Raw genomic sequence first — 144,179 nt, 5'->3', positions numbered from 1 at the left:
AAGAAAAATAAATAAATCAAAAAATGTTGTAGCCATCAGATATGAGTTCATTAATCTAGGTGGCGCATCACATGGCTCAAATTCCGAGGTATATGGTGGAATTCTTTTAAAAACACGCAACATATCATTTTTGAATGAGCCAACCAAATTAAAACAAATGTCAACACGTTATTGGTGGAAACATAAAACAAACTCAAGCCACCACATTTGCAGTTCCGGTCATCTTCTCTAGTGGATTGTCACCGTAGTTTGGATGTTTGGTAACGTTAGAGAACGAGACGAACACCATTGTAACTGTCTCATCACCGCGAACACAACCATTAGTTCCACTTTCATTTGTTCAAAGTGTGCTAAGAGAATTTTACAGAAATCATGGTAAAACCAAAAATGAAAAATCAAAACTAAATTTTGTATACAATGAATCAAAGCAACAAGAGGTAGGGTAAATAATTATGGAGTGATAAGCAAGACAATGGTATCTTATTTCAGTTAAAAAGATGCTCTAAACTACCTTGTCCAAGTATGATCAAAAGTGATGAACGAGGTGACTTGGCTAGGGTGTTTCAGAAGGTCTTAGAGCTTTGTTCTTGTTGCTATAGCTTTAGAGGATGTTGAAGGTGCTAATGGAATCAAGAAATGGAGTTGAATTAGCTTAGAATTTGAGAACAATTTCAAAAAAAAAATGAGAGAAATTCTGAGTACGAGGAGAGCTTTCAGGGGCTTTCTAAGCTTGGTTTTTGAGTGCAGAAGCTCATACGTGTGAAAATTAGTTAGAATTCGTGTGAATTGAGTGTGAACAAAGCCTTATCAAAACTTTAGTGGGAAGCATTCAAAACGCAACGCATTCTTCTTGATTTTGGGTCGTTTTGCATCTTGGTACATCATTTAACATCACCAGGCATTAAACACGTGCAAATTTGGGCTTGAAATGGAGAATTTGAGTGAAATGCAAAACTGATTTTGAGCAAAATTCAATTGCAAATGGCCATGTTCAAACCTATGTGAAATCTTGTACACATCACAATTGCCTTTCATGGGAAACATAAAAGCAATTGAAATGAAAACTTACACAATTTAAAACACAAATTCAATTAAAAATAAATAACCAACCATAACCAATAATCCATTTTCAAAGTTCAGTTTTTTCCGCTACAACAAATTCTACATCCTTTTTATGTATCCTTCTTAGCTATTTCATTGCATAACCATATAAAAATCTCATAATAATTCACTTCCAATTTCATCTTTAAGTGTTAAGATTGATTACTTAGTAGCTAAGAGAATTAGTTAGTTAGGCCAATAATAAACTTTCCCATGATTTTATCATTTGAACTCTTGAATATAATTTCAAGTTTCCCTTCTTTTGTAACTCAATTCAGAATAATGAGAATCATTTTTTCTCTCTCTTCATTCATTCAATCTTCATTTCTTCTCCTTTAATGCTTCAGCGTAGTTACTTCAATATGGTACCATCCGCCATATCGATCCATCCTCCTCTATTTCAATTTTGAGTTCATCCCCTTTCTCCATCATGGCACCGCCGCGGGTTCAACCTCTCGGTCCTTTTCCCGATCCAACTTTGCCATATTTTTTTCATCCTAGTGTTGGCCTCGGATCTGTAACAGTGTCTCTGAAGCTCGGTGGTTCCAACTACCACTCTTGGGCGTGTTCCATGAAGAGAGCTCTTGGTTCAAATTTGAAGATTGAATTCACCGAATGCAGTATTCCTGCTCCAATTAATCTGTTTGATCCATCGATCCAAGCTTAGAATCGTTGTAACATATTAGTGCATTCTTGGATCATGAATTTTGTTTCTGAATCCAATGTGCAATCCATCATTTTCACGAAAAATATTGTTGATGTGTGGAATGACCTTAAAGAGTGATTCTCACAAGGTGATCTCATCTGCATCTCTGAACTTTAATAAGAAATCTACAATCTCAAGCATGATACTTAATCGATAACTGAATTCTTATCTGATTTAAAGATTCTTTAGGAAGAGCTTGATTTATACTTTCTTTTACCTATATGTACTTGTCGAATTAAATGCTCTTGTGAAGCTATGCGAAATGCTAGATCCAATCATCAATCGTTGCATATCATTAGGTTTCTAACTAGATTGAATAATCAATTTGCTGTTGTAAAGTCTCAAATTCTGTTAATGGATCCTTTTCCTCCATTTAACAATATATTTTCCATGGTGATGCAACATTAGAGGAAAAATTAACTACAAAACCCTAATGATGATTCTCAAACATTGATTAATGTTGTTGATTCAAAAAGGTTTGGTTCCAAGTCCAATTCATCCAAATCTAGTGTTCGTGTGTGCATATTCTGCGGTAAAACTAATCATATTGTGGAAAATTATTTCAAGAAACATGGTGTTCCGCCTCATATGTAGAAATAGTTTCCTAATGAAGCACACATTGCTACTTCAGAATAAGGTGACCTTGGATCTGCTTCCAACGTTCTTGACATGAAAAATGGTCTTCACCTATGACTCAAGAACAATTCAGTCTTCTAATGGAATCAATTCATAAGTATATCCTTGACCAAGTTACAAGGACTATTTCCTCTAATCAAGTTACCGTTGGTCATTCATCAACAGGTAATGCTCAGTCTCCTTCACCTCAATATAATCCTGATTCTTGGATCATCGATTCAGGAGATAATAATCACATATGTGGCTCTATCCATCGGTTTCATTCCTATAGTGAAATTTTACCTGTCAATGTTAGATCACCTAATGGCCAATACTTAGTAGCTAAACACTCTGGTACTGTCAATTTTTCTCCTAGTTTAATTGTGTTAAATGTACTGTTTATACCTTAATTATCCTTAAATCTTTTATGTGTCTCAAAATTATATGAGTTTTCAAACTGTAATGTAAATATTTGTGGTTCACATTGTTTTATTTATGGCAAAATATCATTGAAGATGAATGGTTCTTGAGAATCATTTTTTCTCTCCCTCTCTGCATTCATTCAATCTTCATTTCTTTTCCTTTAATGCTTCACTGTAGCTACTTCAATATTTAGGGTTCTATTCAATTCTTCCTTAATTAAGAAAATTGTTAAATTCTTAACTGAAACTCAAATTTAACTACCTCATTCTATATTCAGTTACTAACATTTGGATTCAGATCTTCTTATTCATCTTTATCATAATCATTACCAATGCCTAAATCTTTTGAAGAAAAATATGGAGCTCAATACATCAATTTATTTACTCATTTAGCATCAACAAAATCTAAAAACAATTATCTAAAAAATTGGTTTTAAATTGGATTTGTGTGTTAAAATTTTAAATTTAATTGTTAGATGGAGTATGAGTTAAATTTTTCTAGGATTATTTTTAAATTGTATGGGTTTTAATACGAATATGTTCAAGGTTACGATAAAGATGAAGAAGGATAAGAGTGAAGAAGATGAATAAATATCAAAAACATTATGTGTTGGTGGTGTATTTTTAGATTCAACGGACTTTTAATTTCCAACTGTTTAATTTTTTTAGCCAAATATAATGGTTAAATTTTAAATAAAAAATAACAGAAGTCCATGGTCGACACTCAATAGTATTTCTTCACCTTAGACATTTATAGTTAAAAGTTAACAAAATTACAAAATAGACTAACTTGATTAAAGAAATTATACCTAAAGGACTTTAAAGTAATATTTATTAACTAAGAGACTAAAGTATAAATTATATTAAATGACAAAAAGTCTAATAAAGCTTTTAAAATGGTATAAGTGTAATCAAATAATTGTGCTTAAAATGTGTAAGTCACATTAGAAGCATGTGTTCTAATTAAAATATGTGACTTTCTGCATTAAAAGATGCGTATTATACTCTCTCTGTCTTATAATAAGTGTCACATTTGCACTTTTTCTATGTCTCAAAATAAATGTCTCTTTAGAATATCAATACAACATTTATTATTTTTTTCCACTACTATACTCCTATTTATTAACTTTCTCACTTTTTAACAACTTCTCTACCTATCATAAATAAGAGTATTGAATCAAACATGAAAATTATATTTATTTAAAATTTTAATAAATTTTAATTCTTCTAATATAAAAATTTTATGCAACGGAAAAAAATAAAGTTATCGTTAAAAAGTTAAATAATAACGCGAACAAATTTAATATTGATTCAATTATTTTGTAAATAATGCCAAACAAATATTTATAGATGAAAAATAAGATTTATATATAAAATATTCTTAATTATTTTATTATCACAAGAATAGAAATAATATATAGTTGTTGAGTCAAACATGAAAATTATATTTATTTTAAATTTTAAATTTTTTAATCAAGAATATATATTAATTTAAATATTTAAATATGAAAATTAATCAACTACTTATTGTTACTTAATATTTTAAATTTAAAAGTAAATATTTACAAATTAAATGAAAATTTAATATTTATATAAATTAACATCGTTAATATTACATTATTCAAAATATTGAATATTAATGGAAACATGAAGTTACTGATTAAAATATTTTGAAATTAACGGGAACTTGAAGTTACTGATTAAAATATTGAATACACGAACATGAAATTATTGATCAAAATATTGAATATTAACGGGAACATGAGATTAACGGGAACCTGAAGTTACTGATTAAAATATTGAATATTAATGGAAACATGAAGTTACTGATCACAATATTGAATATTAACGAGAACCTAGAATTACTGATTAAAATATTGAATATTAACAACGGAAACATGAAGTTACTGATCAAAATAGTGAATATTAACGGGAACATAAAGTTACTGATCATAATATTGAATATTAACGGAAACCTGAAATTAATGATCACAATATTGAATATTAACGGGAACCGGAAGTTACTGATTAAAATATTGAATATTAACAATGAGAACATGAAGTTACTGATCAAAATAGTGAATATTAATGGGAACATGAAGTTACTGATCACAATATTGATATTAACGGGAACTTGAAGTTACTGATAAAATATTTTGAAATTAACGGAAACCTAAAGTTACTGATTAAAATATCGAATATTAACAGGAATATGAAATTACTTATCAAAATATTAAATATTAACGGGAACATGAGATTCACAATATTGAATATTAATGGGAACATGAAGTTACTGATTAAAATATTGAATATTAACAGAAACTTGAAGTTATTGATCACAATATTAAATATTAACGAGGACATGAAGTCACTGATTAAAATATTGAATATTAACAACGGGAACATGAAGTTACTGATCAAAATAGTGAATATTAACGGGAACATGAAATTACTGATCGCAATATTGAATATTAACGGAAACTTGAAGTTACTGATCACAATATTGAATATTAACGGGAACCTGAAGTTACTGATTAAAATATTGAATATTAACGGAAACATGAAGTTACTGATCACAATATTGAATACTAACAAGAACATGAAGTTACTGATCAAAATATTTTAAAATTAATGAGAATGAAGTTACTGAGCAAAATATTAAATATTAACGAGAACATGAAGTTAGTGATCAACATATTGATTATTAACAGGAACTTCATGTTACGAAAGATTGTTTAGACACAATTTAGTTTTGATGCTTTCAATTTTCTTCATGATTTTTTTAGATACAATTTAATATTAATTATTCTTATTTTTTCCATAAAATGTTAATAATTTTTTATCGTACCTGATCAGACGGGTCGTCAAGGCCTGCTCAGAACTGGATCTTTGAGAAGTGAAGGGGAGTGTACCTGCAAGGTACTCCGATGCTAAAGTAAGAAAACGAGCAAGGGAGTGCAAGTACGAGCTAAAGGTTAGAAGAGAATGAATACATGGCCTTCTAGTGAAAGAGGGTATTTATAGCCCCCAGCGTTGGGCCATGATCTCGCTACCGGGCTGGATTTTTCAGGCCTAACTAGGAGACTGCAAGGTTTCCTAAGCGGAAATATCGGAGATGCGTGAGTGCTCTCCGTCCTGGACTCCACATTATTCGGGGAGTTGGGTGTGAAGGAACCCTACGAGGAGAAGGGTTCTCGGTAGAGAAGGTGCTCGCGGAGAGCGCGCTTGACATGCTCAGGTTCAGGTGAGGAGGCAGGTCCTCGTCAGGCGGCATGCTCGCGGGGAGCACTCATGCAGAGCACCAAGTAGCTTATTCTAGTGTCGTTGGGTCCTTTAGTAGCCGTACATTGTTTGCTCCTTATGGGCTCAGGGATGGTTTGGACCTCAAAGGTTAAGTGAGCCGAAAGTAGATTGGGCCGAATCTTGGCCCAATCCAGAACAATTTTAATATAATTTTTTTTTCTATTAAAAAATATACATCTAAAAACAAATGTGCGTCTCGTATCAGACCCGTGCGGACGCACGTGTTTGCTACTAGTTTTTTCATTAAAACCAACACATCTAATCATTTTCTTAAAAACCGCACATAGCTCAAATATGACACTTATTATGAGACGGAGGAAGTACATTTTAGTGGATACGTGAAGAAAGTTATTTTGAGAATATGTCCAAAGTGAGGAATCTTGGAAATTTAAAAGTTGCATTGAAAAATGAAAAAATACTCCTCTGTAATAAATTATAAGTATTTTTCTTTTAAATTTATTAAATAATTGATGTACCTGGTCTATATATAGACTACATACGTTAATTATTCAATGAATATAAAAATTAAAATTTCATGTGTTATGAAACATGCATGTTCTATTGAAAACGTCAATAAATTTAAACTTTTGGCTTTTTTTTTTTTTTAATATGGATTGCATTAAAGTACATGAAAACAATACACTTTAAATCATAAAAAGTATCCCTTCCATTTTAGGCTAAAGGAAAAAATATCGTCTATAATATTCTTTAAATCAATTAAACAATACTCCTTTCATTTTTCATAAATCAATTTGGAGAAAAAAATTACACCAAAATATTAGTTGTTTTGTAATACCAATGAACCAGCCGTAAATATTTATTATCATCTTTTTTTAATTATTTAAATTTATCTTTCACGTATAATTAATTAAGGATAATACTTTAAAATATTTCATAATTTTTCTCTCTCATACAATAATAATAATTACTTTTTTTAATACATGTGAAAAGTACAAGATAATTTATACAAAAACAGAGGGAGTAATGTTTAAGATGTAATGAAAAATGAGTTTAATGGACATGCATTGAGGTGTAAAATAACTTTACATTGTTGTTCAATCATAAACCAACGATCTACAATGTCATCTAAATTATTTAAAAATTTAAAGGTGATTTGACAAAATATATAATATTAATTGGTTGACAGTATAAAATTATTTTACAATGTCATGCATCTCATATTTTCTCATAAAAAAATTGTTCAAAAATGACTTATTTATTTTAATTTTTAATGCAATATTAATTATTATTTTATAAATTATACTTTTTATTTAATATTATTTGAATTACTCAGTATTCTGTATTATCATGTGAATACACTAATAGATTATAGCAAGACTTGAATAAAATTATTAGTCTTTTTTTATTTACACAATTATATATAAAGAAAATACTAAAAGATACATTGAAGACAGTGAAAATTAAAAAAAAAAAGTTTTCATTTAAATAGAATAAAAGGAATTACGAAAATGCAATGTACTTAAACATGATAATATATTGATTGCATTATGAGACATAGTTGAAAATTTATCCAATTTTTTAAAAATAAAATTAGTCAAGATAAAAAAATTAAAAGAAGGAAAGAAAAGTTAGAGACTTAACATGTTTAAAATTATTAAGATTTCTTATTAAGTTATCATTTTAAAAAAAATTGTAGTTGAGAAGTTTCATTGCAAAACTTTTATTAATTAAGATAAATGAAAATGCCAACTTATATTAATTAAAGTTGTCAAAATAAACTTAAAATAACAAAAATAGTTTAAGATTAAATCATATATGCTACCTAAAAATAAAATTGACGTATATACGCAATGACCACTCGACGGAGAATTATTTATTAAATAATCTAAATTTATTTTTATTTTATTATTTATTTATAAAATTTATATATTAAGGATATGATAGTAAATTACAAAATTTAAACTAAGTCATATTTAAATATTCTATTAAATATAATCATTAATTAAGAGAACCATATTAATATTTCATAGAATAAAAAAATAAAAGTGCTATAAATTGAGGGAGGGACAAATCTTCAAGTCTAAGTAACATCAATTTATAGGGAGCATTTTTCATAGTCATTTCATTTTTATTTTTCATAGTCATTTCAGTTTTATTTGAATTACATTTCATCCATGGCCTTCAAAAACACATCTTCTCCACTTTCTGAAATTAACATAAAAACATATGCATATAACCCTTCATTATCATCAACTACTACCAATAACTATGGAAGCCATGTTGTTGGAATCAAAAAAGCAATGAAGATTCTAGAATCTCAATTTGGGAATCCACATACATCACCATCATCTAACAATAATGTTGTTGATGTCATCAATGACAACAATATGATGATGGCGATGAATGATACTTCTTATCATCCTGATCTCACTATAGTCTCATCTAAATCACATAATATGTCATCTCGGACAATCGGTGCTAGTGTTAATGGTGATGGTTATAATGTTCATGTTGACGCTAATCATAACAATATTAACAAGAAGTACAAGAAAAATATTGATGATGGCAGAACGCACAGTTTATCATATAAGAAATATGGACCGTACATCTGCCCAAAGTGCAACCAAGTGTTTGTTACCTCACAAAAATTTGCTTCTCATGCATCAAGTCATTACAAATTCGAAAGTGAAGGAGAGAGGAAAAAGAGATACATGTCCAGAATTCGAAAGAGGCCTAATCTTCATATTCAAATGCTCAACGATGGAACAACTACTTTTGTTCCTGTTTCTTCTTCAATTACTCATCCACATGTTGCTTCAGTCAATCATAATACTCATAATTAGATAGCTATAGTTCGTCCAATTGGGGTACAAATCAAATTGAAATGTGCAAATAATTGATATGCTTACCCAATATTACTGATTGCTTTCTTCATAATCTAGTTAATTCTTACATGTTATTTGTTTTGCAATACTTTAAGCACAATTTTAATTGTCCTTTAATGTAGTTTTTGATATTCTGTTGAGTTAATCTTGTTTGAGTGTCTTGTAATTTCAAAGTTAATCACTTTGAGTATTTATATGAACAACTTTCAACCTTTATTAGAATCCATTGTCACCTTTTACAAAGATCTCAATTTTCAAATTTCCTTCATATGTGTTTCTCTAAAACGTGTTAACAACCCCAATTAAAAAAAATGACTAATACACGAATTGTGAGTTACTTAAAAGTTACTTAAAGTTACTTATACTTATAAAATTACTCATTGAATATATTAAAAAGCTTGTAGACTTAGTCAAACACCAACAAGCATAAGCAATTATTCCGTCCGTCCCAAATTATAAGACGTTTTGGACATGTCACACGAATTAGAAAACGTAATTAATGTTGTATGAGAAATAGAAATTATATATGACTTTACAATATTGTCCTTCGTTAATTATAAATGAAAAATAAATTTAAAGAATTGAAAGTAGAAATAGTAATAAATGATAGAGAGTATATTGAGAAAAATATCATTTATGTTGCATTAGAATTGTACAGTGACTTATAATTTAGGACAAATTTTTTATAAAGTGAATTATAATTTGGAATAGAGGAAATAGAATATAATTAAATGTACACGATCCACTTAATAAGGATCGCCCCAAAAAGTCTGCAAGTATCAAAGGTAGCCTTAAGCCTCAAATTTATTAGGTCTCCCAGTTATTTTTTTAATTTATTTAATACTAGTACTAATTATTACTCATTCTATCCCAAAATAAATGTCATATTTTTTATAATTATTTGTTCCAAAATACTTGTCATTTTTAGTTTCACTATATTTTCTAAAATCAAGGGAAATTCCCCATATTTGATAAATACGTAATAAAAATAGACACCGCATTTTTTTGGACTTTCCTAAGATATTAGTAATTTTCTTTCTCATTTTCACATTAACCATGATCTTCACCAACAATATTCTCAAAAATATATCAAAGAGTGGTGTTTACGATATTATATGTCCAATTAAACAATTGTGTTTGCAATGTGTAGGCTGAATTGAAAACATGTGATACAATTAAAAGTGGTGACTTACTCAACCATGAATGCAATAAAAGATGCACATATTACACATGATATCGGGTATGTGAAGACACATGATATCGGGTATGTGAAGAAAATGATCCTAAGAATATATCCAAAGTGATGAGTTTTCAAAATTCAAAAGTTGCATTGAAAATGAACAAGATAATACAACTTTCATGTGTCGTAAAACGTGCATGTTGTATTGGAAATATGTGATAGAGTACTTAAACTTTAAGTTTTGTTGAATAGTGTTTGCATCAAAGAATGTGACAACATAAGTTGGTAAAAAAATATTTGAAAAATCATAAAAAGTATCCTTAAATTTAGGCTAAGAGAAAAAATCTTCGTCGATCTTTTGAAATCAATTATTCGCTTTGTGTCATCTTTAAGATTTTCACAATAATTAAGATAATAATTAATTGTGTTAATGATTAATTGTGTTGATTTCAACGATAAAAAAATATCATTTAATAGAATAGTTATATGAATTAAAATACACTAAATAAAGATAAGTTAGTGATAAAAAAATAATAAATATTACATTGATATTCTAAAAGGACAAATAATTTAAGACAAATAAAATTAAAAAAAAGAACACCTATTTTGAGACGGAGAGAGTAAATAGTGTTTAAGATGTTATGTGTATATTGAAATAATTGTGTTTAAAATATGTACTCCCTCTGTCCCAAATTATAAGAGAAACTCTTTTTTTTATTCATTTAATAATTAATGTATCTGGTCTATATACAGACTAGATACATTAATTATTCAATGAATCTGAAAAGTGAATTTCTCTTATAATTTAAGTGAATTTCTATTATAATTTGGGACAGATAGAGTATATCTATTGGAAACATGTGTTACAATTAAAATTGATGACTTTTTTTTAGTAATCAAGATATAAAAGATGACTTAATCAATTATGATTTCACTAAAAGATGTTCTTATTACACATTTTATGGAATATGTGAAGAAAGTTATATTGAAAAAATATCTAAAGTGTTGAGTCTTGGAAACTCAAAAGTTTCATTAAAAAAATATTATAATTATTATGAAAGAGTTAATATTTTTTTGAAGAAATATTGAGATCAATTAAATAAAGAATAATAAATTATAAATTTCACTATAAATACTCAAACGCGTTTTTCTGTAGTGGAAAATACTATATTAAATCTCGCATATAAAAAATCTCAAATTTAAATATGGATAACCACTTTAAATATCAAGTCTAATTGTTACCTTTTTAGAGATCATAATGCAACTTTTATTGGCGAGATCATTGTCAATTTAGGTTAAAAAATTGCTTTGCATGTTGAGCTCATTTGGGTAATATCTATGCGTTTAAATTTGGTCCCAATAGAAATTTGTTAAATTTAAGAATCTAGGTTGACTCTAGACTAGTTACCCTTGATTACATCTCTCTTCACATGGTTCCTTGACACATAAAAACTAGGTTTTATAACTAGGTTGATTTTTTTTTTTTTTTTTTGGCTTTATACCACCGGTTTAGTCCGGTTCGGGGGCGAGTTCTGGCATCAAGTGGTTCCATCCCCCTCCCGATCGCAGTTGCGGGGGATCGTGGTTCTCCTTACCAAGTCCAGCGCCAATCACCACTGGACCAACTAACGATTGGTTAACTAGGTTGATTTTTGCTCAAAGCATGAATGTCATTATATATCATATTTATAGGAAAGGAAATAACTTAACATACAAGTTAGATTCTTTAAATTTAGCTTCTTAGATTTCGTTTTGGTTGAAATTTTAGTTTAAAAATGGATCATCACTGTGTAATAATAACTTTGTTGATGTCATCAACAACATTAACATGATGATGTTGATTATGTTGATGATGATGAATGATGTTCCTTATCATCTCAGACAATTAGTGTTGTTGTCAATAATAATGGTAATGATATTCGTGTTGAGAGTATACAAGAAGAGGAAGAAAAAAAGTTGATGATGATCAAAATCTTTGATCAGAATCTACATATCCAAGATTCAGAAGAGATCAAATTTTTGAATTCAAAAGCTTAACACTTATCTCAATGACGATGATCAGAATTAGATTTCTTCTCATCAGTGTTTTAAAAACCGGACCTGTCATCGAACCGGTGAGGGTACTGGGTCACTGGTTTATCGGTCGAACCACTGGGTCACTGGTCGAACCGCACGACCAAACCGGATTAAACCGGATTAAACCGGACAACTCGGTAGAATATACCTGTCATTATATATCTATAAAACCGGTCGAACCGGATGATTCAGTCTCTAAAAAAATATAACTAGCTTTTAAATTTTTTAAAAATATCATATCATAAATTCACAATTTCATAACTTAAATTCAAATTTTAAATAAAGGTATCACACATAACAAAATAGTAAAAAATTACAAAGTCTAATTGCAAACAAAGTCTAATTACAACATAATCTAAACAACGTCTAATTACAACATAATCTAATTGAATATTTTATAACCAAATAACTCCGATATGTACCAAATTTAATTCAAAATAAGATCCTCCTAAAAAGAAAATCAAATAAAATTCAATATGTTTATGCTATTTAAGAAAATTTATTAGCAAAGATAACAAATAGACAATAAAGTTTTTAATTTGTCACTAACGAAAAAAACTATGTGAGAATGCTATTTAAGTAATACACTACTAAATATATTAAAAAAAAAAGTTTAAAAGAAATGTTAAAAAAAAAGTTTAAAAAAAAGTTTTAAAAAAAAAGCAATTAAACCGCCGGTTTTCCGGTTTTCCCGGTTTTTCCGGTTTTCACCGATTTTCACCGGTTTGATGACATACCCGATCCAACTATTGAACCAGACCGGTTACCTGGCCGGTTCCCGGTTCGACCGGTCCGGTCCGATTTTTAAAACACTGCTTCTCATCCTCCAACCGGATCAAAAATTTAATTGGAATTCGTTTATAAATAAAATATATGCATAATTTTTGTGAATTACTCTCTCCATAATCTAATTAATTATTGCATATTGTTTGTTTTTGGCAATTTTAGAAAAAAAAATTATTGTATCTTTTTACGTGAATTTTGATTTCATGTTTAAGTAGATTTGTTTGGGTGCATGTAATTTTAATTTCTTGTATAAATATACATGATTAATCTGTTCTTTTTTATCTTCTTATTCTAAATTGATTTTGAATTCTGATTCTCTCAACAAAATTGAAAATGAGAGGTTCGAGTTCTCTCATCAAATTTGTGTTTGATTCACATGCATAAATAACTAATTTAAAGTAAATATAACGACTAAATAACATATCTTAAATAATATGAGATACACCACAACTTTAATAAATAATTGATAGTTATGTATTTGTTTTTTTTTAATAAAATTAGAATATTATATTAATTTAATTTTAATTTTACTTTAAAAAATCATAAAATAATTGTCTTTGATAATAACAAATGGCAATATTGATTCGGTCTTAAGTTCATCTCAAATTATATGAATATGATAGAAATAGTTTGAAATTGGATGATTGATATAATTTGTTTAGAGCATTGTTCAAACAGTAAATTTCATCTAAAACCCATAAAAGTTAGCTTTCCGTTTAAAGATCTTCGTTGGTGTGGCATTGTGGATTATAACTGTATTATAGGATCTCATGAATATATAGGGGTTCACTCCCATGCTATAACTCCTATGGAGGATTTCTATCAATGGTCCAACACTCACAACCTGACTCATCTTCCCACAAAAGGTGGCTACTTCAGTTGGACTAATGGCAGACCAGGGAGTCATTTAACTGAAAAAATATTAGACAGAGCTATTTGTATTCAGAGTTGGCTCTCATCATGCTCTTCTTTATCTTGTTCAACATTAACCAAACATAAATCTGACCATCATCCCCTTCTTCTAGACTTCCAATCCTAATCCTAATACCTTGATGGTTTTAGAGGATTTTTCTTTCAAGAGTATTGATCCATAATTAGTACTGATGTGTGTAAAGCTTTCATTGACTTTTTCACTCATAACTGGCTCCCTTCAAACATGAATTCAAACAATGTGGTCCTTCTCCCAGAAACCAGTAAAGCTGATACTATATGTCCATATAGACCAATATCCATGGCCAACTTCTAATTCAAAATCATCTCAAAACTCCTTGCTGATAGGCTAGCTCAAATCCTACCAATTCTTATATCCAAGAACAAAGAGGTTGTGTGCATATTAAAAACATCAAAGACTGCATTTGTCTCACATTAGAAGAAATAAACTTGTTAGATCACAAGTCTCTTCATGGAAACTTAGATCTCAAGATTTATTTTTTGAAAGCTTTTGAAACTTTGGATTGGAATTTCTTGATCAAAGTCCTCAAACAATTTGGATTTTGCTTTACCTTTTGCGAATGGATCCACATAATTCTTCAGTCTATTGAACTTTCAATCTCTTTCAATGGTAAGATGGAAGGTTTCTTCACATGTTCTAGGGGAGTTAGACAGGGTGAATCTCTCTCACCCTTGCTTTTTTGTATTGGTGAAGAATTGCTTATTAGCAAGGGTATATCCCTTATAGTAGATAACAATCAGCTTGACTTAATCAAGGGCACTAGAAACAATCATATTCCTTCCCACTCCTTGTATGTAGATGATGTGATTCTTTTTTGTACTGCTTTTTCCAGCAACATTCAAGTCCTTGCAAATTTCTTTGCCAAGTATGTAGAAGCATCATGGTAGGTCATAAGTCCTCATAAGTCTACCATTTATGGACGAGCCTTATCTCATGCCAATCTTACTCATATTGCAGCTTCTATTGGTTTCAATATTGGATCCCATTCTTTTGTCGCGGCGGAAAAATTGGAGATTAAGCTATTGATTAACTTAACTCATAAATAAATCAAGAGTCTCCATCGATCTTTATTGTTTCCAAAGGAATGTGAAAAGAACAAATAAAACCCAAAGAATTTTTTAAAACAAAACTAATAAAACAAAGAGAAACGGGTACGGGGGTTGGTTATGCAATAGGAAGGTATTAGCACCTCGTACATTTGTGGTACTCCACAAGAACCTTTTTGAAAATCTTTGTTAAAATAAAGAGTTGTGTGAAAAAGATGGATGAGATAAGAAAATAATATTTTTATGATTTTTTATTTATGCTCGGCAAGACGTTGCATCTTGTGCCTATATACCTCCTCAATGCAATGGAGAAGTCAGAGCATTTGTAGTTCTACTCACAAAGAAAACATGATGGTTTGTTTTAAATGAAGATACACTTTTACATCTCAGAGGAGAAAACTCGGCTAATCGACCATGAAGAGACACTTTGTCATCTCTAAGTTTGAAGTGTTTAGTGATCACAAAATTTTGAAGTACTTGTTTGATCAGAAAGAGTTGAACATGAGGCAGAGGAGATGGTTGGATTTGTTGAAAGACTGTGATTTTGATTTGAGTTACCATCCGGGTAAAGTAAATGTGGTGGCTGATGCATTGAGTAGGAAGTCTTTGCATATGTCAATGATGATGGTGCGTGAATTAGAGTTAGCTGAACAATTCTGAGACATGAGTTTGGTGTGTGAAACAAATCCAGATAGTGTGAAATTGGGAATGTTGAAGTTGACAAGTGAAATTCTTGAAGAGATTCAAGAAGGACAGAAATTTGACTTGAGAATGGTTGAGCAATTAACATTGATTAACCAAGGAAAAAGAGGTGAATTCCGACTTGATGAGAATGGTGTGATGAGATTTAGGAATAAAGTATGTATTCTAGATGTTTATGAACTTAAGAAGAGTATTCTTGAAGAAGGACATAGAAGTGGTTTAAATATTCATCTAGGTGCTATGAAGATGTATCAAGACTTAAAGAGATTATTTTGGTGGCCGGGTATGAAGAAAGATGTTACTGAGTTTGTTTATGCTTGCTTAATTTGTCAGAAGTCGAAGTTTGAACATCAGAGACCTTCTGGGTTAATGCAACCGCTGAACATTCTAGAATGGAAGTGGGATAGCATTTCCATGGATTTTGTGATGCGTTTACCGAAGACCGCTAAGGGCAATGGTTCTATTTGGGTGATTGTGGATATGTTGACTAAGTCGGCTCATTTCTTACCAACGAAGATTAATCATCCTATTTCTAAGTTAGCTGAGATGTATGTTGAAGATATTGTGAGATTTCACGGAATACCTTCGAGTATTGTGTTTGATAGAGATACAAGGTTTACATCGAGGTTTTGGAAGAATTTGCAAGATACTTTGGGTACTACTTTGAGATTGAGTTCGGCGTATCATCCGCAGATGGATGGTCAAACCGAAAGGACTATTCAATCATTAGAGGATTTGTTGAGGGTTTGTGTGTTAGACCAAGGAGGGGCCTGGGATAGCCATTTTCCATTGATTGAGTTTACTTACTGCAATAGTTTTCATGCGAGTATCGGTATGGCGCCGTATGAAGCATTGTATGGTAGGAAGTGTAGAACTCTATTGTGTTGGTATGAGTCCGGCAAGAGTGACGTGCTCGGACCTGAGATTGTGCAAGATATGACTGAAATGATAAGGATGATCCGTGAGAGGATGAAAGCTTCTCAGAGTCGTCAGAAGATTTATCATGATAAGAGGAGAAAAGCACTTGAGTTCCAAATGGATGACCATGTATTTATGAGAATTAGTCTGGTAACCGGTGTCGGTAGGGCTTTGAAATCGAGAAAGCTTACGCCACGTTTTATCGGTCCGTATCAAATTTCAGAAAGGATAGGTGAGGTAACTTATCGAATTGGTTTTCCACCGTCGCTTGTGAATCTTCATGATGTGTTTCATGTATCTCAGTTGAGGAGATATGTTTCGGATCCTTCGCATGTGATTTAAATGGATGATATTTAGGTGAGAGATAACCTGACAATTGAAGCGTCACCAATGCAAATAGAAGGACGGGAAGTGAAGAAATTGTGAGGCAAAGAGATTGCCTTAGTGAAGATGTTGTGGGGTGAACCAGCAAGTGAAAGTCTGACGTGGGAGCAGAAGGACCGAATGAGAGAGTCTTATCCGCTGTTGTTTTCGTCAGGTAATTTTTTAGGGCGGAAATTCTTTAAATGGGGGAGAGTTGTAACACCCCGATAATTAGATTTAATTATTTAATTATTATTTGATGTTTTTGATGTGATTATGTGATGCGTGATGTTTATGTAAATGTGTGTGGGGTAGTAGAATTGAGCCGTTAATTAGAATAATAATATAAAATAGTCTAATTAGCATTGTTAATATTTGAATAAAATAATAGATAATGAGGAAGAGTTAATAAGGGCATATTAGGTATATCACTAATAGGTGTCCTAAGGCTAACTAGGTAAAAAGAGAAAAAAGAGAGAGAATTTCATTAGTCGTATAATTTTGGAGAAAACGAGAAAAGAAGAGAGAGCTAGGGCAAGAGAGGAGAAGAAGAACGGCCGTAGAATTCGGAAAGAGAATCAATCAAGATAATAATCTAAGTTAAGAGGGTTATCCTAATTATTATGTTTGCCTTAAGGGATTGATAATTATATGTTAGTTTGGGTTCGGAGATTTTATGATGAATTTGATTGGATTGCATGATTAATATGATGTATGATATTGTTGATTGTTGTATTGGTGATTAATGACATGATTTAGACTCGAATCCACCATTGTTGAGGAATTGAAGGTCTAGGATTTGATGAAGAACGATGGAGGTATGATGAACATGTGTGTTTTTATAGTTATAATGATTAATCCATGTTAGAACTAGGTTAATAGACCTTAAATCGCAAGAAAACAAGGATTAAAAATTAGTTTTTGGATAAAAGTTTGGGTCTAGTATGATGCAGGTCACGCCATAATTTTTTGCAGAATCGCAGAGCGCGCTCATAAAAATAAAAAGAACTAATTTACAGTAAAGAGCCCGCATAGCGCGGTATAGGAGTGCTTAGCGCGGTCCATTAAATTGAAAATTAATATTTTTGAAAAATGATTTCAGAATATGGTAACTTATATTTTATTATAATTTCTAAGAATTTTCTAGAATTTACTGTGTACGTTTGGGTAGGCTTAGAAGGTATTTTGTATGAAACTTGGTTTTGGGAATTCTAGTGTTTCTATACTTGACTTTGGTGAATGTTATTGTGTTGATTGATAACATGATTAATTGAGGTTTGTGTGTTGTGCTAAACAAGATGCTTGTGATGTTGCATGCTTGAATGATGACATGACTTTGATGAATACATGAATGATGATGCCATTTTGACTAGTTGTGGTCGTTAATTTTGTGACGTTGAGCATCATGCATTCATAGCATATTTGTAGGATGATAAGTCCAGTGATTTTGTAGGACCATTGGTCTAGTGACCGCCCTTAATCCCATTGTGCGGATTGAGTGCAACTTGTTGAGGTGCTTCATTTCCAAACGAGAATTGATCCCATGGTGGGTATTTTAGGAGAACAATGAGTGAGTCATCAGTGATGAATTGGTACCACATGCATGAGTCCATTGTTGTTGCATCGCATTGTTGTGATATTATGTGAACAAATGATGCTTGATTACTTGTGACGTGAATGATGATTTAAAGTGATGATGTGGTGAATATGTAATGATGTGCATGTGTGACTAAGTATGAATACATGATGGATATGTTGTATCAGTATATATGTGATTGATTATTTGTATGCCACTACTATATCCATTCCTTATGTCGTACATAATGATTATGAAATACTCACCCTTTCTGTTTGAATACTGTTTCCACATGGGTAACGCGTAGGTTATCAGGAATAGTCCGTTGAAGTTTGAGGATAGCTTCACGGTGTCCTTTTACTGTTGTTTAAATTGAAGGGAGTCTTGCTCTGATACGTAACATTGGGGATGGAGTCGTTATGTTTAGAACTATTATGTTCACTTTGATTATTTGAGTTTGAATTACATTTTGATGTTGATGCTTTGAGTTATAGCTCATGAACCATGAGGTTTATTTGATGTTTTATGAAGATTATTCTAAAGATATTAAGTTGTGAATTCAGCTGCGAGATAATCTGTTTTGTGTTGATATGTTAAATAAAATTTAGTTTTTAAATAAATATTGAGAACTCGTGTTGTGGAGCAAGACTATTGATTAGTCACCGGCTGTTGGCCCGTGCAATTGTAATAGTGGATTAAGACCTTTGTTAAAGTGAAATCACCTCGGAAGGGTAGACTAGATTAGCTTGAGAGTTTCTCAAGTGAACCAGGATATATCGTATGTTCTTTACTCTCTTTCTTTACTCTTATAGCTTCCGCATTGTCTTTATAAAGCATTAATTAGCATTTTAATGTTAAGAAGCGAGAAACATTCAAAGAGTGAAAACCCTATTCAACCCCCCTCCCCTTTCTAGTTTTTTTTTCACCTTCAACAATTGTGTGGCTCCAGTTGCAATTTCTTGTTGTTTCTAATGTGTGTGCTAGCTTGTGCAAGGGACTTTGAAGGAAATTTCCGATGAACGCATTTTGCTCTGTGTTCCACTTTATTTGCGGAACACGACTATATTTTCTGATTGCGATTCGTTCGTCTCACTCTTTGAGACACAATATATACATACTATTTTTTACTTGTCTAGATTGCGACTTTTCTTACAGGTGTATGGTTCAGATGTGTCGACACACATTTTGATTCTGACACTTTATTTACTTTCATGCCATCGATGCGCTCTGATGCTTATGTCGTCTACCAGGTTTCAGACACTGTTTGTTGCTTGATGCTAGCTTGCACACGATCTCTAGGCTTTTTACTACTTATTTGTTGTTATTTACAGATTACTATCTGTTTGGTACCACTTCTCGCACCCTTTTATTCTCTTTCTCGCATCATCTATTGCCATGAGAAGTAGGGTAGACATTCATTTTACTACTTTCAAATAACATGAGAGGAAGGATCGGAGTCCCGACCGTTTCTTTTTGGCAGACATTTGTTGGAAGTCCTCAAAAGAGGCTCTATTTTTGTGTGTTTATATTTGTGCTCACAGGAAGTCAATGGTGAGGTAAGTCCTCGAAGAGGCTCCATCGTTAGTCCTCTTTGGTATACAAGTGGAGAGGGTTCGTAATCGACCCCCACCATGTTTCATCGAGTTTGTTCAGTTAGCGCGCGTTACACGCTGTTACTTTTGAACCTGTCCCTAAATCGTTGTTATCGAGTCAGTCAAGTGGAAAGGATCTTACAATCGGATCCCCATGCTTTGTCAAGCTCACGTCGACCGACGTTGATGGTCTGTGTACGCACGCACAGGTTATTGATTTCCCCTTTTGTCCCATGCTAGCTCGTTTGCCTTGTTGTTACGACCTGTTGGCTGAGCTCCCTCTGTTTCCCTTCCTTGTTTGCCTCGGTCGATCTAATCCTGTTGGCTAAAGCACCCTAGTTCCCCGGTCACTACCTTTGTACCTAGACCATGGTTAGTTGTTTTTTCATCGACCGGTGCTCTATTGTTTGCTATTGCTTTAGTGTTTTCCCGTAGGATTTCTAGACTTAGCATAGTTCCCTTTTGCATGCTAACATAGGTAGAAATTTCCACTTCGCTTTAGGTTGTCTTTTCATGCATGTTTAAAACACAAAGCAAACTCTTTTTTCTTTTGCCTCACGGCGCTTAAGAGTATGTTATTTCCTTCTTACCTTCCTGGCGTGAGTCTCCAAAGGTCGAGCTGTCGTAGGATGCGAATGTAACTGTTCACCTAAAAATACAAAACAAACAAAACTAGTTAGCCGAACTACGGTAAATCTGATTCCTCAAAAAGGATACGTAGGCACTGGGGTAGGGCCCACACGAGCACAACTTTTTATTTTCCCTATATTATGCATGCATTCTAGTTCATAGCTTTAGACGTAGACTTTTACACCCATAGACTAGATAAGAAGCATGGATCCCATCGAGTACGATGGACGTGAGGGGTGCTAACACCTTACCCTCGCGTAGCCGACTCCCTTAACCGTTTCTATGGTTCGCGATGACCTTGCTTTACATTTCCCCAAGGTTACTATGTGTTTCCTTCCCCTCTCTTGAGATAAATATACACGGATGGCGACTATATTTCTTGCACCACTTTCGCATTTGTACTTGGATGAAAATCCCGGGAGCGACACCTAGGAATATGAATATCATGATTAGAAGGCACAGAGAACTCTTTAAAATCACTAGAGGTCAGATGATCATCGAAAAACGCCGAAAAACTATTAGAGAAAATGAGCTTTTTAGGGGTGTGAACAGGGATTGGCTGGGGGTGAAGACCAGCAGAAAAAAGAACTCCCTTTTTTATCAAGTCCACTACAAGAACCCTAAATTATAAAAGATCCATGTGATGCAAGCCATGAGAAAGAAGACAAGGAATTAAGTGTTATTCCATAATTCTCAATCATTTTAGAGCCTGAGGGATGATTTGAAAGGTTACAATCATTTTGTGGGCAAAGGTATGAATCAGAAGATATATATATATATATATATATATATATATATATATATATATATATATATATATATATAGAGAGAGAGAGAGAGAGAGAGAGAGTATTAGTGTTTTAATTTACTAAAAAAACTCCAAAGTCACTATTATGTAACAAATTGGGTTTTGAATTAGGAAAATTCTTAGGTGGACACATACCTAAGAAATTGTTTTACACACAACCAATCACAGAATTTTAATTAATTAAAAAAATAAATATTGATTTTTCTCTCTCCTTCATAATCTCAACCACCCCATGAATCCAATTAAAAACAAAATTAAAATTAAAATTAATTAAAAAAAGACTCTTTCTTATTGGTTGTGCCTAAGAATGTGGATTTAGAGTCGTGTCCATGCAAGAATTGCTCTTTGAATTATAGGTAAAATTGGTGCAAGGCGGCTGACGTGGCTTAACCGTACATAGTGGGTGAATTGAGACAACATGTCTCTTATACACATCATATCATTCCTCATCTAATCCAAATGGATCTCCACCTACCAGCCATGAGCTGCCTAAAGAAACATTGCCATATAAGGGAGAGACGAATGCGCTCAGAGGAGAACCAATTTCATCTTCTTCCTCACACCTGTTGGTCAAAAACCCACCATTGAAACCATAAAATGTTTCTTCATTTTCAAGGATTCCCATAACCAAACTTGCACCATCCAAAGCATCCAAGCTTAACGAAATAGAAGAGCAGGGACTGCACTTACACGGTATGAAGATCTCTTCAACTACCCAAATCAGGTACACATCTACACCAACCTTCACCCTAACTTCCATGTCGATGATAGACCCAAGATCCATGGCTTCAAGCACTCTCCCAACATCAAAATAACGACCCTTAACATAAGCTTCATCAACCTTAATCACATTACTGAATAGCCCACCAATCTTATAGAAAGTATCTTCACCCCAAATATGTAGAGGAATTCCTCTGCACAGTGTCCACACTTCCTTCCTAGTATCTTTGAGAGAAGGTGACCATGGAACAAGAGACACAAAAAAGTAGTTCCAAATCTCCAACTTATTAACGCAAAAATCTTCTAGTAACCCTTCTAGTAAATCTTCTAGAGTTTAACCAAACATATGCTCCACCCAAGGAGGTAAGTTTGATCGAAGGGAACCCTAGAGTGTGAAGTTGATAACATATAAATGCAAGTTGAAGATGAGGATTCATCACTCCTACTAAAAACTTGGGTAGAGCATAAACCTTTTTCTCACTTGAAACAACCTCGAGCCACTGATCATTAGCCTTCCCCTTAACAAACTATTCCACTCGTGTCTTCAATAGTCACTTGTCTATTTTAGTGAAAGGTAGCCCTACTCAAGATTTCAAAGTTGGGAGAGGTTTAAGACAGGGAGATCCTCTCTCTCCCTTTCCTTTTTTGATTATTGTCTAAGGGTTGACTGGCATGGTTATTAAGGCTTCTAAAATAGGAGATTTTGTGTGATACAATGTGAAAGAGGGAGTCTCAGTTGACATCATTCAATTTGCGGATGATACTCTTTTAATTGGAGGAGGAGGTTGGAATAACTTATGTGGCATTAAAGCGATTTTAAGAGGTTTTGAAATTGTCTTTGGTTTGGGGGTAATTTTTCATAAGAGTTGGCTCATATGTATTAATTTGAGTAATCATTTCCTTTTAGCTGCTTCCAATTTTCTGGCGTGCAAGTTATAGTATTTAAATTTTACTTTCCTCGAGATAACTATAGGAGCTAACTCGAGAAGGATTAAGTTGTGGGCTCCAACTTTAGAAAAATTCAAATCTACGTTGGCTCAGTGGAGAGGGAGATGTCTATCTTTTGGAGGTAGAATTGCCCTTATTAATTCGGTTTTGAGAAGCTTGCCTATTTTTCTATTTTCTTTCTATAGGGTCCCTGTGAAAGTTTGGAGAGACATTGATAAAATTTGTCAGAGATTTCTTTGGGGTGGAATGGTTGAAAATCGAAGATTCATTGGGTTTGCTGAGATGCGGTGGGTAAACCTAAGGATTCAAGAGGTCTTGGTATTAAGAGTATTGAAGAGTTTAATTTTGTTTTGCTTACAAAATGGAGATGGAGAATTTTGGTGAAAAAGGAGGTAGTTTGGTATAATGTTCTCAAGGCTATATATGGGGATTGTGAACACCAAATTCTTTCGGATCTTTGCAACATTAGCAACTCGTCTACTTCGACTAGGTGGAAGGATTTGGCAAAGATTAGAATTTTTACTTCTAATTTGGGTTCTTATTTTGTAGGTTATGTCAATTATAAGAATGAGAGGGAATTCACATCCCTTTTTAGTATGAGGAGAGAACTTTGGCTAACGGTTTCTTCTACTTATATTCTCTTAGCAAATCTAAAGCAGAATTTGTTGCTAATATGGGTTGTTGGAAAAATGGAACTTGGATTTAATTTTGTTTTGCTTACAAAATGGAGATGGAGAATTTTGGTTAAAAAGGAGGTAGTTTGGTATAATGTTCTCAAGGCTATATATGGGGATTGTGAACACCAAATTCTTTCGAATCTTTGCAACATTAGCAACTCGTCTACTTCGACTAGGTGGAAGGATTTGGCAAAGATTGGAATTTTTACTTCTAATTTGGGTTCTTATTTTGTAGGTTATGTCAATTATAAGAATGAGAGAGAATTCACATCCCTTTTTAGTATGAGGAGAGAACTTTGGCTGACGGTTTCTTCTATTTATATTCTCTTAGCAAATCTAAAGCAGAATTTGTTGCTAATATGGGTTGTTGGAAAAATGGAACTTGGATTTGGGGCGATTGTGGTATCTCCTATTAACATCAACATTCCGCTCAACATAGGTAATTTCTTCTCCTGATGGATATATATCCTCTCGTTCCCTGGTTCTTGGGACAGTTGATAAAGTTTTGTGGAACAATGTAGATTATTTGGAATACTCACCTAAAGAAGGTTATATATGTATCATTAAGACCAAGGTTCAACCCTTATTGGAGGATGATCAATGTCGAGCTCTCTTCTTTCTTTGGAAGATGTTGGTTCCGGCTATGATTAAAGCTTTTGGGTGGAGGGCTTTCTTCAACAAGTTAGCAACGAAAGATCAATTGAAAAAAAAGAGGTATTTGTCTCTCGATTCATGAAGGTATTTATGTTTTGTTTTTCAATTCGGATGAAGATTGAAACCATCTTTTCTTTGATTGTGTTGTGTCTAAGAAAATTTGGGAGAATGTAGGAAGTTGTCTTGGTTTCGCTGAGCATATTGTAGCCCTCTTTAGAAGCATTTTCTGCATTGGTACCAATTTTTTAACAGGAAATTTAAGAAAGGCAAAAGTGAAATTATTTGGTTGGCGGTTTTGTGGTGTTTGTGGAAAACTAGAAACTATATTCTTTTCAACGGTGGTATTTGCAACTTGAACGAAATGATATGTCGTGGTCTATCAAACTTTTGGCTTGGAGATAGTGTCTAATAGGAGAAAATTCTTATTCCAACATTAATTTTAGATTTTAGTATGGCTCCTACTATGAGTTGCTTATTTTGATTTCGTTGGTTTGAAATTTTTCTTTGTTCATTGATGGATTGATATGGGTTTTGAGTACCCTTTATACATTGATAATAACTTGCTTTAAGGGAAGAAAAACAAACTAATATTAATTGCTTGTATACTTATTTATTTTTAATAATTTAAGTGGCGTCATTCATTTTCCATTCGATATCCACTTATATTAGAATAAAAAAATAATAAACTTTTTTATATAACAAAATGATGTAGAAACAGCAGTTAGTTTTTCTCATTTTTCAAAAATGACCCATAACAATTAACCCCATGATGCATACAATTAATGTATGGACTTTAAATTTACATGTCTATTAACATATAATACAAATAATTTAAAAGTATAGAACAATTATTTCCATAAAAAAATATAAAAAATAAAATATCTTAAAACTTGAATTCTCTTTTTAATTAAGATTTAAAATTTGAAGCTTCTAGGAAATAATCAAAATGCTAATGAAGACAAAAAGCACATGACTTGTTATATATTAAGGTTTGGAGACAGTTGTATAATAAGAATAATAATTAATATATGCTTGTTGAATAACATTTGCTTTAATAAATATCCAAAAAAACACATGACTTGTCATTGAGGCCTTGCTATAAATAAATGGAATAGTTTTATAATATGGGATTTTCTCAAATATGGGAATTCTTTCTCACCAAGTATTCTATAAATTGTGGTTATGTGTTAATTTTATATTTCAATTTCTCTCTTTCATTTCACGCGTAATCAATGGCTTTTGTTTTCATCTACTTTTTTTTACTCTCAATAGTAAAAATAATTTTTCTGGATTTTACTTAATTCAGAAACCTATACTCTTATTTTTTTTCAATGAACTTTTATTGATTCTTTTTAATTTGTTGAATTTGAATTCTATAAATTCTGTTGTATTTGTGTTCATTTTATCAAATCGTTTTTCCCTAAACTAGCCATCCTAGAAAAATGAAGCAACTTGTTTGTCTTTGCATGATCACCATCACGTGGGCAAGTGTGTTTGGAATGGATAATAGTTCTACATATCCAATGGAAACATCATCATCATCTTCGGTCGGTGAAGCATACATCCAATGGAGGATGAAATATGGAATAACATATCCAAACAGTTCTGAGGCGTTTAAGCGTTTGCTGATATTCAAAGAGAATTATGACTTCATTGAAAAGTTTAAGGAAACCACACTTACAGGCTTGGCTATAATAAATATGCTGATTTAACAGAGGAAGAAATTTATGCTTCACGTGGTGCATAAATTCTCATCATTCTCATGACTTTGACAAAGTGAAGCATAAATTTCTTCCTCTGTTAAATCAGCATATTTATTATAGCCAAGCTAGTAAGTGTGGTTTCCTTCACTGTTAAACTTTTCAATGAAGTCATAATTCTCTTTGAATATCAGCCAGTATCAGTTGCTATGTCTATTGGCAGAATCAATTTAATTATTACACGGGCGGGATTTATGAAGGGTCATGTGCTCTCCCTATCACCCATGTGGTTACTGTAGTGGGTTACGGTGAAGAAAAGGGAGTGAAATATTGGTTGATCAAGAATTTTTATGGGTACAAAATGGGGATAGAATGGGTACATGAAGATATCAAGACAAGCTAGTGATGCTGCTGGTCACTGTAATATTGTTGTAAAACCTGTTTACCCAACTATTGTAAAAGCATTTTAATAAAGTCCAAATTAAAATCAGTTGGTAGTTGTAAGGACATCCAATTGAATTGTAATTAGACTATTATAAAAGCATTTTAATATATTCTGTGGTTTGTGAAATCACATATATTACTATTGGTTTGTTTGTTTGTTTAGTGATGATGATGATATATATATAAAATTATTTTCTTTACCATTTCACTCTTTAATTCTCTTACTTATTTCATCATCAGTTGATTAGGTTTTGATTATGTTTCTGTTACAAGTTCTTTTGTGAATTGAGTAAGAGTTGAATTCTGTTTGGGATTTTAGTTATGGTTAGTCCACTCTTGACCACTCTGTCCAAGTGTGTTAGATGATTGTAATTTTACCTCTGCTTTGGGTATAAGAGGGTAAGGCCTCAAGTCTGCTATTGTGCTTACCTGATTCTTGAATTTGAACCTGACGTATGCAATCAATAAGTATGAGTGAATAGTTGTTTTTGCAAGGCTGAGCAACATTTCATTTCGAGGTTAGTTTCTGCAAAGTTCAAGAAAATGGTTGGCTTTGATGAGACACTTAGTACCAAGTTAACCATACATCATCGTCAAACATGCTTATTATTGACTTCATGGCATGGTTGTTAATCTATCTTTGTAGATGTTTAATGCATCATCACTATGATACTTCCTTCTAAACATCCATTTGCATCTGATGAATTTTTATTCTTTAGGTAAATCGACAAGTTCTCAAGTGTGGTTTGACATTATTGAATTCATTTCAAGAAACAAACATATCTATCTCTTTTAAAATCATGTTAGATGACATGAAGAAAAACTTAGAGAAAAAGTAACAAAATATGAGAAGAATGGTTGAAGAATGGAATATCATTTATAAAAAAAACATAAACACACTCAAAAGTCATATGTGATGGCACCTTCTCACAAAAAAATACATGTACATGTCTTCTCATATGGCATCTGCGTATTGTAGTAGTCATCTCATATACATAACCACTAATATTAGTCATTGCTGAAATTTTAAAATTGAATTAATAGTTTTTTATTAATAAATTTAAACTAAATAAAACCGCAATATTATGGGACTGTCTCTGCAACCACATCAAAATAATTTCGTGATTTGAAATCGTACATCCTTCCATACTAAGAACCGCTTCAAACATCACCCAAATTGTTTCAACATTTCTTTATAACTCAAAATTCATACCACAAAATTCAATTTACTTTTAAAAAATTCTAACATTATATGTTATTAAGTGTTTTTAGCAATATGTTACAATTTTCTCAATCAAAATTTACACCACAATGGCCGCATATGCATCGCCAAAGCCACAAATACTACAATTGCAATATCCGTGAGTACAATTTAAAAGGTATACAAATTTGCATGAAGCTCCATCTCACAAGCATTAATATCTACTCGAAATAACCTAGATTTTTCTCAGGAAAATAATCATCTAAAAGGAATTCAAGTGAAAAATCAATAACAAATAATTTCAACAAAACCACGACAACAATTAGCATTCAATAAACTCAAAAGTTTTTAATAATATGTGCGCAACATTTGTAAAAGAAAAAATGAAGAAAAAAAATGCTATCTCAACATCTATTAGAGATTTGTCAGAGTGAGTGATGGAAAGTAACTGGCTTCGCATAGTGCAAAGGGAAGGGAAATTCAAAACTGAAATTGCAAATATTACACCCAATTAGTACACAAACCATTTAGCATAAACTGGAAGAATGATTATACATCACTATTCACAACAATTAAGAGACTTACAAAACAATCTACCTACAAGATTTACCTACCCTCCACTAAATGAAAAGGATATCTATCATTCATCATATTTTGACTTGGAATAAATACAACTATATCCCGGTATTGGGATTGTTCCCTGCAAGGATTAGAGAAATTTCTAACCCTCGGCTAAATGCCTGGTTAAACATGAGGCGAGTTTGGAATGTTGATACAAATGGAAACCATGAAAAGAATGCGATTGGCACAAAGATGAGCATGCCCATGGCAGCATCATATAGACGAGCAATCGATCGAACAAACTTCCACAGCCCTAGCTTCTTCATGACAGGCTTCCAAGCAGCAGCAATCTACACAAAGGACAATCAACATATAAATATCAGAGTGGTACAATTAAGATATTATAAGTATTGATGCAAAATCAGCTCCATTTCAGCATAATGAATATCTGAACAAGTGTTTGGGAATTTCTAGATTTCAAATAATGAAATACTCTAAATACCTTTAGGATCTATTTGATGGTTAAGATAAGATAGAGAAAGTGAAAAGGGACATGGAAGGGATTTTTTTTTTATCAATTTTGCCAGTTAATCAGAGATCAATGTACTTGTTGATCACAATTCAATTGGATTAATTAACCACAGTGGAATAAGTAGCTAACAAATAAAATGTATAAAAAAAATAATACAATTAAACTAACTATGGTTCAATATGATTCTAATGCACTATGAACCGTGGTTGAATCTAGAGTAGTCAATCCCGGATATTGGCACAGAGCAGCCGACCTTAAAAATAGGATAGCGGGATGGCCACTATTTAATCATTTTTTTTAGATAAATTACAAGAATAATAATTATAAACATGAAGTGAGAGGTGAGGGAGGTTAGCTTAGAGTCTCAACTCAAACTTGATTGAAGAACCCAAAACTACCCTTAAAACATTCTAAATTTAAGAGGTAATTTTGGTTTTTCAAAGGGGAAAAGAATAGGGGAAAGATTAAAAAAACTAATAAACATATTGCATCAGAGAAAAAGAGAACACACCGATAAAATTCCCCATCCAGTAGGAACGAATGCTAAAATAGAAGCAAATATGTCTGTTACTGATAGGTCCGTCAAAACAACTGCTACAATCAAACCAGCCAGTGCTAACAAGAGAGATAGACCTTGTACAAATCGCAGCACAAGCTGGAAGTTGACTGATACCTTCTGGCTAAAGGTGAATACCTATTGAGCAAGAATACAAAATAGCCTCGAGTCAAAATTAGCAACAAACAAAAGTAATCTAAGACAACATAATTAAATATTGCACCTTAAAAAGAACTATTAACACTGCCAGCACAACCCATGAGAATCCATAAATCTGTGCAAGATAGAAAACATAAGCAATCAGTTCACTTCTTTACACAGAATCTGCAATAACGGTTGGATATAAAACAAATAAAGAAACTATTTTGTTGTATTGCGCAATGAACTTTTAATTAGTTTCAATTAGTTCCTGTTTTTCTATTTTACAGATTTAGTTTTCCTTGATTTTTGTTACTGTGATAGATTTCAGATTGTATGGCTGGCGGGCATTCATTAGAATGTATGTGCATTAGTCTATACAGTGCATATTATTGTTGTAATATGAATCATCAGAAATATTTAGTTTCCACTTTTTTTCAAGTAGGCATCAAAGTTCCTGATTTGGGAAACTAGATTTCCTTATCAAAACCCTAACCGCCTTCATTTCAGCCATCTTAGGCTACCATTATTTCAGCCACGTAGACCATTGGTCACCTACACTTTCAGCACATCCATTGTGCTTAGAATTGCTACAGAAGAAAATACTGTCTGCAATACCGTAGCCACCATCTGCAACCACCCCCAAATCTAACAGAAAACTGTACACCACAAATCTAATAGGCTCTGTACTTAGCAAATTCAACATCTCCACACCCAGATAAATCAAAACCACTCAAAAATTTGTAATGGTTTCCACATAACACCATGACCCAAATTCTTGGTAGTGTCAATCAACTATCTATTTTAAGCTTCACCCATTTCAAGATTTTGTTAAAATTCCAAAGGATTGACTAGGGGGTTTTCTTGGATCTGAAAGCCCATACAGTTTTCATGATTTTGGGTTGTCTCATCTAGACAAAAGTGCGGATTGTCCCATTATCACATTAAATTAGGTCACACCCATGTGTTGTTAAATGCAAAGTCATCTCTTGTAATATTCCATACATTAATAAAACAGCCAGCCGCTTTTGTTCAGCTTGTTGTCTAGTTAACACTAAGGTTAGGGCTAATCGGCTACCTTTTGTGCTTCCTGGGCAAGCACTACTAGTAAGGGAACCAAAACGTTTGTTGCTCCTTTTACCATAGCACAGCATGTGTGTTAAACAACATTTTGGGGTGACATTCAACAGTACGTTATGGTGCTTTACGGAGAAGGAAGTGATACCAACGCTTTTAGCATAACTAAGTGATCCTAACTTTCTCAATTTAACAGTTGGAAACAAGAAAAGAAAATATTTTAAAATTAGTAAGAATTCAAAAGGGCAAACAGATGAAATATAAACATACCGTCAATGAAGTATCCATTCCTTTCACATCAAGCTTGTAAACAATACCATATTGAAAAATGAAAAATCTCAGACTCAGGATGGTCTCTGCTATCCTAGAACCGAAGCTCCTGATATGAGCCTGCAGATAGAATAATTTTAAAATAGTTTATCTTTGTCATAATTAGTCTCTTTTTTCTGATTGGGATTTCTAAATTACTTAGTCAAATATGATGAGATGGTTCACACTTCACACAAAAGCAGTTTGGTTCCTATCAATTGTTTTCAAAAAAAATCCACCGGTCTTTACATTAACTACATATTGCATAATAATAGTCATTGTCCATGCACATCTTGAAGAAAGAGGAACGCCTACATCAAAGATTAGTGTGGTCTTACTTACTGAATCAAAATAAATATAGTATATTTTTAATTTAATCCCTTAGCATTTATACTAAAGGCATCCATTAATTGAAAGATTATGGATCCAATAGGTTCTTATTCAACTCCAGTTAGCTAAAGAGCACAACTTATCACACTTTCCTAGATTCCAAAACAATTTATTTTGAACAATAAAATTGAAATGACTTAAATAACTTTTTAATCCTTGCAATATATAAGGATGTTGTGTTCGATGTATGGTAAGACTAGACGGAATAACATTAGAAATGACAATATTAAAGACGATGTTGGGGTAGCACCTATTAGTAGAAAAGATGGTGGAAAATAGGCTTGGGTGGTTTCGGTATGTAAAGAGAAGAATAGTAGATTATGTTGTAAGGAGAGTAGATCAAACGGAGGTGTCAAAAAACTAGAGGTAGAGAAAGACCTAAAAATCTATAAAAAAAGATATTATGAAAGATCTCAAGATTAAAGATTTGGATAGAAACATGTCCTTGGGCAGAACATTATGGCGGAATTTGATCCATGTAACAAACCCCACAAGACTTGGTTGTTGTTGTAGTCTTTGTAATTTATAAGATCAACCAACAATTTAAACATAAAGTTGCCGCTTTAGAACTAGAACTACATATATAACACACACGTTCAGTTAGCACATCAATCATCATTCCAAAAGAAAGTAGAATTCCAACAAAGTACGTAAAATTCGCCAATTTTTGAGAACTTGAACTGCATATTAAGTAGAACAAATGATGTAATGTATGAAAAGTTATCAATATTTTGTGGGAGTTTAACTACCAAGTGCTCGAATTATTAATGACCATGATAAAATATACAAAAGCAAGAAATGCACTTCAAATAATGAATGAAAAATATTGAATACCAGTTCTTCTTCCCACCAAGCTTCCCAGCTTTCTTCTCCCTTAACACCAATTCCACCTCTATAGAGAAGCCAATTTGTCCAATCTCGGAAGTCTGAGACTACCCTAAAATACACAATAAGAGAAATTCAGATAAGAGGTATACCTGAAAGGATATGAAAATTGAGAAAGTGAGAGAGATTGAGTCCTTAAAATGAAAAATAAAATAAAATGATATTCTTGTTTCCTAGCTTCAGAAAGCTTTGGGGTCATATTTATAGAGTAGAATTAAGCAAGCAAAACAAGGCCTAACAGCTCCACAAATGTATAAATCTCTAACTGACTAAACAAAAGGAATCTAACAACACGAGAGCATCGCGAAGAGAAAATATAACATAAACAACTATTACAACTGAGGCATAACAGGCAGCTTAGATAATACTTACTTTTGCCACTCAAATCCAGATGGGTTGAATAAATATGGAGCAAACAACCAGGATAGAGCCATAAACCAACTGCTTATACTCAAAAGAATGTATGATAGTGCACCGTCACTGTAGCCATAAGCAAGATATACTACCAACAGAAGCACAACTTCCAACCTGAAGACAAGAGGATATAGGTAATGATTATTCCCTTCAAGGTAAAGGTCAATAAGGAACAGCAATCTTTGAAGCGTATGCAGTCTACACACGAATAATTTCATAAATACGGAATAGAATAAGATTTGAGATATAAATCAAGCAAGAATGGGAGACAAGGGATTCAGAAGATTCCAAGCATTTAACTTTAGCAATTCTTGAAAAACAAGGATGGAGAATAATAAGTAACCAAGACTCCTCTGTCTGAGAACTTGGTTTTTCCCAGGAGAGGTTTCCTAGATCCGCACAGATACTCAACTGTTAGAGATACTGTCAGTTAAGGCATGACAGCCGCGCTTGCACCAGCTGACAGGCTGTTAGTTTCTGTTATAACAACATTCTGTTAGTGCGTATTATAACAACATGCTGTTAGTTTGTGTTATAACAGCTCCTTGAATTCAGGAACTGTTCCCTTGATTTAAGGGAGTTAGTTTAGCCTAACAACAACTCTACAAATAGAATTGAATCTATTGTAGTTTGTAACAATGAGATCATAATAATATATTCTAAAATTTCAGTATGGTATCAGTTTAGTTCTCTCTCGATTCTAGCCTGTATCCAAGGCTTTTTCCAATCCATTTGGGAACCAATCAAACGATTTTCCCTCCTCTAAAGTTAAACTATCTCATCTCATCTGACCTCTGAAGTTTGAAGACAAGAATTTCAAACAATGGAAACAGAAAATTGATGGTGTAATCAGAGGCCACAAGTTGCAGAAAGTCATCCCTGACCCGTCACCTTCAGATCAGTACATCACAGATCAAGATCATGTTGCCGAGAATTTCAATCCTTGCTATCTTGAATGGAAACAACAAAATGCACTCATGTGCACTTGGTTGTTATCAATAATGTCCGATTCAATTCTCACAAAAGCTGTTGATCGTCACTTTTCTTGGGAAGTTTGGGCAACGATTCACAAATATTTTCACACTTAGCTTACCACCAAGGTGAATCAGCGGCCATCGGAATGGTGAAGTCTCGCCAAAGGTTCTTTCACCATTGAGGAATTTGTTCGGCTTACCATGTATGCATTCAAGTCTTTTGAGTAAGATAACAAACCTAACAGCTAAGATTATAATGTCCTGCTCCTGCTTTTACATGGGACAAATCTGTGGAAGATTAAAGCTATTCCATTACTCACTAATTTGGTGTGAATTAGTCGGAACAAAATTTAGTTTGCAGTACGACAACAACAACATGCCCCAATGCCTACGAAGATGCTCCCGTCTAAGCGGGTTAAGGGGGGGTCGGATAGTATGCAGCCTTACCCCTGTGTAACAAGGAGGCTGTTTTACAGTAAATAAAATAAAATACAATTGTCAGCTCAAGATGTTGAGTACCATGTGATTCTTGGTTCAAATCTCAACTCACACTCACACAAGGACTCGAAGTAGTGGAGAAATGTAGGAGGAATAACATGATAGACAGAGTTGAATAATATAGGATATGCTCTAATACCAAGATGAATAATTTACAATGAATGACTTGCATTACAAAATAAGATTGCATAAATATAAATACAAGAGGATATCTCGAAAAAGGGAAAACAAGAAACAATACTAACGATAACAAACAGAGATAATTATGACTTTAATACTCCCTCTCAAGCTAAAGCATATATATATCATATGCATTGAGCTTGTTAAAATAAAAAAGATAATAATCAATTTGAGGTCCCCAGAGAGAACTTGCAGAAGATACCAACCCACTGAGCTCATTGAAGAAGTTTTAATGATGCCCAAAAGGATATTCTCTCTCATAAATGATGAATAACTTTGTGTTTGGTCCTCTCGTGAAAGACAAAGATAGATGCATATTAGTATCAGATCCTAACGATAGGGGGCTTAAAAATAGGCGCCTGTGTTTTGCTAGGCCCAATCTTAGATGGATTTGAAAGTAAACAGTGGTTGCTTGATCCAAGACAGAGGTTGAATATCATGACGGTGCTACCACTGCTGTGGAACTAAACACATCGAGTGCAAGTACTTTATCAGACAATGGCAATGCTATCCTATTTCTACAATATACACATGGAGTTCAACCTTTTTGTAATGTGAGCCAAAGATATCAGAAAAATATCTCCATGGGTTGCACATTCCTTCTGAAGACCATTGTTTCCTGAAAGTTTCCTTAAATAAAATGATAAACTGGAGATGTCAAACTTCTACACTAGTTCAACCGCCATGAGCTTGGGGAAGAGGAGGAGGGGAGGGGTGATATGTTAGTGTACTCAGAATGTAAAGTGAATACTGTTAGTCTGTTCAGCAATGACGCTCATTTAGTTGTACAATTAGCACTAGTTCTGTTTAGTTGGTTTGAGTTCCGAACTTGCGACAGTAAATGTAGTTACGGTTGGATACTCATTTTTGCGAGAAATTGTAACTCATCACTCTATACAAACATTAATTACATTAAATCATACACAGAAATCAACAGAACTTCACAGCCAGCTTTTCTCTCAATTTCTATCTCTATAGTCTTCTCAGATTAAATGATTAGAAATTCAAGAAACTTAATTGCAGACCAATAAGGACAAAAAATATTGCACATATGTAGAGCCGACTTAGAGAAACGATAAGCCTCACCCTTTAACAAAATGGCTACGAGAGTAGAGTCTGTAGTTTTCGGAAAATTTGATATGGCGGACGACAAACCCTCGGCCAGTCGCTTGATACTGTTGACAAATAAATATATTAACAATTATAAGAGAAATGGAGTAAAAGGGAGCATAAAGTTGGTCCACAAACCCTTGCACCACCATGAAGTATTGTCCTTCCAAAATAATGGGTTCTTGTACCCAAAGAAAAAGTGAAAAAAACAGTGCAGAGCTGAAACTGCATCGTGATAAAATTGACAACAGCCTGCAGAACAATAAAAAAATAATAAGAAAAAGTAGGATTTTTCTCAAAGGATCGATTTTCATATAACATCATTCAGTATAAAAGTTCAAAGTAGAATAAAAGAACCGAAGAAAACCAGAGCACTTGTTCAGACTAACAGTATACACACGTGTACCGGATACAGGTACGTAACCACTTTAAAAGTACACACGCTTCAGAGATTAAGATAAAAACATAGAAACATACACACTTACCCTCAAGAAGCCTTGTTCAAGAATAAAGCCCAAGACCATTGGCACAGCAGTGAAGATACCAATTTGGAAGAGAAATTGTGTATTTAAAGCAGCACTCAGAGCCGTGTTCTTGGTTATCTTGGCCCTTCCTTCAATTTCTTCTCCAACACCAGAGAGTGCCTAAAACAAAAATGTTCCTTTACACACCAGTATAGAAATATGTGTAGGTCTTTGTTAATTGTTAGTATTCAGTGTGTAGGTATACGAGCTTTGTAACCATTAACTTGCATGACATGTGTAGGCAACCCCTTTGACTGACTGATGAGAATAGCCCCCTAACTTAAATCTCTATGAAAAAATAAAACTAGGAGAATGATAAAAATTAGATGACCAATAACAATTATTCATTCTAGCCAATTCGACTCTTTCTTCCTTTATTTTTTGCTTTAGATTTAGACTTCTGTATAATCAAAATACAGCTCACATTAAATTCGCTTTCTGTTAGAACGGGTAACAGATTTACAATTGACTCCTTGCCGTGATCTACTCACAACACTTTCAAGCAAGTCAACATCATTTTCTCTCTTTTCAGATCTATAATTTCTTTCGGAAAATTATGCCCTCAAATTTTCTTCAACCTAGAAATAGTATCAAGGCCTAAAAATCCAACTATGAATCACGCAAATGACAGTACAAGTAATGATAGTTATGTAAGAAAAATGTGATAAGAATCTTAGAATTGAGACTATCGAAAGGCCAAAATCTGGTTTGACCACAAAATTTCCACAATAAAACACTAGTACTATGAATAAATTTTGAATGCATGAAAAAGACAATTTAACACTATGATAATAATTAAGTAACAGAAAGCAAAAAAAATGAAACATCAAATCATGAAGAAACTCAACTTACCAAGTACGTTTTTCCATATAGAAAGGCATAAACGGTCAGCACTGTTAACTGCAAAATGACAAAGGGGAACATAATCAAATTACACTGGTATAATACTTGAGTATTGTTACACCATAGCTATGACCTTAATGATTTGGTAAGGTCCACAGAACTTAGGACTGAGATTTTCATTAAAATTTTAGCCAATGATTTCAATCTGTAAGTTTTTAGTTTCCAGTAGAACCAGTCCCCAACACCACAGGTTCGTCCCTGCTATGTTTGTTAATCTGAACTCACATAAAATTTTGAGCCTTAACAAGTTAGATCTGAGACCATGCAAGAAAGAGTCTCACATTGGATGAGAAATGGCCTGAAAATATGTTTGTAAGTGGGGGACCGGGGGTAATCTTCACCTCACAAACCGGTTTGGTACGGATGAGTTAGGCCCAATATAAAATCTAAGACTGTTGAAGGAAATGTAGTTCTGTTAGTTGAGTGTTGGAATTTCCGCATTCATTGCACTCCACCCTTAGCCGCCTAAATTGTGGCATTTGGCTTGCCTTCATTGCAGCACCCAATACCTTCATTGTGTTGTGTTGTGTTTATAAGTGGGGGCAATCTTCACCTTACAAGCTGATTTTATAGGGATGAGTTAGGTCCAACCCACACATTCTAAGGATAATCATGACCATTAAGAGCAATGAAAGGGTTAAATTCGGCAAAACTGTTGTAGTCGGAGTTAGGCAAACTTCTGCCCAAATTAACCACTTTTTACATAACTTAGATTTGACCGCACTCAAGCACCTCAATTAACTCTCAAGATACCTATAATCAGGTTGACTCTTATACTTGATTGGTATTATAGGTGAGTCTAAACTATTTTTACAAAATGTCTTGTTTCTTTATTTTTTATCCAAAATTATTTCAATTTGATACATGTGCGTTAATCGATAAAAAAATTAAAAAGGTGACGCATGAATGACATACCATGGTACAAAAGTAGTACCCAACTGTTGTGAAGTAAAAAGACATCATCCGGAAGAAATCAAAAAGTTGCCCAAGTCTGTATATATCCCGACTGAGAACTTGTTCACCATTACCACTTGAAACCTTCCCCTCAAATAGTGCAATTTGATTGAGGCCGACATCTCTTCCCTTACCAACCTGTACAATTTATCATTAGAGCTGGATTTGTAGAAGATACATCTTTAAATAACAAGCCTCACCTGAATATATTCATGATGAGTAATGTTTCCTTGTCGCAAGGTTGAATTGAATCCTGTGAATAAACAAGAATCAAAAGAAGAAAATATGGGGAAATGGTAACAGTGGCAATAAAAAAAAGCAGGGACATTAAGTTTAGCTTATTTGAAATTCATTGAATCATACAGGAATGCGGTAAGAATTGTAATTATAATATATATTGTCAATATCAGCCATAGAAGATGCTACTATCAGCCACTATCACCCGTAGCACGATGTAGTGACCCTTAGGCACTAAGTAAGATGCTGTAGCATTGTAGTATTGAAACCGACAGTAATGACTTCTCCAGTGAAGTTACAAGTTGGTTATGCTCTCACTTTAAAGCCATTCCCTACTTTTTGACTTTTTGGGTCACTTTATCCTTGCCCTCTCCTGAATGACTATAAAATAGGACTCGAGTTTCTCATATCGTATTTGTTTTTAATAAAATTTGGATTAGGTCTAACGCAACTTTCAAAACCAATTTGTAACGTGAGGGATACCTCCCACTAATATACCCTTTTTTAGGTCATATTACATCCAATATGATATTACCACGATTTTAGGTCATATTACATCCAATATGATACCAATTTGTAACGTGAGGGATACCTCCCACTAATACAAGAAACAAAAACCTCTGATATTACCACGAGTTGAAATACAACATTCCATAGATATTTGTTGGACTTTCCGCCTTAACTGCGGTCCACCCGTTGTCTTAATTGTGGCACTTCGGTTTGCCTTAATTGCAGCCCCCAACATCTTAATTGTGTTGGGTTTAAAGGGGTGGATTTAGTCCTATATTGCTTAGAGATATGGTCAGTGTTGTGTTTATAAGTGGGGGCACAACACAATGAAAGTGTTGGAGACTGCAATGAAGGCAATCAAAAAACCGCAATTAAGGCAACTAGGGGCAGACCGCAATGAAGGCGGAAATTCCAACAATATCATATATATTTTCAACAATGGTAATATGCCTTTAGTCACGAAATATGGTTATTTGTTAAAATAGGCCCACCTTGAATTACATTTATTATTCAATGAATTGTTCCACAATAATTTTGTAGCCATTAGATTTCCAAAAAAGTCCAAAATGTTTTGAAGTATAGAGTGTGGCCTAGAGTAGGAACATTTGCAGCATCACCAGGGCAAATAAAATTCTATGAAGCAAAATCAACTGTTATACCTGAGTAAATATCTTCACTAATATTGATAACACGAGAAGCCTTGCTGATACCACCACGGGTTATATGAAACACTCTATCAAAAACATCAGGATGACCATAATGCATCCGAACCCTGAACAAATCATAATTAACACATTACAGATTTTGATATGAACAGATGAAATGAATATTTAACATCAATTGGGCTTACTTCAAAGGATTTGCTAAAACCCGCTGACCCAAAGTCACAAAACTAGTTTCTTGATTGGACATGAATGAAGCCAAAGATGACACACTGTACAGTAACATGAAAATTTGCTCAACAATATACAAACAAAATTTAGTCAAAAAAAGAAACAGAGTCATAGAACTTAAGCTACACATACCTTCCAGTAAAGACGTGCTCTCTAACACCAAGTATAGTGGGAGGACGAAGACCATGGTCAGAATGAAATTCCTCAAGAAGATTTCTCATCTTCAAAGCCTCCTCAAAATAGTTATCCTACAAAGCATAAAATAGAGAGACTTGTATAAAATTGTAATTGTCTACGGAAAGAATTCAAAATAGAGAGAATTGTAAAGATGAGAGAGAGAGAGAGAGAGAGAGAGAGAGAGAGAGAGAGAGAGTTTCGATCTGTATTTGTTATTTCTAATGTTCTGAGTCACAATACAATAGAAATGTAGATTTAGTTCAGACTTACTTAACTCTTAACAAAATAATCATGCCCACCACTAACAGACTAAGACCCACTGCTAAACGAACTAAGTAGAGTGTTCAAGAGCCCTGTTACTTACGATACACAATAATATAAGCCGAGTACATGACATGTCCTTCTGTCGTCTCCCCTCAAACTCAGGGTGGTTGCCTCTAAGTAAAGCAGAAATGTAGATTAAACTAAAGCACAGTACGGATACCCGTTGTGATGCTGACCATGATGGCAGGGCAAAAAAAGGTTACTTTTCCCACCCCATATTCAAGAAAATCCAAATTTGCCCTTCCATATTCAAGAAAAACATCTCCGGACGCACCTAAAATACACACAGCTCAGCAATTCGTGAGTTATCCATCCTATTTTTCTCGAATTTAGTCCGGAGATGCACGTCCGTAATGGTGAGACATGAACAGGTAATAATAATGCTAGGTCGCCTCTTTTGCAGTTACAAATGACGGAAAACATATGCATCATTGATTTTTATTTTTTACTCAACATAAGCAAAGAATCATTTCTAATGCCTGTGTTTGTTACCTCAATTCTGAAGGTCTTGCTTGCTCTCACAGTATTGTACCTCCTCTCAGCAGGCTACGGAAGTGCATCTTTGGAATTTGGGTGGCTCATGCGTTGGGTGACTGTAATTTGGGTACGTCCGGAGATGCATCTTCGGACTCAACCAAAATTTTGGCAAAATAAAGGTGGCTTACCAATTTCACTTAGGTGTGTGTGTGTGTAAAAAAGATGTGTCCGGAGATGCATCTCCAGATTCTAGAGGCAGTTGTGACTTTTCACTGTGGTGGAGGAGCAACCCTAAGGGTGGGAAAAGTAATTACCAAAAAATATTGGCTTCCAATCTCTTGGTGGTCCTACAAGCAAACCATGTTGCTAGATCTAGCATGAAGGGTGAGTACCCAACTCTAGAACAAGTTACTCCAGAATCACAATGGATTCAGACTATGCAATCTGAGTTACTCGCACAAAGTACGTGGAAATGGACTTGTTATTTATTAGAAAAAAAATCTTTAGCAAGCAAATTGTAGTTCTTAGTATTACAAGCCAAGATCAAACCTAACAACTCTAGGACAGAACAAACGCCACAAACAGACAAATGCTCAATGATTAGCTAACTTGGTGGAGAGTATATGAGAGTGTTGTTGAACTTTGCAACTTATGATAAAAATAAATATTAGCCAAGCACATGATGTGTACTCCTACCTATCATTTATAAAAGTTTAATTGCACACTAAATGAAATAGAAAATTGATAGTAAAATGTAATACAAATTAGAAAAATCTTCAAACTGAAAGTGTATAAATCAATACAACTAGGAGCGACATACATATTAAGGAATACAATAGAATACTTATTGATGTAAACTGTTAAATTAACTACCTGATTCATGTCAATTGTTTGAACGGCATTCCCACGGGTAAATACAATTGCATGATTTTGATTCTCGGGCTTCCCTTCACCAAGTTTAGGATTTCCAGGTAATTTCACCGAGTATATTTCCTATGACATCAGAAGGGTTTAATTGAAGGAGTGAAAATTCAATAGAATACAAATGTAAGAGAAACCTAAGAAAATATGGCAAACAAGGGATTCCAACACACACAAACAACAACGATGATGATTTGGGGACTAGATTTGATGACCAACCCTAAACTTTTAGCATTGCATTCTTTTCAAATTAACCAGTGACATGAACATGAACATGAGAGGTACATCATACAAGCATTAGGTGCTTACAACAAGTCCTTCACAGTTCCTTTTATGGCACATTTTTTTTTCACAAAACTAATAACTGTAAGGACTTGCACTCAGAACCTATCCAAAATCCATTGAACCTTGTTAAGAGTCCCACATCGGACAATATATAAACATGTGTTTATAAGTGGGGGCAATCCTCACCCTACTAGCCGGTTTTGTAGGGTTGTGTTAGACCCAACCACATTTCTTAACATGGTATCAAAGTCTAGTTTAAGATCCGCTGGCCACCTATTATGGTTTCCGCTATCGGACCACCCACCATTTATTTCCACGCTCCAGTTGTCTAGTCCTGAGCGTGAGGGGGTGTGTTAAGAGTCTCACATCGGACAATATATGGCCTAAACATGTGCTTATAAGTGGGGGCAATTTTCACCCTACTAGCCGGTTTTGTAGGGTTGTGTTAGACCCAACCACATTTCTTAACAAACCTATCCAAGAGACACACGCCGATTTTCTAAGGTTTTCTTTCCTTAAAACTAATCAATGCAAAGACTTGCACTCAGAACCTATCCAAAGTTCGTTTAAGCACTTGCTATTAGGTTTTCTTATGGCCTGAAAATATGTTTATAACTTAAAAGTGAGGGCAATCCTCAACTTACAAGTTGGTTTTGTAAGGTTGAGTTAGTCCAAACCACAATTCTAAAACCTACAAAATAATTTATCTTAGTCGGTATTGATATCATGGTTTGTTTGAATTTTATTTCATGTCAGTTCATGATATTCAATCACATTAAAAAGTCTAAAATATAGGAAGAACATACAATTATTAACCTTCATCCCTAAATATAGGAATTTGTTGACAAAACTACGGGAAATAAGAAAGTTGGTAGTTTTACTAAACTTGGTGACACTTGGTATTGTTTTATTAGTTTACCCTTCAAAAGCATTAATTAGTTTATGACTCCATCAAACTATTATTTATCACAGGTTGTATAAAAAGAGGTAACATAATTCAGGGTATGTTGCTAAAGAAATAAATAATTTCGGTGAAATTTGAAAAAGGGTCCCATAGAAAGGGACGAGAAAAAGTCTCAAGAGGAACCAATATTTAAGGATGGAGGTAGTACTCTCTAATACAGCAATACACACACACATATTAAAGGAAAAAATAATCCCATCACTGTAGGTGTTATTTGAATGGCAAGAAACACACCCAACATAACAAAAGTTCCTGTTCTTTAGCATATACGCCATGGAAGCTATTACATTTACATGTATGTAGTGCAGGAAAAACACTGAAAAATTTTTGTAATTTGAAACTTCCTGCTCACATATTCACAAACTCTAGTCTCAACTATTAACCACTTATCAATTACACTCAAGTTTCACTGTGATCTTTCAAACCAAATGGATTGTAATACCAAATTAATTATGAATGAAAAAGTTGGACAGTTATGCTGAGAAAAGCTATAAGAATTTAAAACAAATTGATTGACCATCAACGCCATTCTCACAAGATAAGAAACTAGACTAAGAGGTAGATATTAAAATGTGGCTCGAAAGTGAAAGACGAAAACCCTGGCCATAGAACAGAATGTGGAACGGAAGTGTGTAAAGAGCACAGAAGAATGGCACACCTTGTCTTTTCCATTAATATCAGCTTTGACAAGCTTTGAGTAGTATTCCGTGTTCACTTGTCCATCTCTTAAAGTTTCAACAACATCAATGAAAGCCACGCGAAGAGCTTCATTTCTAAAAGCACAAATAATTGAAAAATTGGATAAAGCTATAGACTTTAGCATTTGAATAATGAAGAAAATCAAATAGAATATAACTAAGGAAAAAAAGCTTCACAAAAATATTGCTGAGCTGACCTTTGCATAAGTAAAGCGATATCAACAGCTTCAGGCTTTTGCTCCTCTTTCTGCTTACCATAAATTTGACATGTCACAACATAAGTGAACTTCAGATCCGCCTGAGCACGTGCTTCCGGGGATAAATCAAAGCCACGTGTATCAGATACTTCATCAAAACCATCTCCAGTCTCCAAATCTAAATCATAACAAAAAAAAAAGAGTTACAAGCATATATAGGCAGGAAAATATATGGGTGTATACCTCCCCTTACCTCCACCTGTGGTCCTCTCTAAATAGGTCTGAAGCATAAGAGCTTTCCTGTAATACATCATCCCTCGAACTGCATTTCAAAGTGCAAAGAATAGAAAATAAGCTACTTCAATTTTTCATGATAAACTTTTAAGAGGTTTGAAGGAATTTTTATTATTTTGATGTTATACTTTGCATGTGATAAACTGGATAATTGAAATGAAAGAATCAAAAGATGTTTTCGTCTAAGATGCACAACTTGATAAGTCATAAATAAAACAACATTGGTTTTAGCCATTAACATATTACTTTACAGTCAAGATTATATCTATTTTATGAATTGCAAACGAATTGTGTTATTTTGACATCAAACTTCTATAACAAATAAAACGATAAACACAGTTCAAATATGTGGTTAATTATGTTAAGGAGATGGCTAATGAATACAACAATGTGTTCCCACTCAACTCATTTACCATCCTCTAAACCCAATTAATCACAATTTTAAATGTCATTAACCACGATTTTCAAGTGTTCATATATACATATATATCCTTTAATCATTTAGATTTTGTCCAAATATATTTGTAGATGCTCAAATAAACATGATTTGTAGGGGTTCATAAACCATAACTTGTGTGCAACTACACACTTGAAAATCATTTTAATACTGTTCAAGTTTGAATGGCTTATCTTGATTAAAGATGGTTAATGAGCTGAGACATCTGGTTATGTTTGTAACTTATGCGTTTTTAATGGTGTTAGAAAAATACACTGCATACATAATGAATAAGCACTAACCTGAAAAGTTGTATATCCTAAGAATATTAGCAATCAATCTAGGAAGTTGTAAAACTATAGGAATATACACAGATTTACTTAATTCTACACTCCTCCTCAAGCTCGAGCATACATGATTTCCAATTTAATCATGGTTTAATAATTGACAAGCAAATTGATTTTGTCAATCAATGCTTTTACAGCTTAATGACCATTCTAGTATTAAAAACAATGATATAAAGGAAGTCTAGAAACTATGAAACAAGGCAGGAAAACAATATAAACTGGAATATGGGCCATTTGTTTCAGCTTTTTTTTAAAAATGATTTTTGTAGTTATACATATTTTTGTGTAAAAAAAATTTACAAAGAAAGTCTTCATAAAAGATTCAAATGAAAATTTAGTTTGAATAGTTATTCTTAAAATATTATTTTAGGTGTTTTATCATTTTATTGAATTTTTTTTGAATATCAAAATTTCAAAAAAATCATTTAATTTTGAAGCTATTTCAAATAGCTTTTCATAAAAATCATTTCTAAGAAACAACTTTTTGAAAAAGTTGCGATTTCAACTATGTTTTGATCTTTAATAATGTATGATTATGTTATAGAATGTCAAAATTAGTCTTTCAATTTAGAAAAAACGAATTTAAAAATTTGATAATATTTTTGTTAAGAGTCACACATCGGACAATATATGGCCTGAACATGTTCTTATAAGTGCGGACAATCCTCACCCTACAAGCCGGTTTTGTAGGGTTGAGTTAGGCCTAATCACACTTCTTAACATGGTATCAAGAGCCTCGTTTAAGATTCGGTGGGCCACCTTCTATGGATTCCGCTATCGGGCCGCCCACCGTTTATTTCCACGCTCCAGTTGTCTAGTCCTGGGCGTGAGGGGGTGTGTTAAGAGTCACACATCGGACAATATATGGCCTGAACATGTTCTTATAAGTGCGGACAATCCTCACCCTACAAGCCGGTTTTGTAGGGTTGAGTTAGGCCTAATCACACTTCTTAACAATTTTGAAAAACGTTTTTAGGAAAATCATTTCTGAAAATACAATAAAAGAAGCTATCTTTTAATGGCTAAAACAGACAAATTTTAGATTGAAGAAGACAAATTTGTTAGCAGCAAGTAGATCTCAAACAATTTATACAACAGGAGAGACTAAAATATTGACACATAAAACATGGAAAAGAAAAAAGATGCAAATCAAGTATTGAAGCAAATATATTAAAACATTACCAGTTCTGGCCAATGTTTGCCCTCGATAAGAAGCCCAAAAGCGCAGTTCAAGAATATCACCAGGACTATCGAAAAGATCAGTGTCACTTGAATTTTCATCACGGCCGATTCTAGCAAGAAAGTTTTGCCACTCATCTGTAATGAATTAAATTAACCACAAATCGATAAATCACAGTAGAAAAACAACGAAGCACAAAAAGCATGAGTATACAATAGCTCAGACTTGAGTAGGAAGTAACAATAATCAACTCATTAATTACTGCAGGCCAAAAGCAATCCTATTAAACAGAACAATCTTAGCTTTTCAACAAATGGACACATTTCAAAAACACAAAAGCAATCCTATTAAACCAACTCAATTTAAGGTGAGAACTGGCCGGTCCTTCTTTTGACAACAAAAGCAGTTACAATTAACTGTAACAAGCAAAAGCAAGCCAGCTGACCAATCTCAAAACAGCTAATAAAAACAAATTAGTAAAATCATGCCAACCTAAATGTAATTTGTGACAGCTTGGGAAGAAATCAGGAAAAATTCAGGAAAGACGTTCATGGGGACTGGATCTAATTTGCACCGCAAGTGATAGCACTGAGCCTGACCACTATTATTTAGTGATAGGTGGGCCGGTTGAAATACGTTCATGGGCTGGATCTAATTATCTTATTATTTCTTTCTCATTTAATTAATGGACCTACTCAAGTGCGCTTACTCTAAATGCACAACACAGCAACTACCGAATCAATCTGACTCTGTTGGTTAATCAGCGCTCTGTTGTGCTAGAGAACCGCCATTTGGTTCTTGCAAAACTTATTCTTAGCGAACTACGAAGAGCTTTAAGTTGCGATGTAAGCGCGTGAGTAGAGATTTGTCCCATAGTTGATCTAAAGGACATAACTTTTTGGGATACTCTGGAATCATTGGGGTTCTAAAAACCCTATTTACGTAGTTTCCTACTTAAAAGAATGCATAGCAACCCAATTATATATATTAACGGCTGTATGATGTAATGATTTACTATTTGACAATGGGCCAACCTAAATACTTTCAGTCTTGCACAGCAACCTGTTAAGAAATGTGGTAGGACTAACTCCACCCTACAAAACTGACTGGAACTCATACCACCAGACCCACCATCAACGAAACAAAAGAATCAAAATTAAATCAGAAATCACTGAACAACTCCGAAACAGATCAGTCCGCTCAAAGAGATAGACTAAATATATCAATTAAGAGTTGACATGTTGCAGAAGAGTTGTGAAAAAGACATTCTTCTTTTTATTCCAGAAAGTTCACTTTTGAAACAGGATGACACTTTAAGTTCCATTGCTCGTAAAACTCTTGTATTCTTCAAAAATATATATAGGAAAGATAAGATCCCTTTCGTTCAATGCAAATAATAATGCAAGTTCTAAGGTGTGATAAAAGACATTGTGGAACATATTCTGGTTCCACCCAACTTTCTTTATCATCACCTCCATCACCCCTTCACAACAAGAAACCTTATGAAGTTTGTTATGAAGTTTGTTATGAAGTTTGAGATTTTGAAGCTTAGGGCACTGGTGGATCACTCATAATACCAAATCTCAATAACATTTAAAAAGCTCTAAATTAATCAAATTATAAAAGATAGAAATATTATCAGTTGGACCCCCCGAGCTGATGCACCTTGAATGCTTCATAGTGGTCCAATATATATATAGGCGCAAGGACTTAGTAGTGAGTGCTTTCAAGGATAAACAGTTTAAATCACAACTCATGATATTGGCAGTAGAAGCTTTCGTTCATTGAAAGTTTATACAAAATAGTGAGTGCTTTCAAGGAAAAACAGTTCAAATCACAATTCATAATTTGGGTAAGTTTACGTTTTAAAATTATCTGAGAATAACAGAAGCTTTCGTACATTGAAAGTCTACACAAAATACTTTTAAATCCTCAAGGATTGGAGATCCAGATAAAAGCAACAAAAAATCTCTAAGTCCGCCAAGAAAACTAACATGGTTGAAATCAAGAATTTTGAGTGAGGGAAATTCAACTCCACTAGAAGACAATAAAAAATCTTCTACTGCCAATAAAAAAGGTTGTGCTTTGAACTGTTTACCCTTGAAAGCACACACTACTGATAGATTCTGAATAGTATTGACAATTAAGGGAATAATAATACACACCATTAGAGTACTTTATGGCAGTTATACAGGGAATAACTTCCTGCAGTAGCAGTTACAAACTGCAACAGCAGTTATACTTACACAATTAACTGTAAATAACCTCTAGGATTAGAGAGCCTAGTCTCTCCCAAACCAACCCAACCAAATACAAACTGAATCATAGCCTTTCTCATTCTTTATTCTACTTATATACTTGACATCTAACTAAATCATTTGGGCCTAACTTACTTGGCCTTTGGGCCTACGCCTAACATACACATTAGTAATTGGAGGTCTACTAACAATACTCCCCTCCAAAAGTTTCACCTTGTCCTCAAGGTGAAAATCAGGAAATTGTTGGTTGATGACCTCAAAAGCTTCCCATGTTGCTTCAAATGCTGGTAAGTCCTTCCATTGAATAAGCACCTCCACAACGTTGGCAGCATTAGTACGGACAGCCATGAGATTTTGAGGTTCCACTTGAAGTTCTAAATCTTCTGACAGCATAGGTGGTAATGGTTGAGGATTTGGGACTGGTGTGACAGCTTTCTTCAACAGAGAAACATGAAAGACGGGATGAATCTTACTTTCAGCAGGAAGGGCTAATTGATAGGCAACCAAACCGATGAGCTTAGTAATTTGATAAGGGCCATAAAAACGAGGACTAAGCTTTTCATTGATCTTCTTTGCCAAAGATTTGAGTCTATAAGGCTGCAATTTGAGATAAACCCAGTCCCCAACAACAAATGATACATCTCTCCGGTGTTTATTGGCTTGAGTTTTCATTCGGTTTTGGGCTTTGGCCAAGTTGGAATGAAGATCATGCAGAATGATGTCACGTTCTTGAGTCAACCTGTTAACTTCCTCCACCGTTGAAGGAACAGTGGTACCCTTAACCAATTGTGGTGCATCACGGCCGTATAAAGCTTTGAAAGGAGTGGTCTTGGTTGAGTTGTTGTAATTGGAATTAAACCAAAATTCTGCCCAACCTAGCCACTTGACCCATTGCCGCGGTTTGTGTCCGGTTAAGCATCTCAAATAGGTCTCCAAGCACCGATTTGTTACCTCAGTTTGGCCATCTGTTTGAGGGTGATAAGCTGTACTGAACTTCAATTTGGTACCAGCCATTTTGAACAATTCCGTCCAGAAATGACTCAGAAAAATCTTGTCCCGATCAGAGACTATGGTAGAAGGAAAACCATGAAGTCTAACAATTTCTTGCAGGAAAATTTCAGCCACTGACTTAGCATTAAAAGGATGGCTAAGAGGCAAGAAATGAGCATATTTAGTGAATCTGTCAACCACCACTAAGATAACATCCTTACCTTGACTTTTGGGAAGCCCTTCGATAAAATCCATTGATATATCGGTCCAAACTTGAGAGGGGATTGGAAGTGGTTGGAGAAGACCAGCAGGGGATAAGGTTTGGTATTTATTTTGTTGGCAAATAGCACAAGAAGCCACAAAATTCTGAATATCTTTCTTCATCCCTTCCCAATAAACCAAGGCACCTAACCGTTTATAAGTGCGGAAAAATCCCGAATGGCCACCTACTGCTGAAGAATGGTATTCATTTAGTAGTTTGGGAATTTTGGAAGAACTCCGGGGTAAGACTAACTTGCCTTTGTAGAATAGTTTCCGATTTTGGAAGGTATAGTTTGGGTGAGTACTGGAATCCCGCAACAAGTCGTGAATAATGCTTTGGAGTTTAGAATCAGCCATTATCTCCGCTTCCCATTCTTCCAAATCAGCAAAGTGGATCACAGAAACTGCAGCATAAGTCATGCGACGGGATAGAGCATCGGCTGCTCGGTTATCACTGCCGGGTTTGTAAACAATATCGAAATCAAAGCCCATTAATTTAGAAGTCCATTTGAATTGGTCATCACCCAAAATGCGCTGGTCAGTGAGGAACTTTAAACTTTTCTGGTCAGTGTGAATAATAAAATGGCGTCCCATCAAGTAATGTCTCCATTTCTGAACCGCCATGACAATAGCCATAAGTTCTCGCTCATAGACAGATTTTCGTTGTGCCCGGTCAGATAAAGTTTGGCTTAAAAATGCTACTGGTCGACCCTGCTGCATTAATACGGCGCCTAAGCCTTTGTTAGAGGCATCTGTCTCAATAACAAAGGGAAGAGAAAAATCTGGTACAGTAAGGATAGGTAATTCAGCCATGGCGTTTTTCAAAACTGCAAAGGCAGCTTGTGCTTCCTCATTCCAACCAAAATTGTCTTTCTTAAGAAGTTGAGTGAGAGGTCTCGCAATCTTCCCATAATTTCGAACAAACCGACGATAATAACCCGTCAGACCTAAGAATCCCCGTAAGGCTTTAAGATCTCTTGGAATAGGCCAATTGAGCATTGCTTCAATTTTCTGTGGATCGGCTGCCACACCCTTCCCCGAAATGACGTGTCCCAAATATTCCAATTGGCTTCGTCCGAAGGTACACTTTTTGAAGTTGGCGACCAATTGATTCTCTTTGAGCAAGATCAAAACAGCCTCCAAATGTCTCTTGTGCTCCTCCTCGGTTTTACTATACACCAAAATATCATCAAAAAATACCAATGTGAATCTACGTAAATATGGGCGTAACACTTCATTCATTAAAGCCTGAAATGTCGAAGGGGCATTAGTAAGACCAAAAGGCATAACAACAAATTCATAGTGGCCTTCGTGAGTTCTAAAGGCTGTTTTGGGGATGTCCTCTATTTTCATTCTGATTTGGTGATAACCAGACTTCAAATCCAACTTAGAGAATATCGTTGCACCTCCGAGTTCATCCAACAATTCATCAATAATGGGTATAGGAAATTTATTTGGCAGAGTGATTTTATTTAAGGCTCGATAATCTACACAAAACCGCCAGCCACCGTCTTTTTTCTTGACAAGGATGATAGGGCTAGAGTACGGACTAACACTTGGCCTAATGACTCCGGATTGCAACATGTCATCTACTAATTTCTCAATTTCATTTTTTTGATAATGGGGATACCTGTAAGGACGTAGATTGGGGATAGGAGCGCCTTCCTTCAATATGATTGCATGGTCATGACTCCGTTGGGGTGGTAAACCTTGTAGTTCGGTGAATACTTCTGGATAGTCTTCCAAAATTGGTCGAATCCACGGTAGTGTGGCAGCATGTGGGTCTGTTGCTTCTGAAATCATGTGATAGGTGATTAGAAACCCTTCCCCTTGGTTGGAGAGTGCCTTATACATGGATTTGATAGATGCCGGTGCTTTGGAGAGGGTGGGATCCCCTTGGATTATGTGAGTTCCTGTGGGTGTAGGAATTTTGAGAAGCAAGTCTCCAAAGTTGGCCCGGATTTCCCCAAGTTGTGCTAGCCATTCCATCCCCAACACAATATCGACTCCACCAAGTTCAAAGACATAAAAGTCTTGTTGAATTGTAAGACCTTGAATGTCCAAGGTTAATTGTTGACAAACCCCTCCACATGGAATTTTGCGGCCATCTCCCACCTCCACATTAAAAGAAGGTGTTGCAGCAATGGATAAGCTTAGTTGGTGAGCCAAGAGAGAGGAAATGAAATTGTGAGAGGCTCCACAATCGACCAAAACCAAAATGCGTTGCTCTGCCAAATATCCCCACAACTTTATAGTTTTCTTAGATGTGAATCCTGATATACTATACATCGACAATTGAAGGGTATGGAGTGTGGATTCTGCTGTTTCAATAAATGGGGCTGATTCGTCATCGTCGTCTCCTTCCATAAGCATGACATGAAATTGTTTATTAGCGCACACATGACTCGGAGCAAATTTTTCATCACAGCGAAAACACAAATTCTTGGCCATTTTATCCTGCAGTTCCGTGTCTGTAAGGCGTCGAAAAGCTCGCCCACGAGAAGTAGTTGCTGGTTTTGTGTTAGATGTCTCAGTTGTGGCAGCAATCGACGTTGTTTTGGCGTTGATTGCTTTGTTGTTGGAGTCCCACGTAACAGTGCGGTTAGAAGGATAACCATAACCCTTGGTGAAAGTCTTGGAGTGGGTGTTGGAGGAAGTTCCTTTGTCAAGGATGACATTCTTTTCATCAATTTTTTGGGCGAAATCCATCATCTCGGCCAAGGTTGTAACCGGATGTAATTTCAATTCTGCCTTTACCCCATCTTTTAACCCATTGAGAAAAATCCCTTTAAGATAATCTGGTTCTACACTTCTAAGTGGGCCAGCATACAATTCAAACTTGTCCCGATACTCTTCCACCGATCCCATTTGCTTAAGGCTGAGGAGCAGTTCATAGGGACTTTGTAGCATTGACGGTTGAAACCGTTTGATCAAACCAGCCTTGAAATCATCCCAAGATGGTGAGGGGGAACAAAATTCCCACCATTGATACCAAGTGAGTGCTTTTCCTTCCATTGCTATCATGGCAGCCTGTACCTTTTCCTCGTCAGTTACACCCCTTAAATCAAAGTAGCGTTCAACACGATTAATCCACCCAAAAGCGTCTTCACCCTCGAAAATGGGAATTGTAAGTTTTCTCCATTTGTCATCATGGTTGCGGAGATTCTGTCCAAATACAGGGGTACCATTACCTATGTTGTCATTTCGGATAGTGAGACCGCGGACAGTTTCGAGTAGTTCATCAATTCGGCGCTGCGATTCATATTTTTCAGTTTCCATCAGATTGCGCAACTCATGAATCTCTTCTCTGGTTGCAACAAAACCTTCATATGCCCTTTCCAAAAATTCCAATCTTGCTTCCATTTGGCGGCGCGTGTGGACCATAAACTAGTGCCAAGGATCGTTGTCTATGATACCAATGATAGATTCTGAATAGTATTGACAATTAAGGGAATAATAATACACACCATTAGAGTACTTTATGGCAGTTATACAGGGAATAACTTCCTGCAGTAGCAGTTACAAACTGCAACAGCAGTTATACTTACACAATTAACTGTAAATAACCTCTAGGATTAGAGAGCCTAGTCTCTCCCAAACCAACCCAACCAAATACAAACTGAATCATAGCCTTTCTCATTCTTTATTCTACTTATATACTTGACATCTAACTAAATCATTTGGGCCTAACTTACTTGGCCTTTGGGCCTACGCCTAACATACACATTAGTAATTGGAGGTCTACTAACAACTACTTCTAAGTCTCTGCACCTAGATATATTGGACCACTATGAAGCATTCAAGGTGCATCAGCTCAGGGACCCAACTGATAATATTCCTATCTTTTATAATTTAATTAATCTAGAACTTTTCAAATGTTGTTGGGATTTGGTATTACGAATGATCACCACTGTCCTAAGCTTCAAAATCTCAAACTTCATAAGGTTCGTGTTTGGGAAGGGGTGATGGAGGTGATGATAAAGAAAGTTGGGTGGAATCAGAATGTGTTCCACAATGTCTTTTATCACACTTTAGAACTTGCACTATTATTTGAATTGAAAGTCAAGGGGACCTTATCTTTCCTATATATATTTTGAAGAATCCAAGAGTTTTACGAACAATGGAACTTAAATTGTCACCGTATTCCAAAAGTGAACTTTCTAGAATAGAAAGAAGAATGTATTATTGCCCAAAGGCTTCTGCAACATCTCAACTCTTCTGCAACATCTCAACTCTTAATTGATATATTTAGTCTATCTCTTTGAGCGGGCTGATCTGTTTCAAAGTTGTTCAGTGATTTCTGATTTAATTGTGGTTCTTTTGTTCCGTTGATGGTGGGTCTAGTGGTCCGAGTTCTATCCAGATTTGTATGGTTGAGTTAAGTCCTACCATATTTCTTAACAGGTTGCTATGCAAGCTTGAAAGTATTTAGGTTGGCCCCATTGCGAAATAGTAAATAATTACATCACCGTTAATATAAATAATTGGGTTGTTATGCATTGTTTTAAATAGAAAACTACGTAATTAGGGTCTTTAGAACCACAATGACTCCAAAGTATCCAAAAAATCATGTCCTTTAGATCAACTATGGGACAAACCTCTGCTCAAGCGCTGAGATCGTAGCTTAAGGCTCTTCGAAGTTCGCCAAGAATGAGTTTTGCAAGGACGAAATGGCGGTTCTCTAGCACAACATAGGGCTGATTAACAAATAGAGTCAGACTAACTCGATAGTTGTTCGATAGTTGTTGTGTTGTGCATTTAGAGTAAGCGCACTTGAGTAGGTCCATTAATTAAATGAGAAAGAAAAAATAAGATAATTAGATTCAGCCCCATGAACGCATTTCAACCGGCCCAACTATCACTAAATAATAGTGGTCAGGCTCAGTGTTATCAATTGCGGCACCATGTCTGCTACGGTGGCACCATGTTCGTTATGGCGGATATACATGGTCGTTTTGGGGCTCGCCGCAATGGTAAATATCAGCCAGTATTGGAGGTTTTTCCGCCATAATCCGTTATAACTTATAACGGCACCGCAAAGCGACCGGGAAGGCAGAATTTTGGCTCTCCGCCATCAACAACATCGGTCAGGTTTAAATTTCACCCAAAAAAATCTAGGTAGATAAAGCAAAAATAGATCCAACCAGATAAATTTTACTTGATACACATTAAATCAAATATGACATTCAATAGGATCTTATATTGTTGTGATTGAAGCCAAATTAAGTAAAACTACCTGGAAATATCTTCTGAAGATAGAACAAAATTGAAATACCATCTTCATTTTTCTTTTGAAGTTCAGCCATGCTATAAAGCACTATCTCAGAATAGTAAGGGGTGAAAACACTGCACAGCCAGAAGATAAGATGAGCACAAAAACAACAAATAGCATAATTTCTTTTTAAAAAATATTTACCTAAAAGATAACATTTGTTGAACTGGCTTTGCTTGAGGCATCTTCATAAAGAGTGAATTTGCAAAAAACTCCAGCCTTCGCCTAGCCTCAAGATTTCTAGGAACGCTTGACGCAGAGTCTTTGATAGTCAGCAATGAATATAATCTTTTGACTTGCATTCTCTGCATATACTCAAAGTTGGTAAACTTATAGTAAGGTTTAAGGAAAGTGCATAAAGAAAAATATAATAAGAGCATACTAAGTCTGCATTTGGCCATTTTAACTTTTGAAACAAATGCCCTTCATCTCTAGCTTTGGTCAGTATACTCCATGTGTCATAATGATCCCTACATAAAATAAAAAATCAGCATTAATCTGATAACTAATGAAATGGAGAGAGAAGGATAGAAACTCTGACATGCCCAAGGAAGAAGTCTATTTCTAAAAAAGCTATATATAATCGTACAAGAAAAACTGTAACAAACCTCATATTTAGAGAAAGGACATCATGTCGTACAACATCATAGAGATCCTGAACAGCCCTAACTGCACCTCTTTCAAGATCAGGTGTTTCAGTCTCTTTCTATAAGATGCCAATACAAAGATGAGTTCAAACTCAACTGTTAACTTCCAAGTAAAAAGAGCTGAATTAAAATGAAATACATATAAACATGAAAAACCTCCCCAATGGGCGAGGTTGAATTGGAGAAAATGTTATCCAAGATTATAATTTCTTTTTGTAAAAAATGCTTTGATAAACAAAATAATAGAACTTAAAAGATTAAATACAAACCAGAATTCCCATCAGTGCAGTTATTCTTGATATCACAACAGCCAACTTATTTAGTCGAAAGTCCCTAGGAATACTTCTTTTTGTGATACTGGCATTAATATCATCATATATCCTTTCAACCCTGGTACAATTGCAAATGAATAACAGCACATAAGTAAAAATATCAAATATAAAACTCATCATATAATGAAAACATGGTACCATGCACTACAACATTACAGCAGTTACATACCACATCCTTCCAGCATCATCTAATACTTCTGTTAAAATGAGTTTAATAGCATAGTAACACTCCTGAACTGCATACATCATATATTCATCACGTGAAATCCTATCAAAAAGCTCATCTTGAGTATCATCTTTATTCTCAACAGCAATATCCCGGGCCAAAAATATCTACATAATTGTTCACAATTACTAATTAGTGAATCATAACAAAACATAAAACAATTAGCATATTAGAGTATAGTAGATATAGCATTTTAGCTTGATCCTTAGCCAGAAGTAAATGGAACCTTGAGTGCACAACAAAAAGGGTTGTTTTATCACTTTCTGCCATAATAGTTAATAAGATAGTTACTACGTCGAGCTTATCTAGCTGATAAATAAACCTATTATTATGTACTCATTTTGTTACATAGTAAATAATTCTCTCAAATAACACAAAATCCTAACATTCAGATTCTGTCATTTTTCTCTCAAAATTCCGAGTTTAGCATAGCACAGGTAATAAGCAAAGGCCGTATAAAATTTTATGAAAACAATTCGTGATAACATCGATGATTACTTGTAGAATTGGGTTAGGCCTAATTTAACCTCAAACTATAGCTCAAGAGATTAAGGTTGCCCAAACCTTATATGTACTAATTTGACCATATCTTTAGTCAATGTGGGACTTCAATATACCACCTCAAACCCACACCCATACAACTCATACTCTAGCATGGACAAATGCAAGTAAATCAATAATAGAGAAAACAACACACTCTCACCACCGTGATTGGAAATTTGGAAAGTAAACTAAGGTGAGTGGTCCATTAACATATCTATGATAGACTATAATACCAAATTGCAAATTTAGAGTATATAACTTGCATTTCATAACAAAACTTTTGTTTTACCCAATACTACCAGCTTGTCGGTGCCTATCAAAGACTTATTAATAAGCCAAACGAATCATCCGCGCACCAAACCAAATAGGGTGTGTCATCCACGCACCAAATAGTGTTTGGTGAGAGGGAGTATTTGAAAACATCCAAAACAAAGCCTATAACACTAAGGCTATCCTATCATAAGCTTACAAGCTAGCTTAGATAAGTTCAATTAGGCCTAATATAGTATGGTAATAGAGTCTACCCTGAATCAGTTAACGAGGTAGATGTATTATTTGTGCAACAGAATCAACAGTTTGGCAACGCATCGTTCAAATTTTAGCCCTATCAACTTTCAATGGTAGGATAGCGGCCTACCATGATGGTTACAGATGACGGAGAATTAGGGTTCGATTCCGGAGAGGGAAACTGAGAAACGGCTACTACATCCAAAGAAGGAAGCGGGCGCGCATATTACCCAATCCTAACATAGGGAGGTAGTGACAATATATAAGAACATCAGGGCTCATTGAGTCTAGTAATTGGAATGAGTACAATCTAAATCCCTTAACGAGAATCATGGAAAAGCAAGTTTAGTGTCAGCAACCGCGGTAATTCCAACTCCAAGGCGTGAGGTGGTATATTGGGTTAAACTAAAGGAAAAAATATGGTTTTGGCCCCTTGTGTAGCCAGTAGACACTTTGTCCCTTCTTTCTTCTTTGTTGCGTTTTCAGGATTGATTTTCCAATGTGTTCTCTCTGCAACAACTCAAACCCTATTATCTTTAGCAAACTTGCTAACAAATATAAGGTTGTGATATCATATCAGTAATAAGTAATAAGTTGTTTAGTGTCAATTGTATGTGATCTCTGTGAGGTGCGTGAAGGTGTGTGGATCCTATTGAGGTTATCAACAAACCTTGACCGATACCAAGTAGAACTTGATCAGAACCTGGCAGGTTAATTTCATCTTTAGGTTATTTTATGGGTCCCACAAAGCCACATCATTTTTAAAAAAACTCATTCAATTTTAACTTCAATAGTATAACTCTCGAACTCATATTAGATCCCACAACTTTCCCTCGCATATTAATATTTTATTTGTATTTAATTTTTTTTATAACTTAAAATATTAATGTGTGTAATTTTAATTATTATTAATATAAAACAAAACAAGTAAATAAATATAGAATTGTTAAAATAGAAAGAAAAAAATGAAGTAAAAGGTATAACAGCAATATTTTATTGTGTTTATTATAATTATATTCAAAGGAACCAATGGTTCACAAACAATGCAACGGCTGGACAACTCCACTAGTACTTGGAGTTTGGTGACCGTTCTCCAACTTGGGAAAAAAAAACTCCCATTAGAGTTGGCCTAACACTCTCGGGATTGCTATTACATTCAGTTACAAGTCCTTCTTAGGATTGCTATATACTTATGCTATATTAATCATTTTAAGATTTGTGGAAACCCTTTTTGTTCTAAATCATCTCTTGGGCCTCCGTATATCACTCTTGTAAGGTAATATTGCTTCAACTAATATTACCCAATCTAGTGAGAATGACTGGTTTTATCTATTATCGTATTCCTTTATTAGGATCAGGTATCCCTTAGTTTTGAAATGGTTGAGAAACTTGAGGTGAGGAATCCTTGTGTTTGTAAAGAATGAAGTATCCCTTAGGGTGGGTTATTGTTGAGGTTGTAACAACTCTTATTAACATAAGAAATAATGAGGAAATTATGAGAAACATCCTCAATAATCTAGAAATAACATTCTAGTAAATCTTTAAAAAATTTCAAAAGAAAATTAATGACTAAATTCAGGACTCCTGAAATGACCTTGTAATACAACCGAGGTTGAAATATATACCTTGCTTGCAAGTAGAAAGAGTGGCCACTGAACCAAAGGAATATCTCCTGAATTTCTTGGCATTAAAAGCAACTCCAGTTCACTATAAGCAAGGAAAAGAGGGCATCAATAATACACAGGTCCTTTGATCGAACCAGGCTCTAACATCAATATAAAGTTGAATGATAATATATTTGTTTTTTTTTACACGAATAATAATATATTTGTTGTATAAAAGAGAAAGGAGTAAACAATTAATATTCATAAGGCATAACCTACTCGATCCCTAAGACTGAACGGAATCAATTAAAAATGGAATAGAATTCAAACTTCAAACAAATAAGACAATATCTCAATAGCATGCTGGTATCAGAAAAGAAGTGGAAGTAAATGAAGATACAGGAAAGATTTCCATGACTAACAAGTTGGCTATATAATCTTCCTCCCTTAGATTTCGTATAATCTCATTCCAAAACGGGGAGAATCGAGCAGCATCAACCTTGTTCTTTTCAACAACCTTCAAAGGAACCGTAAAAGGATAAGTAATATAACCTTGTAATCAATATGAATAAATATATCATTTGAAATTTAGTGAACAATTATCCTAGAAAATCATATCAACTTAAACTACTCTAATTTTTCCAGTCTCCGTAGCTAAAGGGCTACCTGAACTGATGACAGTTGGGCATTCCTGAAAAAAATAGAGAAAAAGCATGTAAGCTTATTTATTTAAAAAAGGCAACACAATTTGTGGGGCAAAACAGAAGAGAAAGGATATATTCGCTGACAGCTATAGAAAAGACAGCTTGGCCAATTACGGAACACGGAAAAGCAGTTAGTTAAAATGTTGCTACACAACATTGTCATAACACGGTATAGCCACCAATTAACAACATTATGTACTAATTAGTGTATTGTAGAACAACAGAAAATTGTTCAAACTCTTCCACGCTATAGCACCGTTAGATCTTCTCTATTTAACAACACCGAGTAGAAATAGGACAATAATATAGTTTTCACTATTTTTTTTCTATTTTTGCGGATGGGCTTTTTGTTCCCTTCCAGTTTTTATTGCTTTGTACAGCTGTAACTAACTGCAGTTAGTCATAGCAACGTTTTCAGCTCCTCTTTATATACAAAAATAGAGTGGGCAGTACCATTTTACATTTCAGGAAGTCAAATTAGATTTTCAGACAATGCATGTTTTCTCATTCAAATTCTCAGATAGCTGGCTAACTTCCAACAACAAAATCAAAAATCACAATTAAAATAAGAAAAAGTCACATATGTCAAGCAACACCTGTTGGGTAGAGCAACATGAAGATTGTCCATGAAAGCTCCAGGAAACTGCTCAAAAAGCTTTTGTAGCGCCTCCAATGACCTTATCTGATTACAATATGCAACCAAGAAAATAAATATGCTAAAAAACTTCATTTTAACATGAAGAAAAGGACAGGACCATCAGTAGGTAAAAGATATTAATAATAACAAAGCATGTATACTATTAAAAGGATTTAGAGGTTGATCAATCATTACATACCTCACCGAGACGAGCTCTTGCACCCAGCAAGAATCCCCAGACAGCCGATACAAGTGTATAAAACACATAAATGTCCAATAGATAAATCTGAAATTAAAAGAACTAGCAAATTAAAAACAGCAACCAAAACCCACCAAAAACAAAACAGAGAAAAATATAACATTGTGACAATTAAAGGTAAATAGTATGGATGATGGAAAAACAATTAGAAATATGTGTATAACCAGAAATATGAACTTATATAGGTTTTCTCAATCGCAAGCTTCCATACTATTTACTAACTAATTAAACCAGAAAAATATAACCTTCAGAACTGAAAAAATTCCAACTCAATATCAGTTCAAAACCTCTTAAGATAATATATTTATTTGAGTTACAAAAGCTAAGCATGTTTTTCAAGATATAGGCTGCGGCATAAAAGCTTGTTTTGAGTGCAAATGAACCTACACATATCATGATATAAGGCTTAATAAATCATAGCAGAAACTAAGTTCCAGCTATATCAAGGAAACAATAGCGTGCAAAAATTTCACATTAATATTCATACTATGAAACCTCTCATTCATGAGAAAAGTAGAAGCAGCAAAGCAGGGGATAAGATATCCTCTTCTCAGTTGATACTATTTGAGGAAAGGCAGTCCATGGAACTATTTATAAGATTAAATGGGTTTCTAGAATCAATTTATCCATTTAGCCTACTCCACTTAGTAGAAAAAGACTTGAATGTTGTAAATTAAAAATAAAACTAAAGCAAAAAAGGGGTAAAAAGGTAGTAAAACAACAATGATACACTTACGCAAACCACTGGAGCCCATATGCTAATAACTGTCAGAGCATTGTGATTATCTGCAAGAATAATGACACTTTAGTAGCCAATAGTATCGACAGGAAACAAAAAGACAACCATAAATTTAAAACGACCATTGCTTACTTTTAGAGACAAAATCATGCCAAGAGTACACTATATTATTTTCTTTTATTATATCCCTTGTCGGGGCTACAAGTGGCTTGATCTGCAAACCACAAAAATAAAACATTCAAGTTCACAAGCATGTAAGCATATATACATTAGGTACAAGCAACATTATCCACCCACCCACCCACCCACACACACACACACATGAACAAACAGATGCATAGTTCCAATTTGGAGGCAGCTATGAATATAACACGAACCTGAAGAAAGTAAGCAAACGAAAATTTTGCACTCAAAATGACAAGCCAAAACAGCATATACCTAAGAAAAGCAACAGAGTATATGTTAGACTCAAAAATTTGATGCAAACAAGGTAGTTTTAATCATATATTTCTATGTTAAACTGGGAAGAACACAGAACAAAGTCCCTCGGAGAGAGAAACCTTTCTTTTTATTCGCTTCTAGTTATAACATAAATGCCTTATTAGTATTGGAAGTGGAAGCAAGAAACTACATGCGTTATAAGTTAAAAAAAAAACACAAAAGAGTGAGAAGATGATATCTAATGCATACTTTATGAAATCCAAACTTCTTTCGTACATTCCCCGTCCAACATAATACCGTTCCTTCATTTGTCAATATAAAAGAACCGATATCAGCATTCAGCATAACCACACATGATATCAACAAACAAAAAAAGATGAATTAATAATACAATTACAAGGTCAAATGCAAATCAAGATACAAATACCTGGCGCAGCCATTTCACAAAGCGAATGAGAGGCCAACTATCACACCGGTTCGTCAGAAGATGACATGCAGGAATCCGCATGAGGAAACTAATGAAAAACTGGACACCGGCATAAATCCCAATGACAAGCACGTATAATTTGAAAATAACTGAATTTGAATCTCCTTTACTCTCTTCCTGAAGTGCTTTTCTGCAGTCATACAGAGTTGTAAATGTAAAATCATCAACACAATGCAATAAAAAATTGAACAGAAAAATAATAAAAAGCTGAAGATATAAGATAAAAATTCATTATTTTAGGTATACATACACATAAAGGAAAGTTACAAAAACTGAAGTTACGCTAAACCAAATAAATCTTAGAAATATTCGTGATAGAGCTGAACGCCTCGTCGTTCTATATGCACCGTACATCATGAAAATGTCCAGGACACCTGAAAAAAGAAACAAAAAAGGTGAAAACTTATACTTGATGAGGACAAGAAATATAACACTAGCAACAACAAAAGTTATTGCATTCATGGAAGACATTCAACAAACAAAACAGAGTGTAAACTAAGATGAGAGATCTAAAACTTCAAAACTGAAATATACATACTCTCAAAAAATTTCATCACAACAAATGTGGGTCCAAGACTAAGAACCTCTCGCCAGGTCTTGGCATCAAATCTTCCATTATTGAAAGCAATAATTGCTAGACCCTGAAAAGATCGAATAGTGTGAAAAACATAATAATGCAAAAATTAAATATTTTAACAACCATGAAACCAAATACCGATTAAAGTATATAAATAAATAAAAAGCATAATAGAGAAAACAATTTAATGTTAAAAACAGCAGATGAGACCAGAAGCATTTAAGAATATATTATTTTTTTCAAAAAAAAAAAAAAGAATCTATTATGACTAGTCAAAACTAAACGTGTGTACAAACCTGGAACATCATGAAAAGAAATATCCATAATCGGTGGAAACTATGATAAAGATGAAAAAAAGTCCGATGCTCCACAAAAGATGTTTTCCCCTGACGTTGACTTCTGCCAGATGACATTTTCTGCATTGTACACAAGATAAATAAATAACCACAGCATCAAAACAAACAACGTATTGAAGTTAGATGTCAACAGTTCGTCAAGACCCAAAAGGATATTAAGATTCATCTTTTAGGTATTCTGCAATAGGTTAAGCTACCTTTGGGGCCAATCTACTATAATCTGCTTTGAAAGCGTTTATGATATATGTTTACTCATCCACACACATCGTCATACATTTGTTATTCCAAAACTCTAAATCAACAAAACATTCCTTTTATGCATCATTCTTAAAAATTAGAATAAGTAACACTGTCCTTTAACAGAATCCAACATCGATGAGCAATAAAATGAACTGTGTGGTGTAAAAAGGAATGTTCCTAACATATAATTAAGAAAAGACAAACCTTAGACCTATGTTCGGGCTTTTGGAAAAATGAAGAACTTTTGCGCCACGGCCAGCTAAGCTCAAAGCAATGTAATGACCTGAAAAAATTCAGAGGTCAAGCTATTAAATAATAGTGTAATAAACTAGCAAGTTTACCGCTGAATAGTCAGTTAGTGGTTAATAATATTCTAAAGACAGAGGCAAAGTTAGTTAAATCTGTCAAAGGAGAACTAAACAAAATTTAACAACAAAGTTGTGATAACCTTCAGTCTCGGTGTTTATAAAGCTGGATGTATTGTGAATTCGTAATTGTATCAAAATCATTTTACTCCCAACAAAAATCAAACTCTCTAATTCAGTTTTATAAAATGCACCAGCACATTCAAATGGTTTCCATTCACAACACACTGCTCCTCCTCCACCATCATAGGTGGTTATTCCAATGAATTCAATGCCACTCCTATGATATCTTTCATCATGGCATCCAGATCATGTCCTCTGTCAGCAAATCTGACTTCTCTAGCTGGCAAATTCTTGCTCAAGCTCATGTAACATTTTTCCTACCAATTCAGGGTCTGTTATCGAAGACCATACACTACAAAGTTATGTAGTCAATCTTCAAATTCCATCGAGTTTGTCCCAGAACAATACCATGGCAGTGGCAAAACCAATCATACATAGTTCTACCAGGACTAGCAAAAAATAACATTGTTAGAGCATTCCCTTCTCAAAGAACCAAAAGTTTAAGGGCCAAAACTAATAACGAAAGTGAGCAAGAGTATTGGGACAACTACAAATCGTCGATTTAGTGGTAGAGTGAAAAATCAAAACCAAAGATGAACGTGCAAATAGTAAACCCAATAGATGAGGCAAGAGACGAATATGACAAGCCAATGAAACACAACCAACAAAAGCGAGATATAACTCTAGTAAAAGTTTGCAAATTCATTTTTAAGGGTAACAAGGATACAGTCAGCATCGAGAAAAAGGTTTAAGCAGAGGAAAATAGTGTTCTCAGGTAGAATGAGGAAACGAAAAGAGAAAACCGACATAGTTTCAGTCTCGAAGGCCATTTTTTGACATCAAATAACTGATAGAATATGTAAATTGACATTTATTTATGAGAACATTTATAAGACGGGCACGTGGTTGTGCTTTGTTTTACATATATTTTATTGTATAATACTCCCTCTGTCCCAAATTATAAGTCGTTTTGGAAATTTCACACAAATTAAGGAGTGTATTTAATTTTGAATGAGAAAGAGAAATTATGCATGACATTACAATATTGTCCTTAATTAATTATATAGGAGAGAGAAACTAAAAAAATTGGAAGAAGAGAGAATAATAAATAGTAGAGGGTATATTAGGAAAAATATCATTAATGTTGCATTGGAATTGTAAAGTGATTTATAAATTGAGACAAAAAAATTTGCAAAGTGGCTTACAATTTGGGACGGAGGTAGTATTTGTTTTAATTTAATTTACTTGTTTCAATTTTATATCATCTAAATGAAAAATCAGTTTCAATATTCATGTTGTATGTTTTCAAATTTAATTTCAATTTGGGAAATTGTGAGCAGTTAAGGGTAAATTTTCCAACAAAAAAAAAAAAATCAACTTAGCTTTGTAGGTTATTTTTTACCTTTAATTCTATTTTAGATTTAGATTTAGATTTTAAAAAATGACCAGGTTGTTAAGGGTAAATTTGTCCAGAAAAATGTCCCACCAAAATTATTAGTTAGTTAAGTGGTCATTAACTATATAATTCCCTTTTTATAATGGTATGAAGTATCTGTAATTATTAGCCAATTATCCCCCTAGTCCCAATTATAATTTGCATCAAATGACTCCCTCTCAACCCTGCATTCCTATTTATAGCAACAAGCTTAGTTATCTACAGATAAGAAATTATTCAAATAAAAGTGATGGTTGCAGAAGAATATTTACCAGAAATACTCATTAAAATCATCATAATTTCTCCAGGATGAATGAGATGCCTTCCCATTATCATTGTTTGCAGCTTCCTGAAAGTCCATATAAATAACTGATAAGTTCCTACTGTACCACAGGGATTAATAAAGTTTTTCTTAAAACTCGGTATCCGGTCCTAGCACTGACTAATCTGGGAGATCAATCACACCGTCCACTAATGAGGGGTCAATTGAAGCGAGCAAGGCTATGTATGGATCAGATTGGCCCAATTTGAACATGATAACAAGGATTAATAAAGTTTTACAGAGAAGAGATTTCAAAGAGTGTTTCCCAAAACTGATTTTCGTATTAACTAATCGATTTGAAGTTTTTGTATTATACTGAAGATTCTAGGGTTGTAAAAATTAACTCCTAAATGAAAACAAACATATACTGGAAAACTGGCTGTAAGACTATATGAGACAAAGAGTGTTCTTAAATGAAGAAACTATAATTCAAATTTCTATAAAATTCGATTGTTTCAATTGAATTTCCTTCATTACTAATTCTTTTATTTGAATACAATAATTAGAATTCTGTGTTTCAATAGAGTACCATAATGTACAATAATCAAATTAGGGTGAGTAATGCAGTACACTATTTTGTTAGTAATAGTATACAGATCCATTTCAAAATTTAAATTACAAAAAAGACCCTCCATCTTTATGCCTCTCACCCAAACCATATTTACTTTTGTTACCTTAGGGTTTTTCCAACACCAATTGGCCACTTAGCAGCATTCCCTAACCACTTGGCAAAGCAACCCACCATCATTTCTGTGCACCACAGAAGCACCACAAACACAAACCTGTGTCCAAACTACTGTGAAAATAGAGTCGCAGGCTCGCAGCCAAGTTTGCTATGCTCCCACTCCAGGCAACAATACCTCCACCACCGCTGCACATATCCTCCCACCACCAGCAGCTCAATCATTTCCACACCATGGAATCTGACATCCCTCTACATCACCACCCTCACTCAAACCCATCCCACCTCAAGCAACATTTCAAAATCATGTTCTCTTTTCATTAAAAATACATCCGCAACACACCTTTTACCCACTCCTCAAAGACATCATGGCCAACAATTGCCAAATCAATGTTGCATGGCAACTGATTGTCGAAATTGACCAACGAAACATCACCCCCAACCCTTTGCCTTCTTCATATTAGTACGGTGCCTTGTCTTAAATGACCCACACAACAAGCTGTTAGGGCCTTTGACGACTTTGAAGATTTTATGGACACCAAAACAACATCCAAATACTTCACTGTTTTTCTCAACACACTCTAAAAGTATGACCACAGGGAAATTGTTCAAGTTTTCATTAAAAACAAAAACCACATCATGTTAAAGCCCAATGAGAAAATACACATCGCTGTGTTTAACAGGGGGTGCAGGTAGGGAGCGTCAAGCGGCACTGTTGTTCAGGAGGGAGATGTAGGAGCTAATAATTAAGCCAAACTCATTACTTACAAAGTTGTTATTGATTTTGAAGGAGATGAAGGTGCTGCTGAGTCTGCACAAACGGTAGGGACTGTTTTCTTTTTGCTATTTTGTTTTTAAATGTATGGTACCACCAAACCAATGTGAAGACAGTTTAAGAGGTTCATTTTGTTCTCATGTGTCTTTGTAGGACTAGTTTTAACATTAACTCAAAGAAGTGAATATATTCACCAGTATCTTCTATTCAAATTACTGAAATGAATGGCCATGCATATTCAAAAAGTAAGATAGATAGATAGATAGATAGTTAGATGATTTTATGCATGTCCGCAGCATAAAATAAAGGCAGCATAGACTGCTGATTTGCAGAACATATTTTAAGTTTTGACATTGTAAAGTTCAATAAAATTTTAATTTTAATGGAGCACTGAGACTTACTGCAGAAATAACTTCATAGAGAGGAAGGATAACTTGATCAAGAAATGAGACACCATTCTCAGAAGTGCAACTATTAGCTGTATGTGCAACCTGCTGCCTTAAGATCTCATCCATCTCTCGAGCCATCTGCATATATTTAAAGATTTAATCGACAAGTGATATCCAAGGAGGTATATGCAAAAGCAACACAAAAAACTAAGATTTTTATATTTAAAAAAAAAAAAAAAAACAGAACAGGAAATAAAAAGTTGACAATATAATTTTTTTTTTAAAAAACTAGTGAGCAACAAAATAAACGGATTTTATTGTGATTAGAAATTTTAAAAAAAATTGATCTGAGAGGAACCATAATACTAAATTAGGATATCTCATATCATTTTAGAGAAACATCAGTTGCCTTAAATAGGAGTCTTACATTATTTTCCGGGACGTTTTCTTATTCATAATTAGGATTGTGTTAGACTTCTCCTAAAGGCAGATATGGAAAATTATCATGGCATTATATAATTTAACTTTAGAAATAAATAGAGAAAGGATACGAGAAATTGATGATAGATAGTCACACTGAGTGGTTTTGGGTGGGCGACTCCAAGTTCTCAAATACTTGGAGGGAGAGACCAAGACTCTCGAGTTTCGTGAATAGGAATTGCTTTATACATATTATATCATTGTCTCTTTAAACTTCATCTCATGTAAGGGTGTTTTAATTTTGTACTAATAATATAAATTGTTGTGCTAGACAAATCCGGCAAAGATTGTAAATTGTTGTGCTAGACAAATCCAACAAAGATTGTTCTACCATTTGTGCAAAGTACAGGGGAATTAAACTTATGAGTCATACCAAAAATTATGGGAAAGAATGATTGAAACGGAGACTAAGAAATGAAACTCAAGTCACTGACAATCATTGTGGTTTTATGACTGGGAGGTCGACCATGAAAGCAATCTATCTACTACGACGTGTGATGGAGCAATATCGAATGGATCAACAAAACATGCACTTAATTTTTTACTTGGAAAAGGTGTATGATAGAGTGCCTGGTGGAAAGTCCTAGAGAAGAAAAGGATTAGGATTGCATATATTCGGGCTATCCAAAAGATATGTATAAAGAGGTATTGACCAGTGTGCGGATATAGGGTGTGGGGACGGACGATTTCCCCATTACAATAGGTTTGCATCAAGGTTTAACCATAAGCCCCTATCTTTTACTTTAATTTGGTTGTAATCACTAAACACATCCAAGAGCAAGCACTTAAATGCATGTTTTTTTGCAGATAATATAGTTCTACTTCAAGGGTCGTAGGAGTATTTAAATGAGAGGTTGGAGACTTGGAGACGAGCTTTAGAAACGTCTGGCATTCGCCTAAGCAGAAGTATGGAAATGGAATTTAAATTCAACAAAAGAAGAAGCGTTGTTAACCTAGAGGTGAAAGTTGGAGGCCATATCATCCCATAAGTCACACGGCTTAAATATCTTAGGTTCGTAATACAAAACGATGGAGAAATAGAAGAGATGTAAACCATCAAATTCAAGCAGGGGCGGCTGAAATGGATAGGGCTTTAGAGATTTTAGGTGACGCAAAGGTATTGCTCATGCCGAAGGAAAAATTTTATGTGACATAACATATGTAAAGTATTATTCATGTAATTTGTAAAAAAAAAGTATTAAATAGCGCTTATTCCGCTACCCTTAAAGTCAACCGTCCTGCCGCTATCCGGAATTGACTACTAAGCTTTAGAAGGCACGGCAACAAATGCCAGTCAATTGAATACCAAAAAAATTTTACGGAAACAATAAAATATACATATGACGCAAACACTGATCAAATTAACTTACATGATGGAATATGTAGCACAAGCATTCAGGTAGAAACCTGACATTTGAAGCTTCTCCCCAAATTAGGAGGTATAAAGAAACATACAGCAATTTCTTCTCTTTACTAACAGCTTCCAAACTAAAACCACAATAGCACAATATCAATAATCATGTACATAGATCACAAAAATACAACTGGTTATCATATATAATATAAATAGTAGCAGTACCTGCTCCAGACAGGCTGAATGCATAGATAGTTGCACCAATTAGTATAATTATCAAGGGATTTGAGGAATACTTCATGCAAGGCTGCGTCATCCAATTTCTGGAAACAAGATATACATGATGAGAATAAGAACAAAATAGCAGAAAAAATTGAAAATGGTGGGGGGAAAAAATAATGATAAAATATGAAATTATCATGCGGGATTAGTGGGCTACTCCTTATTGTGGTTACTTTGACTACCTTGGTTTAGCTAGCTAACTATACCTAGATTAAATGTAAAGACTGCAGTTAGTCATTCAATAAATTTTCAGTTTCACAAACACTTTTAGAACCCTCTTCTCTCTCAAAATTCTCAAATCCTCGTATAGCATCAAGAACCCTCTGATCCTGATGGCTTGTGAAAATCCTCTTCATCCGCCACCAGCACAGCCTCCAGAAACTCCATTTCCGGCCCTCTTGTAAATGCCTAGGCATTAGTATAATTCAGAAACTATCATTAAACTACAATCACACACATATTTTTCTCTAAAACTTTCTGCATTTCCTTGTAAGGCACCCTATCATTTGCCCTATTTTATATATTAATGAAAATCTAGAGTAACTCTTTTTAAAGTTGGAGACCACATCACATCATCCCACAAGTCACGCGGTTTAAATATCTTGGGCCTGTAATACAAACTGATGAAAAAATAGAAGGGGATGAAAACCTAAATAATCTCTTCATCAATCTTTGTAGCAGGTATCTTGCTTACCAGGTAAACCTAAATAGCAAAAAACAAATTTATTTTCTATACTGCATGACCCTTCTCTTAATCTCCTTAAGAGTATCCTCTCCCATGGCTTGATGGTATGGCTATGATCTTAATCATCTTAAACCCACCTAGTTTTATATGTAGCCCTCGGTCACATTAACAAAGAACAAACCACACATGTTTTGAAGTTGTGAATGTCTATTAAACTCGTTTCATGCAAATAAAACAATTAACAAAAGAAAAACTTAAGGAAATCCAATAAGGCAAAGATCCTCAAAGCGAAGAGAATCAAATACTTACGGGTTCGGTTTTGTCTGGAACTCCAAGCCGAGATTGCTCATTTGCAAGCAGATGAACTATGTGTTCCCGCTGATTGGCTACATTATCTTTCTGGGAGCAAACACATCACCATAAGTGAGAAATATGAGTTCACAAGAAATACCAATGTGAAAATGATTTATACTTATAATAGATCAAATAAGTCAGAGATGATAAAAATTACTTCATACAAGTAAAAGGAAATAAAATCAGAAAGAACACCGTTAATCTCAATCGTGAAGAGTTTTAAATCTAGTCAAATTACTTTTCATTTTCAGACTGAATGAAGTCATTGCTTTAGAATCCAATTATGCAGTGCCACCAAATAATATCAGTGGAAGAAAATCCAATCCAGCAGCAAAACAAAAAATTATTGTTTATTGTACATGCATCGTGATTTTTACATTGGGAATTCCTTTTCTACTTTCTAAAAAACTTTGCAGGTTTAAATAATCTAACTACTTTCCATGATATGGCCATTTCAAAGTTCTATTTCATCCAGTGTAAGTTTTAAAATTGAGACTAAAGTTATTAGAGACTTGGGTGATCCGGAGAAATACAGTCTCTTGGTCATCATTTGTATACATAGGAGTATACAACTGGACAACTACAGATTTGTTGCAGCTCTGTAGAGCTCACATTATTCCCCTGATAGGATGTTGGTAGTGATATTTAGTTCACAAACAGTGGTCACATACTTTTTCATTTTAAACTTTTAAAAGTAGAAATTTCACTTTCGGGAGCAATCATTTTGGAATGAAAAGGAACTCATGGTGCAAGTTGCAACTTTCCGCCCCTTGTTTTGAGACAAAATGGTACACAAGAAGCCAGTTACTCTAGGTGGCCTCCCAAAGCATATATGTATGCAAAGGGACTCTAAAAGTATGTGTAAGTGTTGATGCACAGCCAATACTAGTATTTGCGTACCAAGACTAATATATTTTAATAGATACGACAATTTTGTTTCACTGCATATTAGAGATAAAGAAAGGCTAATTCAAACCCAAAAACAAAAAGAATAAATGAAACATGAAAGAACAAGACCAATCTTGACTTGACAACTGACACCAAATAAAAACCCCACTTGTACAGACCTGAAATCCAAAAGTATACTGCAGAAAATCTAACATGTTGGCATTCCTCGTAGGAGGGATGAAATAGGCCCTGGGCAGTTCGGGCAAGCCATTGAAATACTTCAGAGCTGAAATTGCTGCTTGCACCTAATAATGGAAAACTCCAGGTAAGAATACATCAAAAATATATGGGATCTAAAATAAAGAAGCTCAAGAACCTCGGGGAAAAAAGCAATAGCATTTGTTGAAGAAGCAGCATCTATAGGGATGATGTTGTAAGCAATCAGATCCTCGGTTGATGCAGAATCTGATTCCATGACCCGCTTAAGCTGCAACGAAGATAAAAATGTTTAAGAGTTGTGGCAAATTCAGACAAAATTCAGAAAATGTAAAAAGGAAAGAAAGAAAATAGTACTCTTACTAAATTACCCATGTCAGTATTGGTGCATTCACCATTACTATAAATGCAAAGTGGAAGAGATTGACTTGAAAGTGATGTAATGTAAGTAATATAAATAAGACGGTGCAGTTTGAAAGGAAAAAAAAGTAATTAATAGACTTTACAAATGGAAAGGGTCATTCATTCCGAGACAAATGTTTTTTACAAATGGGTCACTCATTGTGGGACAAAAGGAGTAATAAGTAAAAAGTCACTGCCGCTTTTACAAAGTTATTATTTATCAGCAGTTCCCATGCAAAAATTTATCCCATCCACTTCAGTTATTTTTTAACTATTAAAAAATTTTAAAAATTAAAAGAAGCAAGAGAATATTGCATAATTAGAGTCTACTCAAAATCATATATTGGTGTTAGAGTATATAATTATATAGGGTATAAGTGCTTGCACAGTTTCTGTTAAGTAGTTTATGTTGTACTGCATTATTACTAATAAGGCTTATGTGAAACTGGCAGCACTGTGATATATCTAAGATTAAAGTCCCTACAGATTTGTGAACTCTACAATAGGGATTTAATTGAACCCATAACTCAATGAACTAGACTATGCATTTCAGAAAACATTGCAATGCATATGGTTTTCTCTCAAATCCTGATTTTTCAGTTTTTATAATAATTGGAATACCTTATTCCATAATCATATTAATAGATTACATTAGTTCAGAGAAGGAAGAACCGAACCTCATCAGGAATTTCTTCACTCAACTGCTCAAGTACTGTTCCTAAAACCTTTAAGGTAGCAAAAACCCTTTTCCTCTTCACAGTCTTACGCTCCAACCTGTATTCAGCATGAAAGACTTAATGTAAGAAGGGGGTGGCAAAGAGCAGTGTTATCGAAGACGGATGGCAGTCCAGGGCGGAGAGCCAAATCTCGTCATATTGGCTGCTTTTTGGCATCGTGATTGCAGATCATGGCAGAAAAACCAGCAATATTGACCGATATTTACCATGGCGGCCAGCCCAAAAACCACCATGATATCCCGCCATGGTGGATATTCAATAACACTGGCAAGAAGGAAGATCAGTATCATCTAAATAGGCATACACACATATCAGTCAGAAACATACTCGCCAAGATTACGGCTGAAAGCACCAGACTCCCTCAATTGCATTTCCTCCTCAAGTAATTTATCCACATTATTTTTCTTTCTGTAACTCTTGTAGAACTCCTGTAATCGGGCAATGTCCTGACTTCTATCTATGGTTCCAACTTCCCTTTTAGCCAGCTTTTGCTGAAAATATAAACAAAAAACAAAGATAAAATAAGGACGCTGAATCCTTTAAAATTGTAAAACCACACGTGATTTTACAGCTTAGCTATTTTATAAAACAGCTACACTATATAGCTATCTCTCAATAAACTGGTGAGGTATTAATAATTACTGTAGAGCATGTGCCCCAAACTATGAAGTGGTGAGGTCTTAGTTGGAAATATTTAAAAACATAGTTTGATCTAAAGATCCTGATAACGTTGCATTATACAAAAGCCAGTATGAACTAGTCACCAAAATGACTAAAAGGCGAAACTCTCAAGAACTAAATAAAAAAGATAAATCATGCAATAAGATTATAAGAAATGAAGCTAAATGGTGTGAACATTTCATAGTAGGGCTTTCACAAACCGTGCAGCAAAATTCCAATATACCAATCAAGCCTGAGCTGTAATACAGAGTCACAGTCACAAATAAATAAAAACATACTAGTACTCAGAGTTCAAGTGCTCCGATCAAAACTTTTGAGCTACATAAAGCTAGGCATTCGATATTACCTTAATGACAGACATCAAACCAGTCTTGAATTGTAAAACACCTCGGCCTTCACTGTTAGGGTCCAAATTTTGAGATAATGAATATGCATGCTCACATACTGCAAAATGTAAGAATTTTTAAGAATGAAGAATGGACATAGACTCTAGAGGATCTAAGTTGTCAAATTGAAATATATAAAAACATTTTCAAACAAAAGGGTTTTCATTAAAAAGACTTTTACATTTTTCATCAATTAACATTTTCCTATAATCCACCACTATCACAGGAGAAAGCTAAGAGATGATATAAAATCAAAATACTTCATATAGCCTCTAAAGCTATGATGCAGTAAGGAAAATAGCAAATACAATATAATGGAAGACTCATCATATAGAATCGGCACAGATAGAGCACAAGATAAAAACAGCATGAACACCAACATACATATTCGAGAAACAGTGGGAGCATCGTCTTGAATTTCATCTGCTACTCTTAAAATTTCATCAATATCTCTATTTTTAGCAAGCGCAGATGGCACATTTCCCGCAATTCCACCAGCAGGTTGCCCAAATGCATCATCGCCAGTTCTTTCCCTTCTCAAAGCAGCCCGAACTAACCGCTCCCAAAGCTCTTCAACTCGAGACATCTGCTAACATGCATTAAATACAACACAAATTAATGTTTTAGAAGACAAAATGATAAACCAAGACTCAGTCATAAACACAAAATGATAAACCAAAACTCACTCATTCATCAAGAGTGCAAGAAGTACAAATCAAAACAACCAGCAACATTGACATACGAAATATTTGACAAAAAATGTACCGGAATTGAATTTCAGAATTGATTCCTAAGGTGCCTTTCTAGCAGTAAAAGTAACCATAAGCTAAAACGAAACTTCAAAAAAAGTAAGAGTGAGCAAGAAAGAGTGACTCGGCATTGTTTCACCATCAATCAATCAGTATATCTATACGCAAATAACACTCTTATACAATTCAAATCAGTGAATTGGAACTATGCAGTTAATTCCACAGATTCAACGCGGAATTGCGTTTCAGACTGAAGCTCTACTCTACTGCGATGCAATTCAATCGTGCGTCGCCTTTGGCAGGGGTAGGTGACTATCGCCACCGCAGATCGCGGTTTAATCGCGTCCTAACGCACGTTACAGAAGATTAGAAAAAAATGAAAAACCTGAGCTCAGTCACTGGATGCGGCGGTCGAAGACCAGCTCCGGTGCGTTTTCCGGCCAGTTGAGTTCAGTGCTACTCCAACTCGTATTTCTGATGCAATGCTTGACGCGGTTTTTGAATGGAGTTTTCTTGTGTTAGGGTTTTGAAAACGGTTTCGTCTGAGATGAGGTAGAAGAAAGTGAAAGGAAATGAACGTGAATCGAAAGGAAGATGCGTTTTGTTTTTTGTTTGGTAGGAGAGAAAGTAAGACGAAAGAAAGATTAACTTTTCTCTACTTTTATTTGATTGATATTTGATAGAAGAATAAGAAGAAAGCTATTAGAAATAGTTTTAATATTAAGTGATTTTTGAAAAAGTTATAATAAAATGATATAATATTTAAAATAATTATTTAAATCAATTTCTATTTTAAAATTTTTATTAAAAATATGTGATATCATATAAATCAATTTTAAAAAAATTGAAATAAACAGACCCATATTTTTATAACAAGATGTTAATTAATATCTTAAATTAATGTATTAAATAAGAGTTATGTGTGAACAAAATCTTAAGGAAAAAATAAATAAAATAAATTGTATAAGATCTTTTTCTCAATAAGAGAATTATAAAATTGTAACTCATAATATTTGTTAAAATATATATATTTCAAATAAGTGAAATATCATAATTTTCAAATTTTTAAATCAATTTTTTTATTTTTCTTTTCTCTTTTTCCAACATTCAAATACAATATTAAGTCTTTACATATAAACCAGACAATAATGTGATATGATTTTATTTTATTTTATATAATTTGTTTATTTTTTAAAATTTGTATTTCTGCGTATGAAAGTGTGTGTATATATATATATATATATATATATATATATATATATATATATATATATATATATATATATATATATATATATATATATATATATATATATATATATATATATATATATGAGAAGGGTTATATTGACTCCAAGAGTAAGTTATAATAACTTACTCCACATCTTGACCATTAATTATTTTCAATCTAATGGTTAAAAATAATAAAGAATAGTTTTCTCTTTCCACTTTTAATGACTTATTATTTTTAACCATTAGATTGAAAATAATTAATGGTCAAGATGTGGAGTAAGTTATTATAACTTACTCTTGGAGTCAATATAACACTCCTCTATATATATATATATATATATATATATATATATATATATATATATATATATATATATATATATATATATATATATATATATATATATATATATATATATATATATATATATATATATATATATATATATATATATATATATATATGGGACGACTCAAGTGAGAACACTTGGTTATTATGAGAAATGAGAACAATGAATCACGATCATTAAATTTTGATTTTGTTGATTTTAATGGACTGGATTGGTTTCTCTTTCTATGTTAATTTAAAATAAATATTAAGGATAATAGAAAGAGGGTGAAGGATAACATGGTGAAGTTGAGTTATTTCTCCATCATGGTGAATTACTAAAATAACCATTGATTTATTATTAAATAATTTCAATGGACATGATTGATTGTGAATGACCTACAAACCAAGTAGTATGTAGAAAAATAAATATTTACATTCATACCCAAAATATATTTTTAACTCGCATCAAAATATATGGAAAACTACACTAACAATTTTGTTAATTAACAAATTAAAATGTTAAATATATATATTAAAACAAACTCTAATATTAATATTTGTAATAGTTAAAGTGAAATGTATGTAAACATTAATTATATAATTAAAAAAAATTGGTTTTAAAATTTATTTATGCCAATCAACAATAATTTATTTATTGAATCTTTTATTAAATTTTAAAAAATTATTTATATTAATTAATTATGATTTAACCATTAAACATTAAAAAATTAGTATTTTATTATTAAGTGAACACTTCATTACTCTTTGAATTTATTTTATTTTATCATTTTATTTTAAAATAAATTAAAATTTATATTAATTTTACTAAAAGTATCAATATCCAACTAAAATATATGGGTACCAAAATATTTATCTTATTTTTAATAAAAACAAATAAAAATATAATTTTTTAACGATAAAAATAATGTTTTTGTAATGACCCATCGCTAGTACCCTATGTTTTATATTAAATATAACAGCAACAATGGATTGTGTATGCCAAAATGAATGAAATACAAAATTTATATAAGTTAAATGAAAAATATTAATGCACAACATTAGATAAACTCATCAACATTGTATTAAAAAAAAAAAAAACTGCCAACAAGTTATCAAAAAAAAAAAAAAAACCTCATCAACATTGATACACAATTTTTTCAATTTTTTAATTTTTAGTAAATTTCTATTTTTTTTAAAACAAATATTTTATGATTTATATTAAAATATTTATTCGGACTAATAAGTCATTTAAAAATTAATTAAATTTCTACATAAATTATAAAAATACAAAAGAAATTAAAAAAAAAATTGGGCAATTGTATAAATTGTTAAAAAACTTGTTTAACCTATTATAATAGGTATTCTAGTAGTTCACCATGATGGACCAAAAATTTAACTTCACCATACTAACCTTCACCTAGAAAGAGAAACCAATCTGGTCCATTAAAATCAACAAAATCAAAATTTAATGGTCGTGATTCATTGTTCTCATTTCTCATAATAACCAAGTGTTCTCACTTGAGTCGTCCCCTATATATATATATATAGGGGACGACTCAAGTGAGAACACTTGGTTATTATGAGAAATGAGAACAATGAATCACGACCATTAAATTTGATTTTAATGGACTGGATTGGTTTCTCTTTCTAGGATCCAGTCCATTAAATATTAAGGATCTTAGAAAGAGAAACCAATCCAGTCCATTAAAATCAAATTTAATGGTCGTGATTCATTGTTCTCATTTCTCATAATAACCCAGTGTTCTCACTTGAGTCGTCCCCTATATATATATATATATATATATATATATATATATATATATATATATATATATATATATATATTGATCTTTTGAAAGATTTTTGTGTGCTATACTATATAAAAGTCACGAAGTTCGTTAAATTTGTAAAATTTAGTCTTTTGGAAGATTTTCGTGTGCTATACTACATAAAAATCACAAAGTTCGTTAAACTTGTATACATTGGTAAGGGTGCAGTTACCGTGCATAGATAAAAATCTATGCACCGTGCATAGATTATTATGGACCCTTGGATTATTGGATCAAATTCTAGACATCAATTGTCATTACTCAATACTCACCACTCAATATTCAATACTCAATACTCAATACTTGATTAAAAACATGATCCAATGGCTTATGTAGGCTTATGCATGGTGCATAAGTAAAATCCTTATGCATGTTAGCCAAAGCCCATCGGTAATTTGGAGGATTTTGGTGTGCTATACTACAAAAAACTCAAGAAGGTTCTTAAACTTCAAAAATTTGGTATGTTAATAGATTTTTTGTGTGTTATACTACATAAAAGTCACGAAGTTCGTAAAACTTGCAAATTTTAATATTTTGGAAGATTTTCGTGTGCTATACTACATAAAAGTCAAGAAGTTTCTTAAACTTCCAAAATTTGGTCTTTTGGAAGAATTTTGTGTGCTATACTACATAAAAGTCACGAAGTTTGTTAAACTTGCAAATTTTAATATTTTGGAAGATTTCCGTGTGCTATACTACATAAAAGTCACTAAGTTCGTTAAACTTTCAAAATTTGGTACTTTCGAAGATTTTTGTGTTCTATACTACATAAAAGTCACGAAGTACGTTAAACTTGAATACATTGGTATTTTGGAAGATTTTCGTGTGCTATATACTACATAAAAGTCACGGAATTTGTTAAACTTACATACATTGGTATTATGGAATATTTTAGTGTGCTACACTACATAAAAGTCTTGAAGTTTGTAAAACTTGCAAAATTTGGTCTTTTGGAAGATTTTCGTGTGCTATACTACATAAAAGTCACGAAGTTCGTTAAACTTCTAAAATTTGGTCCTTTTGAAGATTTTTGTGTGTTAAACTATATAAAAGCCATGAAGTTCGTTAAACTTGCAAAATTTGGTAATTTGACAGATTTTCGTGTGCTATACTACATAAAAGTCAAGAATTTTGTTAAACTTTCAAAACATGGTCTTTGGGAAGATTTTTGTGTGCTATACTACATAAAAGTCACGAAGTTCGTTAAACTTGTATACATTGCTAATTTGGAAGATTTTCTATGCTATACTACATAAAAGTCACGAATTTCCTTAAACTTGCATACATTGGTATTTTGGAAACTTTTCTTGTGTTGTACTACATAAAAGTCAATAAGTTTGTTAGATTTGCAAAATTTGATCTTTTGGAAGATTTTTGTGTGCTATACTACATAAAAGTCACGAAGTTCGTTAAATTTGTAAAATTTGGTCTTTTGGAAGATTTTCGTGTGCATATACTACATAAAAATCATGAAGTTCGTTAAACTTGTATACATTGGTAATTTGGAGGATTTTTGTGTGCTATACTACATAAAAGTCAAGAAGTTTCTTAAACTTGAAAATTTTGGTATTATAGAAGATTTTTCGTGTGCTATATTACATAAAAGTCACGGAGTTTGTTAAACTTACAAAATTTGATCTTTTGGAAGATTTTCGTGTGCTATACTACATAAAAGTCAATAAGTTTCTGAAACTTCCAAAATTTGGTCTTTTGGAAGAATTTTGTGTGTTATACTACATAAAAGTCATGGAGTTTGTTAAACTTGCAAATTTTAATATTTTGGAAGATATTCGTGTGCTATACTACATAAAAGTCACTAAGTTCGTTAAACTTTCAAAATTTGGTACTTTTGAAGATTTTTGTGTTTTATACTACATAAAAGTCACGAAGTACGTTAAACTTGAATGCATTGGTATTTGTGAAGATTTTCGTGAGCTAATACTACATAAAAGTCACGGAATTTGTTAAACTTACATACATTGGTATTATGGAATATTTTAGTGTACTATACTACATAAAAGTCTTGAAGTTTGTAAAACTTGCAAAATTTGGTCTTTTGGAAGATTTTTGTGTGCTATACTACATAAAAGTCACGAAGTTCTTTAAACTTCTAAAATTTGGTCCTTTTGAAGATTTTTGTGTGTTAAACTATATAAAAGTCATGAAGTTCGTTAAACTTGCAAAATTTGGTAATTTGGTAGATTTTCGAGTGTTATACTACATAAAAGTCAAGAATTTTGTTAAACTTTCAAAACATGGTCTTTGGGAAGATTTTCGTGTGCTATACTACATAAAAGTAACGAAGTTCGTTAAACTTGTATACATTGCTAATTTGGAAGATTTTCTGAGCTATACTACATAAAAGTCATGAATTTCGTTAAACTTGCATACATTGGTATTTTGGAAACTTTTCTTGTGCTGTACTACATAAAAGTCAATAAGTTTCTTAAACTTCCAAAATTTGGTCTTTTGGAAGATTTTGTGTGCTATACTACATAAAAGTCACGAAGTTTGTTAAACTTCCAATTTTAATATTTTGGAAGATTTTCGTGTGCTATACTACATAAAAGTCACTAAGTTCGTTAAACTTTCAAAATTTGGTACTTTTGAAGATTTTTGTGTTCTATACTGCATAAAAGTAACGAAGTACGTTAAACTCCAATACATTGGTATTTTGGAAGATTTTCGTGTGCCAATACTACATAATGAAGGATAAAAAACACTTAGAAAGGGGGGGGGGGGTTTGAATAAGTGTACTTTAAAAACTCTTAAGATAAAAACAATTTGCACAACGATTTTTATCCTGGTTCGTTGTTAATGAAACTACTCCAGTCCACCCCTTTAGAGTGATTTACCTCAACTGAGGATTTAATTCACTAATCAGACTTTATTACAATGGTTTTCCACTTAGATACTCTCTAAGTCTTCTAGATTATTTTGATCACACCTTGATCACTCTAGGAATACAATGCTTAGATACCTTCTAAGACTTCTAGAGAATCCGATCACAACTTGATCTACTCTAGTTCCGTTACAAATGAATGTAAACAAATTACAAGAGTTTTTCAATGCTTCTTAAAAAGCTGTAATCACAACTGTGATATATCTCTTAAGTTCTAAGCTTAAATCTCACTAAGATATTACAATGAAGTGAGGTTGAAGATGAAGTTTGATAGCTTTTGAATTTGACAGAGTTTCAGCTAGTTTGCGTTTTTACACTCAAGTGTTGTAACCTTGCTTCTGATCAGAACTTCACTATTTATAGGCGTTTGAGAAGATGACCGCTGGGAGCATTTAATGCGTTGCGTGATCCGTACAATATTGCATTTAATGTTTCACTCTTTGGTCAACTACCTCGAGCCTTGCTTGTCCTGCTTTAACTGACTTTGCCTTGGATAGCTTCTAACGTTCCTTTTGTCAGTCAGTGTAGCCTGCCATCTTGTACTTGATTCTGATTCTTGTATTTGTTGAAGCAACGTTTGAATATTCAGAGTCAATACAGCTTGGTGCAGAGCATCTTCTTGTCTTCTGACCTTGAAGTGCTTCTCAGCGTGATACCATAAGAACTTCGGTGCTTCTGCTTCTCAACTCAAAGTCCTTCTGATGTTTCATTAGACCATGTTCTGATTCTGCTTGACCATCTTCTGATGTCTTGCGAGAGCATGTTCTTATGTTTCCATCTTGAACTTCTTGAGCCATAGCTTCTTAGCGCTGATTTGTGCATACTCTTAATATATTTCCTAAAATGGAAAATGCATAGGATTAGAGTACCATATTGTCTTATACAAAATTCATATACATTGTTATCATCAAAACTAAGAATATTGATCAGAACAAATCTTGTTCTAACAATCTCCCCCTTTTTGATGATGACAAAAACATATATAATTGATATGAATTTGCAATCAGAATATCATATGACTAAAGACAATAAACACAGTTATAGCATAAGCATATAAACGTAGTGTGTGAATATGTCTCCCCTGAGATTAACAATCTCCCCCTGAGATGAATAATCTCCCCCTGAAATAAATACTAGTAGAATCTTAAATAGAAGGACTTCCCTGAGTATTTTTCCATTTCAGTTGAGACAAACACAAAGCTTAGATCTTCAGAACATTCAGAGCTTCTGCTTCTTGCTTCCATAGGACAACTTCAGAGCTTTGAATTTCTCCTTGAATCATAGCTTGCTTGACTTCTTATCAGAACTTGATTTGAATCAGAACATCTTTGAATGTACCAGAGCTTCATCAGAGCATCTTTACATCCTGAAATGTTTCAAAGCAAACTAGATGATAATAATCAGAGCATTTATATTATCAGAATATTCATATAAGAATGAATATATATCAGAGCAATATGGGAGAAGAAAAAGTATAAGAGCATATTCTGTAACAAGAATATCAGAACTTCTTTCTTCTTGCTTCTGATCTTTGAAGCTTCACAGCACTAAGCTTGCTTCAATTTCCAATTCTTGCTTCTCAAGCAGAATTGCATTTCCCCATGTATTTGCTTCTCATGTTGAGCTTTTTCAGAATGTCTTCAATCCTGCAAAAATCTCAAAGACATAGAACTTGCAAATATTGTTAGGAATGTTGAGACTTAATCCTAGCAACTGATATAGTAAATCAAATCTATTATCCTATTTCTCCCCCTTTTTGTCATAACATCAAAAAGCAATTAATCAAAAAAGATTCAGATGAAAAATAAATAATCTGAGAGAAGATAAGAGATTTCATTGATAAGAGATTAATCAGAAGGGATGACAAAGTCAGATGCAGAAAACAGATGCAAGAAACAAGAAACAACTAAGACCAAAGGACTACGACTAGCCTAGCTTAGAAACTATCTTGGCTAGAAGGCTTTGAATCTCAGAAGTGCTCTCAGTCTGCGTCTTCATGAATGATATGAACTTATCATGAACATCCTCATGCTTATCCAGGCGAGAAGCAATGGCAGCTTGATTTTGTTGAAGGGTCTTTAGTGTATTTGACAAAGTAGACGATTCACCAGAAGCAACAGTGTTCAGAGGAATAGCATCAAGCATGAGAACATCATCACATAAATTTTCCTGAGCAGGAAGTTCTTCTTCAGGATGATTCTCAACAGCACTTGTTTCAACATTAACAACTTCAGCATTAGCATCTATAGCATCAGCAACAGTATCAACATCATCAGCTTCTATCATAGAAGCATCTTCAGAATAATATGGGACAAGAATGTCAGAATCTCCATTCTCAAGAGCTTGAAGAATCTCAGCCAGATTCCTGGGAGGAGTAGGAGCAACAACTTATGATGGGTATTCAACCTCAGGAATAACCATGTTAGGTGCCTTCTCAGAAGGATTTTCCCTAAGCCAGTTGAATAACCATTTGAAATCTCCAGTCAGAACAGAGAACTGAGGCTTCCAAACAACAATCTCAAGACAAGGTTCATCTTCCAATTCGTCCACAAACTTCTTCTCTTCAAGAGAGCTCCAATTTCTGATTGGATGATAGTATCTACCATCATCAACTTCCAGAAGACAACCATAAGCACTAGATGCTTCAGCCACGCATCTTCTCTGGATGTGCATAGCTTCCAGCTGAAAATCCCTTCTAAAGAGTTTCCATAATCTCCGAGTTGCAACATCATTCAACCTGGAGTTATGAGAAGCTCTCAGAACTTCCATTCTTCGACTGACCATGAGTTTAAACAGCTCAATCTCAATAAGACTATATGGTCCAGGAGGATTGAAGGTGAATTTATAGTCAGGGTAAAGAAGGCAGTAAGGTTTTGATTTTCTGGAGGTTATAATAGATGAGAAGATAGGAGATGGGGGGTTGGAAGAAGATAGAGAATCTGGTGAGATTGGTGATGAAGGGTTATTTTCTGAAGGTGTTGGGGAACGATAGATAGTGGAGTAGGTTTAAGAATTGGTGTAGAAGGAGATGGTTGAGAGATGTTTGGTATGGTGAAGGTGTTATGAGGTTCAGAAGGAGGAGGGGTTCTCTGAGAGGAACAAGAAGCTCTTAGAGCACGAAAAGAATCTCGAATGCGCTTCCCACGGTATTCAGCAGATTGTACCTTGAGAGGATCATAAGAGATCTTCTGCTTCTTAGCTTGCCTAGATTCTGCTTCTGAAGCTTTTCTTTTTAATCTCTTTTCTTGCTTCTTCTGCTATTTCTTCTTTAACTCAGCCAGAGATGGACGAGTTCTTCCCCTAATCCAGGCAGGATCAATGGACGCTTGAGCTTTAACAGAAATCTTCAAGTAACGCTTGACAGACTTATGAAGCTCTTCTTGAAACAAATGAGGGAAACCTTCAACAGGAGATCTTCTGATCAGAATATCTGTGAATATTCTTGGAACAGAAGTTATCTGCTTAATCAACAACATGCTTTTCAAATCAAAAGCATTCAGAACATGTCCTTGAAAGACAGTGAAGAACTTTGGAGTACCAACAGATCTTAGAGCATCCAAAAGATCACTCTTCACCAGAATGTCTGAAATCATTCTTGCAAGAGGAATGTAATTCTTCTTGAAATTTGGATTCTTCTGCCTTTCTTCGTCTCTAGACTCTTCAATATTTGTTCTCAAATGTTGAAAGAGAATGTGAGAGAGATTAACCGGAATACCTTTTGTAATGCAGAAAATAACATACTTCTGATCTTGATTCACATAAGTAGAGGCAAGAGATCGCTTCCTATGATAAAGAGATCCCAGAAGAATTTCTGCCCAAACATGATAGATAGGCTTCAGCGAAGTAGTTTGATTTGGTGAAGCTCTGAAGGCGGACAGTTCTTTATCAACTTTCTCCCAATCAACTCTACCAGGGAGAGCGCATGTGATTCCTTCTAAATCATCAAGACCATATATATTTCTAATCATCTTCTCAGTGATGACAACTTCATGCCCTAACACGAAAGAGATGATTGCAGTTGGAGTGACTGTTGCATAAGTCCAGAAATCCTTCACCAGAAGAGGATAAACTGGTCCATGCAATCTTTCAAAGTAGTTCGTCCATCCTTGAACTACTACTGCATCTTTGATTTTGAAACCATGTTCAGACAAACTTTCAAAATCTACCATTGATTCACATAATACTTCCAGTTCAGTTGTTGGAATGGAGCAGGTCTTCAGAGGACAATAACCAAACTTATGTTGAACAAGATGTGCGGACGACATTTTTGGTTGATTGCTTGAAGATGAAAGCATGAAGGGTTTCTGAGATTCGGTTTAGAACTTAGGGTTTATGCAACAATTAAGAAACTCGAGAGAGAGAGAGAGAGAGAGAGAGAGAGAGAGAGATGAAAATGAAGAAACAATGAATGAAGAGAGAGAATGTAAAAGATGAAATTATTATTGAAGGAGTGTTTAAAAAGAAAAACAGATTTGAAAAGAAATGCACTTAAGTGTTTGAATGACATGACAAATTGCATTTAATGAAGAGTGACGTTAGGAGAGAGAATATGATAAAAGAAGTGATTTGCACAGTTACCTAGGGCGACGTCTCCTCAACTGCACGCATGCTTGTCCAAATAGAGTAGACACGTGTTTAACACTTGGAAAGCTAGTTACAGCTGTTTTGCTTTAAAATAACTTTTGAATCAACTTAGATAATGAAACGATAGTAATAACAGAATCATAACTTCTAATTGATCATCATCAAAACTTCTTATAAGAAAACAAAATCATTTCAAAACTAATCCATACGTCAGAACTTCTCATCTTCTCATTCTGGGCATAAGTCCATACTGATGTTCTTCAGAATGAACTTAAACCTATCTTCACCAAGGGGTTTTGTAAAGATATCAGCCCATTGGTCTGTATCCACAAAGTTTAAAGAAAGAACACCCTTCTGAACATAATCCCTAATGAAATGATGTTTAATCTCAATATGTTTGGCTTTAGAGTGTAAGATAGGATTCTTAGATAAACATTTAGCAGAAGTATTATCACAGAAGATAGGAATGTTACTCTCATATATCTGATAATCTTCTAGCTGACTCTTCATCCAGAGCATCTGTGTACTACATCCAGCAGCAGCAACATATTCTGCTTTTGTAGTAGATAGGGTGATGGTAGCTTGCTTCTTGCTGTACCCGGAGATCAGATGACTACCAAGAAATTGACAACTTCCAGAAGTACTCTTTCTTTCAATTCTATCTCCAGCGTAATCAGCATCACAATATCCTACTAAGTTGTATTCTTCAGATCTTCTGTAGACTAAACCAACATTAGTAGTACCTTTCAGATACCTCAGAATTCTCTTAACAACAGTTAAGTGAGATTCTCTGGGATCTGATTGGAATCTAGCACACAAACAAACACTAAATAGAATATCAGGTCTAGAAGCATTAAGATATAAAAGAGATCCAATCATACCTCTGTACAACTTCTGATCTACCTTCTTACTTACCTCATCCTTACCTAAGATACACGTTGGATGCATAAGAGTCTTTGCTTATTTGCTTTCAGAAAGATTGAACTTCTTCAGAAGTTCTTTCACATACTTGGTTTGGTGAACATACGTTCCTTCTGATGTTTGATTGATCTGAATCCCAAGAAAATATTTGAGTTCTCCCATCATGCTCATTTCAAACTCAGCCTGCATAGACTTAGCAAACTCCTTTCCAAGTGTAGCATTAGATGTTCCAAAAATAATATCATCAACATAAATTTGAAAAATTAAAATATCTTTCTTAAATGTTTTACAGAAGAGAGTAGTATCCACTTTTCCTCTAGTGAAACCTGTAACACCCCAAATCTACCCCTCAATTAATAAGAGCAAACAAAGCATAAAACATCGAAACAAGCAACTAATTTGAGGCGTCACATATTCGACTTAAACAAAACTACAATTCATGCTCAAAGTACATGGATACATAACACTTATATCGGAGGAAACTCATAATTCATCGGACATATAAATCCAAACAACTTCATCATATTGCAGCGGAATTTAATTAACAACACAATATCCAAATCTTATATTCTTATCAACATGGCACAATAGGTCCAAAACGTCTCCACAAGACATAACATCAAAGTTCAAGAAAAGATATTCAACATAAAATAAGACACAAGCAAGTATCGCAAACATCCCCCCCGAGTGCTACGTATCAGAGCATTGACACACCGACTCGAGCTATAAGGTACACGGCTACTCCACGTTGTTACCTGCATGTTACCAACGGAGGGTAACATTCAAACATAAGGGGTGAGATATCATTCATTATAAAGAAACGTATGATAATACTCAAAGCAAGAGAAAAGATCATACATTGGTCACCACTTCTCATCACAATGCTCAATACAACAATTTCACATCACATAATCAACTTAAGAAACGGCAAAAATGTCACCAATTCAACTATGAAAATATATATAATTCATGAGTAAGATTCCAACACAATCACAACAAACATCTCATCATCAAGTCACCACGTCTTAACAATCATATCTTCATTAAGTCACAATATCATAATCAAATAAGACTCAAATGCAATTCACATGTGACTCGACTTATGCAAATGCATGTGGTACCATTTGGAGTAAAACTCCCACGTCTCAAGATTTGCCATTGGGCACACCGTCGCTAATTGCCATTAAGGCCACCGTCACTTTTTACCATTAAGGCCATCGTCTCTTAATGCAATGGACGTGACTCACTAAATACAACATCCATATAAACACGATATTCACAAATACATCACAAATACCGACTAAACATCACTACTGTTATAGTAGTTCACCACTTCCCAATCACATCGCTACGTTGCATCATCATACAACAACACACCACTTCACCACACAAATCATAACATCAAACAAATTCATTTAAAGAAAGATTCAAAAAGGTTTATAAGCATTCCTAAAACATATCCATTAGAAAGGTCTCAATTATAGCTTCGCATAGGTTCAAACGGCACTTAAAAAGGAGTTACGGTTCAAAAGTTACATCATTTCAAAGTTTGGAAAAGTTCTGTAAAACAGGGTTCGCGGCGCCAACAAGGTTCGCGGCGCGAACTGAGTGAATCAAATAATCCCTAAGTTCCTGCCAAGCAGTTCGCGGCGCCAACAAGGGTTCGCGGCACAAACTGAGCGAATCCAATTTTCCTGAGTTTCTGCCAAGCAGTTCGCGGCGCCAACAAGGGTTCGCGGCGCGAACTGGCGATTTTTAGAAAACCCCAAACACAGAAAACAGCATACGAAACCCATCCCAAAACCCCTAAACTCAACCCAATCAAGTTGGAAAACACCAAGCATCACGAATAACAATAGAATACATGTTATAGACACAATTATAACACCTATTATGAGTCTTCTAACATCATAACATCATCAATCATACTTAAATTCACAATTTCATAGAAGTCTAATGTAAACTCTAACAATCTCTATTCAATTTCTACACAATCATGGATGACAACATACAATCAAAACCCCACCCAAAACATCATCATACATCCCTTTAGCATGAAAGAATCCCACCCTTACCTTAGGTTTTGGATTGAATCCAACTCTATCTTCAACTTTGAGATTCTCCTCTTCTCTCCTCTCTTCTCTTCTTACACCAAAAACCCCAAATGAACTTCTAATTTCTATTTCCTCTAAAACCCTTGTTTTAGTTAAACCCTTACTATCTTAAATTACTAATGGGCTCTAACTAGCACCCTTCACTTACTAATACCAACTTAGGCCCAATAACCAACAACACTTACTATCTTATATTATTTACTAATAATTCCCAAATAAAACAACATAAAATTAATTAAGCATATAATTAACACATAGTTCACAATTAATTCACATAACTCACATAAATAAGTAATTAAAGAAAAACGGTCGTTACAAGTCTCCCTCACTTAGAATATTTTCGTCATCGAAAATTACCTCAATCGAATAACTCGGGATACGACTCGCGTATCTTGCTCTCCAATTCCCACGTCATACTTTCACCGGTAGTTCCCGACCAAACCACCTTCACCAAGGCAATCTCTTTTCCTCTAAGCGCCTTCGTTTCGCGATCCTCAATTCTTATCGTCATAGTCTCCACTTTGAGATTATCCCGCACTTGTACATCATCCATATGAATTACATGTGAAGGATCAGAAATATACTTCCGAAGTTGCGACACGTGAAACACATCATGCAAATTCGAAAGATTAGGCGGTAAAGCCACTCTATACGCCACATTACCAACCTTCTCTGAAATCTGATACGGTCCAATAAAACGAGGAGTGAGCTTCTTCGACTTCAAGGCTCTCCCCACTCCGGTAACCGGCGTAACTCTCAAGAATACGTGATCACCAGCTTGGAATTCTAAAGCTTTCCTCCTTTTGTCATGGTAACTCTTCTGCCTACCTTGCGAAGTCTTCATCTTCTCACGGATCAACCTCACCTTCTCGGTAGTTTCTCGAACAATCTCAGGTCCAAGTACTACACTCTCACCCGATTCATGCCAACACAACAGAGTCCTACACCTCCGACCATACAACGCTTCAAACGGTGCCATACCGATACTCGAATGGTAACTATTGTTGTAAGTGAACTCTATCAATGGAAGATAAGTATCCCACGTACCTCCTTGCTCAAGAACACAAGATCTCAGCAAATCCTCCAAAGATTGAATCGTTCTTTCCGTTTAACCATCTGTCTGAGGATGATACGCCGAACTCAAACTCAACTTAGAACCCAACGCTTCTTGCAAACTCTTCCAAAAATCTGAAGTGAACCTCGGATCTCTATCCGAAACAATACATAAAGGAACACCATGCAACTTCACAATCACGCAGACATAAATCTCCGTCAACCTCGTAACTGGATAAGTGATGTTAATAGGTATGAAATGAGCAGACTTCGTAAGCCTATAAACGATCACCCAAATCGAATCATGTCCTCTCATGGTATTCGGCAAACCCGTCACGAAATCCATAGAAATGCTATCCCATTTCCATTCCGGAACTTCCAATGGTTGCATTAATCCAACAGGCTTATGATGTTCCACTTTCGATTTCTGACAAATCAAACAAGCATACACAAACTGAGCTATGTCACGCTTCATTCCAGGCCACCAAAACAAATTCTTCAAATCTTGGTACATCTTCGTAGCTCCGGGATGAATACTCAGATTACTCCTATGAACTTCCTCAAGAATAGGTCTTTTCAAATCCATATCATCAGGAATACAAATCCGATCACGGAATCTCAACACACCGTGCGCATATAACTTAAAATCACCCTTCTCAGCTTGATCGACTCCAATCATTGAATCAACCAATTTCACGTCCAACTTCTGGGCTTCTCTGACACTATCCAGAAAATCATTGTTAATCTTCAACATACCCAATCGAACACTCTTAGGGGTCACTTCACATACCAAACTCATGTCTCAAAATCGCTCAATTAATTCTAACTCCTTAACCATCATTGTCGACATATGCAAAGTCTTGCGACTCAAGGCATCGACAACAACATTAGCTTTTCCTGGATGATAATTTAAACTAAAGTCATAGTCCTTCAATAACTCTAACCACCTTCGTTGCCTCATATTCAATTCCTTCTGATCAAACAGATACTTCAAACTCTTATGGTCGCTAAAGACTTCAAATCTAGAACCATAAAGATAATGTCTCCAAATCTTCAACACAAACACTACAGCAGCAAGTTCCAAATCATGCGTAGGATAGTTCTTCTCATGAACTCTCAACTGTCTTGATGCATAAGCAACAACTTTACCATTTTGCATGAGCACACCTCCTAAACCCATCTTAGAAGCATCACAATAAACCACAAACGATTCTTCTGGATTAGGCAATATCAAAATCGGTGCCGACATCAACCTTTTCTTCAACTCGGTAAAACTATCTTCACAAGAAACATCCCACACGAAGGCCTTACCCTTACAAGTCAACTTAGTCAACGGAAGGGCTAACTTAGAGAAACCTTCAATGAACCTTCTATAATAGCCAGCTAGTCCCAAAAAGCTTCGAATCTCGGTAGCTGACTTAGGAGTTTCCCATCTCAACACAACATCAACTTTAGACGGATCCACTGCGATGCCATCACTAGAAATGACATGCCCCAGAAAACTAACTTCCTTCATCCAGAACTCACACTTGGATAACTTAGCATACAACTTCTTCTCTTTCAAGACTTGCAATATCAACTTCAAATGCTCAGCATGATCTGATTCTGATTTAGAGTAAATTAAAATATCATCAATGAACACCACCACAAAACGATCCAGATACTCATGAAAAATACGATTCATGTACTCCATAAATACTCCAGGTGCATTCGTAACGCCGAAGGGCATCACGGAATACTCATAATGTCCATAACGTGTTCTGAAAGCCGTCTTCTGCATGTCCTCATCTTTCATTTTAATTTGATGGTAACCCGACCTCAAATCGATCCTGCTAAACACCCGAGCACCAACCAATTGATCCATCAAGTCATCAATTCTTAGAAGTGGATACTTATTCTTGATTGTCACCTTATTCAACTGACGATAATCAATGCAAAGTCTCATACTTCCATCTTTCTTCTTAACCAACAACACTGGAGCTCCCCACGGCGACACACTAGGTCTCACAAACCTCTTCTCAAGCAATTCTTCCAACTGCTTCTTCAATTCAGACAATTCAGATGCAGACATCCTGTACGGTGCCATAGACACAGGTCTAGTACTAGGTACCAATTCAATAGAGAACTCAACTTCTCTCTCAGGCGGTACATCAGGAATTTCATCAAAGAAAACTTCAGGAAAATCGCTGTAATACGGTGAACTGACTTTTTCGAAATGTACGGATAGCAAGAGTCGCCACCGACTTTTATTTTATCCAAATTTAATCAGAAAGGCCAAAAGAACAGGAAAAACCTTTTAAATAAAATAGGGTTCGGGGGGTAATTATGCAAAGGGAAGGTGTAAGGCACCCTTTGCATCCATGGTTTTCCATGGGCTCTTAATTGCTTTGCTTGTTTTGAAAAGAAATGTAGAAGAAGAGACAAGGAATTTAGTCGTAAATGAGCGTAGCCTTGAAAATGTTTAGGAAAAATATTTAAACCAAAGCATGCAATTAAGGGCAAATTACCTTGATAGTTGATAAAAAATTTCTTTTAGCCTTTCAGGGTGAAAGAGTCTATCCTTGCCATAAGAGGGCAGGAAGCCTTTCATTTGGAGGTTGAAGGGTCGTCGCATTATCGTTCACCATAAGACTGACCCATGCCATAGAGAGGCAGGTAGTCTAAGGGAAGGATCAGAATAGCCTTTTCGTAGGCAGCCAGAGGATACCTCAGCCTTTTCGTAGGCAACTTCCGAGGGTCGAGATCATGTGTATCGAAGGCAGCATCATTAGGGACCATGATCTTAATCGAGGCAACATGGCTGAGGTATCCTCGTATTCGAGGGACTGACTATTCTACAAAAACACAAGGCAACAAGGCAACAGGCAACAGGCAACAGAGAGGTTTACCCAAAAGTGTGCGTGTGTGCACCAATCACGTGATTATATTCAGTTATATTATCTTGCAAGTTTAAGTGATTCTAATTCAGTTCAGAGTTACACTCCCTAAAATTACTACCACAACAATTAATATTAACAGTGATAATGGGGGAAGGGAAATTGCAACCAGCGGAGGAAAGGGGAATTGAAACCAGCGGAGTAATAAACAAATAAGTCTAACATAAGTAATAATTAGTGTTTAGGGTTACCGACTATGCGAAGCTTTGGTGTTTGGCAAACTCTGAAAAAGTGAAAAAAATGGCAAACAGAAATAGGGTGGGTGCATTATCAGTTCGGAGGCGAACATTGCTAACCCTAAAAATAAAAAGATAAAGAAATTCAATATAAATAACATATAAGTACTTAGCTTTGAATTTGATCTGACATGGTTGGCGGTCGGAGGAAGCCTCGGGGTTAACACTGAAAATGGCAAAGGCAGAAAAGGTGAATGTATGCACAGTTTCAAAAGAGGTTTAAAGGGTAAACCCTAAAAATAAAAGGAAACAAAATAGACTTTGAAATTTAAATGAATACTTAGCTTTGTATTTGACGTGGCGCGTAGCTGGAGTGTATTCGAAGAGTAACCCTGAAAAAGGCACAGAAAAACAGATATTTTCAGTGTATGGACTGATTGTTTTAAACCCTGATTAGGGTACAAATTAAATAAGAAAATACGAACGATTTAATTAATTATTGGTCTTGCGACCTAATTATTTAAATCGGGATAAGAAAATAAAATCGAGTGTAAAAATAATTTTTATGAATTTTTGAAATTTAAATAAAAATAAATATGAATTTTTAGAGGTTTTTAATAATTAAACCAATTTAAATCTATTTTATAAATAATATATATATTAAATATTATATAAAATAAATAAATAATAAGTATTAAAATGTTTTTTATAAAGTTTTTATATAGTTTATACACATACAAAACAAATTTATTTGAAGAAAAATAATATATATGTATTAAAAAAAATAGAAAAGGCTATGTAATTAAAAATAAAAAAAAATTGGAAAATACTTAACTTTTGATTCAGTGTGGCGCACCAGGGGAGGAATATGGTGAACCTGCATCTCCAAGTGCGTTGGATCACAAGCTGGAACAATCTGATGGTTAATAGGTTGAGGGCGCACCACCTTTGTGTGAACCATGACACACTGGATCCAACTTTGGGCAAAAAGAAAAAGGCGCGCAAACACATTCAAACGGGCCAATCGTAGGACGACACCTGGTCGTCTTCTTCACCCAAAATTGTTGCAGATCCTTTTACACCGCTGTTTTATGGAGAGTTGTAGAAACTCTATCTTTTACACCTGTTCAACCACAAACCAACACATACGCATACAGAAAATAAAAAGTGAAACCACCACTGGCTTCGTCTTGGCCATGCGAACGTTCCTGTACCAGTTTCACACCCTGATTTGCACTAAATTAAAAACCCCAATTTTAAGAACATGAACCCTAACATGGCATGTTCTTCATATCAGCACCAAAACATAATTAAACATCCAGAATTGTTCAGTATATCACATAGAACAAATATATGCAATTAGATTTGATTATGGATGCGTGTTTTATGCAAATCAAAGAGAAAAAGAAAAGCAAACCGTGAAGCTTTTAGAGGTTGATTCTGAGTGTTTGGCTTGCGTGTGACAATTGGAATAGCTTCAGTGACGTCCAAGGAACGTATTGGAACCGATCAAACGCCTTGAATTGATTTGTAATGCAGAATTGTAGTTTGAAATTTTTGGTGAACTTTGAACTCGGGTTTTGGATTCTATGGCTGCAAATTAGTGAACCCTAACATCTGGCTCTGTTCCTGTACTTATAGAGGAGATATTAGGTTAAAAAAAATTGGCTTGAATCCTTTTAAATCTTTGATTGCCATTAGAGAAAATTTGATTGAAAAATCTTTCTAATTATGGACAAATTTTGATCCAATTATTCCATATGAGATATGCACGAAATTTGATAGGTTTTTGATTTACATAAAGATTGGATTTGATTGGAATTGGCTCTTTGATTGAATATTTTGATTTTCATGATTTATATAAGTTAATTATCATATTTAAATGATCAAAAATTTATATAAAATCAAATAAAAGCCAAAATTTCGTGGCAATTGGGTTTGAGGCTTTAGATGACTTGTGGTCTCATATCAAAATTATTTTCCATGCTCCTTTTATGTCTTTTTGAAAAAAGTGACTTTTTGTTGACTTTTGAAAAGGACCTGTAATATTTTGGTCCATATCTCTCAAATGAAGCATTTTTAGGCTTGACATGTGAGAGACAAAGTTGTAGAGAATCAAATTTCCTTCAATATGAGCTTTGGATAGAAAATTTTGGATGTTCCATGTGAAAGTTATGGCTGGTCAAAGTTCAGTTGACTTTTCCTATACAAAACCCTAATTTAGAAACTTTTTGATTTGTTGATTTTTGATCTTTCCTTGATGAACCATGATCAATTCTTGATCAAATGGTGAAGGATACTTTAATATGAGGATCTTGACAAAAAATCAGGAGTTTTGACTTTACTTTGACCACATATGACTTTTAGGTTAACCTAGTCGACTGTTGACTTTCTAAACAATTGAGTGACCAATCCCTTGAATTGAGACTTGATACTTGTCATGGAGATAGTGTGGGATATATTGAGCCATATAGGATGCCTTGGAGCCATTGATTCACTGATTTTCCTTTGAGCAGACCAAACCCTAGTTTCAAAGCCTTGCATAGGAGAGTGTGTCTCAGAGCTTTATGTACTGATTTGACTTTGTATAAGAGAAATAGTATGGGCAAATTTTGGGGTATGACAATCGCACACCACCTTCAATTATTCTATGATTGCTTGGTTCTCAACAGACATTGATGCAACCGAAGCAAACACTTGAACATCCTCTTTCACCAACAAACGCAACTGACTAGCCGACAAGAACTCAACACCTTCCTCTTCAGGAGAAGAAAACCTCACAGACTTATCATAGCAATTGATGTGAACACGATTATGCTCTAACCAATTCATCCCTAAGATCACATCCAAACCTCTCAACGGCAAGCACACAAAATCAACAAGGAAGTCTCTGTCAAAAATCGACACAGGACACTTCAAACACACAAGAGAAGTGGTCACCGAACCCTTAGCCGGAGTATCGACAACCATCTCTCCGTTCATAGCAGACAACACAAGACCCAATCGTTTAACACAATCAACAGATATAAAGCAATGAGAAGCACCGGTATCAATAATAGTAATTAAAGGAATTCTATTAATGAAATAAGTACCTCTGATGAGTGAATCCTCACTAGTGGTTTGAGTTCCCGACAAGGCAAACACCTTTCCACTAGATTGCTCCTTCTTTGGCTTTTGACACTTGCTTCCAATATGTCCTTCTTCACCACAGTTGAAACACACCATCTGCTTATGCTTGCAAGCAGGTGACGTATGTCCAATCTCCCCACAACGGTGACACCTCATGGCATCAGCAGTACACACTGTGCTCTTATGGCCAACCTTGCCACACTTGAAGCACGTAACACTAGCAAGTGCATCTCCCCCTCTAGTTCTCTTGCCATCAGTAACTTTCTGCTTACCCTTTCCACTCGGAGCGTCATAAGGCTTACCACGACCTTGATAACCCTTTCCCCTCTTCTCAGTTATCACACGATAATGAGCATTGTTGTCCTCTTCATAGATCCGACAACAATCAACCAAGTCAACAAAGATACGAATCTTCTAGTAACTAATTGCTTTCTTAATCTCCGGACGCAACTCATTCTCAAACTTAATGCACTTGGAAAACTCACCATTCGGCCCATCATAGTATTTGTAAAACTTAGCCAATTCACCAAACTTAGCAGCATACTCCACAACAGACTTGTTCCCTTGACTTAGCTCAAGGAATTCAATTTCCTTCTTGCCACAGACATCTTCAGGAAAGTACTTCCTTAAGAACTCCATGCGAAACACAATCCAAGAGATCTCTTCACCACTTGCTTCCAATCTCCTACGGGTCTCTAGCCACCAATCATCCGCCTCAACTGCTAGCATATGAGTCCCATACCGAACCTTCTGTTCAGGAGTACAATCCATGACACGGAAAATCCTCTCAATCTCCTTAAGCCATGTCAATGCGCCATCAGGATCATAAGTTCCCTTAAACACATGAGGGTTCTCTCTTTGGAAGGTAGCCAAACTCCGAGAAGCAGCATTCTCTCCACCATTCGGTTGGTTCTCCAAAGCTTGAGCCATTGCTTCCAAAGCAGCAGCTATTGTAGCATCATTCCTCCCAGCCATCACAAGTCTTCACTACAACACAAAAGCAATCAACACAAACAACAATATAAGCTTGTTATACTACACTACGACACGACACATGGCCGGACAAGACCGACCTGCTCTGATACCACTATTGTAACACCCCAAATCTACCCCTCAATTAATAAGAGAAAACAAAGCATAAAACATCGAAACAAGCAACTAATTTGAGGCGTCACATATTCGACTTAAACAAAACTACAATTCATGCTCAAAGTACATGGATACATAACACTTATATCGGAGGAAACTCATAATTCATCGGACATATAAATCCAAACAACTTCATCATATTGCAGCGGAATTCAATTAACAACACAATATCCAAATCTTATATTCTTATCAACATGGCACAATAGGTCCAAAACGTCTCCACAAGACATAACATCAAAGTTCAAGAAAAGATATTCAACATAAAACAAGACACAAGCAAGTATCGCAAACATCCCCCCCGAGTGCTACGTATCAGAGCATTGACACACCGACTCGAGCTATAAGGTACACAGCTACTCCATGTTGTTACCTGCATGTTACCAACGGAGGGTAACATTCAAACATAAGGGGTGAGATATCATTCATTATAAAGAAACATATGATAATATTCAAAGCAAGAGAAAAGATCATACATTGGTCACCACTTCTCATCACAATGCTCAATACAACAATTTCACATCACATAATCAACTTAAGAAACGGCAAAAATGTCATCAATTCAACTATGACAATATATATAATTCATGAGTAAGATTCCAACACAATCACAACAAACATCTCATCATCAAGTCACCACGTCTTAACAATCATATCTTCATTAAGTCACAATATCATAATCAAATAAGACTCAAATGCAATTCACATGTGACTCGACTTATGCAAATGCATGTGGTACCATTTAGAGTAAAACTCCCACATCTCAAGATTTGCCATTGGGCACACTATCGCTAATTGCCATTAAGGCCACCGTCACTTTTTACCATTAAGGCCACCGTCTCTTAATGCAATGGACGTGACTCACTAAATGCAACATCCATACAAACACGATATTCACAAATACATCACAAATACCGACTAAACATCACTACTGTTATAGTAGTTCACCACTTCCCAATCACATCGCTACGTTGCATCATCATACAACAACACACCACTTCACCACACAAATCATAACATCAAACAAATTCATTTAAAGAAAGATTAAAAAAGGTTTATAAGCATTCCTAAATCATATCCATTAGAAAGGTCTCAACTATAGCTTCGCATAGGTTCAAACGACACTTAAAAAGGAGTTACGGTTCAAAAGTTACATCATTTCAAAGTTTGGAAAAGTTCTGTAAAACAGGGTTCGCGGCGCCAACAAGGTTCGCGGCGCGAACTGAGTGAATCAAATAATCCCTAAGTTCCTGCCAAGCAGTTAGCGGCGCCAACAAGGGTTCGCGGCGCGAACTGAGCGAATCCAATTTTCCTGAGTTTCTGCCAAGTAGTTCGCGGCACCAACAAGGGTTCGCGGCACGAACTGGCGATTTTTAGAAAACCCCAAACACAGAAAACAGTATACGAAACCCATCCCAAAACCCCTAAACTCAACCCAATCAAGTTGGAAAACACCAAGCATCACGAATAACAATAGAATACATGTTATAGACACAATTATAACACCTATTATAGGTCTTCTAACATCATAACATCATCAATCATACTTAAATTCACAATTTCATAGAAGTCTAATGTAAACTCTAACAATCTCTATTCAATTTCTACACAATCATGGATAACAACATACAATCAAAACCCCACCCAAAACATCATCATACATCCCTTTAGCATGAAAGAATCCCACCCTTACCTTAGGTTTTGAATTGAAGCCAACTCTATCTTCAGCCTTGAGATTCTCCTCTTCTCTCCTCTCCTCTCTTCTTACACCAAAAACCCCAAATGAACTTCTTATTTCTATTTCCTCTAAAACCCTTGTTTTAGTTAAACCCTTACTATCTTAAATTACTAATGGGCTCTAACTAGCACCCCCCACTTACTAATACCAACTTAAGCCCAATAACCAACAACACTTACTATCTTATATTATTTATTAATAATTCCCAAATAAAACAACATAAAATTAATTAAGCATATAATTAACACATAGTTCACAATTAATTCACATAACTCACATAAATAAATAATTAAAGAAAAACGGTCGTTACAAAACCATTATCTAGAAGGAAAGAACTTAATCTTTCATACCAAGCCCTAGGAGCTTGCTTCAATCCATATAATGATTTCTTTAGTTTGAAAACATGTTCTGGAGACTTAGAGTCTTCAAAACTTGGAGGTTGGTGGGCATAGAATTCTTCATCTATATAACCATTTAAGAAAGCACTCTTAACATCCATCTAGAATGATGTTATGTTGAGTGGCAAAAGAAATCAATAAGCGAATAGATTCTAACCTGGCCACTGGTGCAAAGGTTTCTGTATAGTCAATACCTTCCTGCTGACTATAGCCCTAAGCAACTAGCCTGACTTTGTTTCTTACCACTTCTCCCTTCTCGCTTAACTTGTTTCTAAAAACCCATTTTGTACCAATGATATTGAAACCTTTTGGTCTAGGTACAAGATCCCACAATCATTCCTTGTAAACTGATTGAGTTCTTCTTGCATTGCAATTATCCAGTCAGGATCTTCAAGAGCTTGATCAACAGAAGTTGTCTCGATGAGAGACATAAGACCTAATTGACCTTCTGCATTGTTCTTTAGGAATGATCTTGTTCTGATAGGATCTTCTTTCTTTCCAATGATGACATCTTATGTATGTGCAGCATTGAGTCTTGAGGATCTTCTGATAGTTGGTTCTTCAGAGATACTTAGATTCTCAAGAGAAGCAACAACTTGATCTTCTGATGCTTTGCTTCTTGGTTCTACAGCTTCTGATATTTCAATATCTAAATCTGCAAAATTCTCAAACTGCTTTGGCTTTTCAAGACCAAGCTTATCATCAAATCTGATATTGATTGATTCTTCAACAATCAATGTTTCAGTATTGTATACTCTGTAGCCTTTTGAGCATTCATAATATCCAAGAAGGAAACATTTATGTGCCTTAGAATCAAACTTATTCAGATGATCCTTAGTGTTCAGAATATAATAAACACATCCAAAAGGATGGAAATATGAAATGTTGGGCTTTCTGTTCTTCCACAACTCATAGGGAGTCTTATTTAGAATAGGTCTTATAGAGATTCTATTCTGAATATAACATGCAGTGTTTATTGCTTCTGCCCAGAAATGCTTAGCCATATTGGTTTCATTAATCATGGTTCTGGCCATTTCTTGTAGAGTCCTATTCTTTCGCTCTACAACTTCATTTTGCTGTGGAGTTCTAGGGCAAGAGAAATCATGGGCAATACCATTTTCTTTGAAATAAATCTCAAAGAATCTGTTCTCAAATTCGCCACCATGATCACTTCTGACCTTTATGATTTTATACTCTTTCTCAGATTGAATCTGAGTGCAGAAATCAAAGAACACTGAATGTGACTCATCCTTGTGTTTTAAGAACTTTACTCATGTCCAACGACTATAATCATCTACGATGACTAATCCATATTTCTTGCCTCTGACAGATGCTGTTTTGACCGGGGCAAACAGATCAATGTGCAGAAGTTCTAATGGCCTTGAGGAAGAAACAACATTCTTAGATTTGAACGCAGGTTTTGAGAACTTACCCTTCTGACATGCTTCGCAAAGAGCATCAAATTTGTACTTTAGATTAGGCAGTCCTCTGATTAGATTAAGCTTGTTAATCTGAGAAATCTTTCTCAAACTAGCGTGCCCTAATCTTCTGTGCCAAACCCATTGCTCTTCACTAACAAAAAGAAGACAAGTAACCTTCTGAATCTTAAGATCTTGCAGATCAATCTTGTAAATGTTATTCTTTCTCATGCCAGTGAATAGGATTGAGCCATCCTTCTGACTTACAGCCTTACAGGACTTTTGATTAAAGATTATGTCATAACCATTATCACATAATTGACTTATGGATAATAAGTTATGAGCTAATCCATCTACAAGAAGTATATTAGTTATAGAGGGAGAGTTACCAGTACTTATGGTTCCTGAGCCAATGATTTTGCCCTTCTGATTCCCTCCAAACTTGACTTCTCCTGCAGACTTAAGCACCAGGTCTTGGAACATAGACCTTCTTCCCGTCATATGTCGCGAGCACCCAGAGTCCAGGTACCATGACATGCTTTCCTTTTTCTTCTTTGCAGCCAAGGATATCTGCAACGGGAATAATCTTATCCTTAGGTACCCACAACTTCTTGGGTCCTTTCTTGTTAGTTTTCCTCAAGTTCTGATTGAACTTGGGTTTAGCATTATAGAGAACAGGAGGAACAGAATGATAATTCTTATTCTGAGTTGCATGATATTTTCTGGGTTGTGTCACATGCTTCTTGGTGTGTGCTATGTGAAAGCTTTTGGCATGTGATGTGTGCTTAATATCATGGGAGTGGCCATACTTGAATTGGTTATACAGAGGCTTGTATGATATTTTCATATCATCCACATATTCAAGCTTGTATGGGGTTTCACCCTCATAACCAATGCCGACTCTCTTGTTTCCACTAACAGCGTATATCATAGAAGCAAGATGACTTCTGCCAATACTTCTAGATAAAAACTTTCTGAAACTCAAGTCACATTCTTTCAGAATATTGTTCAGACTTGGAGTAGATTTTTTCAGAATCAGAAGGAGATCCAACATTTTTGGATAGATTTAAAACTTTTTCCTTCAGTTCAGAATTCTCCACTTCAAGCTTCTTAGTTTTAGATTCAAATAGCTTTTTCAGCTTTTTGTATTTGATACTAAGGTGAGCCTTGAGTTCTAGAAGTTCTGTTAGACTAGAAACTTACTCTTCTCTAGAAAGTTCAGAAAATACCTCTTCTTCAGAATCAGATTCTGATGTAGATTCTGATCCATCTTCATACCTTGCCATCAGCGCAAAGTTTGCTTGCTCATCTTCTGATTCAGATTCCTGATCAGATGAGTCAGAGTCATCCCAAGTTTCCATAAGACCTTTCTTCTTATGAAACTTCTTCTTGGGCTTTTCCCTTTGGAGCTTTGGACATTCACTCTTGTAGTGACCTGGCTCCTTGCACTCAAAGCAAGTGACCCTCTTCTTGTCAAATCTTTTGACTCCAGAAGATTCACCTCTTTCAGGCTTCTTGGAACTCTTGAAGTTCTTGAACTTCCTTTGCTTGCTCTTCCAGAGTTGGTTTACCCTTCTGGAGATCATGGACAGTTCATCTTCTTCATCTTCTGATTCTGACTCTTCAGAATCTTCTTCTTCAGCTTGAAAAGCGTTAGTGCATTTTCTATTTGAAGATTTTAAAGCAATGGACTTACCTTTCTTCTGAGGTTCATTAGTGTCAAGCTCAATTTCATGACTCCTCAGAGCACTGATCAGCTCTTCAAGAGAAACCTCATTCAAGTTCTTAGCAACCTTGAATGCAGTCACCATAGGACCCCATCTTCTGGGAAGACTTCTGATGATCTTCTTGACATGATCAGACTTGGTGTATCCCTTGTCAAGAACTCTCAATCCAGTAGTAAGAGTTTGAAATCTTGAGAATGTTGTTTCAATGTTTTCATCATCCTCCATCTGGAAGGCTTCATACTTTTGGATCAAGGCAAGAGCTTTGGTCTCCTTGACTTGGGCATTTCCTTCATGGGTCACTTTTAATGACTCATAGATATCATGAGCAGTTTCCCTGTTAGATATCTTCTCATACTCAGAATGAGAGATAGCATTCCGCAAAACTGTACTTGATTTATGATGATTCTTGAATTGCTTCTTTTGATCATCATTCATTTCTTTTCTGGACAACAGAACACCAGCAGCATTCACAGGATGTTTGTAACCATCCACCAGCAAGTCCCAAAGGTCACCATCTAAACCAAGAAAATAACTTTCCAGTTTATCTTTCCAATATTCGAAGTTTTCACCATCAAATATTGGTGGTCTAGTGTAACCATTGTTACCATTTCCATTATATTGTTCAGAGCCAGATGTAGATGTTGGAGCAGCAGTTTCAACCATCTTGACTTAACGTTTTTCTCTTCCTGAATCTTTTCTAAACACGGTTAAGTGCTTGCACCTTAGAACCGGCGTTCTGATGCCAATTGAAGGATAGAAAAACACTTAGAAAGGGGGGTTTGAATAAGTGTACTTTAAAACTCTTAAGATCAAAACAATTTGCACAATGATTTTTATCCTGGTTCATTGTTAATGAAACTACTCCAGTCCACCCCCTTAGAGTGATTTACCTCAACTAAGGATTTAAGCCACTAATCAGACTTGATTACAATGGTTTTCCACTTAGATACCCTCTAAGTCTTCTAGAGTATTCTGATCATACCTTGATCACTCTAGGAATACAATGCTTAGATACCTTCTAAGACTTCTAGAGAATCCGATCACAACTTGATCTTCTCTAGTTCCGTTACAAATGAATGTAAACAAATTACAAGAGTTTTACAATGCTTCTTAAAAAGCTGTAATCACAACTGTGATATATCTCTTAAGTTCTAAGCTTAAATCTCACTAAGATATTACAATGAAGTGAGGTTGAAGATGAAGTTTGATAGTGTTGCACCCCAAAATTTGCCCTCTTTCTCCGTGCTCTAAGTTATCAAGGACGTTTATTTCGTCGATTAAAAATCAAGTAAAAGTTAAAAGAGTTTCTTTTGTTCAAGGTCTCAAGTTCATATGTTCATCTTTAATCATTCATGAGATTTGTATGTTTCTTCAGAGATAATGAATACATGATTGATCTTGATCTAATTTCTTGTGGAAGTAAAAGATTCATTGTTCAATATTCAAAAGAAGCTTCGCGGGAATTTAAAGATCAATTTGGAAGAGATGATTACTTTGAGTGGTGGGAATTTGTCGTGTGGATTGAATAACAATTTGAAGAAAACAATATGTTCATTCTTTCAAAATTTATACATCATTATTCATCCAAAGTTCAAAAATCATTACAAAATACCAAAGTTATCCATTACAAAAGTAAAATTATAAAAATTCTCAAAAATGTCCATATATTCCAAAATTCAACTACAAAAGAATTACAAAAAGGGAGGGCCTAAGTTCATCTTCACTTTCTCTATACTTAAGTCTTCTGATTTCCAAGTCTCTTTATGATATGTCAAAGATGCTCCCGTGATAAAGTCCTATAACCTGAAGGAGCTCGCTGCACAAACTAGTATCACTACCGCACAAAATACATCCAAGGTCCACGATCATCACATCGCTTCACCATTTAATCCATGCCAAAAATCGGTTCAAACCACATACTCCTCAGTGAATAAAATTGAACCGGACATGTTCTAGTTAACCAATCCAAGCTGTTACCTGCAATAAAACCAGGCTCTGCAACACAAGAATAAACGGAGTCGGCGCCGTAAGAAAACCGAACCGGTTCACCAAATATGAAAAAAAAAGAAGGAAAACTCGGTATGAAATAACAAAAACTCAGAGAGACTCAGAAAAAAAGGCTCATAACAAAACTCAGAAAAAAGAAAAAGAAAGTAACGTAACAAACTGAGAACCTTGACCTCTATTCATGGATCCCTCAACGAACCTCCATCTCCGATCTTGAACCTTCAATCGCTCTCATCCTCTCTTCTCCAATCTTCATCATCTTTAATCTTCACAAATTCACGGAGAATCAATCACTATGACTTCTTCATCATCATTCATATTCACCAACCGGGAAAAGAATCAGAAAATGGGAAAAAAGCAAAAGAGAAAAAGAATCATAACTGAAAACACAATCTGAGAATTCACCTTCATCTTTGTCGCGTCTTCATCTTCACCTCTCTCGGAATCGCACTTCAATCTTCATCATATCTATAATCACCGATTCAATAGCCTGAACAACATCACCTAATTGAAGTTCACAAGCAAATCTGCGTAAGAACGCTCAACGCAGGTGTGGCGAACGGATTCCGTACCTGACTTCGAAGATCATTGTAGCTCTTAAACGCAACCTTGCGGCGAACCAAAGCGCGTTCAACATTGCACCTAATCATCATCGAATCATCACGAGCCTGCAACGATGCGATTCTACAACTGCACGCAATTCTTCGATCCACATCGTCACAATTGCAAACAATTCTTGAACTTGCTTCAAAAATCGATCAACATCACAATTAGTTCCACGCAATCCGAAATGAAAAATAGAGAACCGAGAGCGAGAGATTGAGGAAGAGAACTTGAATTGCGAGAGGTTTGAGTTGACGAGAGAGAACCGAGAGGAGAGCAATCGGTGCTGTGGTTATCGCGGCGGTGTTGTAGTTCCTCGTCGGAGAATGAGGGAACGTCACCGAGTTCCTGAGATGTGAGAGAGATACGAGAACGCGATCGGAGAGAACTGAGAATAACGCGTTGCGAGAGAGCGTGAGGTTGAGACGGTAGCGCGACGGAGGATCTCGTCGGAGAAGTCCACCGGCGCCGTTCGGTGCGTTTTGTGAAGAGAAGGAAGCTTCTCAAAGGAAGCTGATGCGTCACAAACATGTAACCCTAAAATTCCTCTTTCATTTTTTTCTTTTCAGATTAATTTGAACTGGTGTTAATTAGCATAAGATTTGGTGTTGTTAATCTGGATTAGTATGTTAACTTGTACTGTTATTAAATCTAAATGTGGACCAAACTAGACTGGGCCTTCACTGTTTTGCTAACCTCACCTCCATTTGAGCCCAGTACCACCGTTTTTGGTGGCAAAAGAATCTGATCAACAAAAAAAGACAATACCTGGGCTCATAATCCCTTAGGCCCAGCGCTCACTTTTTCTGGATAGACAAAAAACACTTTGGGCCTCAATCCCCTGGGCCTAGCGCCTCATTCCTCTCTGCAGCACTATTTCCAGCAATAAACCCTCCTTGAATTCATTTCTTTGCACATTAGAATTAGTTTTTCTTCTTATTTTTCTTAAGGAATAAAATGACATGAAAACAATACTTTTGTTAGATGTTAACATGATAAAAAAGAATAAAACATGTAATATCTTTCGCTCATTAGAATTTAATTGTTTTGTACATAGTCTTGTTCTATTATTCTTTGATAAAATGCCATAAAAACAATTTAATATTGTTAGATTTTGTTTTAGAATTTATTTACAATTTAACTTTTATTATTTTCTATGGCGGGTGCGTGTCTCCTTGTTATTACTGACTTGTTTGCTGAGATGTGCGAGATACTTCGAGAGAGTCTTCAATTGTGATTCAACTTGCTTCGTGTTCCACTTTATTTGTGGGACACAAATTCGCTTCCAGTGCGATTTGTCTTACGACTTGATTTGCATCGTGTCCCACTTTATTTGTGGGACACGAACCTATTTCCGATGCCAGTCACCTGATCTCTCATTCATTGAGATGTATACTCTTGTATTGTCTGGATTGTTTCTCTTGCAGATTGCTCATGTGGTTATGCTCGACGTGTACCACATGTCGCTCGTGATTTATTTTCACGACGACACTTTCTGACCTGCTTTGCTTGATGATGGCTTATGCGAAGTATTCCGGACTTCTCTGCTTACGCTTGCTAGTTCATTGCGGATTTGCTATCCGTTTGGTATCGTCTCCTTGTCCCTTTTGCCACTTTCCGCATCATCCTATAACATGAGAAGTAGGACCTAGACATGCATCTGGCCAAGCCCTCGAAAAAGGCTCTGTTTTTGTTGGTGTGTTTACATTTGTGCTTTGCGGCAGGGAGTCACGGTGTAATAAGTCCTATATGGCACTCCGTTAAGTCCTCATAGAAGGCATGCGGAAAGGGTTAGCAATCAACCCCGCCTAGTCTCATCGAGTCTGTTCGGTATGCGCACGCTACGCATTGCTCGCTTCTGAACCAGTACAAGATCTTGTTATCGAGTATGTCAGGAAAAGGGTTCATGTAGCCGGACCCCCGCCTTTCTTATAGCTCACGTCGTTCGATGTTGATGCTCGGTGTATGCACGCACCATTTTCCTTTACGATCCGTGACGGCTTGGTTGCTGAGAGGAACTCGCTCCTCTTGTCTATGGCCCAATCATTTTCGCGAGGTCTGATGCTTGGTTGACTTGGGTTGAGCTGCTCCCCTTTGCTATGGCGGGACCTCCTTTCTACCATTCGACCAGTGTCGTTGGTTTGTTTGCTTTACGAGCGGAGCTCGTTTGTGTGTATATCTGTTTGCTTTCGCCTTTCCCCGTAGTTTGATAGTTTAGTTTAAACTGGTACCCTTTGTATGCTAACTTTAGGTAGCAAGCTTTCCCCCCTTAGCTTAGGTCTTCCTCATGCATCCTTTAAAACACAAACCAAACTCTTTGATTTTATTTTCTTAAGAACTTGTTATTTCCGCTCCATTCCCAAGCCTAAGTCTCCAAAGGTCGAGCAGCGGAGTGTGCATGTAACTCGTTCACCTAAAAAACACAAAACAAACAGAAACTAGTTAGCCGAGCTACGGTACCTCTGATTCCACAAAACGGATACGTAGGCAGCGGGGTAGGGCCCGTGCGAGTACAACTCTTTCTTTTCCCTATATTTTGCATGCATTTTAGTCCAGGTTGGCGCAGTTTGCTTACACACCCATAGTTTTAGACACAAGCGTGGATACCATCGAGTACGATGGGCGTGAGGGGTGCTAATACCTTCCCCTTGCGTAACCGACTCCTTTACTCTTTTTCTCTGGTCGTGAGACCGTTGTTTTGTTTTGTGGTTTGCTGGCATTCCCTTCCTTTTCAAGATAAATATGTTAGTGGCGAATCTGTTGATTTTCGCGGTAGCGACAGATAGCATTTGAATTTGACAAAGTTTCAGCAAGTTTGCGTTTTTGCGTTCAAGTGTTGTAACCTTGCTTCTGATCAGAACTTCACTATTTATAGGCATTTGAGAAGATGACCGTTGGGAGCATTTAATGCGTTGCGTGATCCGTACAACATTGCATTTAATGTTTCACTCTTTTGTCAACTACCTCGAGCCTTGCTTTTCCTGCTTTAACTGACTTTGCCTTGATTAGCTTCTAACGTTCCTTTTGTCAGTCAACGTAGCCTGCCATCTTGTACTTGATTCTGATTCTTGTATTTGTTGAAACAACGTTTGAATATTCAGAGTCAATACAGCTTGGTGCAGAGCATCTTCTTGTCTTCTGACCTTGAAGTGCTTCTCAGCGTGATACCATAAGAACTTCAGTGCTTCTGCTTCTCAACTCAAAGTCCTTCTGATGCTTCATTAGACCATGTTCTGATTCTTCTTGACCATCTTCTAATGTCTTGCGAGAGCATGTTCTTATGTTGCCATCTTGAACTTCTTGAGCCATAGTTTCTTAGCGCTGATTTGTGCATACTCTTAATATATTTCCTGAAATGGAAATGCATAGGATTAGAGTACCACATTGTCTTATACAAAATTCATATACATTGTTATCATCAAAACTAAGAATATTGATCAGAACAAATCTTGTTCTAACACATAAAAGTCACGGAATTCGTTAAACTTACATACGTTGGTTTTATGGAATATTTTTTTGTGCTATACTACATAAAAGCCTTGAAGTTTGTAAAACTTGCAAAATTTGGTCTTTTGGAAGATTTTTGTGTGCTATACTACATAAAAGTCACGAAGTTTGTTAAACTTCTAAAATTTGGTCCTTTTGAAGATTATTGTGTGTAAAACAATATAAAAGTCATGAAGTTCGTTAAATTTGCAAAATTTGGTAATTTGATAAATTTTCGTGTGCTATACTACATAAAAGTCAAGAATTTTGTTAAACTTTCAAAACATGGTCTTTGGGAAGATTTTCGTGTGCTATACTACATAAAAGTAACGAAGTTCGTTAAACTTGTATACATTGCTAATTTGGAAGATTTTCTAAGCTATACTATATAAAAGTCACGAATTTCGTTAAACTTGCATACATTGGTATTTTGGAAACTTTTCTTGTGCTGTACTACATAAAAGTCAAGAAGTTTGTTAGACTTGCAAAATTTGATCTTTTGGAAGATTTTTGTGTGCTATACTACATAAAAGTCACGAAGTTCGTTAAATTTGGTCTTTTGGAAGATTTTCGTGTGCTATACTACATAAAAATCACGAAGTTCGTTAAACTTGTATACATTAGTAATTTGGAAGATTTTCGTGTGCTATACTGCATAAAAGTCAAGAAGTTTCTTAAACTTGAAAATTTTGTTATTATAGAAGATTTTTCGTGTGCTATATTACATAAAAGTCACGAAGTTCGTTAAACTTGCAAATTTTAATATTTTGGAAGATTTTCGTGTGCTTATACTACATAAAAGTCAATAAGTTTCTTAAACTTCCAAAATTTGGTCTTTCGGAAGATTTTTGTGTGCTATACTACATAAAAGTCACGAAGTTCGTTAAACTTGCAAATTTTAATATTTTGAAAGATTTTTGTGTGCTATACTACATAAAAGTCACGAAGTTCGTTAAACTTGAATACATTGGTATTTTGGAAGATTTTCGTGTGCTATATGCTACATAAAAGACACGGAATTTGTTAAACTTACATACATTGGTATTATGGAATATTTTAGTGTGCTATACTACATAAAAGTCTTGAAGTTTGTAAAACTTGCAAAATTTGGTCTTTTGGAAGATTTTCGTGTGCTATACTACATAAAAGTCACGAAGTTCATTAAACTTCTAAAATTTGGTCCTTTTGAAGATTTTTGGGTGTTAAACTATATAAAAGTCATGAAGTTCGTTAAACTTGCAAAATTTGGTAATTTGGCAGATTTTCGTGTGTGATACTACATAAAAGTCAAGAGTTTTGTTAAACTTTCAAAACATGGTCTTTGGGAAGATTTTCGTGTGCTATACTACATAAAAGTCACGAAGTTCGTTAAACTTGTATACATTGCTAATTTGGAAGATTTTATGTGCTATACTACATAAAAGTCACGAATTTCGTTAAACTTGCATACATTGGTATTTTGGAAACTTTTCTTGTGTTGTACTACATAAAAGTCAAGTTTGTTAGACTTGCAAAATTTGATCTTTTTGAAGATTTTTGTGTGCTATACTACATAAATGTCACGAAGTTCGTTAAATTTGTAAAATTTGGTCTTTTGAAAGATTTTTGTGTGCTATACTACATTAAAATCATGAAGTTCGTTAAACTTGTATACATTGGTAATTTGGAAGATTTTCGTGTTCTATACTACATTAAAGTCAAGAAGTTTCTTAAACTAGAAAATTTTTGTATTATAGAAGATTTTTCGTGTGCTATATTACATAAAAGTCACGAAGTTCGTTAAACTTGCAAATTTTAATATTTTGGAAGATTTTCGTGTGCTATACTACATAAAAGTCAATAAGTTTCTTAAACTTCCAAAATTTGGTCTTTTGGAAGATTTTTGTGTGTTATACTGCATAAAAGTCAGGAAGTTTGTTAATCTTGTAAATTTTAATATTTTGGAAGATTTTTGTGTGCTATACTACATAAAAGTCACGAAGTTCGTTAAACTTTCAAAATTTGGTACTTTCGAAGATTTTTGTGTGCTATACTACTGTTTACGGTGATTTCTGGTAAACAACCGCTAGTCTTCCAAACTATAATAAATCTGATTTGGTTACTCGCAGGATCGACTAGATTGATCCTAGGACATAGTCAAAAAGGTTGTTATTCATGATAGTTCGAATTATGTCTATGATTGGTGTGTCTCGAAATAAGAAATTCTTAATCACAGAAATAAAGATTAGCATTCACCTTGTTATACACGTAAATATAACATCAGCGAAGGGTAAGTTAAAAATAAAACATAAGACAAAACTGTAAGAGTGCAAGAATCTTAAAGTGCAGAGAAGTTAAATACTTTGAAAATTTAAATGACATGAAAGTAACGAGTGCAGGAATATAAATGACATAAAGTAAATGAAATGCAGTAATATCGAAAGATACTTGAATAAAGAGAAAAATACACATGTATTTAAATTGGTGTTGGTGTCATACGTACATTTCTCAGCGAACTCTTTCTCTTAACACTTGATACTTGAGTTATATGTGAGTGATTTGTACAAAATGAACACACGGAATCCTAACATTAAGACCCTTATTTATACTAGTTTCGACCCTAACGGTCCTGCACTAATCTAATGCCACGTTGCCCACAGAAAATCCAGGGATGCCATCTGTCTTCGTGCGGTTACATAAACTATTTCGAAATTCAAATCATCCCGCCTGAATCTCCCTTCGACGCGTGGCAACATAATCAGAATCGAGAATGCCACGAAAACACGCTAAGCTTCAGTACTTCGCATATTTCGCAAAAACGTTTAAGTCCCAAAGACTATTCTTTTCGTATTTAGCTTCGGTGCTCACTATCTTTGTTCCAACTTAAACATCATTCTCGAAGCATGGCCATCAGTAGCCATTTTTATCTCCAAAGATGATCATCAGTAACCATCTTCCTTTAAATTCCGAATCTTCGGAGGACATTCTTCTCAAACGAAATCTTCAGCTAACAAATTGCCCCCAATAAATGCCTGTTTCGAAAAACAAGAGAAATAGGCGTTTCTTGCTATAACAAGATTTCGTTTTAGAGTTCCGAGACCATTGACTGTCATCATAATCATTTATGACTCTGTTTCCAAAACGTCTTGTCATTTTCAAAGATGTCTACTCATAACTTACATTCCCACGTTCTGGTCTTACTTCATGATCATTACTCCTATATACTAGGAGTGAAGCTAACAACTATTCGACCGCCGTTGGATTAAATCAACGCCTGCCGCGTGTCTCTTGGCTTTTACCCAAAAGATTTGAAAGGGTTTCCGTTAAACCTTTAAATACCTGAACTCTTACCTTCATATAACTTTCACCTCTATTTCCTCATTCTTTCCACAGAAAAGAACGTTTCTGGTTATATTCAAACCCATTTCCAAAATCAAACTTACTCATGGCGTCTTCCTCAAACATTCTTCAACCCGCTTTGAAACTTCAGAAATCTACACAGATGGGGGATCAAGAGTACATACCAAACCCAAATACTGCAGAAGTGCGCGCCATTTATGCTTCTCAGGTAATCATTCCCTTTGAACTTTCTGGAAAAACTCATGCCTTCATGGGACCTTTACCAGGAGAAAATAATTCTGCTTTGAATAAATTCTTTCCTGCTTATTATAAAACTAGGCCCTTAGTTAGTAAGAACAAGATAGATGAAGATGGCCGTCCAGTCTTAGCAGATCCTAATGGTGCAGAAGATACTTTGACTGTAACCTCTTCAACCCTAGAAAAAATTAGGTTAAACTATGTAACCAATTTTGTGAAAGTTTTTAGGTCAATTCCCCTAGCAAAAGACCCTGAATTGTACTATGCCTGGTTAGCAAGAGTAGAGAAACACAAGGCTTCTTTCTGGAAACAACAGGGCATTTATGACTTAATCCAATTATCCAAAACTGGTTTAGAATACAACCAAACCATATTAGTAGCATCAGTTCATTTCTGGGATGCTTCCCATAACACTTTCCATCTTCCATGTGGAATGGTCACCCCCACCCTTTTCGACATAGCTGCTATCACGGGGCTTCGACCAATCGGAGAAACCTTTGACCCCAATGTTATGGATACTGATACTATTAACTTTAACGAAGCAACAGTTACTTACACTACGTTCATTCAACAATATCATGACGAAAACAATGAGGTAGTCTCGGATGAAGAGCATATTGCTTTCTTAGCCTTGTGGCTCTCGAGATGCGTTTTCTGTTCTAGGTCCATACAAGTAACAAAGAGGTATCTTTGTATGGCCAATCAACTACATGCTGGAACACAACTAAACCTGAGCCAATTAATTCTAGGGTTTCTCTATGAGAATCTAGGTGAAGCAACAGACCTTGTTAAGAATTACACAACAGGATCCCTACTTTTCGCTGGTCCCTTCTGGCTGCTGCAACTGTGGCTCAATGCTACTTTCGAAGCTCACCTCCCATTTCGAGGTATTGTCAACGAAGAAGATCCCAACATAAAAAATCGAACTGTAGAAGGAACACGGTTGGCTCTGCTCACTCCAAAAGAAGAGATTGGGAAGCTTCGCGAACATTTTTTAGCATATACCATGATGTTCGCCCAACGTTATCAATTCAGCCCTTCGATGGCTCCATTCGTAAACAGGACAGTGGGTCCCGAATGGTTCACTCGAAAGTTTCCAGCAATGTCTCAGGATCAGGAGGTGGAATCCATGACCATTTGGGAAGCTTTTCTCACTCCAAGGCTATTCTATCACCGACTTCGACCCTCCAAGGGCCAATGTGTTCTTCTTGGCTACCAACCAAATCTTGTATCAAGACAGTTTGGATTAGTCCAGGTGAAACCCAAATGCTTATATGACAAAAGGAACCACATGTGTCTATACACTTTACATCTAACTGAAGAAGAATGCGAGTCCAAAATTGCCAGATACGCTGGTGTTGCCAATCTTTCCCCTATTCCTTTCGAACCCGCCTTTTATTCTACTCCAGATTTCCATCAATGGTGGACAGATTACTACACCATGCAAATCTTCGATGCTGAAAGCCTTACTCGAGAACTAACTGAAGCTTTTGCTGATGTGCAGGAAAACTTTCACAAAGGTACTTCGACTCATATTAAAGAAATACAAGCTTTTCAAAAATTCTTTGAAACTATTTACAGGCCTGATGATCTTAGTCGGACCGTTCATGAAGCTGCAGTTATTTTACGTGAAAAGTTTTCTGCTAAACTGGATAAGTTGAAACTGCCCCCGTCTGTTTGACCAGAACTGCGTTATGAAGTGGCTTTCAAACTTAATCCTCCAAAATTCCCTTCACTGCCAAGCTCTGATTTTGGTGTGGCTTTGAGCCCTCCTTTCCCAGACTGGTTCGTGTGTGGGAATGCTTTTAAAATTCTTCAAGAACAAACTAAAAGACGCGCTGAACGAGTGGTCCCGACTAAGCATACCCTGGATACTTTCAAAGGACATCTCCATAAGACCTTGAACATGTTCGTGTCTTGACTCCAATACCTGAAGGTTTGGGTTTAGACATTCTTTCGACTAGCTTTTCTTTTTCTACTGAAACACTGATTCCAATTTTACTTGCAGCCGTTACTCGAAAGAGAAAGATCAAAGAAATCTCTGCGCGGAAAGCTTCTGAAGTTTCGAAGAGCAACAAGCCAAGTGGGAGTGACTCTATCACCACTGATAAGAAACCCACGGTATATACATACTTTATATTCCGCTTGTATATCTTGTAAATCATACTTACGTTATTCAATCTCCATTTTCAGAGCTCGAAGCCTCCGACACATTCGAAGCGAAAAGCTTCTCAAATAGTCGTTTCAGACGACGACGACAAATCTCCTCCTCGAACCAGACAAACCCAAAAGAAAAAACAGAAGGCCGTCACTCCTTTAGGAAAAGAAAAGGGATCTGGGTCTTCGAAAATTACGTCACCGGGTGAAAAGGTATCTTCTGAAGAGTCACCTTTAAAAGGTGGTAGTAACATTCTTGTTGTAGAGAGTCACAAATCGAGTCCAGATAACATTCCAACCAAGGTATTTGGATTTCACGACATAATCATCTTTATAGACCTTAACTTATACAATTAAGTTAACGTTTTACCTTATGACTGTAGGATGATGTTGGCACAGCCACTTCTGATCTCAAAGCCTTCACCCTCACTTTTGACCTTGATAATCTCCAAGGTAAGTGCATGTTCTTTCTTATGGCAACGAGATTTCTTGCAACCTTCCCACCATAATATGTTCTAATTACTCCATGAAGACAAATCTCACGTGCTTTCGCCAGTTGTCGAAGACGCTCAGCCTCTTGCGACTATCATTCCTACTGCAGCAGTCGAAGAAAGCCATTCAACTGATGATTCTCCACCTACCCACAAAAGTGAAAAGAGCAGATCGACAATGTTCAGGTAGTAACAATGCAGCTGGCCACCCAACTGGTAGTGAGGATACTGTATCTGAACAAGATGCTATGGAGGAAACCTCCAAGTTAGCCACAATTGGTCCTCACGAAACTTCGCCCTTTGGGACCATAGTTTCTCCTGAAACTACTTCGACGCCTGCCTCAACAAAGCCTACCCCTTCCGATTTGGAGCAACTTAAACAAACTGATCCTCTCAGCTTCCTCAAGGCCATGATGAATATTGATAATATTTCGTCCTCTGAGCTCGAAACTTCTCCAACTGTTCAGACAGAATCTGGTGACAAAGAGGATACTTCTGGTCTTCTTCATCAGATAAAGGAAAAGTTCTTCGAAACCAACCTTGTCGAAATTCTTAGTAAGGATCCTACCAAAGGTCATAGCTTGAATCAACTTTTGAAAAAGGTGGATCTGCTTCTGGTTTCAACAGAAGTTTCAGAGGTGATTGTTTTGCTGGGTTCTTTGATCGAACAGCTTCAGTCAAACATTCTTCGACGTCGAAATGTTGATGAACAACTTACTACAAAGGTGGCTTCTCACAGTTTGTCTTGGAAAGCTGTTACTGATGCAACGAAGAAGGGTGATGCTCTCAAGCTTAAACGCTCAGAGAAACAAAAAGAGTGTGACGAATGTGAGCAGAATATCAAATCCTGGAAGCAGGAAATTATTAAGCTTGAAGAGAAGATAAAAGAGGCTGAATCTCGTAAGGCAACAATTCAACAAATCAGTGAGCAAGAATTGATTGAAGTTGCACATTTAGGAATCCAGCATTTCGAAGCTGCGCAGAAACTAGTGCCCGAAATTGAAGAATTGAAGAAACAACGAGCTTTGATTGAACTTCGCATATCTTCATGGGAGGTTCAGTATTCGAAGATAAAAGACAATCTTCCTAGGGATTTCAATTAGTCATTTCAAACTTTGTACTTTATTTTGTGATGCGCACCTATTTTGCTTTGTAATCGAATTCCTCCAGGAATAATATACATATGCGCACCTTTTGTCTTTCAATTTACCTATTTATTTCATTTTGCAATGATCATGAGTAGCACTCTAGCAATTTCTTCAAATCTTGCCACAATATATTTTTATTGCCGCAGTAATCTTAATAAATGTGAGCATGTGACCTGACTATCCTTCGCACCCCTTTTAGCCTATACTTGATGTTTCTCCTCCCTTAGCCGTAACCATCATTAAGTGATGACGTCACTTTCTTCAAAACGTCTCTTTAAGACGTGCGTGCACCAGTTTTTCATGATTGCATCTCAACTTCCAAGGGCGGGAAACGGCGGAAGCCATAACTTCTCTTTGGAATACCAAACACGGTCTAATCAATCATTAAAATTAAACCGTTCTATTATTGCCCCAGGTCTATATAAAGGATTAGCATTATACTTCTTTCTTCACACTTGCTTCAAAACTCTTGTCCAAGACTTCGTTTCTCTTCTTGCATTCTCTCAAAACACAGAGTCTGAGAAAAACCCTTTTCAAACTTTTTCTTCTCCACATGGCGCTACCTCTCACTTACAATAACATTAGGGCTTGCATAAAAAAGGAGTTCAAAATCTCTGAAGAGGAGTTTGATGAGAACTCTATAAGCATCAGTGCCCTTTTTGCTAACCAGGAACTTGATTTCTACTATGAAATCCTAGAGGGACCTGTTTACCCCAACATGCTAGCAGACTTCTGGATGTTTGCATCTCTACGCATAGATCCGGAAGGCAGAACCATTATAGTCTCTGAGGTTCGACATGCCCTTATTAGAATCACTCCCTCCACCATCTCTGACCTGATGAGATGTAACAATTCTGGTGAGACCTTTGATGACAATAGCTTCAACATGACTACTCATCTTCTATTGAGGACTCTTATGGATAAAGATCCCTTCAGCGCCAAAGTCATCAGGGTTTGGCATCAAATGCTCGTGGGTAACTTTCGTCCACGAAACCATGATCAAAACAGCATCATGGTGGAGGACTTGGAATTTATCCTCTGTGCCCTTCGTGGGAAGAAAATCAACTTCCCTTTAATGATTTTCAAAGGGCTTGTTGAAGCAGTTTCCATGGCTGCTGCTCGTCAAGGGGCTGTAACCTGTCTTCCATATGGAAGGCTCTTATCTTACATATTCCTCAAAAAGGGAATAATAAGGAGGATGCGTAACTCTGGATCCATGGACATGTTCGAGGCAGAAAGCTTGCCCATGTTGCCCCTAGAGGGTTTAGACCAAAGGATCAATTAGGAGGTAGTTTACTTTAGGTTTTTTATGTTTTGGATTTTGTGACCTTCAATGTTTAGGGAACCACCTTTCCTATAATGAATGTACTCTTTTAATATAAATGGAAGATATTTTGAAGTTTCTTTGTCTTCTTCTTTATTTGCCATACATGTTCGTTTGAACACAAAGCCATTTTGGTGTTAGTTCAACCATTTTGGCTCACGTAGTACACCCCAATATCTACGTTTTTGCAATTTTTACTTCATGCATGCTTGGTTTGTATCTCTTCAGATACTTCCCGTTTACTCTTAAGATCCTGCGATCTTCTGCTATCTCTTCTATCTCGTAAGCGTTATTCGAGAATACTTTCAAGATTCGAAAGGGTCCCTCCCAGTGTGGAGACCATTTACCAAGTGCTTGATTCTTTCGATCTATAGGCAAAATAACTTTCCAAACTAAGTCATTATTGATAAAAGTTTTACCTTTCACCTTTTTGTTGTATGCTCTGGACACTCTTTCTTTTTGTCTTTTTATCATCTCCAATGCTCGAAGTCTGTCTTCGTCCAAGTCTACTAATTCATTCATCATCAACTCCCAATACATGTTAGGAGGGATTTCTGCCTGTCTTTGTATCCGAACTGACTGCAAATATATCTCAACTGGGAGTACTGCGTCATGTCCAAATGTCAATTGGAAAGGCGTAGTGTTTGTAGCTTCTTTTGGAGATGTTCGACAAGCCCAAAGCGCTTGGTCCAAGGTTTTGTGCCAACTCTTAGGCTTTTTTCCCACATGTTTCTTTATGAGACCGATTATTATCTTGTTCGCTGCTTCGACTTGTCCATTTGCCTGAGCATAGTAAGGTGTAGAAGTAAACAACTTGAAACCCATTTCTTTGGCGAAGTCTTGCATTTTTCGCCCAGTGAACACTGATCCTTGATCTGTGGTTATACTTTCTGGGATTCCAAATCTGTATATGATGTGTTTCTGAATAAACTCAATCACAGCCTCTTGGTCTACGTTCGCCAGTGGTATCGCTTCGACCCATTTTGTGAAGTAGTCTATTCCTACTAATATGTATTTTTGACCCTTAGAGGATTTAGGGTGAATTTCTCCAATCAGATCCAATGCCCAGCCTCTGAAAGGCCATGGTTTTATTATTGAACTTAATTCATTCGCTGGAGCGTGTTGAATACCTGCATGCTCTTGGCATTCCTGACACCCTTTCGCAAATTCTATGCAGTCTTTTAACATAGAAGGCCAATACATTCCATATCGAAACAGAAGCCATTTCATTTTGTGCCCCGCTTGATGTGCCCCACATGCTCCATTGTGCACATTTGAGAGAGCCAAATATGCTTCTGCTTCTCCCAGACATTTCAACAAGACTCCTTCAGGAGTTTTCTTGAACAATTCGTTCCCCATCAGAAAATATGATAAAGCTCTATACTTCACCTTTCTATCTGTGTCTGTCGAAGGATCTTTTAGATAGTTCACAATTGGACTCCTCCAATCTGTGTCCGCTAAAGAGTCTATATTTAATACCTCAAACTCTTCTTTGTTGGCAAAACCTAATTGTGAATTCTCCAGGTCACTTGGGGAAAGCTTGGTAGCCATTGCTTTTCCTCTTACTTCGATCAGTTCCTCTAATTTCTCTTTCGATACCTTGTATCCTGAGGCTAATTGTGCCAGATCGTTTGCTTCTTGATTCTTGGTCCTCGAAACGTGATTTAGCTCCACATATTCAAATTTTTTAAACAGCCTATTTGCTATGACAAAGTACATGATCAAGTTTTCTTTGATGCATTTGTACTCCTTTGTTAGTTGCTTAATCACTAGTTCGGAGTCTCCTTTAATTTCGACTCTGGTTGCCCCCAATTCTAACAAAGCTTCAAGTTCAGCAATCAGTGCTTCATATTCAGCTTCGTTGTTAGAGCATAAGGGACCTTCAATCTTGTACTTGAGCTTTGTTGGAATTCCATCAGGAGAAATTATCAAAATTCCAACACCGGTTCCTTCTCTATGAGTCGAACCATCGAAGTATAGATTCCAAGGCTTCAAGTCTACATATTGTTGAGGGTTCTCAACCACTGCATGGTCAACAATGAAATCTAATACAATCTGACCTTTCATTGCCTTAAGAGGTTGAAATATCAGTGAGTATTCAGTAAGGGCTAGAGCCCATTTGCCAATTCGACTATGCAATATTGGCTTTGATAGCATATGTTTAATAACATCACAATGAGACGAAACATAAATATCAACTGGCTTTATATAATACTTAAGTTTGATACAAGAGAAATATAAACAAAGGCAGAGTTTTTCTATTGCACTATACCTAGTCCCTGCATCATTGAGTACCCTACTTAAATAATAAATGGCTCTTTCGATGCCATTTTCATCTTCTTGTGCTAACATACTGCCTATTGTATTATCTAAAGCCGAAATATACAGGCGCATGTGCTTCTTCCCATTTGGGGGAGACAAAATTGGTGGATGGATCAAGTATTGCTTGATTTTATCAAAAGCTTCTTGATGTTCAACACGCCATTCGAACTTTTCTTGCTTGAGTCGAAGTAGAGGGGAAAAAGCTTGCGTGCGTCCACTCAAATTAGAGATAAACCTTCTTAAGAAGTTTATCTTCCCCAGCAAGGACTGCAATTCTTTCTTCGTGGATGGAGGCTTGGTTTCCATGATAGCCTTCGTTTTATTCTGGTTAATTTCTATTCCCTTCTTATGGACTACGAAGCCCAGGAAATCTCCAGCCTGCACAAAGAAAGCACATTTAAGGGGATTCATCTTTAAGCCATGTTTTCTCATTCTTTCGAATGATTGGCTTAGATGATCGAGATGATCGTAATCTGAGACAGATTTCACAACGATGTCATCTATGTATACTTGCATGAATGTTACTATAAAATCATGAAATATAGAGTTCATTGCTCTTTGATAGGTTGCCCCAGCATTCTTTAAACCGAAAGGCATTACAACCCACTCATAGGTGCATATTGCCCCTGGGCAACGAAAAACTGTTTTAGACACATCCTCTTCTGCAATGAAGATCTGATTATACCCAGAGTATCCATCCAACATACTTAGGTATTCGAAGCCTGCGGCTGAATCTACTAACATTTCTGCCACAGGCATGGGATATTCATCCTTAGGAGTTGCTGCATTCAGATCACGAAAATATATGCATACTCTTAATGAACCATTCTTTTTAATAACTGGTACAATATTAGCAATCCATTCGACATACCTCGTGGTTCTGATGAACTTGCATCGTAGAAGTCTTTCGACTTCTGCTTTGATATTTGAATGAATTTCTGGTGTGAACCTTCTAGGAGTTTGCTTTATGGGCTTTCTCCCTTCCTTTATGGGTAGCTTTAATTCGACCAAATCTAGCCCCAAACCTGGCATCTCGTCACAATCCCATGCGAAGCAATCTTTATTTTCCTTCAGCAACGTGATGACTTTTGACTTCAGCGTTGGCGCCAGTTTCGCACTGATGTATGTTACCCTCTTCTGATCTCCATCTCCGAGATTTACTTCTTCGAGTGGATCTTGGGCTAACATTTTGATACTTGCCCCCATTGGGTCTTTCTCGAAACCCAAAGGCTCTTCGTCGTAGATTGCATCCAATCTTTGACTTATCTCTTCTCCTGAGATCTCTTCGACTCGAACTGGATCTTCAGGTATTTGAGGGATCATATGTATCCCCGAATCTGGCGTTTCCTCCTTTCTTAGACCTGCATTAGCCAACATGTTTGATAATTCGGCTTCAAGAGCCGTCTTTCTTTTATTCTCGGCTATATAAGCCGAAATCTTTTCGAAAAATGATGATTTAGACATCATCAACGTCGTCATGCCAGCCTGTTGGCCGTATTGTTGGATAATGCTCCTTTGGTGCGGTTTCTTCTGGGCCATCCATTATTTCCCTATTCCATTGGAAACCATTTGGGTGTAAAGACAAGTAATACAACACATTCTTGTTTGGGGTGTATATATCTTCCGCAGCATGGCAAGGTCCTATGTTTGCCAAGTTCCTATCGAAGTTAGTCTTATTAACTTGGTTAACTTCAGCCATGTAGTAACTCTGATCCCCCTCAGTATTCTCTACTATGCCATCTTCTCTCCAAATGGTTAACCTTTGATGCATTGTCGAAGACACAGCAGCAACTCCATGGATCCATTCCCTTCCGAGCAAGAGGTTATAATTTGCTTTCGCTGGTATGACCATAAACATAGTTGGCCTTGTGACTGAACCCACCGTTAGATTTACTTGGACAACTCCCAAGGTTTGCCCTATTTTGCCTTCGTAGTTAGACAAAACCATGTTATGTGGCCTTATATCAGTATCAAACATACCAATTCTTTTCAGCATGTATTGGGGCATTAGGTTCACCGCTGCCCCTCCATCTACCAGGACTTTATTAATGCCAACATTTTCAATCTTAGCCCTTATGTAGAGTGGTTTCAAATGGTTTCGCATACCTTCATCTGGCCTTTCGAAGAAAGCATTCTGCTCTTCAACTGCACCATTGTTCAGCACATAGTAACACACACGTCTGTGTTTCGCCATCTCTTCGACGTCAGCCTCTTCACAATCTTCAACTTCAGTTTCTTGATTAAACTCATGAGGGAGTACAGATACAACATTGCAGTTGAGGTTTATAGATGATACTCCATCAGAGTCAAAATCATTTGTCATTCTATCTTCTTCTTTCCAAAGGCTGGAATGCATCTTTTCCTCTTCTTTCTCATTTTCAGAATCAAATAACTTGCGTTCCATTGGAGGTTTGTTTGTTCATGCCCCCAGCACTGGGATTTGATTTCTACTTGACTCTCCAGCCTCCCTTGGTTTGAATTCCCTCTGGGCTTTCTTCATCCTCTGATGCCTTCTCCAATGGGATCTAGACATAGGATTTTTACCTTTGTAGTTTTCCAACCTGTATATCTCTCGATTGGAAGTCTGGAATTGCTTCCTATATGCCATTGCAGTTCTTCCTCCTTGGTCCCAACTTTGCCATTTGTTGGTTCTGGCACCAGCTTGCATCCATCTATCCCTGGATATGTCTGCAGGAACTTTGAATGTGACCCTTCAAGCTCTAGGGTGTGGGCTGCCAGGCCTTCTCGATGGGGTCCGATTGTCGAACCCAAACAAGTTAGGACGAAGTCCCTGAGTCTCCCGACCCATATAAAGATACACCCTTTCGAATGATCCTGCTAGCAATTCGTCATAGACTGCACCACATCTAGGGCATAGTGCAACTTCAGAATTATCGTTGTGACACCTGACCAAGAAACCAACCAAGCTTTCTTCAGACCTTGGGTATACTTTCAACAGCAAGTTTCCTCCTCTCCAAGGTTGCTCTAATCTTTCTCGCAAGGCCCTCTCGAAATTGGCTTGAACCCTCCGATTTTTCATAACTGAACATCTTGGGCACATCACCCTTTTTCCACCATTCTTTACATGGCAATCCCAGAGATAATCTTTCAGACTGTTTCCTCTAGGCGGGATCTCAATGTTTCCTTTCTCTCTTATCAACCATTTTTCTAGTTCTTCGATTTCAGATAAAGGACGCCTAACATTGACCATGTTAACAACTGCTGGAGGGGTTTCAAAAATCTGAATTTGTTGAAGTTTCACCCTGAGGTCTTCAGTGGCCTCACTGGTTTCTTCTTTCAAAACTTCCGTCGTTTTAGCATCGAAGGATCCTTCAACATCAGCATTGAGGATCGGGTTGGCATTTAGGCTTTCAGTAGCCTGCTTTCCATCTGAAATTATTTCTGATTCAGCAGCATGAATTTCAGATACTTCTACCATGTTGACATCAAGTGGTTCACACAAGTTAGTGTTAGCCACGTTCAAAGGATCTGCGTCAACCTTCATAGGGTTCTTGCTTTTGTCAGCGAATTTCAGACGTCCGTCCTTGATAGCATTCTGGATTAGATCCCTGAAAGAAAACATTGTGAGGTTTTATGGCCTAGAAAACCATGATATTTACAAAAACCTCTCTTCTTCCTTTGTTCTAACGGAGGAATTTTAGAATTAGGAGGCACTATCATTTGGCCATCTTTCACTAGTAAATCGAATATTTTGTCACACTTAGTAACATCAAATGTATAAGTTTTCTTAGGGAATCATCACTTTTATTATTATCTACTGGATTTCTTCCATTAGAAGGGGTGAGTAATTTGCAAGCATAGGGTGGCGCTTCCTTTAACTCAGCAAGATCTATTTCGACCTCTTCCATGTCGTATGAGTCTTCGAAAGGTTCGCCATCAACTTCGTCTGCTTCGACGTATGCTACTCTCTCTTTCTTATAACTTTTACTTGCTCTAGCCTTTTCTGCTTTTAACCGTTCAACTTGTCGAACCCTATCTGCCAATTGGGCCATATCTCTCAGGTACTGAGTATCCAGTTTCTTTCGAATCGAATAATCTAGGCCACCTGCAGCCATTTCAACTAATTCATGCTCTGGGACAGTCGTGAAGCATCTTGATTTCAGCAAACGGAACCTGTTTAGGTAATCGTCAATAGACTCCGTGAATTTCCTCTTGATGCTAGCCAATTCTTTCAGACTTATCTTGGTTTGACCCATGTAAAATTGTTCATGGAATAATCTCTCCAAGTGGGCCCATGCATCTATGGAATTTGGGGGTAAGGTAGTGAACCAAACAAAAGCATTTTTTGACAGCGAACTAGGGAAGTATTTAATCCTTAAATCCTCATTTCCTGCTAAATCTCCAGCTTCTGTCAGATACCTGGCAATATGTTCCACCGTTGATTCACTGGTGTCCCCTGAAAACTTCGTGAATTTGGGTACTTTGGTACCCCTTGGCAATTCTGTTTGCATAATATAATCCGCTATGGGGGATGTATAATTTGGACGTCGAAGTCCAGTACTGAGGCCATTATTGGCCATAACTCTCTCTATCATGGCAGTAAGGTTATTCTCTGTAGCCAGGTTTTCTCTCCTGACTCTCGGAACTACCTCGCCTGGGTGTTCGTTCCTACCTACCACCCTTAATCTGGGTCTTTCTTCCTCATACTCTTGCTGAACGGGAACAGTTCTTTGATTCGAAGCCTCTAAATCTATTACCCGATTCCTTTCGACCGTTGTTGTTCTTTGTGGAGGAATCACACCAGCAGTGGTTGTACCAGGCGGAGGTGTAACACCCCATAAAATTCTTTATTTAATTTAATTAATTTTTGGATTAAATATTAGAATTATTTGAGTTAACTGAGAAAAATGGGAATAATGAGACTGATGGGCCAGTGTCGCTTTTAGTAAAGACGGGGGGTGTATTGGTAGGCCCTATTACTAATTAAAATAGTTTTATTTTATTTTCCACAAATTAGAGGAATTGTGGGAAAGAGGAAGAGAACTAAGGAGAAGAGAAGAGTCTGAACGTGAAAAGAGAAGAGGAGCGGAGAAGTGCGACCGGAGGAAGAGCGAAGAATCAACCTTCAGGTAAGGGGGGACTCTTCCATTTATCTTCTAGTATGGGATTATAGGTAGTATGATAGAATTTGATCGTGTTATTCGTATCAATTGGGTTGTGCTTAGGTTATAGAAGTGTTAGGTTTTGGGAGGATTGATGCATAATGATTATATTGATCATGTATTGGTGATAATTGGATGGTTGAATGTATTGTAAATGTGTTATAATATGTGTTTGTTTCACTGTATGCAAATCTGGTTGGAATGGGATTGGTTTGGTCATGAATTGGTGAAGGAAGGGCAAAATCGCAGGCTGTTTTCTGCGATTCGGAGTTCTGGAAATCGCCAGTTCGCGCCGCGTCCAGGAGTTGGCGCCGCGAACTGCTTGGCAGAAAGCCAGGAAGTTGTGTTGTGTTCAGTACGCGCCGCGAACCTTTGGTTGCGCCGTGAAGGCGTAGTTCCTATTCGTTCCGCGCCGCGAACCATTGTTTGCGCCGTGAAGGCGTAGTTCCTATTCGTTTTGCGCCGCGAACTTTGTGTGGCGCCGCGTGCTGTTGGCGATAGGCCGTTTTGAAAAGTTTAAAAATGTGTAACTTTTAAACCGTAAACCGGATTTTGGTGCCGTTTCGAGTACAGTGAAGCTAATCAAATAATTTATATACTCAAATGGTGTTTTGAGTGGTGGCTTGAATTATTTTTAAAACACCCGATTTTATTTGTTTGTGGTGGGATATGTTTATAGGTACACTAATGAATGTCTTACCTGTATGATGTTGTGGTTATAACTGGTGTTTATTATACATGTATTGTTGGTATGAAATATGTGTTTTATTGATGATTATGACATTGATCGATGTATGTGGGTGATGAGCATGTTATGGTTGATGCATGCATTCATAATCATTATGTGGCTGGTCCTTGACGATGGTGGATCAGTGGTAGCTAATTCCCATTGTGTGGAATTAGTGAGTGGGTGTTACCGTATCCTTGACGATGGTGGGTCGGTGAGTTGGGTTATCCCAGATTTTGGTACCACATGCATGTAGTTGCATTGCATTAGGCTGTTTTGCTATTATAACATGAATGGAAGATTGTCCAATGTTATAATATGTGTTAATTTGGTTGTTTGCTCACTGATTGTATGGTTTGAATCTGATCATAACTGTGATTGGGTGAATGGCATGTGAAATGATATTTTATTATCTATATCTTATAACATTAGTTAAATGTGAATGAGACTCACCCTTACTGTTGTTATTTTTCAGATTGAGGAGTAGCTCTCGTACTTGGTGAGGATTAGCTCGTCAAGTAGTTCGTTAGAGTCAGTTGGGTCCGTGTCATGCTCTGGTCGTGTAACACTGGGGACGTTGTTTAGAGTTACTTGTTAAACTCTTTTTATTTTGGATGGATTTTTATGTTGATGTTTTAAGTCTGTGACTTGGCTGTTTGTTATTCAGATGTTAAAGATAATTCCGCTGTGTTAAACATGATGATCTGAATAAATTTGGTTGACGTTCTCTTTTATGGCATGACATGAGTATTATTGTTTAATTATTTGGAAGTTGTAATGCCCTTATTCATGTTTACTCTGATTATTGTTTATTATTTATGCGGGGTATTAGAAGGGTGTTACAATAGTGGTATCAGAGCATAGTCGGTCGTTTGAGTCAGAGTCTTAGTGTCGGTTGACCCCTCGTATGCGATTAGTGTAAGATTGACACTGTCGATACTTCTTGTTCTAATAAATATTGTTTGATATTTAGCAGAACAATGGCCGGAAGAGGAGGAAGGAACGACGATGCGATTGCTGAGGCTCTCGGTATGATTGCTGGTGTGTTGGGAGGGAATGCCAATGGAGCTGGAATTGGTGCTGACAGGCAGCTGAATAGTTTTCAGAGGAACAACCCTCCGTTGTTCAAAGGCACTCACGATCCCGAAGGCGCTAGAAGTGGCTGAAGGAAATTGAAAGGATCTTCCGGGTGATTGATTGTGACGAAAATCTGAAGGTGAGATATGGGACTCACATGCTGTCTGAAGAAGCTGATGATTGGTGGATGGCTAGTAGAGACGAACTGCAAGCTGCAGGTATTGCAATCACTTGGGCTGTGTTCAAGAGAGAATTCTTGCGGAGGTACTTTCCTGAGGATGTTAGAGGCAGGAAAGAGATTGAATTTTTGGAGCTGACACAAGGTAACATGACTGTGCCGGAGTATGCGTCCAAGTTTGTTGAGCTGGCAAAGTATTATGTCCACTACAATAATGATGAGGCTAGTGAATTCTCGAAGTGTGTTAAGTTTGAAAATGGTCTCCGTGATGAGATTAAACAGGGTATCAGATACCAGAGGATTCGCAGGTTTTTCGATTTGGTTGACTGCAGCCGAATCTTTGAAGAGGACAATATTAAACTGAAGTCATCACACTCTCGCGAGTTAGTCGACAGGAAAGGGAAAAAGCATATGGATCGTGGTAAGCCATATGGTAAGGGTAACCAGAAAGTTGGAGGCTGGAAGAAGCCTAGTGGGGGAGACTCTAGTGCCCCTATTAAGTGCTTCAAGTGTGGAGAATCTGGACATCGCATTCACGAGTGCAAAAGTGAGGAAAAGAAGTGCTATAGATGTGGAAAGGCAGGTCACATTGCTATTGAGTGCAAAGGGAACACTGTAACTTGTTTCAACTGCGGGGAAGAAGGTCATATTAGTCCTAAGTGTCCTAAGCCGAGGAAGAATCAAGCTGGTGGTAAGGTGTTCGCCTTATCTGGTTCAGAGACTACTCCAGAGGATCGGTTGATTAAAGGTACGTGTTTTATCCATGGCACTCCTTTAATTGCAATAATAGATACTGGAGCAACTCACTCGTTTATTTCATTGGATTGTGCTAAACGACTGAATTTGGAAATATCTGATATTAATGGAAGTATGATCATTGACACTCCTGCGTTGGGTTCAGTGACTACTTCGTTTGCTTGTTTGAACTGTCCAATTGATATTTTTGGTAGAGAATTCGGAATGGACTAAGTGTGCCTTCCGTTGGAACAACTGGATGTTATCCTGGGCATGAATTGGTTGCAATTTAACCGGGTTCATATCAACTGTTTCACGAAAACGGTTATTTTTCCTGAAGATGTCATTGTTGAGGACTTAGAGATGACGGCTAGACAAGTGGATAAAGCAATGAAGGACGGGGCTGCCGTTTTTATGTTGATTGCGTCCATGGAAGCGAAAAAGAAAGCGGTGAGTAGTGACTTCCCGGTAGTATGTGAATTTCCGGAAGTTTTCCCAGAAGATGTAAGAGAATTACCGCCAGAGAGGGAGGTGGATTTTGCTATTGAATTAATTCCTGGAACTAGTCCCGTGTCGATGGCACCTTATCGTATGTCGGCATCGGAATTGACTGAGTTGAAGAGTCAATTGGAAGAGTTACTTGAGAAGAAATTTATTCGTCCTAGTGTCTCACCGTGGGGTGCACCGGTGTTACTAGTGAAGAAGAAAGAAGGTTCAATGAGGTTGTGTGTGGATTACAGACAACTGAACAAGGTTACTATCAAGAATCGGTATCCCTTGCCGAGGATTGATGATTTGATGGATCAACTAGTTGGAGCATGTGTGTTCAGCAAAATTGACTTGAGGTCGGGATATCATCAGATTCGGGTGAAGACGGACGATATTCAGAAAACGGCATTTAGAACGAGGTATGGTCATTAAGAATATACAGTGATGCCATTTGGAGTAACCAATGCGCCGGGGGTTTTCATGGAGTATATGAATAGGATCTTCCATCCTTATCTGGATCAGTTCGTAGTAGTATTTATTGATGATATTTTAATATATTCTAAGAATGAAGAAGAACATGCGGATCATCTTAGAGTGGTATTGGAACTATTGAAGGAAAAGAAACTTTATGCAAAACTGTCAAAGTGTGAGTTCTGGTTAAATGAAGTGAGCTTTCTTGGGCATGTAATTTCCAAGGATGGTATTGCCGTTGACCCAACGAAAGTAGAAGCAGTGTCTCAGTGGGAAGCTCCGAAGTCAGTTTCCGAAATCCGTAGTTTCCTTGGTCTTGCGGGTTACTATAGAAAGTTCATTGAAGGTTTTTCAAAGTTAGCGTCGCCGTTAACTAAGTTGACTAGGAAGGGTCAAGCTTTCGTCTGGGATTCGAAATGTGAAGAAGGATTCCAAGAGTTGAAGAAGAGGTTGACTAGTGCGCCGATCTTGATTTTGCCGAATCCGGCGGAATCTTTTGTTGTTTATTGTGATGCTTCGTTGTCGGGATTAGGAGGTGTACTAATGCAGAATCAACAGGTAGTCGCTTATGCGTCGAGACAACTCAAAGTGCACGAGAGAAACTATCTGACTCATGACTTAGAGTTGGCAACAGTGGTATTTGTGTTGAAATTGTGGAGGCATTACCTATATGGTTCAAGGTTTGAAGTATTTAGTGATCACAAGAGTTTGAAGTATCTCTTTGACCAAAAAGAGCTGAATATGAGACAAAGAAGATGGTTAGAATTTCTCAAGGATTATGATTTTGAACTGAATTATCATCCGGGTAAAGCAAATGTTGTTGCCGATGCATTGAGTAGGAAGTCCTTGCATATGTCTATGCTTATGGTGAGAGAATTGGATTTAATTGAGCAATTCTGAGATTTGAGTTTAGTATGTGAAGACACTCCTACCAGTGTTAAATTGGGTATGCTGAAGCTGACTAGTGGTATTCTTGAGGAAATCCGAGAGGGTCAGAAGACTGATGTAGAGTTGGTTGATAAGTTGACTCTGATTAACCAAGATAAAGGAGGTGAATTCAGAATCGACGAGAATGGTATAATGAGGTTTGGTAACCGTGTTTGTGTCCCTGACATTGCCGAATTGAGGAAGAGTATTCTTGAAGAAGGACATCGTAGCGGATTGAGTATTCATCCTGGTGCTACCAAGATGTATCATGACCTAAAGAAGCTGTTTTGGTGGCCTAGAATGAAAAAGGAAATAGCTGAATTTGTCTATGCTTGTTTGACTAGCCAGAAGTCGAAGATTGAGCATCAGAAACCGTATGGAGCTATGCAACCGTTATTTATTCCGGAATGGAAGTGGGATAGTATATCTATGGATTTTGTTTCAGGTTTGCCGAGGACGGTGAAGAATTATGAAGCTATTTGGGTTATTGTGGACAGGTTGACAAAGTCTGCTCACTTTATACCAATGAGAATGGATTACCCAATGGAGAAGCTGGCTCAATTGTATATTGAAAAGATAGTGAGTTTACATGGTATTCCTTCGAGTATCGTGTCAGATAGAGATCCGAGGTTTACATCCAGATTCTGGGAAGGTTTGCAGAAGGCTTTGGGTACTAAGCTGAGATTGAGTTCTGCTTATCATCCACAGACGGATGGACAGACAGAAAGAACTATTCAATCACTAGAAGATTTGTTGCGTGCTTGTGTGTTGGAAAAGGGCGGTGCTTGGGATAGTTATCTACCCTTGATCGAATTTACTTACAATAATAGTTTTCACTCGAGTATTGGTATGGCTCCGTTTGAAGCTTTGTATGGTCGGAGGTGTAGAACGCCTTTATGTTGGTACGAATCTGGCGAAAGTGTTGTGATTGGGCCAGAAATTGTTCAGGAGACAACAGAAAGGATTAAGATGATTCAGGAGAAGATGAAGACTTCTCAGAGTCGTCAGAAGAGTTATCATGATAAAAGAAGAAGGACACTTGAATTTCAAGAAGGAGATCATGTGTTCTTGAGGGTGACTCCTACAACTGGTGTTGGTAGAGCACTGAAGTCAAGGAAGTTGACTCCGCGTTTTATTGGTCCATTTCAAATTACGGAGAGGGTTGGAGAAGTGGCGTATCGCATTGCGTTGCCACCGACACTTGCGAATCTGCATGATGTATTCCATGTATCGCAGTTGAGGAAATACATTGCTGATCCATCTCATGTGATCCAAGTCGATGATGTACAGGTAAAGGATAATCTGACAGTTGAAACTTTTCCTATGAGGATTGAAGATCGGAAGGTGAAACAATTGCGTGGCAAGGAGATAGCATTAGTCAGAGTAGCTTGGGGAGGACCAGCCGGTGGAAATGTCACGTGGGAATTGGAGAGCCAGATGAAGGACTCCTACACGGAACTCTTTGCCTAAGGTATGTTTTCGAGGACGAAAACTTTTCTAGTGGGGGAGAGTTGTAACACCCCATAAAATTCTTTATTTAATTTAATTAATTTTTGGATTAAATATTAGAATTATTTGAGTTAACTGAGAAAAATGGGAATAATGAGACTGATGGGCCAATGTCGCTTTTAGTAAAGAGGGGGGGTGTATTGGTAGGCCCTATTACTAATTAAAATAGTTTTATTTTATTTTCCACAAATTAGAGGAATTGTGGGAAAGAGGAAGAGAACTAAGGAGAAGAGAAGAGTCTGAACGTGAAAAGAGAAGAGGAGCGGAGAAGTGCGACCCGAGGAAGAGCGAAGAATCAACCTTCAGGTAAGGGGGGACTCTTCCATTTATCTTCTATTATGGGATTATAGGTAGTATGATAGAATTTGATCGTGTTATTCGTATCAATTGGGTTGTGCTTAGGTTATAGAAGTGTTAGGTTTTGGGAGGATTGATGCATAATGATTATATTGATCATGTATTGGTGATAATTGGATGGTTGAATGTATTGTAAATGTGTTATAATATGTGTTTGTTTCACTGTATGCAAATCTGGTTGGAATGGGATTGGTTTGGTCATGAATTGGTGAAGGAAGGGCAAAATCGCAGGCTGTTTTCTGCGATTCGGAGTTCTGGAAATCGCCAGTTCGCGCCGCGTCCAGGAGTTGGCGCCGCGAACTGCTTGGCAGAAAGCCAGGAAGTTGTGTTGTGTTCAGTACGCGCCGCGAACCTTTGGTTGCGCCGCGAAGGCGTAGTTCCTATTCGTTCCGCGCCGCGAACCCTTGTTTGCGCCGCGAAGGCGTAGTTCCTATTCGTTTCGCGCCGCGAACTGTGTGTGGCGCCGCGTGCTGTTGGCGATAGGCCGTTTTGAAAAGTTTAAAAATGTGTAACTTTTAAACCGTAAACCGGATTTTGGTGCCGTTTCGAGTACAGTGAAGCTAATCAAATAATTTATATACTCAAATGGTGTTTTGAGTGGTGGCTTGAATTATTTTTAAAACACCCGATTTTATTTGTTTGTGGTGGGATATGTTTATAGGTACACTAATGAATGTCTTACCTGTATGATGTTGTGGTTATAACTGGTGTTTATTATACATATATTGTTGGTATGAAATATGTGTTTTATTGATGATTATGACATTGATCGATGTATGTGGACGATGAGCATGTTATGGTTGATGCATGCATTCATAATCATTATGTGGCTGGTCCTTGACGATGGTGGATCAGTGGTAGCTAATTCCCATTGTGTGGAATTAGTGAGTGGGTGTTACCGTATCCTTGGCGATGGTGGGTCGGTGAGTTGGGTTATCCCAGATTTTGGTACCACATGCATGTAGTTGCATTGCATTAGGCTGTTTTGCTATTATAACATGAATGGAAGATTGTCCAATGTTATAATATGTGTTAATTTGGTTGTTTGCTCACTGATTATATGGTTTGAATCTGATCATAACTGTGATTGGGTGAATGGCATGTGAAATGATTATTTTTTATCTATATCTTATAACATTAGTTAAATGTGAATGAGACTCACCCTTACTGTTGTTATTTTTCAGATTGAGGAGTAGCTCTCGTACTTGGTGAGGATTAGCTCGTCAAGTAGTTCGTTAGAGTCAGTTGGGTCCGTGTCATGCTCTGGTCGTGTAACACTGGGGACGTTGTTTAGAGTTACTTGTTAAACTCTTTTTATTTTGGATGGATTTTTATGTTGATGTTTTAAGTCTGTGACTTGGCTGTTTGTTATTCAGATGTTAAAGATAATTCCGCTGTGTTAAACATGATGATCTGAATAAATTTAGTTGACGTTCTCTTTTATGGCATGACATGAGTATTATTGTTTAATTATTTGGAAGTTGTAATGCCCTTATTCATGTTTACTCTGATTATTGTTTATTATTTATGCGGGGTATTAGAAGGGTGTTACAGGAGGAACCGCATTTTGGATACGTTCTAGAATGGGATCGCCTTCTCGATAAGAGGATTGGTTATTTCTCCGCTTGGGTTGTTGAACTCCCATGAATTCTGCCATTCGATTCATTTGAGAAGATATTTTTTGAAAAGTTTCCACATTCTCCCGATTAGCATTGGCAATATTGGTTGCTAATGGATTCAGGATTGACGCTAATTCTCTGGCCAGGGTTCCTAACATATCGTGGTTACTTGCGTCCATCTCTTGTCGGAATGCTGCTTGATTGCTTGTGGTAAAATTGGGTATTTGGGCAGAGAAGCTAGTGTTTTGTGCGCTTCGACCCACTGATCCAGCATTTGGCGAAAACGCTGTCGGGTTTGTAGTATATGTGGGTCCTGCTGCTCGTGTACCTGTCATGTATGGATTTGGCATTCCATATTGACTGTTTGTTCTCCATTCGAACGCGGATGATCCTGGGGTAAATAACTCATTTGCAGCATTTGTCGAGGCAAGTTGCATTCCGCTCGCAATTGAGGACGGAGGCGCAGTAGTCGATACTAAAACTGGGATAGTCCCTGTCGTCGCTGCATTATTTTCAGGTATAGCCTGGGAACTATCCGTAAGTCTCGATCTAGTCAGACCCGATATACCCTGTGCTCCTTGAGTAGAAGTCGAAACATGCGTAGAATTTGCCGCTCCAGTTCCTGACCTTTGTGGGGGATTTTGATCTCCCCCTGTACTGGCCGTAACGACCATTTTCTTGTTGTACCTTCGTTTGGGAATCGGTTGTGCACTGTTTGTTAATTTACCGTTCCTAAGGTTCATACAAGGTCTTGATATTTTCTAGACAAAACAAAACAATAGATTAATAACAATCTGTTTGACACTGTCCCACTGGGCGTGCCAATTTGTTTACGGTTATTTCCGATAAACAACCGCTAGTCTTCCAAACTATAATAAATCTGATTTGGTTACTCGCAGGATCGACTAGATTGATCCTAGGACATAGTCAAAAAGGTTGTTATTCATGATAGTTCGAATTATGTCTATGATTGGTGTGTCTCGAAATAAGAAATACTTAATCACAGAAATAAAGATTAGCAATCACCTTGTTATACACGTAAATATAACATCAGCGAAGGGTAAGTTAAAAATAAAACATAAGACAAAACTGTAAGAGTGCAAGAATCTTAAAGTGCAGAGAAGTTAAATACTTTGAAAATTTAAATGACATGAAAGTAACGAGTGCAGGAATATAAATGACATAAAGTAAATGAAATGCAGTAATATTGAAAGATACTTTAATAAAGAGAAAAATACACATGTATTTAAATTGGTGTTGGTGTCATACGTACATTTCTCAGCGAACTCTTTCTCTTAACACTTGATACTTGAGTAATATGTGAGTGATTTGTACAAAATGAACACACGGAATCCTAACATTAAGACCCTTATTTATACTAGTTTCGACCCTAACGGTCCTACACTAATCTAATGCCACGTTGCCCACAGAAAATCCAGGGATGCCATTTGTCTTCGTGCGGTTACATAAACTATTTCGAAATTCAAATCATCCCGCCTGAATCTCCCTTCGACGTGTGGCAACATAATCAGAATCGAGAATGCCACGAAAACACGCTAAGCTTCAGTACTTCGCATATTTCGCAAAAACGTTTAAGTCCCAAAAACTATTCTTTTCGTATTTAGCTTCGGTGCTCACTATCTTTGTTCCAACTTAAACATCATTCTCGAAGCATGGCCATCAGTAGCCATTTTTATCTCCAAAGATGATCATCAGTAACCATCTTCCTTTAAATTCCGAATCTTCGAAGGACATTCTTCTCAAACGAAATCTTCAGCTAACAACTACATAAAAGTCACGAAGTTCGTTAAACTTGAATACATTGGTATTTTGGAAGATTTTCGTGTGCTATACTATATAAAAGTCTTGAAGTTTGTAAAACTTGCAATAATTTGGTCTTTTGGAAGATTTTCGTGTGCTATACTACATAAAAGTCACGAAGTTCATTAAACTTCTAAAATCTGGTCCTTTTGAAGATTTTTGTGTGATAAACTATATAAAAGTTATGAAGTTCGTTAAAATTGCTAAATTTGGTAATTTGGCAGATTTTCGTGTGCTATACTACATAGAAGTCAAGAATTTTGTTAAACTTTCAAAACATGGTCTTTGGGAAGATTTTCGTGTGCTATACTACATAAAAGTAACGAAGTTCGTTAAAGTTGTATACATGTCTAATTTGGAAGATTTTCTGTGCAATACTACATAAAAGTCACGAATTTCGTTAAACTTGCATACATTGGTATTTTGGAAACTTTTCTTGTGCTATACTACATAAAATTCAATAAGTTTGTTAGACTTGCAAAATTTGATCTTTTGGAAGATTTTTGTGTGCTATACAACATAAATGTCACGAAGTTCGTTAAATTTATAAAATTTGGTCTTTTGAAAGATTTTCGTGTGCTATACTACATAAAAATCACGAAGTTCGTTAAACTTGTATACATTTGTAATTTGGAAGATTTTCGTGTGTTATACTACATAAAAGTCAAGAAGTTTCTTAAACTTGAAAAATTTGTTATTATAGAAGATTTTTCGTGTGCTATATTACATAAAAGTCACGAAATTCGTTAAACTTGCAAATTTTAATATTTTGGAAGATTTTCGTGTGCTATACTACATAAAAGTCAATAAGTTTCTTAAACTTCCAAAATTTGGTCTTTTGGAAGATTTTTGTGTGCTATACTACATAAAAGTCACGAAGTTCGTTAAACTTGCAAATTTTAATATTTTGAAAGATTTTTGTGTGCTATACTACATAAAAGTCACGAAGTTCGTTAAACTTGAATACATTGGTATTTTGGAAGATTTTCGTGTTCTATATACTACATAAAAGTCACAGAATTTGTTAAACTTACATACATTGGTATTATGGAATATTTTAGTGTGCTATACTACATAAAAGTCTTGAAGTTTGTAAAACTTGCAAAATTTGGTCTTTTGGAAGATTTTCGTGAGCTATACTACATAAAAGTCACGAAGTTCATTAAACTTCTAAAATTTGGTCCTTTTGAAGATTTTTGGGTGTTAAACTATATAAAAGTCATGAAGTTCGTTAAACTTGCAAAATTTGGTAATTTGGCAGATTTTCATGTGCTATACTACATAAAAGTCAAGAATTTTGTTAAACTTACAAAACACGGTCTTTGGGAAGATTTTCTTGTGATATACTACATAAAAGTCACGAAGTTCGTTAATCTTGTATATATTGCTAATTTGGAAGATTTTATGTGCTATACTACATAAAAGTCACGAATTTCGTTAAACTTGCATACATTGGTATTTTGGAAACTTTTCTTGTGTTGTACTACATAAAAGTCAAGAAGTTTGTTAGACTTGCAAAATTTGATCTTTTGGAAGATTTTTTTGTGCTATACTACATAAAAGTCATGAAGTTCGTTAAATTTGTAAAATTTGGTCTTTTAGAAGATTTTCGTGTGCTATACTACATAAAAATCACGAAGTTCGTTAAACTTGTATACATTGGTAATTTGGATGATATTCGTGTGCTATACTACATAAAAGTCAAGAAGTTTCTAAAACTTGAAAATTTTGGTATTATAGAAGATTTTTCGTGTGCTCTATTTCACAAAAGTCACGAAGTTTGTTAAACTTGCAAATTTTAATATTTTGGAATATTTTCGTGTGCTATACTAAATAAAAGTCAATAAGTTTCTTAAACTTCCAAAATTTGGCCTTTTGGAAGATTTTCGTGTGCTATACTACATAAAAGTCATGAAGTTTGTTAAACTTCCAATTTTAATATTTTGGAAGATTTTCGTGTGCTATACTACATAAAAGTCACTAAGTTCGTTAAACCTTCAAAATTTGGTACTTTCGAAGATTTTTGTGTTCTATACTGCATAAAAGTCACGAAGTACGTTAAACTTGAATACATTGGTATTTTGGAAGATTTTCGTGTGCTAATACTACATAAAAGTCACGGAATTCGTTAAACTTACATACATTGGTATTATGGAATATTTTTTTGTGCTATACTATATAAAAGCCTTGAACTTTGTAAAACTTGCAAATTTTGGTCTTTTGGAAGATTTTTGTGTGCTATACTACATAAAAGTCACGAATTTCGTTAAACTTCTAAAATTTGGTCCTTTTGAAGATTTTTGTGTGTTAAACTATATAAAAGTCATGAAGTTCGTTAAATTTGCAAAATTTGGTAATTTGACAGATTTTCGTGTGCTATACTACATAAAAGTCAAGAATTTTGTTAAACTTTCAAAACATGGTCTTTGGGAAGATTTTCGTGTGCTATACTACATAAAAGTAACGAAGTTCGTTAAACTTGTATACATTGCTAATTTGGAAGATTTTCTGTGCTATACTACATAAAAGTCACGAATTTCATTAAACTTGCATACATTGGTATTTTGAAAACTTTTCTTGTGATGTACTACATAAAAGTTAAGAAGTTTGTTAGACTTGCAAAATTTGATCTTTTGGAAGATTTTTGTGTGCTATACTACATAAAAGTCACGAAGTTCGTTAAGTTTTTAAAATTTGGTCTTTTGGAAGATTTTCGTGTGCTATACTACATAAAAATCACGAAGTTCGTTAAACTTGTATACATTGGTAATTCGGAAGATTTTCGTGTGCTATACTGCATAAAAGTCAAGAAGTTTCTTAAACTTGAAAATTTTGTTATTATAGAAGATTTTTCGTATGCTATATTACATAAAAGTCACGAAGTTCGTTATGAAGGATAGAAAAACACTTAGAAAGGGGGGGTTTGAATAAGTGTAGTTTCAAAAACTCGTAAGATAAAAATAATTTGCACAAGTATTTTTATCCTGGTTCGTTGTTAACTAAACTACTCCAGTCCACCCTATACAAGGTGATTTACCTCAACTGAGGATTTAATCCACTAATCACACAAGATTACAATGGTTTTCCACTTAGACAACTTCTAAGTCTTCTAGAGTCTTCTGATCACAACCTGATCACTCTAGGAACAAATGCTTAGACACAAGCTAAGACTTTCTTAGAGTATCCTGACCACCACGTGATCACTCTAATTACAACTGCTTAGACACAAGCTAAGACTTCCTAGAGTATCCTGATCAACACTTGATCACTCTAGTTACTTACAAATTAATGTAATCAATTCTAAGAGTATTAAAATTGCTTCTTAAAAGCGATAATCACAAACTGTGATATTTCTCTTACAGATTTAAGCTTAGACTCACTAAAGTATTACAACAGTAATGTAGTGAGGTTGAAGATGAAGTTTCTGAGCTTTGAGTTGAACAGCGTTTCAGCAAGTTTTTCAGAATAAGTTCGTTCAGGATTCGTAACCTTGCTTCTCATCAGAACTTCATATTTATAGGCGTTTTGAGAAGATGACCGTTGGGAGCATTTAATGCTTTGCGTATTCCGTACAGCATTGCATTTAATGTTTCACTGTTTTGTCAACTACCTCGAGCCTTGCTTTTGCTGTGACTACTGACATTGCCTTTAATAGCTTCTAACGTTCCTTTTGTCAGTCAGCGTAGCCTGCCATCTAGTACTTGATTCTGATTTGTTCTTTGTAAATACTATGTTGAAAATCATCAGAGTACAAACAGCTTGGTGCAGAGCATCTTCTGATCTTCTGATCTTGATATGCTTCTGAGCGTGATTCCATGACTTCAGTGCTTCTGCTTCTGAACTCAAGTTCTTCTGATGCTTCTAATAGACCATGTTCTGATTCTGCTTGACCATCTTCTGATGTCTTGCCAGACCATGTGCTGAAGTTGCATACTGAACCTTCCGAGTCAAAGCTTCTTAGCGCTGATTTGTGCATACTCTTTATATATTTCCTGAAAAGGAAATTGCATAGGATTAGAGTACCACATTATCTTGAGCAAAATTCATATACATTGTTATCATCAAAACTAAGATTATTGATCAGAACAATTCTTGTTCTAACAATCTCCCCCTTTTTGATGATGACAAAAACATATATAAATGATATGAATTTGCAATCAGAATAACAGACTGCAAAAGACAATTGCACAGTTATAGCATAAGCATATAAACATAATGTGAATGTGTCCCCCCCTGAGATTAACAATCTCCCCCTGAAATTAATACTAGAAGAATTTTATAAATAAAAGACTTCCCTGAGTATTTCAGTAGAGACGTTCACATATGCTTGAACTTCAGAACATTCACTGCTTCTGATTTCTGCTTCCATAGGACAGCTTCAGAACTTGAATTTCTTTAGATCCTCAGAACATTCACAGCTTCTGATTCCTGCTTCCATCGGACAGCTTCAGAACTTGAATTTCTTTGATCCTCAGAACATTCACAGCTTCTGATTTTTGCTTCCAGCGGACAGCTTCAGAGTTTGAATTTCTTCTTACATCACTTCATGCTAGATTGTATCAGAACATTGTTGAATGTACCAGAGCATCATCAGAGCATCTCTACATCCTGAAATGTTACAGAACAAAACTAAACGACAAAAGTCAGCATGAATGAATCAGAACATAAGATATGTTTCAGAACACATAATATGTATCAGAGCCATATAAGCCATATAGAATGTATCAGAACATATTCTATCATCAGAATATCTGAACATTCTTCCTTCTTGCTTCTGATTCTGAAGCTTCATAGCACTCAGCTTGCTTCAAGAATCCAAGAGCATATTCCTTTTACAGAATTTGCGATTCCTCATGATTTTGCTTCTAATGTTGAGCTTTCAATCCTGCAAAACAACTTAGAAACATATGAAGCTTGCAGCTTCTGTTAGTAATGTGGGGGCTTTCTTCCCAGCAACTGCTAATATAAATCAAATCATTTATCACTATTTTCTCCCCCTTTTTGTCATAACATCAAAAAGAATGTAAAAGATTCAGATGTAAGCACAGGACAAATGGAAAGAAAACAAATAATCATTGATAAAAATCAGAAGTACAAGAGTTATGCAGAATAAGCTTTTCATTGATTAACCAAACAGGATTACAAAAGATGTATGCTGATACACACGTGCAACAAGCAAAGAAAACTACAAGGACACAAAGACTACAACCCTATCCTAGTCCTAATCTACGCCAGCATATCATGAATCCCAGCGTTGTTCTTGCTCTTGCTTGGCCATCAAATCTTGAAACTCTGCATGCCTGAGCAGCTCCCAGAGAAAGAAGTAAATGAATACAAGGGAGGAACTGAGAACAGTTCACCAGGAGAGAGCGTATTCTCAGATGGGCTTTCCCTTAACATAGAAGTTAAGTCCTTATGGAACCTAACTTCATCTAATATCTCAAGAAAGTCTTCTTCCTTTGGACAAATGTTGATAACAGCATCAAAGAAGAGATCTGACTTGAGAAAAACTTGGAATGCCATCCCGAGATATGTTTCTCATCCTGTAACCTATTAACCCTTCCATCTGTTCTATTCAAATAGATCAGCCACTTTTGAGACTTAGTTTCTTCAACTGGTTTAAAGTTTTGATGAAGGGAACTAGGCGAAGGATTCATGATGAACGCTAGATCGATGAAGAATGAACTAGGGTTTACGCAAAAGATAATCATAGAAAAGTGAGAGAAAGAGAGAGAGAGAGAGAGCGCAAAGATTGATTGAAGAATGCAAAGAAATGGAGAAATAAATAGAGGGAATGTGGGGAAGGAAACGTTCTAGGGAAGGGAAACGTTTGACGGATAAAAAAACGAAAAAGAAAATAAAAGAAATGATGAATGGCATTTAATGTTACGTGACAAGAGGAGAGAGAAATTATGACAAATGAAGTGATAGAACAGTTACCTATGAAAGGCGCCTCCTCAACTGCACGCATGCTTGTCCAAATAGGATAGACACGTGTTACCATCTGGAAAGCTAGATACAACTGTATTTACTTTAAAAGATATTCTGAATCAAATTAGACAATGAAACGTTAGTAATAAACGAGTCACTACTTCTAATTGATTTAAGATCAGAACTTCTTATAAAACATTAATCCAATCTCATTTCAGAAGATAGCCATACATAAGATTTTCTCATCTTCTCATTCTGGGCATACATCCATACTGATATTCTTCAGAATGAACTTAAACCTATCTTCAGCCAGGGGTTTTGTAAAGATATCAGCCCATTGATGGTCTGTATCCACAAAGTTTAAAGATATAACACCCTTCTGAACATAGTCCCTTATGAAATGATGTTTAATCTCAATATGTTTAGCTTTTGAATGTAAGATAGGATTCTTAGATAAACATATAGCAGAAGTATTATCACAGAAAATAGGAATGTTACTCTCATATATCTGATAATCTTCTAGCTGACTTCTCATCCAGAGCATTTGTGTGCTACATCCAGCAGCAGCAACATATTCTGCTTCTATTGTTGAGAGGGCAATAGTAGCTTGCTTCTTACTGTACCATGAGATCAGGTGACTTCCAAGAAATTGAAAACTTCCAGAAGTACTCTTCCTTTCTATTCTATCTCCAGCATAGTCAGCATCACAGAATCCTACTAAGTTGTAATCTTTGGATCTTCTGTAAACTAAACCAACATTAGTAGAACCTTTCAGATACCTCAGAATTCTCTTAACCGCAGTTAAATGAGATTCTCTCGGATCTGATTGGAATCTAGCACACAAACAAACACTGAAGAGAATGTCAAGTCCAGAAGCAGTTAGGTATAGAAGAGATCCAATCATACCTCTGTACAACTTCTGATCTACCTTCTTACTTACCTCATCCTTACCTAGGACACATGTTGGATGCATAGGAGTTTTGGCTTCTTTGCTTTCAGAAAGATTAAACTTCTTCAGAAGTTCTTTCACATACTTCGTTTGATGAACATAGGTTCCTTCTGATGTTTGATTGATTTGAATCCCAAGGAAATACTTGAGTTCACCCATCATGCTCATCTCAAACTCAGCCTGCATAGACTCAGCAAACTCCTTTCCAAGTGTAGCATTAGATGTTCCAAAGATAATATCATCAACATATATTTGACAAATTAAAATATCCTTTTTAAATGTTTTACAGAAGAGAGTAGTGTCCACTTTTCCTCTAGTGAAACCATTTTCCAGAAGGAAAGAACTCAAACGTTCATACCAAGCTCTAGGAGCTTGTTTCAATCCGTATAATGATTTCTTTAATTTAAAAACATGATTTGGAGACATGGAGTCTTCAAAACCAGGAGGTTGATGGACATAAAATTCTTCATCTATGTAACCATTTAAGAAGGCACTCTTAACATCCATCTGATAAAGAGTGATGTTGTGTTGAGTGGCAAAAGAAATTAATAGACGAATAGATTCTAACCTGGCCACTGGTGCAAAGGTTTCTGTGTAGTCAATCCCTTCTTGCTGACTATAACCTTGAGCAACCAGTCTGGCTTTGTTTCTTACCACTTCTCCCTTCTCGCTTAGCTTGTTTCTGAATACCCACTTAGTGCCAATGATGTTAAATCCTTTTGGTCTAGGAACCAAGTCCCATACATCATTCCTTGTAAACTGATTGAGTTCTTCTTGCATGGCAATTATTCAGTCTGGATCTTCTAGAGCTTGATCAACAGAAGTTGGCTCGATCAAAGAAACAAGACCTAATTGACATTCTGCATTGTTCTTAAGGAATGCCCTTGTTCTGATGGGATCGTCTTTCTTTCCAAGGATCACATCTTCTGAATGAGCTGAAGCAAGTCTAGGTGATCTTCTGATTGTTGGCTCTTCAGAAATCCTGAGATTCTCTAAAGATGCAGCAACTTGATCTTCTGATCCATTGCTTCTGAGACTGCCAGCTTCTGCAGCATTGCTTCTTGGTTCTACTGCTTCTGAGAATCAATATCAAAATCTGCAAAATTCTCAAACTGCTTTGGCTTTTCAAGACCAAGCTTATCATCAAACCTGATATTGATTGATTCTTCTACAATCAATGTTTCAGTATTGTATACTCTGTAGCCTTTAGAGCGTTAAGAATATCCAAGAAGGAAACACTTTTGTGCCTTAGAATCAAACTTACCAAGATGATCTTTAGTGTTCAGAATAAAACAGACACATCCAAAAGGATGAAAGTATGAAATGTTGGGCTTTCTGTTCTTCCACAATTCATAAGGAGTCTTATTTAGAATAGGTCTTATAGAGATTCTATTCTGAATATAACATGCAGTGTTTATTGCTTCTGCCCAGAAGTGCTTAGCCATATTGGTTTCGTTGATCATGGTTCTGGCCATTTCTTGTAGAGTCCTATTCTTTCGTTCTACAACTCCATTTTATTGTGGAGTTCTAGGACAAGAGAAATCATGGGCAATACCATTTTCTTTGAAGAACTCCTCAAAGAATTTGTTCTCAAATTCACCACCATGATCACTTCTGACCTTTATGATTTTACACTCCTTCTCAGTTTGGATCTGAGTGCAGAATTCAAAGAACACTGAATGAGACTCATCCTTGTGTTTCGAGAACTTTACCCATGTCCAGCGGCTATAATCATCAACGATGACTAATCCATATTTCTTCCCTCTGACAGATGCTGTTTTGACTGGGCCAAACAGATCAATGTGCAAGAGTTCTAACGGCCTTGAGGTAGAAACAACATTCTTAGACTTGAATGCAGGTCTGGAGAACTTGCCCTTCTGACATGCTTCACAAAGAGCATCTGATTTGTATTTGAGATTTGGGAGTCCTCTGACCAGATTTAGTTTGTTAATCTGAGAAATCTTTCCCAAACTAGCATGACCTAATCTTCTGTGCCAGACCCATTGCTCTTCAGAAACAGACATAAGACAAGTCACCTTCTGCTTCTCAAGATCAGAAAGATCAATCTTATAAATGTTGTTCTTCCTCTTGCCTGTAAATAGGATTGAGCCATCCTTCTGACTTACAGCCTTGCAAGAATTTTGATTGAAGATTATATCATAACCATTGTCACTTAATTGACTTATGGACAATAAGTTATGCGTTAATCCTTCTACAAGAAGTACATTAGTTATGGAAGGAGAGTTACCAAGACTTATGGTTCCAGAGCCAATGATTTTGCCCTTCTGATCTCCTCCAAACTTGACTTCTCCACCTGGTTTAAGCACCAGGTCTTGGAATGTAGACCTTCTTCCCGTCATGTGTCGCGAGCACCCAGAGTCCAGGTACCATGACATTTTGCTTTTTGTCCTCTTTGCCGCCAAGGATATCTGCAACAGAAATTATCTTCTCCTTAGGTACCCACAATTTCTTGGGTCCTTTCTTGTTAGTTCTCCTCAAGTTCTGATTGAACTTGGGTTTAGCAAAATATTTAACAGGAGGAACAACATGATATTCTTTAGGTTTGTCAGCATGATATTTCTTAGGATGTGTCACATGCTTCTTGGTGTGAACCGTGTTAAACTTCTGTGCATGTGAAGTGAGCCTAATATCATGAGCATGGCCATATTTGAACTGATCATACAATGGCTTGTATGTGATCTTCAGATCATCAACAGGTTCAAATTTATGTGAGGTATCACCCTCATAGCCAAAGCCAAACCTTCTGTTTCCAGAAACACCATATATCATAGAAGCAAGATGACTTCTGCCAATACTTCTAGATAAGAACTTTCTGAAGTTCGAGTCATATTCTTTCAGAATATGATTCATGCTAGGAATGAGTTTTTCTGTTTCAGAAGGAGATCCACTATCTTTGGATAGATTTAAAACTTTTTCCTTCTGTTCAGAATTTTCCAATTCCAGCTTCTTAGTTTCAAATTCAAACTGCTTTTTCAGCTTTTTGTATTTGATACTAAGATGAGCCTTGAGTTCCAGAAGTTCTGTTAAACTGGAAACTAACTCTTCTCTAGATAGTTCAAAAAATACCTCTTCAGAATCTGATTCTGATGTAGATTCTGATCCATCATCCATTGTGGCCATTAGTGCCAGATTTGCCTGCTCATCTTCAGAGTCTGATTCTGATTCTGAATCATCCTATGTTGCCATAAGACCTTTCTTCTTATGAAATTCTTCTTGGGATTCTCCTTCTGAAGTTTTGGACACTCGTTCTTGTAATGTCC

The 144,179-nt window shown here is 35.7% G+C and overlaps 1 protein-coding gene and 1 long non-coding RNA gene across 3 annotated transcripts; both read right to left on the bottom strand.

The window, feature by feature from the left end:
- Positions 1–28,477: 28,477 nt before the first annotated feature.
- On the bottom strand, positions 28,478–74,881 carry LOC131648743 (callose synthase 9-like). The gene is made up of 52 exons (XM_058918472.1): positions 74,622–74,881; positions 73,872–74,073; positions 73,448–73,545; positions 72,748–72,911; positions 72,361–72,457; positions 71,442–71,552; positions 71,245–71,370; positions 70,133–70,222; positions 69,082–69,179; positions 68,873–68,990; positions 67,035–67,160; positions 65,127–65,203; positions 63,196–63,274; positions 62,692–62,811; positions 62,357–62,459; positions 62,069–62,192; positions 61,759–61,948; positions 61,581–61,633; positions 61,268–61,328; positions 61,023–61,104; positions 60,888–60,937; positions 60,092–60,178; positions 59,852–59,937; positions 59,218–59,242; positions 58,974–59,068; positions 58,573–58,654; positions 55,841–56,004; positions 55,609–55,729; positions 55,301–55,398; positions 55,075–55,162; positions 54,837–54,997; positions 54,657–54,766; positions 45,914–46,048; positions 43,908–43,976; positions 43,655–43,832; positions 43,418–43,532; positions 41,463–41,582; positions 39,744–39,859; positions 39,569–39,652; positions 39,378–39,490; positions 38,172–38,224; positions 37,933–38,109; positions 36,967–37,014; positions 36,076–36,234; positions 35,729–35,842; positions 35,567–35,655; positions 32,787–32,942; positions 32,364–32,466; positions 31,101–31,220; positions 29,839–29,889; positions 29,571–29,753; positions 28,478–28,877 (listed from the first exon to the last, which is right to left on the bottom strand). Exons 2-52 carry the CDS (start codon positions 74,071–74,073, stop codon positions 28,641–28,643), a joined length of 5,706 nt encoding a protein of 1,901 aa, XP_058774455.1. The 5' UTR covers positions 74,622–74,881; the 3' UTR covers positions 28,478–28,640.
- A 28,568-nt stretch (positions 74,882–103,449) lies between these two features.
- On the bottom strand, positions 103,450–105,079 carry LOC131645746 (uncharacterized). 2 transcript variants are annotated; one of them, XR_009297179.1, is made up of 3 exons: positions 104,284–105,079; positions 104,035–104,180; positions 103,450–103,866 (listed from the first exon to the last, which is right to left on the bottom strand). It is a non-coding gene; the product is annotated as an uncharacterized LOC131645746 (long non-coding RNA). The 2 variants fall into 2 exon arrangements; XR_009297178.1 differs by having other exon boundaries at positions 104,046–104,180.
- Positions 105,080–144,179: the final 39,100 nt, after the last annotated feature.

Source organism: Vicia villosa, linkage group LG2 (assembly GCF_029867415.1).
Source record: "Vicia villosa cultivar HV-30 ecotype Madison, WI linkage group LG2, Vvil1.0, whole genome shotgun sequence".
Classification (NCBI taxonomy): Eukaryota; Viridiplantae; Streptophyta; class Magnoliopsida; order Fabales; family Fabaceae; genus Vicia; species Vicia villosa.
The sequence above is the reverse complement of the archived record's forward strand: the minus strand, read 5'-3'. Positions and strand labels throughout refer to the sequence as shown.

Bases quoted from the DNA above. Each gene is read 5' to 3' on its own strand.
- LOC131648743 (XM_058918472.1), bottom strand. From the start codon at position 74,073: ATGTCTCGAGTTGAAGAGCTTTGGGAGCGGTTAGTTCGGGCTGCTTTG. The intron at 72,912-73,447 runs GTAATATCGAAT...TTATATTTTCAG, and splicing joins GTTTGATGTCTGTCATTAAG to CAAAAGCTGGCTAAAAGGGA. The intron at 59,243-59,851 runs GTGTTGCTTGAC...TATTTTTTTCAG, and splicing joins CATGTTGCTCTACCCAACAG to GAATGCCCAACTGTCATCAG.